Below are 144,179 nucleotides of genomic sequence, written 5' to 3' on the forward strand. Positions count from 1 at the left end.
GGGAAGGTGTTAGGCACCCACTTTGCCCAGATAAATCGATCTTTCTATTAGATACTTGTTTTCGAATATTCTCCCTTAATAATATATCTTATACTAACATGCAAGGCTAAGTTATGATGCACTAATCATGACAAAGAAAGAAAAATCATTTACTATGTACACTAAAGCGAGTTACTTTAATTGTCTACATTATGCCAAAAATAATAAGAAGGAAAGAGACAGATGCCTGTCAAGAAATACAAGAAATAAATGAAAATATACCAAATACGAAATATGTGATGTCCCACGGCTCAGGTGGAAACAGACGATCGGCTTGCCTCTCTCTTGTCGGACAGAGTAAGCACTATATGAGATGGGTTTCGTTACTCAGACTTCGAGCAAAGCAATGGCTGTATAAGGGATTCTCGTTATCTGTATACAGACAGAATACCGGCTATAAAAGGAGACTTTTGTTATCCGTATGTGAATGGAATAACATCTTGACTAGGAGGCGAGTATTCTTCACTCAAGCGGGTAATCGATGGATCTACCCACAACTCGGAATACTACTCAAAATTTACTCATAAAGGCTTGAAAGAGCACAAAAATTGGACTGGGAGGGTCTCCCTAGGCCTGGAATCCATGAAATGAGGGGACGGGGATCATCCTATTTATAGGGCTGGATAGGTCCTCCACGACGCTGTGGATGACGTCATCCTGCTGACGTCAAAAACCTCCATGGCGGCGTGGCTCTGTACACCATTGTCTTGGGGGACCTCCACGGTGCCGTGGGACACTGTCCACGGTGCCGTGGATAGTATAATCCCCCTCATTTCACCTTTTGGGCCCAAATGGGCCATTTTTAGGGTTCAGAGTGTATCTAGGCCCATGGGCTTGGTCTTTTTGGGTTTTTTTCTCCCTTTTGACTCTTCAGACCGTCGTGGTTGGGGAAGGTGAGCAATACCTCCTTCAGCATTTGGTAAAAAGGTCTTATAAGTCATTTTAGGGATGTTAGGGTGATTTGGCTTAGATATAGGGGCAAGAGTCTTTCTTGAGAGAGATATCGATGTCTGTCCATGTCCTATTGTCATCATCGCCGGGGGGTGACAAAATTCAATGTCTACAGGGGTGTTTCTCAATATGATTTCACACCCCGATAGGGTGAACATCCAAATATGTGAGTAAGTAAATAATGATCGATCAAAATCTGGGGCCTCGGCAATATTAGTTTAATATTACTATTTAAAAGATTTTTTGAATACATTTTGTTGATCATTGGTCCTAACTAGGGGTGCAAGTTTGGCCTTGTCGGTCCGAACCCGCCCTAAGCCCGAACAGGGTCTGGGCTGAGATACTTGGCCCTGAGTTAGGGTCAGGTCGAGCCACGGTTAAGGCCTTGGGCTAAGCCCAGTCCGGCCCAGCCTGACCTTGTTTTAAGTTATATTATAAATACATATTGATATACTATATATAGTATAAACTTTAAATGTCACACATATTTTATTATATATGAAGATAATAAGTGATAATATTTTATTATAGTGTTATTTTATGTAAAATTGATAATTTTCTCCCCGACCCAGCCCAACTCAGTCTAGTCCTTTCATCTCTCCCTTCCCCCACTTCATGATCAGGGTCAATCAGAGTCAGCTTGGCTTGACCCTAAGGGCGGGTTAGGGTCAGATCGGGTCAAGCATGGGCCCAACTAAGGGGACTCAACGTTGGGCTGGGGTTTTAAAAAGTCCAGCCCAAACCGACCTTGTTGTGGCCCTAGTCCTAACTGTTATAGCCGCAGCCAAAATACACCCTAATTTTTTGGGCTAAATTGAATTTTCATTGGTTGATGTTGCAATGCTACCAACTGTCAACACATGTGACTTTGGGCCGTAACAGTCAAAGGGAAAGCTCGAACACAAGGATGAGATTCACACCTTGATGGGCGATTGCACCACTCAAAGGTAAGCTTTTAACCCTAAAAGTTATGTATCCATACCCTCTTTGAAGACTTTAAAGTACGAGCCAAGGCCCAAAGACTTTACTGTTCTTGTTTAGCCTTTTCAGTAGGAACGGATTGTCGAATGGACCCACTGCTGATGAGTCTGTTCGAAAGTCCATTTGCGCTGTTGACCTCTTTTGTAAAAAAAACTCCTGTGGGACCCGCATACCCCGTGCCCCGAGCATTTTAGATGTGTCTCCGAACATGGTGGACCCCACCCTTAACCTTCCCTATCATTGTTGGACCTCATAGCTGGGCCCACAAGCCTTATGATGTGTTAAAAATGGATTTTTAGAACTAAGGACCTAAACCAAACAGACCTTAAGTGGTCACTTATTATAAATAGGACCTTAGGGCCATTTGTTAGCCATTCAATACCTCACAACCAAACCGTGGAAGCAAGGAGGAGAAGAAAAGAAAGGAAAGAGAAGAAGAGAAGGAGAGCAAGAAGGTTGGCTTTGTGGCTTGCTGATTTGGGGAATCACTATAAGACATTCCATCCATTCTAGGTAAGCCTATACCTTCTCTCTCTTTTCCCTAGCCTTGGTTCTTAAGAATCCTTTCTTGGATCGGTTCTAGCCTAGGGTTCTTCTTGAACCCAAGGTGCTACCTTAGGAGTATATGAGTTCAGTAATGGACTCTACCATCCCTTGCATGCACCTAATAACCTGCTTCGAATAGTCCACATTGCTGTATTTTTGGACTCTTGACCTAACCCCTGTTTGATGAACCATAGAAGGATCCCAATCCTTAAATCCCTAAGACCATGCTTAGGCTAGGTCATGACAACCCTAATGGACTGTGGAATGACTCTCTCTAAGCCCTAAGACCATCAAACACCAGGGGGTTAAGGTTGGAAATCAAAACAACTAAGAAATTCGCATACTGGTTTGAATGGATTTACGAACGGACCTAGGCATCGGGCCTCCGTTCAAAAATCCGTTCAGCCTTTAATGTTTAAAACTTGATCTTTGGCCTGAACGGATTCATCAACGGACCCACTGGGTGTGCCTCCATTTGAAAATCCATTTACCCCCTTTCCTCTCGGCTTTTCATTTACTGAGAATGGGTTCACGAATGGACTCATAGCATCTGCCTCCGTTTAAAAATCCGTTCGTTACAAACTGCTTAACTCCTGCTCACTATTTTAACCATAATTTGGTCTATACACATCGTATCGATGCATTTCAAGTTGCGTTGTAAACTATACTTCTAGGGCTACATTTCATATGAAGAAAATCCTGACCAAATTGGAGTGGAAGGTCATCCAAAGTGGGCCCAAACCTGGTTGATGTGTTTTGACAGCAAGGGTTAGAATTAAATCTATTTACCCCGATGACTTCAAACTGAGGGTTCCACTTGGAACCCAAGGTGTGGCTTAGGAGGATTATGAGTTTCACTAATGTACTCTAACCCCTCACTTTATAGACCTAAATACCTCCTTTGAGCAACCCTAGTTGCTGACCTAAGGCCCCATGATCTTAACCCTATACTATGGATTCAAGAGGGATCCAATCCTCGGACCCTAAGACCAATGCTTAGGTTAGGTCATTGTGACCTTTATGAACTCTATGACGACCTCCCCAAACCCTAAAATAATAATATACATAAGGATTGAGGTTGGAAAATGATGACTTGAAGAACCACTATTTTGCCCCGAACGAATTTACGAACGAACCCACAGGACTGGGTTACGTTCGAAAATCCTTTTGTACTCTTTTACTGTTTTATGAATTTAAAACCTTGGGGATCCTTCCTACACTTCCTAACACTATTGTTCACGCACTTTTAGGCTACCAATCTACTATGGGGAAAAATGTATCATGTCGATCGATAACGAATACTACGAGCGATACACGAACTATGTGAGTGGGTTTTGGGTGATTGTTTGGGTTTGCTTATTATTAAATATTCATTTACCATGCTACTTGTATGATTAATAAGCATATTGCATATTTGCATTATTTATCTTGATTGTGAACTGATTCGAATGTGGATATGTGAATTGCTTCATTATTATATCAGGTTACAGTGTCGGGTGTACCAGTACTGGAACCCCAACAATGTTTATGAACTCTTATTGTTTGTCATATTGGCCTATATGCATCGTGTCGTGCTGGTACCCGGGTGCTAGATGGAATGGGACGTTGATGCACCCGGAATACCTCTCGAGACGATAGGATCTGCACGTAGTATAACTATATTTAGGATCTTATTTCTCTATGCTACGACCCTTACCAACAGGGGTTTAGGTGTTGGGTGGTCAGGGCTCCTTGCCTGTGGAGGAGAGAGGCCAGCTCAAGGATGACTCCTGATCATCGGGGTCTGTCACTGGGTGAATTTGGTGACTTCGACCGATGTAGGCTCCCTGGTAACAATAGAGGTTTCATTATGGCGATAATATAAGTGACCCATGGTATCTCCTGAGTTGTTACAGTAGCATATACTTAGACTTAAATTATTTGCTAGGTGAAAAATCTACTAGCATTTACATGCATCATTGGCTATGTGTGAATTGTATGTTTGTGCATTCCCCATCCCCTCACTGGGCTCAGTGGAGCTTACCCCCATTGCGCAACCCTTTTTAGTTGTATGCAGGTGCTTCTTTCATTTGGTGTGAATCGATCAGAGCCGGTAACATAGGACTTTGATTGTTGGCGTACACTTGAGGATTGTGCACAACTTTATCCTTTCCATTTCGTTTATAATTTACATTGTGTAAGCTTGACAACACTACTACTGTTTGAGTTTCAATTAATATTTTGGGTTAAAAATGTAATATATTTAATTATCTATCACTTAGACTCAAACCTTTATGTTATTGTAAATGCTTCCGCACTTTTGTATCTACATTTGCTTTTATTGTAAATGTATTTCTTCCACACTCTAATATTACTATGATTTAATATTAGTTTATGACTGTGAGTTGGCCACTGCATCGAGATCCTGACGGTAATGTGGGATGACGCGTGTTATCCCAGTCATACCCTTTTATTGTACATTATCCATTATCGGGATGGGGGTGTGGTACTAACACTCACGATTAATTATGCAGTGCACTTGTAATTTTAGCAAATTGTTTGATTCCATACTTGTGAGGGGGCATTATGGATGTTGGTAGTATAGGGAGAAAGTGTAATGAAAATTTCTATTATAGGGGTTTTTTTAGGTTACACCTTTTGTCAAGATATTCTTTTATGCAATTAAGGATAACTTATGACATGATCTTGACCGTTGATTTGTAATATCCTAATTAAGGTTTTTCTATTTAAAGAGAAGTTTAGTTCAAACCCTAGTTGTTGTACTACAATTATTCTCAACACAATTTTCTTAGAGTTGAGAGAGATCAAACTTTGGAGATCATGTTCTTGTGTTATATTCCTTTAGAGGAACTTGTCATTAATGCATTCTAGGTAACATACTTTGGTTGACTACTCCCATCGACCAAAGTTGCTGTCATAGTAGATCTCTGTCTCGGGTGTGCCGGACCCGGTGTCTCTAGTCGAGGATCTCGCCTCCGCATCCCAATTACCTATTGGAAGTGTTTTCCCAACAATGTTGGTATATGGGACCCACGCATCAACCCGTGCACTCGAATTCAGATAAATAACCTATTTTGGGGCTATTGGGCCTTAGCCAAACATGCCTTTAGGCTCATCCCTATATAAACCCAACTTGAAACTAACAAACCAAATCACTATTACAATCGTTGGAAGAGAAAGAAAAGAAGAGAAGGAAAAGGAAGAAAGAAGGAGAAAGAGACGAAGAAGACGAAGAGGGAGGACTTGGAGCTACCAAATCAAGGTAAGAACCTCACCATCTCCTCCATTTTCTATAATGTTCCAAGGCTGATTTTGCTGAATCAAATCTCTTACCCAATGGCTTTGCCTAAGTGTATAGGATCAAGCTTGAAATCGGTCTTGTTCCTAAATTTTTAAATGAAATATATCTCTAGTCAATTCTCTCCAAGGCTTAGGATTTGACTATTTTCAAAGTCCTGAATTTATAAGAACTATTACCTAGTATATTCCTATAAGAATTCATTTAGAAATTCATGAAATTGGAGCTAAATCACCTTATGCACGTTCAATCCAAACCTTCTAACCTAAGCTTGGTTCTAAATTAGCTTGATCCTTAATCATTCCTCAACTTACATGTGAGAATTATGTAATTGAAAGCTAAATCCAGCCATGCATGGCTGGTTTGACTCAATTGAAACCCAAACCCCATACATGCACCCAGTCCCAACATCAATCCATCAAATTACCCATTTCTCTAACCAAATTTGAGTTATGGAAACTCAAATTTGTATGTAACCATCAACCTTGTAGCCAATTGAGCAATTCCATATAAAAAAACCCCTCTAAAACCCCTGTTTTCGACCATAATTTTGCGGCTACAAAATCTCTGGTTGATGCCTCTAGTCGACTACTCCCATCGACTAGAGAATGCGACCACAGTCAAAATTTTAGCCTAGCTACTGCCCAACTCTGGATGATCCCTCTGGTCGACTGAACCCATCGACCAGAGTTGTTGTCAAGCCTATTATAGCTCTTAAACCTACTCTAGCCTAACCCTATAGCTACCCTAGGATCCCATCTACCTTCATACAAGTGTTGACACATGTGTACGGCTTACCAATCATAGGATAGCACCATTTGGATGATGTGGCCTATCGGAAAACATTTTGAAGATCGATCCAACAACACAAACGTAAACACGACAAGGTGAGTGGGGATAGACAATTGTTTTCTTTTTTGGGAATGTTTATTTCATTTAGTTGTTTTGTTAGATATCATGCATATTTATGATATTCATTCTTATATATTGTTTGAGACTGTTCTATTGATTCATTATTATTTATGGCATATGGATTATGGAACTATGGATAGTTAATGATGTGATGGTGAGATGTGTTTGAAAGTGAATCTTTGCCATGCTAGTTTAGATGTTGTAGTTGGCTTGAAAACGAGTGGTATGGTGAGCTGTAGTATGGGATGCGGAAACACTGTACACCTCGTACTATATCATTTAATCTGCATAAGGCTAGGAATGTCATACCTTGGTGTTATGACCCTTACCAACAGGGGTACAAGTGTTGGATGATCATAGCTCCCTGATGTCTGAGGAGTGAGTTGTAAGTCGGGATAGAGTAGACTATGATTATCAGGGTCTACCCACGGGTGGTATGCGATGCCACTACCAATGTGGGTTCCCAGGGTAATGACTGGGGATTCGGTGCGTTAAGGTGCAGAAGGAGATGTGAATGTTTCCCCAATTATTACAGTAACTCAAGTTTAGAGACTTAGACATTGTTGTTTGGTGGAATTAAGATTTAAAATTGAAACCATGCATATAGAATCTTATGTTTATAAATGCTTGTGTGTTTTATCTTCACTCGCTAGGCTCAGTAGAGCTCACCCCCGTGGAATATCTGCTTTTAGATGATCTTGTAGGTGGATGTTATGGTAGCGGGGAGGATTACTTGAAGGCGGAGGGTGATGATAATTGTGAGCATGCTGGAGTGAACCCAGAGGGGTGTGACCCCTATCATGCGAGTAATTAGGATATCCCTGGAGAACAGGAATTAATGATGAGGACCTCTCTTTTTGTTTCTTTTTTATGTTCCCTTACATTCTTTTGATGGATGAAAATCCTTTGTAAATATTAGTTAGGTTACATGTTTCCTTTTGGAAATTGTTTATATGATTTAACTGAATGTGGAAAATGGGAAGAAGACAATGAAACTTGAACCTTTGTCTAAATACTAACTTTTAGCGTACTCTGACTTACGAAATCTTTCGTTATTTTAATATTTGGTAATGTTTGTGACGTGTATTTTCTGCATCTGAATCTTGAAGGTTTTCAGATGCTTTGGGTATTCGGGTCAACCATCGGATCCTCCCAGGGGTGGTTTCTGGGTGTGACAATTTAGGATCACACCACTTGGCGCGATCTAATCTTTTAGATTGTGATCTCATAACTTAGCCTTTTCTATTTAAGAGAAGCTTCATTAAAACCCTACGAGCATAATTGCACAACACAATTAAGAGAGAAAAGTTAAATAGAGAATAAAGATAGTCTTCTTCCTCCTCAAGCAAGGATTTTTGGCCATTGGAGATGGAGCAATCAACGGAGATCGTGAATTTATGGTGCATTCCTTTGGAGGAATACGTCACTTGTGCTTTTCAAGTAATCAACTGTGGCACCAACTTGTTAGTGATGTGGCAATATGGCTTCATCCCTATCTACAGTATAATGGAGATAAGAGAGGTACAAGCGATTCTATGTTTGTTGGAAGAGCATTATTCTCCAACGAGTCTTTTGTCTCCTAAACCAGCTATATGTAGAATGGGTTGGGAGATGAAAAATAACAAGTAAAATTGAGAGCATCCACAGAGGAACCCTAATCTCTAGCGAGTGATTTACAATCCTCACAGTCACTGAAACCTAATATTGATATTAGAGCACAAGTTTCTCTCTCGAATCAGTGTGTGACCATTGCTGCAACTGAATTTTGGTGTATCACCCTTGCTGCTATAACTTCGTTACTCATCCATTGCGGCTGCATCCACTTGTCGTCCCTGCTTGCTGGTCGCTACCCCCATTTAATCATTTTTTTGAAAAAGATAAACTTTTTGATCACTTACTTGTTACCTTCTCTCGCACTTGCCGACCAATCAGAATTTTATAGAACAGTGTTGCTTCCTTGCATATCGATCAACGCTGCATCGCCACCACTGCACCTGAAGGAGCTCCTCAATGCCCATCTACTCACACTCAGGCTCGAGATCGGTTCATAGAGTGGGCTCGAGTTGGGTGGCTTCTGTAATTTTTTTTTTCTGTTTATAAATTGCAATTGTGCGTAAGCACTGGCCTTACACTTTGCCATTGCCAACTGCTACAATTTTTTTTAAATCTGAGTACATCGCTGTTGTTCGCGACTAGCCTTCCACTTTGCCTTTGCACTATCGCTACCTTTAGACTCTACAAATACATCTTGAGCTTCGTCTCAAATCTTGTAGTGATAAACTCTTATGAGCTAAAGCTTTGAGGATTGCAAGAAGTTTTATTGCTAATCAGCTCCTTTACTCACTCCATCACCGTTTAACTTTAATCCATCTCCGTTTCTTCTTCCTATATCTACTACCTGAGCAGGTAGTTCTATAACATAGCTCTTCTTAAATAGATATAATATTTTATTTTATTGCATTGGTTGAAGATAAATTTGCTTTCTGTTAGGACACAAGTAGTGCTTCATAATAATGTTGACAAGACATATGTAGAAGATAAGACTCTGTTGACTGTTTTCATAGAGTTCATATTTTCTTTTTTCTTGTTTCTTAGTAGTCTTACTAGGTATTAGGGTCAACAGTAGGAAGACTTTGATTAGCTATTTCACATGCATTAAAGTTTGTTGATCGGATTTACTTTGTTTATTGTTATGGGATTGCAAGTTTTATTTTTTCCATATAAGCTTATAAAGAATAAAGTACTATTCCAGTGGCTCGTTTAAAGATACTATCTAATCGAAATCCGACGTGAAAAGTGGAATTGGGTTCGTCGTTGAACTAATGTATAGGAACATTTCTTGCATAGAAAACTAAATTATTTATTTTTATTTTTGGACAGAACTTCATCATCATGATCGAAAAATCCTTAACATTTGAAATAAAGAACCTTGATAAACTAAATGGGTCAAATTATGAGAAATGGAACATAAAAATCACGCACATATATATATATATATATATATATACTAGTAAATATGCACGTGTGACCATATGCGGTTGCACGCAAAAGATATTAGAGAGGGGAGGGTTGGTTGTGGAGAAAGAGAGTTAAGGAATTAATTTGTAAACATATAATAGATTTTCATGTTTGAAATAACAACTGAAACGTGGTCATTCAAAAATGGACAAGATCTCGTAATTCTTCAATAAACTTTCTATAACAAATCATATTTTCTTCTCCTACTTATGTGGTATAATTTCACCTTGATGATATGGGTTTAAATATCAGATATATTAATCAACCGTAGTATAATCTAGCTAATCTATCTGATCAACTCTACACCAATTAAAATTTCAACTAGCACAGTTAAGCTTTTAAACGAAAACGACAGATCAAAAGAGGGTAGGATAGATTCAAACAGTCAAAATAACTCTGACCAAGCATGCATGATTGAACAAATTTTATCATTGAGAAACAAACAATGCTGATTTACCAGACAACACCAAGCAAGCTTAAATTGGTTGTCTAAAAGTTGATGCCACAGATGCATCAAGCAAATATCAACAAAGTGCTTGTTTAGTTTATAATTTCTGGATCTCCCCATCCATACTTTGCGAACCCATGGTTCTAAAAATCTCTATAAGACATTGGTCAATGGCATAGATAAAAACACCAAGATTATTAAATGCTTGGATAGAAAATTGTGAAGGGAGAGCCAATTGGATTGGTATTATAATGTTCCAAGTAGGTTGTTGGAAGTGTTGAGCAGAAATCTTTGTTAGCCTAGGTTATAGCACTAAATATATGAGAAAATGCCAAACTAAAAGGACCCACAAAAAATGTGGTACACATTATAATCTATATAGGCTTACTATTGTTAATTTTCTCAATAACAAAAGTTGTAAGTACCGTACGTACTTTTACACCCGCTAGAAAAAAAATGAGGTAACAAAAGTTTGATCTCCTGTGAATTGAGATGGAGAAGCTAATCATGAATAAAATCATAAAACGTTGAAATTATATGTTGTAAAAGTTTACCTAACATTTATCTGGCTAGAACACAAGTATGAAACAACTAAAAAAATAAATATTTAAATAATCAAATAAACAATATAGACGATGAGTAGACAAAAAAACAAGAAAATAGAAACATCAAATATCGAGCTTAATCAAAATTATGGTTTTAAAGAAAAGTTCTTCGTCCTATAAGGTTCAAAGGTCATATTTGCAGCTTCCAACTAAACTACCATGCAATCTTATAGCTCAAGTAACTGATAAATAGTATAAAGTGGGTAAATAAATCCGGTTACAACTTATTGTTGTAATCGGGTTGGTTACAAATAGCTTTACCCTTAAAAAAATCCTCTAAGTAAAATTGGTTTCACAGATGTATGTGTTTGACAACGAAGAAATTCAAAATAGCGAAAAAAATTTCAGCATTGTTACTTGTAACTTCTAGAGTAAAGAAGAAGAAATAAAAACTTGATAAATTGTTCAAAAATAGTGTAAATACCATTTTGCTTGAAACAAGCAGCAGAATCCGTTCAACCCATACATCGAACACACATTGTTTTAATAATTTAATAATCATCTAAACTATATATCAAAGCTGTTCCTTCTCTATTTTATATTCTTGTTTTTGTTGTCTGCATATTCTTTCAAATCAATGATTTTGTTCTTTCCAGCATTTTCTTTTTTGATTTTTTCTACAACAATTCTTTTTGATGTTCTACTATCATTGTTTCTACTATCCATTTTGAAGTAGAAACAGTAAATCTTGGATATGCAAGAATGTAATTTATTTTTATACCGCAAAACAAAGAATAAACATTGAATTAAATATTAAGTGTTTTAATATACTTATGTATGTTAGTAATTATTTAAAAGTACTTATGAAAAAACTTGTTTTTACCTTTTCTGTTGATTCCGCATATTCACTTGCTGAGCATCCTATAACTGTTTCAATATCATCAAATATTGTAACAGTTATTGTATCTAATGCATCTGTAACCTTGAATCAGAAAATTACAGAAATTGTAAATTTCAATTTATTCAAAAAATAAATATATATATATATATATATATATATATATATATATATATATATATATATATCATACTATTATAAAAAAGTACGTTGTGGCAAATCTTTCAGTTACCTATTCTATCCTTCATTCTTATCTAAAATTTCGTTCTTCAATTCTTAATCTTTGTCCTTTTTTCTTATAATTTCATGATTTTAGGTACCTTTAGTAATAATTAATGTTTAATATTAATAATATTTATTATTATTTAAAACAAATCTCTCCACAAAATTAGATTTACAAAAAGTAAATCGGTTAACAATTGTAGAGAGAAAATCTCTCCAATTCTCTCTCATCAAATTAAGGCAATTAAAAAAAAAAAACCTTATATTCTATAAGAATCCTTTCAATCTTCTTTTTTTTTCGTGGCTATTTTTTCATTTGACTATTTTACCCTTTTATCTTATTTAAATACCATATCTTTCTTATTATCATGTTTTTTCTTTCTTTTTTATTTTTTGATAGTTAAGGTACCCTTTGTATTTTTTTAATACTAAATATTCTTTAAAAATTTTGTTCCCTCTTTCCTTTTTCGCTTTCACGTCTCTCTCTCTCCCTCTCATGCTTTCTTTTTTATTATGATACTCTTTCCTTTTTCTCTCTCTCGTGTTCCTCCTACCAATAGGAATCTGTAATAATTATCTCCCTCCTTTACCGATATACCATATCTCTCATATTTCTTCAATAGAAACCATCTTTTTAAATAGATTCCCAATCTTCAATGCATCTCCCCTTTCCAATTACTTCTCGAAAAGATTCTCTTGATTTTCACACTGCTCCAATTTTTAACCTCCCGTCTCCAGGTATATCACATAATTTGTAAATAATAGTTGCCCTTGATGTAACCTCCCTAAAATTGTTGGGGAATTTTTTCTGTTATATATTAGAGGAGTCAGTTTTTCCCCCTTTTCGAATGATTTTTATTTCTCCTTGTGAAATCTATGCTGCAGAGATTTGGAGTATCGAAGTTTGAATTTCATCGGTGTCTAAGTCATTCTTCTAATTTTTTGGTGGGATTCATGGTTGATGAATGGAAGACGTGGGTACGCAAGTCGCTTCCCCTATTTTCTTTCACCAGGCTCTTACAGGTCGATTCTGTGAAGCGCCTCCTCTAGCGAAGAAGCATGATCTGTCATGGTAAAGCACTACTTTTAACCACCAAGCGTAGTAGCGGTTCAACTCACCTTCCCGACAGGTGAAGGGTGATTGGAGCCCTAAGGTTTGGGACTGGGACAGTGCAAATTTCATTGCCAAGCCCTCGGAGGGCGATGCTCTTCGTTTGGGAAAATCTGTAGTTGAACTTGGAAAGAAGAAAATTGGGGATGAGTCGGTTTTGAAGAAGAGTACTAGTAATAAATATGGTGAGAACCTCACGTTGAAGCTTGGTGGTAGTTTATATTCAGTTGATGAGACTGCATCGAGACCCAATAAACGAGTCCAATCTGGTTCTCCTGGTGGCGAGAGCTACCCAATATGTCAAGTAGATGATTGGAGAGGAGATCTATCAAATGCAAAGGATTATCACCATCAACATAAGGTTTGTGAGCTTCACAGCAAGACCACCAAAGCACTTGTGGGGAAGCAGATGCAGAGGTTTTGCCAGCAGTGTAGCAGGTAAGTTCTTCCTTCAGTATCATTTGGAATTTTAGTTTTGTTCTTTTCATTTCTGCCAGCAGTAGACCTTTCGTCGAATACTTTTCTCCCATCTTTCTAACCTATATTGAATTGCTTGTTCCGGTGGTTTTGTTTGAACAAACTTGTAAAATTGAGTGGTTTGGGAAATTAGATACCATTTTGAAGTTGGTTTTGCCTTCCTTAGATTTCACCCCCTTTCTGAATTTGATGAGGGTAAGAGAAGTTGTTGGCGTCGGCTTGCTGGGCACAACCGGAGGAGGAGGAAAACAAAACCAGAGGATGTTTCCCCACGGTTGATGATACCTGGAAGCAGGGAGAACACTGGTAATGGGAACCTTGATGTTGTCAATTTGTTAACTATTTTAACTTGTTTGCAAGGTGAGGAAATCTTGTTTTTTCATCTTGAGAATTGCCTCCACAGTTTCAATCTTTTAGATTTTATAGACATATATGACTGCAAATGCAGGAAATAATAATGATAAAAGTGCAAATAGTCCTCCAATACCCGACAAGGATAGGCTCATCCAAATTATCACCAAGATTAATAATTCGCTACCTCTTGCTTCAAATTCTGCTTCTCAGTCACCATCAGGAAGTTTTGAGCTAAATGTTTCACAACAAGCTCCGTCAAACCACTCTAATAAAATTAATGGCAGCACATCTGCTCCATCAACCACGGATTTGCTTACTGTTCTTTCAGCTGCGTTAGCATCTTCTCTTGATAGTCTTGGGATCAGTTGGGGCCATTACATCTCCATTCCAATGGCTCAGTATTATTTTTTTCCCCTGGTTATCTTCTTAGAAAAGTAGCTACAGATCCCCCGATACCCATTTCGAGCTTATGCCATCTGTTTTGGGGAGCCGATCTATAGAAGCAATACTAGAACATGCTCACTCAGGTTCGAAATCTCTTTATCTCTGACTTCACGGTCTGTTGGAATTCAAGCCCAAAAAACCACGTTGTTGAACCAAGAGCATGGAGAGCCACATCTATCCAAGAAGCATCAGTGTCATGGAGCTGATTCATATTTTGTCATCGCCTATATTGGTTGAAGATTCTAACCCCAAGAAGACCCATTTACTTGTATGTATTCTACTCACCATTATTATTAAAATTTCCTTTCTTCCATAACCTCTGTGTTCTCCCCCCCTCTCCCGTTTCATTGTTTGTTTTGAATAAAGCTACGTTGTAGGTTACAAAAAGCCACGGTTCATCTCTCTCTCTCTCTCACTCTTATCTTCGTTGTTTGTTTGTTTTTTTTTGTGTTTTGTGCACGTCTCCCTAGCTGTTGTCAGTGGGGGCTATTACATCTCCAATACAATGGTTCGGTGTCATTTTCTTTCCCAAGTTGTCTTCTTAGAGAAGTAGCAACAGATCCCTTGAGAGCATTTTGAGCTTACATCATCTGTTCTAGCGAGCAGATTTGCAGAACCAATACTAAAACAGTCTCACTAAGGTTTGAAATCTTTATATCTGTAACTTCATAGTCCAGTCAACCTCACCAAAATCATGAGTGTGGAGAGCCTAAGTGCCACATTGTTTTCATTTTTGTTCAGAACTCTGTTATTATATTATAATTGTTAATACATGTCTCTGTTGGAGTTCTGAATTTATTATTACCATGGTTGGAAAATAACTATAACTATATGAAGCACCAATCTCTGTGCTTGCTGCTTAGCCTGCTCTATGTATGGTTTTGCATTCTTATTTCAGCTTTCGTTTTCACTTGCATGTTATGCATTCTTTCTTTTAACTACGGATTGATATGAACAAGATATTTGGCATGTTTTGAATGCTTATCATCTTATCTGTGGCATTTCGTGCTCTATTTGGTAAATTATTGTTGGATTTGGTATTTGGTGAATTTGATTTTGATTGTGTAATTTTTCTAATCAATGAAGTTATTTAGAAATTTGACATCATCCTCCCAGTTTGTTATTTTATTACTTGGGGCTTGAACGCATTATTTCCTGATTTGGTTATACTTTTTGATAGAGGATTGTTCTTTTTATTTTTTTTCAGTTTGATTGTGAATCCAAAAGATTGTACAAGCCAGTTACTTTGATATTCAATTTTTAATTGTTGCACACCTAATGGTATTCATTGGACATGAGCATTTGACTTCTTTCCTTACCTTTTACACACACAATTTCCTCTTTTTGCTAGCAGTTTTGTAGGGTTTTGGCATGCATAAATATTTTAACCTTTGGATCTACTAGCAACAGGAACAGAGAGATAACGGGTAAGGGATGTAAAGAAATAACAGTAATAGGGAATAGAAGTAGAGAGCCATTAGAGAGAAATAAAATATAAGACCTTGATAATGGTCATAGGTAGTCCAACATTAAATCAAAACTTACGATATAAAGTTATATGTACTGAGTTATTGATTTTATTTTGTTTTAGGTGTGTAATCATGAAACATGATATGTGTGGATTTGAATCAGCTTCCCCACTGCTCGGGGTTAATGAAGAGCTTAACAATTTTTTGTTAAAAGACCCGTCATTAAAACTACTTTCTAGAACAATTGACATGAGTTATGACCTTTCATATTAATATATCAATATTTCCTTTCCTCAGAGAATGTGATTTCATTTGGATTAGTTTTTGTAAAGGCTTATTTTATCCTATGTTTTAGCCTGGTGGCTTTCACAAAGAAGCAAAACAAAACGCTGATGCACGGAGAAGGTAGAACACACACGCTTTCATCTTTAAAGATTTGAATTCTAAAGACTGGTTCCAGTTATTAATTAAGGTAAGAAGCATTAAATAGTCTTGGGGTCTGGTTCATACTTTTCTGTGATTCTAGAAATTTATTTATTTTTTATTTCTAAACCCTAATGTTCTAGTTGATTAGAACCACATTATCGAATTAGGAGTTTGCTTTCCACGTGGAACTGATCATTTGATTCGTGAAGTGCTAAGTTGTTAGTTCAATAGGATGATCTCAATTTTGTTTATGATAATCTGGTTATACCATATAGTAGGTAACCTTATAAGAATTTTAACCGATATGTCCAACTTTCATGCTGCAAGTGTCTGTAGCAGTGTGCTGAAAAAGATCTCGTGACAATGGCGTTGAATGGTGACAATAATGCAAGTTGCACTTCAATGATTCATTGTTACATTATTGTCTGCACGTTTAAGTTTCACTTCTTTCCCTCATTTGCGAGTTCCCATTTATATTAGTTGTTTGGTTAAGCTTTGATTGTTTTATCATGTTTAAGGTTTACTTCTCTCTCTGCCTCTCCCTTTGTTTTATTTGTTTGGTTCTTCAGTTTCAATTCCCTGCATAGATGTGTCTGGGGCTTTCTCACATTCTTATATTTTCATAAACTTTTGTCTTGAATGTTTTTGATTTCTCCTATACATACTTGCACTTCCTACTAGCACGGTGTGAGCTGATCGTAATGGATATGAGTTGCCCACAAAAATATGTGTTTTTTAATTGCTTGTGTGACTATGATTGGTTCTTTATGCTGGCCATAAACCTGATTTTGCATGTAGCATATTTAGAGATTTCTTAGGCTTAATTGATTAACTTTATTGTTGCATATTTGATTGTACCCTGCAGCATGCATCACAACATAAAAAAAAGAGTAACTTGTAGCGGAAAGTTAATAGTTGTGGTACATCAGTGGACAACGTTGGTGAAGGATCAAAATAAATTTATTTTCTCATACTCAAAGAAAAATAAACTAAATTACAAAGGCTTATCCATGTCTCCAATCTTATAGGGAATTTTATTACTCTGTTTAGAAACTATGTTTAAAGCTGAAAATTAAAAAAATTCTGACATGTGGCTCTCCTTGTTTTTGGATTTTGTGGTGTTGTCATTTCATACTCTCTCCTTTTCCACAAACTACATTCATGTCCTTGAATACATTTTCTTCCATTTTTATCTTGCATCAACTATATGTGATCTCAATTTTTCATCTTGTAAGGAGTGTTGAAGAAATCCAAAAAGAAGATGTGAAAGAAAGAAACACATTGCTTGCTAAGTCGTCAAAAGCTGTCAAAAAAAAGGGTGATGATTCAGCAAGTTTGGTTGAGTCATCAATTTCGTAAATTGAAATTTGGCAATCCTTGCATTTTATTTGGGAATTATCACAACTTTTTCTTTCATGTGAACATCTACTTAACAAGCACGATTGATACTGTCACAATATGAAAATTTTATGGAATGAATAGCCTAATAGTAAAAAGTAATGGCATATGATGAAATAGTTTCATATGAAATTTAAAAGCTTGCTGATTCTCAATATTTAGTTGAATGGCTCCTGATTAGTGTTATTTAATTATTGTTAGATGGTATATGAATAAGAAGACTAAGAAACCACACACGCACTTATCTGGAAGTTAAGTTTACCAAGGAATTTATCTGGTCATCAACTTATTTATCCCAAGGGGGTAGCTTAGTTGGTAAAGACCAACACCTCATAATTAAGATTTCATGAGTTCAAACCTTCTTGGGGCCTACCTATAAAAAAAAAAAGGATTGGGAATTTGAACAGCAATAGCTACTGTTGTAGCCCATGATCTATATTCTCTATGCCCAACAACAATATGTTCTTCTCAACCGTAGGGAACAAGGAAAAAAACCAAATAATGAAGAAAACACCCCCCTCATACTACTCTAAATAAATTTCATTCTTTCATATCTGATTCATTTTTATTCTTCAGATCTAAAAAAATTTGTTTGTGTTCCAGTTTTAGCAAAAATATCTTGAGAGAATTATATAATGTGGAATCCATTGGTTTAAAAGTTATTTTTAATCTCAACAACCATTTCATAATTGAAGATTCAACTGAGCACTTAGGACTTACATTACATTCTCTCATAATTCCTGATAGTTACTCTTTATGCTGGACAAATGTGATTACCTCTAATTGGTTAGAAAACTAAAGAAATGGTTGGAAAGAAATCTGATACAACATAGGACCTCAGCAATAAAGCGACTCAACCGGACAAGGGTGCATGGGAAATGACCAAGGAGACTAACAAAAATATAAGAAGACGATGGCAACCAAGGGCTAAGAGACAAAGGAATTTATGAAAGAAAGAGCTGAGACTGTCAAGCAAGCCATGAATCCAAGAAATGATATGCTCTACATGTCTTCCAATCATGTTCAATCGATCTGCTCAACATGATAGGCTAATGTTATATTTTCTGTAGCTAATTTTTTCTTATTTTATTCCCTTTCATGAAGGGATATTATTTGTTAAAAATGGAACAAAAGGTACTATTTCTATTTATAATTATAAACAGTTCAAAAAGAAAATGGTGAAGGTTCTGATTTTACATGATTTCAGAACATTTATGAAAGTCTTAAAATATTAGTGTTTATCCTTCATTCAATTTCTCTTATGTTAAAATATCTCGACCACTTTTAAGTGAGCAGTCTTCTGTCAACTTAATTGCCACATCTGTCTCCCAAGTCTGAAAAATCAATTGCTACAAACTACAAAACTATCTATAATTGCTCCTTCGGTGTGTATTTATTAGTATTTGTTTCTATTATATTGTCCATCATTTTCTATACCATAATGTTTTATGATATGCATCAATATTTATTGAAAAAAGTTAAGTACTTGATACTATTTTCTACGTTTCATTATCTTATAAAAAAATAAAAATAATTTGCTCTCCAACACTTAAGAAATGCTTACACGTGCATGCTTACTATATATATATATATATATTCTAACAATTTTTTATATGGTTCAAGTTAAAAACAGAAATTGGAATCATGAAAATATAGAAGACCAAATCAATAGATACAAAAATGTAGGAAGCAGAGCATGTTAGAATGATAGATTTAATAGAAAAATTATTTTCTTCAAATCCGGTAATAAAATAATTTCCTACTCATTTATTAAAATATAGAATAAAATATTTTAATTTCAATATAATTCGTATGTGTTTAATAAAAATAAATTTACAAGACAAGTGGTTATACATTAAAGGAATAATAATAAAGAACGAGAATGAAGAACCATGGTACAACGAATGTGCTAATTGTAACAAGAAAGTACAATCAAGAGGAAATATCGCAACATACGATAATGTGAAAATGAAGATGCTCAATGTAGAGTAAAGTAAGAATTTCTTTCACAAATTCCAAAAGAAAGCAAAATTTTAAGTTGAAAATATTTTTATTGATAGGTACATGGTAAGATTCAAGGTTATAGATGCATCAGTTACAAGAACTGTTATAATATTTGATGATATTGAAACAATTATAGAATGCTCAGCAAATGAATATGCGGAATCAACCGAAAAAATAAAAATAAGTTTTTTCATAAGTACTTTCAAATAATTACTAACATACATAAGTATATTAATACATTTAATATTTAATTTAATGTTTATTCTTTATTTTGCAGCACAAAAATAAATTACATTCTTGCGTATCCAAGATCTACTGCTTCTACTTCAAAATGGATAACAGAAATAATGACAGTAGAACATCTAGAAGAATTATTGTAGAAAAAATAAAAAAGAAGATGCTGGAAAAAATAAAATCATTGATTGGGAAGAATATCCAAATAACAAAAACAAGAAGATTAAAATAGAGAAAGATTAGCTTTAATATATAGTTTAGATGATTATTAAACTATTAGAACAATATGTGTTCGACGTATGGGTTGAACGGGTTCTGCTGCTTGTTTCAAGCAAAATGGTATTTACACTGTTTTGTAATAATTTACCAAGTTTTTATTTCCTCTTCTTTATCTGGAAGTTATAAGTAACAATGCTGGAAATTTTTTACTTTCACTATTTTGAATTTCTTCGCTGTCAGACACATACATCTGTGAAACCAATTTTACTTGAAGAATTTTTTTAAAGGTAAAGTTGTTTGTAACCAACCTGGTTAGCTATAACCAGACTTATTTACCCACTTTATACTATTTATCCGTTACTTGAGCTGTAAGACTGCATTGTAGCTTAGTTGAAAGCTGTAAATTTGACCTTTGAACCTTATGGGACGAAGAACTCTTCTTTAACCATAATTTTGACTAAGCTCGGTATTTGATGTTCCCATTTTTTTATTTTATTTAATCAACGTCTACATTATTTACTTGATTATTTAAATATTTATTTCTTTAGTTGTTTCATACTTGTGCTCTAGCCAGATAAATGTTGGGCAAACTGTTACAACACATAATTTTAACATTTTATGATTTTATCCATGATTAGCTTCTCCATCTTAATTCACAGGAGATAAAACCTTTGTTATCTCTTTTTGTTTTTCTGGCGAGTAGTGGAGATGGGTGGGGTACTTACAACTTTTACTGTTGAGGAAATTAACAATAGTCAACCTATATAGATTATAATGTGTATCACATTTTTGTGGGTCCTTTTAATTTGACCTTTTCTCACATATTTAGTGCTATAACCTAGGCTAACAGAGATTTCTCCTCAACACTGCCAACAACCTGCTTTGAACATTATAATATCAATCCAATTGGCTCTCCTTTCATAATTTTCTATCCAAGCATTTTAATAATCTTAGTGTTTTTATCTTGATCAATGTCTTATAAAGATTTTTAAAACCATGGGTTCGCAAAGTATGACTGGGGAGATGCAGAAATTATAAATTAAACAAGCATTTTGTTGATATTTGCTTGGTGCATCTGTGGCATCAACTTTTAGACAACCAATTTAAGCTTGCCTGGTGTTGTCTGGTAAATCAGCATTGTTTATTTCTCAATGATAAAATTGGTTTAATCATGTATGCTTGGTCAGATTTATTTTTGGCTATTTGAATCTATCCTACCCTCTTTTGATCTATCGTTTTCGTTTAAAAATTTAACTGGGCTTGTTGAAATTTTAATTGGTGTGGAGTTGATCAAATAGCCTAGCTAGATTAAACTACGATTAATTAATATATCTGATAATTAAACCTATATCATTAGGGTAAAATTATACCACATAAGTAGGAGAAGAAAATATGATTTGTTATAGAAAGTCTATTGAAGAATTACGAGATCTTGTCCATTTTTGAATGACTATGTTTCAATTGCTATTTTATACGTGGAAATCTCTTACAATGTTTACAAATTAATTTCTTAACTCCCTTTCTCCACAACCAACCCTCCCCTCTCTAATTCTCTTATTTGCAATCACATATGGTCACATGTGCATCTGCACGTGTATATTTACTAGTAATTATATATATATATATATATATATATATATATATATATATATATATATATATATATATAAAGTAGGATCATGTTCTGGAATCAAAACCTTTGGTTCGAAAAAATGTCATCCTATCAGAAATTAAAGTTGTTGAAAAATAGTTTGAAGAAGACAAGAGAGCTCGAAGTATGATCCTCATGACAATTGAAGATCATTTGACAAAGGTAACAACCACAAGACGACCAAATTAGTCACAGATGCTATAAAGGCCAAGTATGATGTAAAGTCTGAAACCTACACACAACCCTTGACACATAGGTACAATAGTTGTAGGATGGCTGATGGTAAAGATATTGTGAGTCATGTCAACACGATGCTTGTTTTGGCTAGAGACTTAGCTGATGTTGGATCGCAAGTGATTGATAACTACCAAGTGTCCACCATTATTAATAATTTACCCCCTTCTTGGGCAATTATGCAGACTACATTAAAGTTTCTGGGGGATAACCTCACTCTTGATAAGCTTCCCCAGTAGCTACAGTATTATTAGGACTGCATGATAGAAAACCTTAAGAACGAACTACATGTGTCCCAGACTAACCTAGTTCCGCTAGCATATGAACAAGTTGAATCCCTAGCACATCAGTATCGGTTTTGTCCCAACATCAATCAGAAAAGGTTCAAGGGGAAGGGGAAAATGAAACCCAAGAACATGAAGAGGGTACCTACAAGGGTATGCTATGGGTGTGGAAAATTTGGTCATTTTAGGTTAATTTTCCCGACCCCTAGAAGAACACCAATGGAAACCCTGCACCACCTGCAAACCATCAACGTAGAGAATTTATTAGCACTGTCGAATTCAATCTCAATGATGGACAGATTGAGGATGGTGGATCGATTCTAGTGCAACACGTCATATTATAAGGACCATAGTGGGACAACAAAAGCTAAGTCTTTCCTACCTGGTGATTATAGAATTTACATGGGCAATTGTTCGTACCGTGAACTGTAGGGTATTGCAAATTATGTCCTAAACCTCGAGAGTGATAGTTTTCGTCTGAAGGATGTACTTTTTGTTATTGCGACATGTGTTAGAATCTGATATTTGTGTCAACCCTTGTAAATAAGGGTCTTGATGTGCACTTTTCTGGCACTAAGGCCACTATTGGACGACACAATTACATCTTTGCTTTTGGAAAGTCTGTCCCTGAATAAGATTTGTTTTTACTTTTCCTTATTTAAAATGTACACAATGTAATCACTAATGTTGAAGGAAATGCATTTGGCTCTTTGGTTTACATTGATTGTGCAAATATGGTTGATTCATACATTTAGCATATGAGACTAACACACCCTAGAATTTAAAAAATGAATCAAATAATTAAATTGAGGTTAGTTTTCAAGTTAATTAAAGTTGAATACGATACATGTAAACATTGTTTATCTGACAACATGATTATAAAACCTTTCCTAGTAGGAATGAAAACAAAGGAATTCATCAGAATAGTACACTTTGACATTTGTGGGCCGCTCAATGTGAGTACCTATAGTGGTAAGACATATTTCATAACGTTTACTGATGATTCCTTTAAATATAGGTATATTTATTTACTCAATAGACAATCAGAAACATTTGAGTATTTCTAACTCAAAGAACTGAAGTATAAAATCAGTTGAGAAGGAACATTAAAGTTTTAAGAACTGGTCATGGTGGAGAGTATAACTCCATTGAGTTTGAGAAAATCTGTGAAGAATACAAAATTATTAAATAGAAAACAATGTCTTTCACATTGCAACAAAACGGTGTAGTTAAAAGACAGAATAAAACGCTACTCCAAGTAATACGTTGTATGTTATCACATTCTTCTCTTTCTAAGAAGTTCTTGGGAGAGGCCATTCTCGCAGTAAATTATATTTTAAACAGAATTCTCACTAAATCTGTTAAGTCTATAGCCTATGAACTATGGACAGGTAGGAAACCTAACTTATAAAATCTAAGGAAGTGGGGATCAGTAGCCCACGTACTAAAACATGAGCCATATAGAACAAAGTTAGATTCTAAAACTATTAGAAGCACATTCATAGGATATCCAGAATGATCAAAAGGATATAAGTTTTATCACCCTAAAAGGGGTTATTGAGAGTCGTGACGTGAAATTTTTAGAAAAATTAGAAGATGAACCACCAAAGGAGGATCTAGAACCTTACATGTCATTGAAGATGACTATGATATTGACTCTTAAGATGAACCAGGAATTTTTTATCAAAGAACTCAAGGTCCTAGAGATCAAGTTGATCCTCAAGGACAAAATCCAAAACTTAGGGTAAGTAAAAGTAAGAGAACTAGAACACCTCAGGCTTATCTAGATGACTACTACCTTTATCTATGTGAGCCATTTTATCACACAATTGATACAAATATGGAAGAAGTAGTTGATCCCGTAACCTATAGTGAAACGATAAACTTACGAAAATCATGTGAATGGTTGAACATCATGCAAAAGAAAATTGATTCCATCATAAAGAATCAAGTATGAGAATTATGTGACCTACCAAAAGATAGAAATGCTATAAGTTATAGATGGGTACTCAAGAAAAAGTATAAAGTAGATGAGTCTATTGATAAATTCAAGACTCGATTGGTTGCAAAAGGATTTATCCAAAATGGAGGAATAGACTACCAAGAAACTTACTCATTGGTAGTAAAATTTGTTTCTATAAGGTTATATTGGCACTTATCACACATCTGGACTTAGAATTATTCTAGATAAATTTAAAAATTATTTTTTTAAATGGTGAGTTGGAAGAAACCATTTATATGCGACAACCTGAAGGTTTTCAAGTAATAGGACATGAAGATAAAATATGCAGACTTAAAAAGCCCTTATAAGATTAAAGCAGTCCTCACGTCAGTGGTATTTAGTATTTCATAAAACGATCCTTAAATTAAGTTTCGTGGCTAACGAGTTAGACAATTATGTATATATCTTGAAGAGTGAATAGTTTTACTATTTTGTCCTTGTATGTTGACAACATACTGTTAGATGGAAATGACTTAGATATGCTGAACAAAACTAAGTATGAACTTAGTAACAGATTTGAAATGAAGGATATGAGGTAAGCATCCTATATCTTTGGAATTCAGATCTCGAGGGTAGAATACAACGAAGGTTGTGTTTGGGTCAAGAAAAAAAAAATATTTGAATACTGTGTTGAAAAGATTTGGAATGCAAAATTTCAATTCCTCATCAACTCCAATTGTGTTGGAAATTTTTTTTCAAAAAGTCAATGTCCTCAAAAAGCATAGGAAAAGTTAAATGTGCATTATGCTCAGGCAGTAAGTAGTTTGATGTATACTATATTATGTATGCGATCAGATTTGGCCTATCCAGTTGGTTTGGTAAGTAGATATCAAAGTAATCCTGGCCCCGCCCATTGGGAAGCAGTGAAAAGGATTATAGAGTACATAAAAGGAGCTAAATCCTTAAAATTGTGTTTCCAAGCAGAAAAGCTTGAGATCATTGTATACTCCGATGCTGACGAAGTGATAGAGATGATTGTAAATCCACCTATGCTCATGTGTTTATATTTGAAAGTGCAACTGTTTCCTGGGGGAGCAAGAAACAAGGATGTGTTACGAGACACATGCAAGAAGCTGAGTATATTGCTTGTAATATGGCAGCTATTCATGCAGCTTGAATAAGAAGGTTCTTAATGAAATTTAGGCTGGATTTTGTAAATGATCTAGTGGAAAATTTTCGTGATAATCAGCCAGCATAAGCTTGATACACAATAGTGCAAACAGCTTAAGAGGAAAACATGTAGTAATATAGTATCACTATATACGAGATACAATAGAAAAAGGTGAAATTAAAGCAACTTATATACCTACGAGCAATATGGTAGCCAATCCCCTTACAAGGGAATGTGTATAAAAGCCTATATTAAACATGTGAATTTAATGAGACATAGTGAGTCTGGAATTAAAACTAAATGTTCAGAATATTTATGGGACTTAAAACAATCTGAGGAACTGAAATTTAACATTCCTCGTCATGACATTGAAAATCTTATTATAATTGTTCCTAAAAATGGGAACAAAAATGAAGATTTCATGACTAATGTTTTTGGAAATAAAAACATGAAATATGGATTCAGCCAACATGGCCAAGTGGGAGATGTTAGTGATGTGGCCATGTGGCCTCATCCCTATCTACAATATAATGGAGATAAGAGAGTTATGTGCGATTTTGTCTTTGCTGAAAAAGCATTTAATCTCCAACAACTCTTTTTTCTCCTAAACCAACAACTATGTGTATAATGGGTTGAGAGATGAAAAATAACAAGTGAAAATTGAGAGCGATCATAGAAGAGTCCTAATCTCTAGCCGGTGCTTTACAATCCTCATAATCATTGAAACACAATACAAATGATGTAACAAAGGCACCTATTAGAGAGAGATGTACTTATCTATTGGGAGAGTGAGAACTTAAAGTGTTGATGGATTCAGCAAGATGATAAAGTAGGCTGAGGTGTACTAATAGGCACTCTCCTTAAGACCTTAATCACCCTCTAAAGGTGCAACTGGGTGTATGTGAGTAAGCCTCCAAGATACAACAACCTTGTTGGCTTCCGATAGTAATAGTGCACTCTACTACTACAAACCCTTTCGAGAACTTCAGAGTTATACTCAGAACACACATGTATGCAATGCAATCGAAAAAACACTATAGCGTTTCTTCAATAAATGGTCAACATGAGAGAGAGAGAGAGAGAGAGAGAGAGAGAGATAGCATAGCATGAATTTGTGGATTCTTTTGAAGGTACTCACTTCCTCTATTTATAGAAGTGGATGCATCCCTTCAAAGCACCCCATGGAATGGGTGTGTCCATTGATTTGTATGGATTGGATTAAAAGATTCCAATCCAAGTGCTAAGGTGTAAGTGTCCCTTGAAGGTACCCCATATAGCAGGTGTGACTCTTGATTCCTACAGAATGGATTAAAAGATTCTAATCCGAGTGCTAAAAACGTATAGGTATGGGTCTTTGTACTCATTTCCTTATGGGCCCGAGTCCAAGACCATTGAAGTAAAAAATAATTAATATGTGACCAAGCCCATAACTGGTCTAACAGTGACCCCCCCCAAAAAAATAATAATAATAATAATAATAATAATATGGGTTAGGCTACCATACCACGCCACGATATGACCTAGCCCAACTCGGCACATGCAAATCTGTTTTGAAATAACACCCTCGACCCCCCAACATATGGGTGAAGAGAGAGGTTCTCCTCAAGGGGAGAGGCTTACACCCCTATAGAACCATATGTTATACATATGCCTCTATCCTTTCTTTTCCACTTCCAATGTGGGACTAAACAATCCACACAAAAAGTGCATTGCCCATAAACAAAACACATGAAGTCAAAAGAGCAAGTTCTTGTGTAAGGGAAAACCAAATTTTAAAAAAAAAGAAAAACTTTTGAAACTTTATTAAACAACATTTAGTACAACACCAACAAACCATGTTCATATTATTATTGCATGTGTTCATTGAGATCCTAGCTCCATGAAAAATTTTAATGGATATTGTATCGTTACGCTTTCACCGCCACCTTCCTTAGGAGGTTTAAAGTTCAAGACCACTTGTTCCTCATATATTCTAGGATCCCCCCAACCACAAAAAAAAAAAAAAAAAAAAAAAAAAAAGCAAACTTTTTTTTAATGAGAAACAAAGAACTTAATTGAACAAAACATTTTCAACATTGTCCCTCACTCCTGAAAATTGGTTAAGCCTAGTTTACCTAGCCCAATTATATGTTATTGCTACTACCTTCCTGCTTTTCTTCTTATGCATACAAATCCAAAAGTATTCATGATGTTGGGTAATTGTATTACAATTTCTTACAAATAATTGAAACAACACGAATTGCACTACAATAGATTAAGCAGTAGAAACTAGGTTTGACCTTTGGCTGAAATGAGAAGACCAAAGCTTGGATTTGATGTAGAACCACACCCGCAATAACTTGAACAAGCTTGAGGTTGAATCACACTTGTGGTGCTGCCTTTAAGGTAATTGATGCCTCCTACTGTCAAGGAGTGTTCTGCACCACTACCCCAAGATAAAACAACCTCCAACTAGAAGATGAAGCAGTCCTTCTAGTCCCTTGAAGGAGCCAAGAGCTTCAACACAGCAACCCTCTAACACACTTAGAAGAAAAGAGAGAGAGAGAGAATAATACTCTTAGTGATTGCTAAGTTTGGGATGAACATGTATCCAAAGATATCTCTTACAAAGCAATTGGTTGGGTTTATTTAGGCCCAAGACCAATCCTTGCACTTCCTTGGACATGAATTGGAGGTTAATTCCAAATTCATGGTCATTCCCCACTAAGGATCATGAATGACCTTAAAATTCATTCATTATCCACTAAGACCATAAAGGCCTTAAAACCCCATAAAGGGTCATTCTCCACTAAGGACCATAAATGCTTTAATATCCCATAAAGGGAGAGACATCACCTATGGCCATGAATTGAGAAATCAATCTCATTCAATATCCTTGACCCACCTTCCCATTCATAATAGTGATCATGAATAGAGTTTAGGGTACCCATAGAATGTTACAACCTTTAGAATTACTTCTTTGATCACATGGGTCCCACACCATAACAAAGCAATCAAAATATTTTAAAACTTAAAATAAAATAAAATATATATTAAATATATTTTAAATCTAACAATCCCCCACAAGTTTCAAAACGACACGAGACACACATGCTGTGACTGAATTAGACACTATAGGACACATCGTTGTAGGTGTCTTCCGGACTTGAACCTACACTAGGTCTAATGAACCGCGATACAGAGTAGAGGTGGAGTCAGACTCCTTGAACCTTTTCTCATTGGTATAGCTGACCGTCCCATTAATCATATCTCATAGGTCGACTCTTGCGCTACCCATCATAAAATCACTTTGGACTTTTGAACCGGCCATATCTCTTATCTTGAACTCATGAATGTTTTAGAGAACTCGCCTATAAGTTCTCATCGGCGGCGGCCACACCCCCTACATTCACTTAAGTTAGTCACTGGTGTGCACCACAACTGACACACCCCCACATTTCCTGGGATTAGACTAATTAAGAGCTTTACCATTCAACCTCTTTCTTTGTGGTAGTACTACTTTCACCATCTACAGTTTGGAATGAATATTTATACAAAAAGTAGTACAAAACCGATCAACCAATGATTTCGTTTGTACTCCTTGAACCTAATTCAGGCATTTAGCCTCTTCACATAGGTAGGGTGTCCATCACATGACCTATGAATTAGGCATTAACCCCATTCCTGTAGATGCACTACACAAGTTTTTGACAGACATAGGCTTTATGAACATGTCAGCTTGGTTACTTTCTGACTTCACATAATCGATAGCTATCATTCCTTCATCTATGTACTGTCTCACAAGATTGTGTCTGAGGCGTATGTGTCTCCTCTTACCATTGTATATCCAGTTCTTGGCTAGATGTATAGCCGCTTGGTTATCACAATGTAGTGATTACCGATGGTGTCGGTTTTTGCCATAATGGAATACCCGTCATTAAGTTTCTAAGCCATTCTGCTTCCGTTCCTGCCTTTTTCAAGGCTATGAACTTAGCTTCCATGGTAGAGCCTGTCCCATAAGATTGCTTTGTGGACTTCCATGAGATTGCACCGCCTGCTAGTGTAAACACATATCCACTAATAGCTAAGGACTCGTTTGTATCCGAAATCCAATTTGCATCACAATACCCTTCCAAAATTGCTGGTTTACCACTATAGTGTAAACTATAGTTTATAGTGCCTTTTAGGTACCTTAGTAACCTATCAACCGCACTCCAATGTTCCTTACTTAGATTATGAGTATGTTGACTCAACTTTCCTACCGCAAGGGCAATATCTAGATGCGTACAATTCATGAGATATGTGACCGAACCAATAATTTGAGTATATCTTTTTTTATTCACTGGTTCACCTAGGTTCCTTTTCAAGTGACACCCCATATCATAAGGTGTTTTAACCGTTGAAATTTCATAGTTCCCATACTTTTTAAGTATGTTTTCTGCATAACGGGCTTGGGATAATGTAATATGATTTTCTTGCTTGGTGATTTTGATCCCAAGGATCATATCAGCCTCCCCTAAGTCTTTTGTGTCGAAACTAGACATCAAAAGTTTCTTAGCTTGATTAACCATTTTCAAGTTTATTCCCATTATGAGCATATCATCTACATATAGTAGTATGAATACACCCCTACCACCATGAAACCTGCTATATAAGCATCTTGCAGCATCGTTTACAACGAACCCATTTGAAATTAGAACCTTGTCCAATTTTTCACGCCATTGCTTCGGTGCTTGCTTCAATTCATATAAGGATTTTCGAAGTTTGCAAACCTTTCGCTCTTGGCCAATTACAACACAACCTTCTGGTTGCTTTATGTAAATTTTCTCCTCTAAGTCCCCATTAAGAAATGTCATTTTCACATCCATTTGATGGATGACCAGGTTATACATTGACGCCATTGCCAACATAACCCTTATCGTGGCAATTCTAGACACCGGGGCAAATGTGTCAAAGTAATCAATATTAGGCTTTTGCCTAAAACCTTTGACAACAAGTCTGGCCTTGAAACTATCAAGTGAGCCATCACTTTTTAATTTCTTTCGAAATATCCACTTTGTTTCCAAAGTTTTGGACCCGAATGGTAAATCCACCAATTCCCAAGTGTTATTCGTCAAGATTGAATCTAGTTCACTCTTGATTGTCTCTTTCTAAAAGACAGCATCCAGTGATGTAATAGCCTCTTTGTATGTAAGAAGATCCTTGTCTACTAAATAGACAAGCCACTCATCATCTGTATATTTGGGTCTGTTGAGTCGCTTACTCATCCTAGGCTGACTTTCGTCATCATTATTCAATTCTTGATTAGTAACCCTTTTATTTGACTCAATTTCCCCATTAGTCAATGGACTATCCTTACTTATAGATAAGATGGACTTAAAGGAAAATAAATTTTCAAAAAACTCAACTTCTCTTGATTCTATGATGTTATTTGGTTCAATAACATCATCCATGGCTTTGATCACCATGAACCGATATACCGTACTATTTGTAGCATAACCCAAAAATACACAATCATATGTTTTTTGTCCCAATTTTCTTTTCTTGGAATCCGGTAACAACACCTTAGCCAAACAACCCCAAACCCGTAGATGTTTTAGACTTGGTTTCCTACCAAACCATTTCTCAAATGGAACCATACCAGTCTTGCTATGTGGGATTCTATTTGATAGATAACATGCCGATAGCATGGCTTTCCCCCACATATCAAGTGGTACACCTGAACTCAATAACATAGAGTTCATCATCTCTTTAAGAGACCTATTTTTCCTTTCGATAACCCCATTTGATTTCGGTTGATATGGAACAGTTGTTTCATGAATAATTCTATTTTTCTCACAAAACTTATCAAGGTTAAAGTACTCAGCTCCTTTATCGGTTCTAAGTCTTTTAACCTTTTTACCAAGTTGATTTTCAACTTCCATTTTGTAAGACATAAACGCCTTTTCGGCCTCATCCTTTGATTTGAGTAAATATACCATGGTATATCTAGAGTGGTCATCTATGAAAGTTATGACATAGTTGTTTCCTCCCCTAGACTCATATGACTTGTAGTCACATAAGTCACTATGGATTAATTCCAAGAGATCACTCTTCTTATCCATAGTCTTGTGAGATTTTTTGGTTAACTTTGCCTCTACACAAGTTATACACTTGTTCACGGGGGATTTCACCTTATTAGTGATCATGCCTAACTTGCATAGTTTGATGATATATTTCACATTACTATGACCCAACCTACCATGCCACAAATCAAAAAAGTTAGAAGAGACAATTATGTAAACAGAAGAAGTACTAGTTTTCTCAATTACAACATTTCCAACACTTAGTACAAACAACCTCTCACTAAGGTATCCCTTCCCCATAAAAATATTATTTTTAGTGATAACTGCCTTATTATTTTCAAAAGCCAATTTCATTCCTACCTTATTAAGCAAAGGAACTGAAATTAAATTACGCCTAATATTTGGCACATGAAGAACATTGGTGAAACCATAGTCTTCCCTGAAGTGAGTTTCAAAGTCACTTTTCCTTTTTTCATAACAGGAGCACTTTGAGAATTCCCCATAAATACCTTTTCATCCTTTGTATTCATGGAATAAGAGGAAAACATCTTCAGATCAACACAAATATGTCTTGTGGCACCGGTATCCAATACCCAATCTTTTGGTTTTTCAACCAAATTTGCTTCCGTGACCATAGCAATAAATACGTTATCTTCAACTAGGTTCATATTTTCAGAATTTTTCTTCTTGAACCGACAATCTTTCTTAAAGTGTCCTAGCTTACCACACACAAAATAAGTAAGTTTCTTCTTCTTGAAAGAAGGCTCATCATTGTCTTAACGATTCTTTCTTTTCTTGTTTTGTTTATTGGTCTCTACCAAGTTCGCTTTTAGGCGTATTTTCCCAAGGTCTTTTTCACCCTTGTCTTTGCCGGTTCTTCTCCTTAATTTTGATTCTTACAATCAATTGGTCTAGAGTCAACTCCGTCTTCTTGTGTTTCATAGACGCCTTAAAGGCATCCCAAGAAGATGGAAGCTTTTCAATCAAGGCATCGGTCACAAATTCTTCCGGTAGAACCATCTTTTCCTTTGCTAGTTTTTCAACCAAAATTTGAAATTGATCAATTTGGTTTAAGACGGTGTCACTATCTTTCATAGCAAAGTTTAGAAAGTTAGCCACCAAGTACTTCTTTGAACCAGCATCCTCAAGAGAGTACTTTTTTACCAACGCATTCCAAATCGAATATGCATACTCCAAAGAACTATACACATGGTATAGGTCATTTGATAATGCATTCCAAATCCAATTCTTGCACTGGTAATCCACTTGAATCCAAGCCACCCTTTTGCCCTCCTTTTCAGGATCATTATTTTTTTTCGGTATGGGTTCAGTTAAGGCAAATACCACCCCAATTTGGGCTAATACAAACAACATCATTTGCCTCCATCGTTTGACGTTTTGACCTCCAAACTGTTCGATCTTGTCAAATTCAGAGATAATCCTCATCTTACCCAAATCCGGGATAAGCTCCGTCACCGACGGGATAACATTGGTGGGAATTGAGTCAATGGTAGGAAAAAGAGGAATCTCCTTACCATTGCGGCTAACAGGAACTCCTCCTTCTTGGTTGTTGATTACTCCTTCAATACTTGTGTTTGAAGGATTTCCTTCATTGGCAGCTCCATCAATGGTGTTGTTGTTTGAAGCATCACCCTTGTTGCTTATAATTCCAAGATCAGCCATGAGATCTTATAATATCAATTACCTTAAACTTGTTGGGTAATTGTATTACAATTCCTTACAAATAATTGAAACAACACGAATTGCACTACAATAGATTAAGCAGTAGAAACTAGGCTTGACCTTTGGTTGAAATGAGAAGACCAAAGCTTGGATTTGATGTAGAACCACACCCGCAACAACTTGAACAAGCTTGAGGTTGAGTCACACTTGTGGTGCTGCCTTTAAGGTAATTGATGCTTCCTACTGCCAAGGAGTGTTCTGCACCACTACCCCAAGATAAAACAATCTCCAACTAGAAGATGAAGCAGTCCTTCTAGTCCCTTGAAGGAGCCAAGAGCTTCAACACAGCAACCCTCTAACACACTTAGAAGAAAAGAGAGAGAGAGAGAATAATACTCTTAGTGATTGCTAAGTATGGGATGAACATGTATCCAAAGATATCTCTTACAAAGCAATTGGTTGGGTTTATATAGGCCCAAGACCAATCCTTACACTTTCTTGGAATTCCCAAGAATAACCATCCACTTATGACCAAATTGAAGAATAAGATTTATGGACATAAATATAGACATGAATTGGAGGTTAATTTCAAATTCATGGTCATTCCCCACGAAGGGTCATGAATGACCTTAAAATTCATTCATTCTCCACTAAGACCATAAAGGCCTTAAAACCCCATAAATGGTCATTCTCCACTAAGGACCATAAATGCCTTAATATCCCATAAAGGGAGAGACATCACCTATGGCCATGAATTGAGAAATCAATCTCATTCAATATCCTTGACCCACCTTCCCACTCATGATAGTGACCATGAATAGACTTTAGGGCACCCATAGAATGTTACAACCTTTGGAATTACTTCTTTGATCACATGGGTCCCACACCATAACAAAACAATCAAAATATTTTGAAACTTAAAATAAAATAAAATATATATTAAATATATTTTAAATCTAACACATGAGTTCAAAATTATCATAAATACAGTTATAGTTCTCTCAAGGCCATCCTTTAGTAGTTATTTGCATCAACAGATCCACCACCTCTTGTGAATCCATCCATACCTCTATATGTTCGCATCCTTGCCTTTGTGCTCTCCGCAATGGTTGCCGCAACACCTGCAATTCCGAATGTTGAGAGTTTCCCACAAAATTATTGTTAACATATGCCACTAGAAACTATGCAATAGATATCAAAATAGAGGCCCATTCAACAAAACCAGCATTTGGATCAAAGCTACATTTACAAATGGATAAACAAGAAACCCCTGTAATAACCTTTGGTACTCGAGCAAAAAAATTTTCATTTTCATAGCAAACAGAAGTAATTGAGTCATGACACATTAGAGGAAGACTAAGGACATTAATCCATCTCTCAATATTCTTAAAGAAAAAATGCAGACTTATAATTTGATACACCAATGCAGCACCTTGAAGTCATGAATTTGTGAACAACTTGCTTGCTTAGTTGGTCAGTGGCTTGCCAGTAGAGTGCATACCCATGTGAGATCACGGGATTGACTCTCTGTTTCACATTTATGCCATAAGGTACCCCTCCCCCTCCCTTTGTTGTTGTGGTTAAAATATATCTTGTAGCTGTTAAAGTCTAGATAGGATAGATAAAAAAACCAAAAAGAAATTCATGAACTTCCCTCATTATACACGTGGATCGACTATATGAACACGTCATCTTGGGTTAGATCAAGGCATTCCCGTAATTAATCGAACTCGGAGACCCTCTTTCGTATTTTATAGTTCTGTGATTCTTGCCGGGTCGTCTACTCTTACCATTTCGTACTGTTCTCTCTGCTGCCTCTCTTTAAACCATACCTGCCTCGTCTTTCTCTTCTATTGTTCTGTCATACACTCATCGAAGCTAGTGCTGAAACCAGAAAGAAAAAAACAAAAAATTCAGACACGAAGTGAGAGAACAGAAGAAAAATCTAGAGAGTTACAGAGGCTAATCTCCTGTTTCTCAGGGACAGTTCTGATCTTGCTCCTGTTCCGGTTGGCAGATCTTCTCGATCTCCTATCATTTCTGAATTCTCTCGTGTGCTTAGGAATTCTTCATTCGAAAATGGTTGCTGCTTCGATTCTGCCGAACCAGAGATTCTGGAAATGCTAAATGTTCCTCATCCGGTCTTAGAATCGGTCAGATGAACTCGGTTCGTTCTCGACCTCAATCATTGGTTCTATGTGTTTGATTTCACGTTTAAGTAGTTTGAACCTCTGCTTTTCTTTCATCAGTTAGTGTAATTATCTGTGTTTTGTTTTCTTGGGAGGGAAATTGAGGCTGTATGTTTGTTGAGTTTACTTGTTGCGATTTCTGGTGACTTGCAGGGTCTGTTGAGGTTATGATGTAGTTTTTTTGAACTAAAGGGAGTGAAAGACGGGATTTTTCTGGTGGATTTTGTTATGTTTTGAGAGAGAGGGTTTTTAGATGTTGATTGAGTCGGTTTTGAGTTTGTTAGTGACTGTCTGTGTTTCTGAATGAAGAGGATTTGAAATTGAGTGGAATGTATGAGGATATTTTTGGAATGGAATTCAGAGTTGTTGGTATGGTTTTTGTTAATTTGGTTTTGTAGTCTTAAGGAATAAGACTGGAAAGAGGAGTTTCTTGTCATTCTTTTTGAATGGGGAATAAGTTGGGTAGGAGGCGGCAGGTGGTTGACGAGAAGTACACAAGGCCACAGGGGCTGTATCAGCACAGAGATGTTGATCATAAGAAGCTGAGGAAGCTCATTCTTGACTCCAAGCTGGCTCCATGTTACCCTGGAGACGAAGAGTGCACCTTCGATCTTGAAGAATGCCCAATCTGCTTTTTGGTTAGTATATATTCAATTGTTGTCTGTTTCCATTCATACTGCTATTTTAGTTTTTCAGGATGTTACAAAAGAAATTTCGCAGGCCTTATTGGATGGTGTTTTGCAATTGAGAATTCTTGTGGTTTTTGACTGTAGTGAAACTACTCTAATGAAACCATTTTGAATGTATTTGTCTTCTTTTAGTATTACCCGAGTCTCAATCGCTCGAGATGCTGCATGAAAGGCATTTGTACAGGTATCCTCATCATATCCTATTTCTAGCTTTCCAAATGACTTAATTATTCGTTCATATGTGAATTAGTCTTGATTGCGTGTCCTTTGCCAGAATGTTTTCTGCAGATGAAGCCTCCTCATTCAACTCGTCCAACACAGTATCCTTCCCCTTGTTGAATTTAGATCATTTATCGAGTTTTAACTAATGATATTTTATGCTGTGGATGTCCCAGCATCTTCTATGTCTAATTACCTATGAATTTTTTTTTTTAATCTTAATACTTAACCTTAAAAAGATGCCCCTTTTGCAAGACTTCTAATTATGCTGTGGAGTATCGTGGCATGAGGTCAAAAGAAGAAAAGGGCATGGAGCAAGTTGTAAGGAATTTGCAATGGATTCTTGTATTCTTGTGGAGGTTTTTAAGTTCTCTATTACTAGCCTGGATTTTAGATCTTTATACTGCTTTTATCATAGGAAGAGCAGCGGGTTATTGAAGCAAAAATAAGGAAGCAGCAGCAGGAGCTTCAGGAGGAAGAAGAGAGAATGCAGAGAAGGCAAGAGATGGGTTCTTCCAGCAGGGTTATGACACCAGCAGACGTTGAATTTCAGGGTGTATTGGGTAAGCTCACTAGCAGGTTTTCCCTGCATTCCTTTGGTTTTATCTTTTTGAAGCTCGAGTTCTGGTGGTATAACTTGATTTCTGGTCCCACAGTGCAACCATTTATTTTCCCTGTGGAAGGTGATGAGATCATGTCTTCTCAGGATTCATGCACTGTGCCTACAATCATGCAATCTTCACGTTCCGGACACAGGTATATGACACTACCATCTGTCGATGATTGTTTTCTGTCAATTTGTCATTGTGTAACTTTTTTGATTGGATTTCTTATGCTTAGAAATAATCAAGACCCTAATTAGTTCACTAGAAGCTTCAGAACTGCTTTAGGGTACATAAAATCTCTGACATGCTAGCATAAACAAATCAAAATAAAAAAAGAAAGCAAGTTAGCAGCAGCAAGAATAACTAATTACTATATTTAATCATGAAGGCATGGTTGCAGCTGACAGCATGTTTGTATAAAAAAACATAATGTAGTCCTAGGTTTGAAAAGTCAAACTAGGAGCCAATCAACCAGGATCTGTTATGAACCGGTGAATCAGCTAGGTAAAATATTGGGTTTTTGGTGAAATTAGGGTTAGTGTTTGATGTATGGGTTATGTCAAGTTGAGGTAGGGGAGTCTATCACTGAAGGTCCTGAGATGTTTTGATGGATGGAATCATGGAAGTGTGTAAACTTGAATTAACAACAATATAAGGTTAGGGTTTTGGGTTTTTGAAAAAGGAATATTAGTGGATTTTAGGGTTTAGGATGGGCATTTAGGGTTGGGACTTGGATCGAGTTCTTCTATGGGGCAGGGAGTACTCAATGGGAATATGGGCAGATTGTGATGGTGTGTTTTGGTCTGTGCAGGTTTTAGGTTATAGGAAAATTAAAAACAAAAGGGGGAAAGCTAGGGTTGGGGCTATAGAGGATTAGGAGATGAGTGGAGGGGATGGGGATCACTTCTAACTTACTGTTGTTGCAGAAACTCTCTGGCAGCAGCTTGCTCGAAGTTGAAACTTGAATAAAAATCAGATCTTGGACAGAAAACTTGAATAGAGCTTCAATAGAACCACCCGGGCTTCACACCGCAAGGTGTCAATTGGATCAAACACCAATCCCACCAACTTTGATCAGACACAAAGCAATTCTTCAAAGAAGAAACAAAGTTGCAAAGCAGCAATAGCAGTTTTCAAAATTCAGAAGTGACAATACCCCCCCCCCCATCGAATCCTTTATTTATAGGAGCCATTGGCCTCTCCTATTCAGTCTAGGAGTATGAATACTCTTAGCCGGCTAGCTCTAAGTCCATCTCCCTTTTTAAATTCGTGGGAGTGCGGACCCAAAGAAGAAAAGAAAAATTACATTAAAATAAAAGTGGTGACTCAAGTCACTTAAATTGAACCACTGGTTCAACCAGGTTGGACCGGTTCAATTTAAAAACACAAAACACTTAAAAATAAAACTTAGTATGGAACTACTACTACTTGGACAGCAGCTTCGCCTTATCCCAACTAAATAGGGTCTCGGCACAGCATGTTTTTATAAACCACTCAATAATGCAACTCAACCCAATACCGTAATTAAATATATCTGGTGGAGGGCTGGTAGGAGAAGAGGGGAACTGTGGAGATTCAGAGTTGCAGGGGGGAAGAAAGAAGAGGGAACACACACACACAATCACTTCTTGCATAAACTAGCAAGTTCAACTTCAATATTCAATTCTCAAATCTTCAATTCTAAACTCTTCTACCGTATTACACCAATTTGAAGGAAATAACCTTGCATAAGAATAGAAACTACGTAAATGGAAACAACCCAAATAGGAAGCTAAACAAAGTAGGAAACTACCAAAATAAGCCAAATCTAAGAAAATGAAACTACTAAGAAGCTCCTACTTAATCTACCCATTTCAAATAAATAAACTAAAATAAATATTGCATCCTAAGTAAACTACCAGCCCTTGCCTGACCAGAAAACCGGTTTAGGACCAGTCGTTGGTTTGGGCCTCCAAAATGCGTCATGTCGGTCCAGCCAGGCTAAGGCAACTGCATCAGCTCTCCTCCTCTGAAAAGAACTTGACTCCAACGAGTTTGGTTAGGGTTAAGAATGCTGTCCGAGTCAACTAGCCATAGGAGAAATGTACTAGCTGTCTTCTTGAGTTTGATAGATGGAAGATCCTTCGCTGGGAGGAATTTCATCTCATGTCCACCATGCTAAAAGGAATGTGTATTCTCATAGTGCTTGGCTTTCTTGTCATACAACCATGGGCGTCCCAAAAGAATGTGACAGACTTTCAAAGGGAGGACATGACACTGCACTTAATCAATCAGTCCACTGATGGAATACGTGAGCAAACACCTTTCATTAACCTTGAGGTTTGTGTTGTTCACCCACGCGACCTTGTAGGAATTCGGATGAGGTTTTGTCTTCAAACCTAACTTGCGAACAACATCTTCAACAACAACATTGGTGCTACTTCCTGGGTCAATCACCATATCACACAAATTGTCATTGCATTGCACCCTAGTCTGAAAAATACTGTTACAACGCCAATCTTTATCTTCCTCATTGGGAACTTTCTGCATAGCCAAGAGTGGGCGAATAACATAGCAATACTGTCGCTCACCATTACTATCATCATCATCAACCTCACTAGGTGCACACTCACGTTCAGCCTCCAGATTGACCATCCTTGTTGTCCATTGCTCCATCGGTTCAAATCGTATGAAGTTGTCCTTGTCAATGTAAGCTAACAAACGGTTAGGGCACTGAGTAGTCATATGTTCGTACCCCTTGCATGTGAAGCACTGAATAGCTGCTTTTGGCATCACCGAATTTCTGTCATACCCATGTGGTGGAGAATAAGGTCTATCTGAACCTCGCCGAGATGGGGAGTAAGGATGAACCGGTCGTGTAGGTGCCATAGAAGAACCATTAGCCTGTGGTTTGCTAACTGAAACTGACTTCTCCTGAAAAAGAAGACTGTTGTGGGCGAAAGCTATTACCTCTATAATATGTGTCAGTAAAATTTCTTCGATTGTAAGGCTTCCTCAAATTTTCCTCAACCTGATATGCCATCTGAACTGCTTCCTCCATGGTAGTTAGTCCACTGGCTGGAAGTGCGGCACTGATCTGTGGATGCCAATTTGGTGGAGGGCTTGTTAGGAGAAGAGGGGAACTTAGGAGATTCAGAGTTACAAACACACAATCACTTCTTGCACAAACTAGCAAGTTCAATTTCAATATTCAATTCTCAAATCTTCAATTCTGAACTCTTCTACCATATTACACCAATTTAAAGGAAATAACCTTGCATAAGAATAGAAACTACTAAATGGAAACAACCCTAATAGGAAACTAACCAAAGTAGGAAACTACCAAAATAAGCCATATCTAAGAAAAAGGAAACTACCTAAGAAGCTCCTACGTAATGTACCCATTTCAAATAAATAAACTAAAATAAATTTTGGATCCTAAGTAAACTACCAGCCCTTGCCAGACCAGAGAACTAGTTTAGGACCTGTCTTTGGTTTGGGCCTCCAAATTGGGTCATGTCGGTCCAGCCAGGCTAAGGGAACTGCATCAATATCCTAACTTGGAAGGACTATCCACCGCATTATGGAGAACCATGAAGATTTCTTGACGCAACATTATATTGATGGGTCCAACGACAGTGACACTAGTCCAGACACTGATTGATTTGATTTGGTTTGGTTTGTTTGTAAAAGTAACTATGGTTTGTAAAAATAACCATGTTATGGTTTGATTAACAATGGTTAGTTGGGTGTGGTAGTTGTAATAGTAACTAAGTTGGTGGTTGTTGTTGTAATAGTTACCATTGGTGGTTATAATAGTATCTATAGGGTAGTTATAAATAGCAACCCTCCTCTTCATTATAAGTTAAAAAGGTTAAGAGCAAATTTTTTTTTTTTTTTTTGTTTTGTTTTGTTTTTCTTAAGATAGGTACCTATTCTGTGGGGTAGGGAGGGAAGATGAGAACCGTGTGGCTTGAACCCAAGACCTCCTGATTGGGTGGGGCTTTTATGCTGCACACTGCTACCAACTGCGCTAGGCAGTTGTTCTCAGTACTCTGTAAGTTCAACCTAACCCCTGCCTCAAAAGAAAGAAAGAAAAAATCGTGGTATGAATTTATGGCTCAAAATCCAATTACAGATAAGAATATATATATATTTTTAATTCAACGGATATGGTTATTAAGAAACCTAGATTTACTAAAATACAAAAAGCATACTTGCTATAAGTAGTAAGTTGTTTTGTTCTTGGTAAAATTCTAGGAGCTGTAACTTGAGGCACAATATCAATGGTGAAACTGGGGTTTACTATAAACAGCAACCCAATTACTATTCAATATTTCAATTCAACCTACTATGAGCAGTAACTCATGTTTTATTTTTTGTATATTTAATTCATAAAAATAAAATTCATAACCACTAAAAATCATAAACTATATTCCAAACAAAAATGAGCAAATCAACAAATTCCTTACAGTGGTAGCTATAAATAGAGGTTAGATGTTTGTGAGTCCTCTTGTGATCTGTGTTGTGAACTGGGTTTATGCTTGCTATCAAATGTTGGGATTCTTATTTGACAAATTTGGAACTGAAGATGATGCAGAATTCAGAGGTAAGAGAGATTGATCATAGAGATGTTAACTCTCTAAAGGTCGTTGAAAAGCTTTCATCCTATCAGTCTGTCTGGTTAATGACTTCAGACTTAAATTTCCAACCTCTCTACTCCTGGTTGGTTGAGGATTCGACTACTCATGCAATCTCGGGTTTTGTAAGCCTGCTTTTGGATTGCTATGGGCCTACCTTCGAATGGTAGAAACTCAAATTATATGGGTTATGGCAGTTTCGTAATTTTCTGGCAAGCTCAAGATCCGTTTGGGTAAAGCACATAAGCAAGGACTGAACTGTAATTAAAATTGAAGGAGGAGTGCTATTCAGGAAGAAGAAGCCCTTGAGCATAAATAACAAAATTAGGTTGTCTTCAACCTTCTGATCAAACACAACCAGCGGTAACCTACTCTACTGATGGAGTTGTAACTGCAAAAGGAAAAGTTGGATGGTGATGAAACTTTATGGGTGGAATCCCAGCCCTGGTAACTAATCTAAAGTGAGAAAGTATTATAATAATAGGATTTAAGATGCTGGAACAAATACAGTGAAGCCATAAAACAGGGCAGGGAACCTAGGTCTTAAAATATTAATGAAGCAACTAACAAATATCAACTGATTTCTGAAGAAAATGTCGATAGAAAGCTACATGTATTGTTGTAAAACTTGAAATCAAACCAGCAATTGGTGGGTGAGCTACGGAAGAAATAAGATGGCAGAAACAGGGATTCTGGCCAGTCTGAACAGGAAGGAAAGAATAAGATGAGACAACAATAAACAAGAAAGAAGAATCATAAACTGAAACAGAAAAAAAAGGTGCACAGTTATTTGATTGCTAATTGAAAAAATAATAACATGAAGGTAAGGAGAAGAAAGGAGGATATGACCTTGGAATCACCACCAATCAACCTACTGAAACGCCACAGCAGGGTTGACTCTGAATCACCACAAGCAGGGTTATGTCTGAATCACCAACGCATAAAACCAGACATGGCCTGGTTTAGGTAAAAATTTGTTCAATGATGAACCATACCCTTTCCTCTTCTTCTTTCTGTCTACACTCTGGCACTCTGCATTAATCACCTCTTCAGTCTTCAATATCCTGGTTGCTCAAGAAGTTTTGTGATGCTGAATTGGCTTGAAAGAGACTACTTTCTCTAGATGTAGTTGTATGATGATTAGAATGTCTTTGTTGATTTATGTACAAAATTTTTTTGAACCTGAGAAAGTCTTAATCTTTGGTTGAGTTTGAGGTTTGTATGACAATGAATACATCTCTGTGAAGTGGCTGTGGAACCATGTGGATGATTATAAAGTAAGAAAGCTGTATCAATAAAATTTGTAGTAGGATTTTCATGTGGGAACAATAATCAGTGTAGGTAATGTAGTACTGGTTTGAGTGTTCAAATCAATATCCAAAAACAAGATCGTTTATTCAAAGGAAGGTTCAGATTAGAGGTTATTTTAAATCAAGGTACTAAAACTCGGGTCTCGGTTCCAACTCGGCTCTTGGAAAAACCGAGTTGAGTCGAGATCTCGCCGAGATCTCGCTGAGTTTTGTCGAGTAAGGTAAGGTATTTAAGTGGTAGGTGGGTTAAAAAAATGGGTCGAAACCGAGATCCAAACCGAGATCCGAGATATTGCCGAGATCTCACTGAGATCTCGCCGAGATATTGCACTTTTGAGACTCGCAGGCAGTCTTGTCTCGGCTTTTCCAAAAACCGAGAAACTCGTCGATCTCGCGAGATCTTGAACTATGTTTAAAATAGTATAAAATCTAATCATGGGATGGGGTGTGAAAGTAGGATCGAGTGTAGATAAGATGGAGGGGAAGGTCTGCTGAAAGTTTCAGCTCAATTGCATGGTTGGATTGGGAGTTAAGTTTGACTCTAGTGGCAATAGGATTAAAGGCAAAATGGTAATTTAGTTACTGTAATTAGGGTTCAGAGGTTGAAGATGAAGTGCAGGTTTCAGATGTGGAAGCAACGTATAACGGTAGCTAAAATCAGAATCTAGTTCAGGTTGAAACAAGGTTGACTAGGGTAGGGGTAAAACAAGAATTTCCCTCCAGCAGCCAATCGGCTGACCAGATGGAGATGAAATTTGAATCAAGTTCTCTGTTTAGGGTTCTTAAACCTTCAATCAAAATTTCAGCCTAATCCAACGGCTGGTTTGCTTAATCTCAAAAAACCCTTGTATATAATAGTCTAGAGTCGAGGGTTCTAGTTGCAGAAAATTTAAGAATAAACTTACTTGTTAATGGCTGCAATCTGAGGTTAGATGATAATAACCAATAGAACCAGGAGTAGCAAGAGAGCAATAGCAATAGAAGATCGACCCAGTCTTCACATTGCAAGGCGTCGATTGGATCAGACACCATTCTCCTTCATCAAACACGAGAGATTCTTCAATGGAGAAGAAGAACATCAACAACAGCTTTTTTATTGACTAAATTCGTGTACAATGCTGACCTTCCTTACAAACTTATATAAAAGACTCAAACATAGACTCCTATGCTAAAAAGGAAAGGCCTAACCCAATCCTTAACTAATAAGGTAACCTAAATTAACTAGGAAAGTGAAATAATAAACGAAACAGACTCAAAACAGGACTAGACTTATAGAATCCTAATCCAGCCCAACTAAAACACTTAATAACAACTACTTGCTACTTTAATTGAACCACATAGAACCTATCAACTGAATTAAGTATAAGAAATTAATTCCTATTAAAGGAAATCCCCCATGCAATCCTACTACCCATGTTTTTGGCCCATAGAAGTGGCCTATTACCATAGTTCAAAATCTCGTGAAATCTCGATTGAGATTTCAGAAATTTCGGATATTTCGACCTCCTCGAAATGAAATGCCACCTCGAATAAAAAAAATACAAAAATTCGATCGAAATTCTCGAAATTTCGAGATATCTCAAGATTTTTTCAAAATTTTGCGAGATTTTGAGTTTCTCAAGAAATTGCTTTATATAAATGAACATGTTTCGTCAGTCTCGGTCGATCGAGACTGAGAAACAGCTCTGGTTTTGCACTTTTGCTTGGTTTTTGAAGGTGATTGACATATTGTGATTTGGAATGTTTGATATCATCTTCTTAAATCTTAACTCTTAAGTTGTTATTTGTTAACTTGTTATTGACTTGATGTCTTATGTACTTAATATTATGATTTATGACTTAACTTATGAGTCATTATGTTTCCAACTTAGTTCCAAGTCAATTTACTTGTTTAATGTACAATGTGTATGTGTAAATGTGTAATTAACTAAGTTATACATTAGGGTTCGACCATACGTTGCCAATCAATGGTGCACATCCAAAACACCATTTTGGGTGACTATTTTTGCAATTTGAACATTTAAATGTGTTTATATAGCCTAAAATAGGGTTTCCATGAAGTTTCAGGCCTTAACTTGGCCTAAAACCCACTGAAATGACCTATCGAAACATACCAGAAAAATACAATATTTCCACCGCAATATCCGAAATTTCGAATATTTCGGATATTTCGGTCAGCCTGAAATACCGAAACGAAACGAGTTCTTGAACTATGCCTATTACATTAAAAACTCAATGTACTAAAGGCCCAACATGTATAGAACCCAACTCTAGACTTATTCCTAATAAAACAAGCTCATTTCGATGATGCTGCATCAGTAGGTGTTTGGAGGAGTTCTCTAAAGCCCAGTAGCATTTTTTGAAGACATTCAATTTTTGGTAAGGTTGGTGTTTTTGTTTTGTGGGATGAATTTGTGATGATATTCATCCTATAGCATATTCTTTGACAAAAGGGTCTTAGAGGAGATTGTGATGATAGAAAAGGGGTAGTGTTGTTTTCATTAGCATAGTTGGGGATCCAAGGGATCGCTCTGCAGCTTATTTTCTTGGAGAGGAGTTTCCATAGTGAGGTTCAAGTTGTTGCTGTACAAGAAAAATTATTTTTATAAGTCCATTGGAAGTCCTAGGTTCTCTAAGGTGCTTCTTCCAATGGAATGCATCCTTGGACAAGCTTTAAACAGTTGATCATCTTGTTGAAAGGAAAGGAAAATTAAAAACATTTTATGCTTGCAAAAAGGGTGATGTCACTTTTTTCTTGATTTCAAATTGACATAGGATTAGTTGGTGTTAATTTCTGTTCCCAATTGGTGTTTATCGAATGGAGGTGTTGGAGGAGAGTTGCCTGCAATGTAAAAGAGAGTATTTTAGGATTCTTCCATTTTGGTATCACTGTCAAGCTTGGAGGGAAGTAAAATGGAAGGTTTTCGAGGATTTGGCGCATTAGACGGGGTAGAAAGTGAAGCTTCTGTGGTTCATTGTAATTTGTAGACTGTACTGCATCCGATATTCTAGAATTTTGGTGACCTCATAGACTGTAGCAGTAGAACTACCATATACTTTTTACTTGAGCTTGATAACATCAGCTTGGCGGGCAGCACCACATTTTCATTTAATATTTTATTTTCTTAAATTTTAGATTTTATATTTCTTGTTTCCTTTATGGAATGTTAAGCTAAAGAGCTTATTTTCCCATTGCAGTTGCTTAAGGCACATCATCTGCAATTGTTTTCTTGTTAAAGTTCTAGTCATTAAAGTGGCCATTCAATTAATTGTTAATTTGTTATTACTGTATCTCATGATGTGAGGATATTGGCTTGATTCTTGGAAGTTTTTCAGAGAAAAGAGAATCTCCAGAATCATGTTATGACAAACTTGAACTGGACTTGTTAGAAAGTAGTGATGAGTGTTCTATGACATGGATTTTGATACTATTGTTGTATACTTTATTGACTTGTAGATCAGTTTTATATCTTGACACCATTTAGTCTTCATCTTATTCATTAGATCTGTTTTTAGATTTTTTTTGCGTCTTATTGAGCTTTATGTTGCATTTGGCACAAAATGCAGGGATGATGAATTTGACCTTGAACTGGAGAATATAATGGTCATGGAAGCAATTTGGCTTTCCATTCAGGTAATGTTTAGAATAGCTAATCTGTGCTCATAGATGTCAAATTTGAAATTTAACATATCTCATCTTCAGAAACACATGCACTGTCGTTTTTCTGAGACTATGAGGAACCTCAATTTTTTTTTGTAAAAACGTAAAGTAATTTTCAGTGTTAAAGTTTTCCATCTTAGGATTAATTGCAAGGTCTTCCTGAGTGGGACTAAAAGTTGAGCTGCAGGTTGTAAATCATTCAGAACTGTTATACAAGTTGAATAATGCAATATCCGTACAATATGGTGCTTCATCATTGTTCTTGGATCTATGTTGCCAATTGCTGCATGTTCTTTGGCTACAGTTCATCTAAATATATAAGTAGAGGAAGAACAGAGATTATGAATGAAGTGAACCTGACAATCCTATAGATGAGCTTATCTTTACAAGCTGATGTTTCTATTTTTGTTGAAACCCCTCCCCCACCTACACAGTACACACCCACAACCACACCCACAGCCACACCAAAAAAAAAAAAAGAATGAAGATTGAATATGCCATCCAAATAAAATGAGTTTGTTTCTGTTAGCTGATGTTCCTTTTTCTGTTGAACCTTCAATTACACTGGTTACATAATGACCATAGTGGTTTTTCGTTCAATGGGAAGTGATCTATCAGCGATATGTGTATATTTCATATCTTAAACTACTGCGTAAATAAGTACTGTGCGTTGGTGGTTATAAGATGGAGACTATTAGAATAAGATACATGAGTAAATCCAATGATTTTAGTTTTTTAAGCTTACAAACTGTTGGATGACATAAATTGTAATTGTTGGACTTTTGTCTATTAGCTCTGGGGTTTTGCATATCATGAAAAAACAAATTTCCAGTGTTAAATAGAGAAAGGAGATCCAAGTATTATATAGACTTGCTTAATTGCTTTGTTTTCCGGCAGCTGAGCTTCTTACCCTTCTTGCAAGACTTGTTGCCACTGATCTACCGTTTCCTTGAAGGTGAGGAGCTTGCATACATGACAATGATTCTGACACAATAGTGTCAATAGCTGTTGTGATGCAGTACAAGGCCAGCGTGGAAGGAGAAAGAACCAGCCCAACCGGGCCCACTGCTTGGCATATTCTGCTCGATATTCTGGTTTCTATAAAGCCCATGTTCTGATCATATTTTTTGCTAATAATAGGGCCTGCGACCAGCATGTTTTAGAAGATATTTTTGAGATAAATGTATTACCACATCTAGAGGATTTAGTAGATTTTTTTGCCCCATTGGGATCTTTGCATGGATCTGGAGCTTGGTTGCTCCCTTGTATGGAGAAGAGCTTCTAGAAGGAGTTGTTGGATTGTGCCTAAGAAAATATTCTATATAGTTTCTATTTTGTGTTATTAGCATTACTTTTTTTTTTTTGTGGATAATGTGTTATTAGCATTACCTAGTTTCTTAACTGTGGAGTGTTGGGCAGTTAAGAACGTATGGATAAATCAAGTGTAGTGGAGATGATGATGTTGAGATGGATGTGTGGTAAAACTAGGAGGGTTAAAGTAAGGAATGATCATATTAGAGCTGATTTGGCAGTCATTTTGATACATGATAAGCTATGAGAAAGTCGTTTGAGGTGGCATGACCATAGTTCGAGAACTCGTGAGATCTCGACCGAGATCTTGGTTTTCTGGGAGGTTGAGACGAGATGGCATACGAGTTGAAAAAGTGCAACAACTCGAGCGAGATTTCAACCCAAACTCCTTTATATGAGTGCTAGATCTCGAGATCTCGGTGGGAAATCTGTTAGAGTTTATGTACTAGAGGTACTGTAGTACATGTCTATGTCACAAGTCACTAGAGTTGTATTTTGAACTTTTATTTCTGTTTCTCTTTTACCTCCCCAGGGACGTCCTTGTAATTTCCTAAGAATGGTTTAATGAAGTAAATGGATGTTAGGAGCAGCCACTTCTAATATCCTACGATTTTCTCCAACTCTCTTCTTCTTCTCCTTCCTGCTGTAAACCCTTCCTTTATTACTAGGATCGATCATCTGTAAATCTTAACTTGGTACCAAAGCTTCAGGATCCTCTGGTTTGAGAGTCGGCTAGGGTCAGCCTTGTTTTTTTTTTTACCTCTCTTTGGAACCCTCCTTCCCTTAGGGTTCCATTAGGGGCTGTACAATGTGAAGCAATACATCCCTTGGAGTTCCATTCTTTGATTCAATATAGAATGGAGGGACTGCAGATATTGATGAAGAAGAGTTGAAGCTCTAGCAGCTGCACCATTGTTACCGCCAGCCTCTGTATCTTTTTTTTCGTTTCTCCCTCATCTCTCAACCTTTTGGAATGAGGTTTGGTGCATTTGGATCGTCTAGGGGTGTCCTTTCAACCCCTCCAGCATTCGGTTGAAGAGAGAAGCAGTTTGAGGAGTGCTGCTCCAAAGGTTGCTGCCCAGATTTCCGCCAGCTTTTTCTCTTCTCTGTTCGATTCTGCCTGTTGGCAGCTTGGTTTGCTTTGGGGCTGGGCCTTTTTGAGTCGCCTGGAGGTCCCCTTTAAGGCCCCTAAGGTCTCGATTGGTACATGAAGCAGGTTTGAGAGCCTTACTCTCATCCACGATGCTGCACTGTTACTGCTAGCAGGGTATTTTCTCTTCCATTTTTTCTGTTGAAGATCTTTGTTGAGGCTGTGCTATCTTGTGTGGTTCTTAGCTACTGTGAGTGGCAGATTTGATTAGTTTTATGGCCTCGGATGATATGTGCTGCTGTTGTTTGGTTTGTAGAAGCATTTAGTTTTGTGTTTTTTCATCAAGTGTATGCTCTCGGTTTGCCTGTTGCCTGCTGTTCTCGTTATTGTGGTTCGGCTGTTGGGCTGAGGTGTCTCCCCATTTATACAAGGCTTTATTTTGCATTCCCTTGAGTTGTTTGGTAGTATGTCTACTGGGGCTGATTATGAAGTTAGTAGACCAATTCCGGCCAGTGGTGTCCCAATTATGGCTTCCTTTGACAATCTCCAAATATCTGTTGTGAAATTGGACAATACGAACTACTTGGATTGGTCCTGTTCTGTGAAGTTGTCCCTATGCAGTAGGAGAAAGTTGGGATATATTACTGGGTCTATTAAGGCTCCTGCTACAACTGATCCAGGCTATCTCAAGTGGGAGACTGAGAACTCCACTGTTATGACTTGGCTGATATTCTCCATGAAACTTGAGATAGGTAGGAGGTTTATAAGTAAGGAAACTGCGAAAGATATTTGGGACAGTGCCTCCAAGTTTTTTGATAGAGTTGGTGATGCAACAAAAGTGTATCAAATCTTCCAAAAAATCATCCATATGAAACAGGATGATAGGAGTATATCTGACTACTACAACACTGTTATTAGCTTGTGGGAGGAATATGATCACTATAACAACCTCCATCTGTCCAATTCTGATGATGAGGCAAAGGTCTATAGGAGCCAAGAAAAGAAAAGGATCCTTATTTTGCTTGGTGGTCTTAACCCAGAATTTGAGCCTCTTCGCTTGCAAATCTTAGGGCGATCTCCCTTTCCATCTCTGGATGAAGTGTGCAGCTACTTGCAAAGTGAGGAAACCAGGAGAACAACTATGGATATTGCACCATCAACAGAGAGATCTGCTTTTGTTTCTAGTTCCCACAAAAACTAGAAAAGTGGGGGGAAAGGCCAAGGGCCAACTCATGGAGATCACCTTGAGAGATTTAAATGTGATCACTGTGGAAAGCTTGGACACACGAAGGACAAGTATTGGGATCTTCATGGGCAGCCCCCTGGTATGCGTGGTGGTTCATCTAGAGCTCGTGGAGGCAAGCGAGGGGGAGCTAGGGCTCACTTTGTGACATCTGAGTCTGAGACATCTGGACCCTAGCCTGCTCCTGATTCCCTTTCACAGGATGACATTGCAGCCCTCCGCAGACTGATGTCTCACCTTGGAGGGTTAGCTACTTCTGCCTCAGCTCTGCAGGTCTCGTCTGCTCCTTCTACTGCACCCACCTGGATTATTGATTATGGAGCCTCTGATTACATGACTAGTATGCCATAGTATTATGATTCCTACTCCATTTGCTCTGGCCGGGACAAGGTAAGGGTTGCTGATGGTTCCCTTTCTTTTGTCTTTGGTAAGGGTAATGTGAGAGTTACTCCTTCTATTACCCCTGAGTCTGTCCTTCATGTTCCTGATTTTGCTACTAACCTATTATCATTAAGTCACCTAACCAATTCCTTAAATTGTTGTGTCACTTTCTTTCATTCCTATTGTCTTTTCCAGGATTTGGAGAGAAAGAGGGTTATTGGCAGTGGGACTAAAAAAGGAGGACTCTACTTTCTTGAACTACGGTTACCTGCTCAACCTACTGCTGCAACATATGTTTGTGGTTGGAGTGACCGTAGGACTTTGGCGTTTGTAATGCTTTGGCATCAACGTTTGGGTCATCCCTCTTTTGTTGTTATGAGACAATTACCCCACTTGTTTACTTCTTTTCTTTCTTCTTATGTTTTTCAGTGTGAATCTTGTATTTTTGCTAAACATTGTAGCACATCCTATCCTTATCGGGGTAATAGATCTACTGCACCTTTTTCTCTTGTTCATACTGATGTTTGAGGGCCTTCTCCTACTACTTCTTTGTCTGGATTTCGTTACTTTGTTTCATTTGTGGATGACTATTCTAGGTCTACTTGGACTGTTTTGTTGAAACAAAAGAGTGATGTTTGTGATGCTTTTAAGGATTTTTATCAACTTATCAGTACTCGGGTCAAAATTGTTAGGTCTGCTAAGGGGGGTGAGTACATGTATGGGGGGCTCCAACAGTTCTTTACTGATAATAGCATCATCCATCAACTGGCATGTATTTACACCCCTCAACAAAATGGGGTGGCTGAGAGAAAGAACCGCCACTTGTTGGAAATCACCAAGAGTCTTCTCTTTGGTATGCCTGGGCCTAAGACTTTTTAGTCTGATGCCCTTCTTACCGTTGCCTTTCTTCTTAACCGGATGCCAACTCCACTCCTTGGCTCCAAAGCTCCCCTGACTCTTCTTTCTCCTCAATCCTTAGTCTTCTCCTTGCCTCCAAAAGTCTTTGGTTGTGATTGTTATGTTCACGTCAACAAATCAGCCTGCACCAAGCTTGATCCCAAAGCTCTCAAGTGCATTTTCTTAGGCTACTCTGATGCTACCAAAGGGTATAAGTGCTACCATCCTCCTTCCCGAAGGCGGCTTCTCTCCAAAGATGTCACCTTCTTTGAGTCTATTCCTTACTTTTCTTCTCCTCAGCATCCTCTTCAGGGGGAGAGTACTAGTAGTGAACAAGATGCTGATGTCATTCATTTTCTATCTCCCTTGCCTACCTCCACTTCACCATTCCTATTTGATATTGGAAAATACAAAGGAGTGGATGTTGTTGATACTGATGGTGTTATTGATATTAATGCTAGTAGTGGTGGTGATGCTAGCAGAAAAAAAGAATCAAGGGAATAAGATTCAAAGATGTTGTATTCACGAAAGGCGAATGCTTGTTAAAGGGAAAAGGAAAGCAACCCTGCCAAAACCCCTCTTTGGATACACATCCTCAGTCTCATCCTCCTCACTCAGGTAATACTTCTCCTTTTGAATTATATCTTCCCATTGCTATGAGAAAGGGAAAGAGAGCCTGTACTAACCCCATAGCCCAGTTTGTTACCTATGACTCTATTTCTCCTGCAGGTATTGCCTTTTCCACTGCCCTTGAGTCTTCTTCCATTCCCAAATATGTCACAGAGGTCTTATCCGATCCAAAATGGATGCAAGCATAGTTGTCACGGCGGCATGGCGGTCCAAGGCGATTGAGGCTTGTCTAAGCGCTTAGGCGGTAAAGCGGCCGCCTAAGCGGTAAAGGCGGTCTAGTCACTCTAGTGTTAGTTTTCCCCCTCCCCCCTCCCCTCCAAACACTCAATATATATCATATCTAATATCATTAAAAATTAAATTTAAGCCACTACAAACTACAGAGTACAGAGAAGAAGAAGAAGGTAATAACTAAGAATTAAGAAGCAGAATTGATTAATTGAAGCATCGAAGAGAGAGAAGCAGAGGCATAGCGAGACTAGCGAGCGTTAAAATAAAATAAAAAATACAGAGAAGCGGTCATGTAACAATGGAGTTAACATTAAAAAAAAAAAAAAAGAGAGAGAGAGAAACGGTCAGAGAGACTAGAGCATCAAAATAAAATAAAAAAATAGAGAAGCAGGGCTGTAACATGTGTTAACATAAAAAGTAAAAAAAGAGAGAGAAGCGGGCGTTTAAAAAAAAAAGAGCAAGAGCAAAACACTCAAACAGAGAAGAAGAGTAGGGAACTAGGGCTTACCTTGCGGAAGAGTCACGTTTCAATTGGCGGAAGTGGAACCGGAAGAGTAGAGATCTTTGTGTTGGGGAAGCGAGAGCAGCCAGCGGTCATTAAAATAAAAAATAAAAAAAAAAAAAAGGGAAAAAGAGTTACAGAGATTAGAGAAGTAGTAGAAGAAGAAGAAGATTAGGGGAGTAGAGACTAGAGACTTACCGGAACTAGAAGAGAAGATGAGTCGAGTCTTTGTTGCCGTTTGCCGGACCTGGAGGAGATGAAGACTCGAGTTGATGTTGCCGCTTGCCGGAACTGGAGGAGATGAAGACTCGAAGAGTTGCAGGAGACGAAGAGTTGAAGGAGACGAAGGAGACGAAGGCTTTAGAGTAAATTTAGGTTTTCACTTTTTCGTTTATACCTTTAGATAGATTTTTAACTTTGAAGTATTTAACATTTTAAAACTAAATAATCCCATGTAGCAGCGTACATTAGACTCTTTATACACAAACCAATAAAAAGTAAGCAAAAAGAAAAAAAAAACAGAACATGAAAAAATAAAAATAAAATAACCAGAGTCATGGATGGTGGTCGCTCAACCCATATGGCGCACCAAGGCGTCGCTTTGACCGCTTTGGCGATGCCTATATGGTCAGAGCGACCGCCATCCATGACTCACGGAAAGCATAGTACTGCCTAGCCTATAAAATACCGCCAGGACGCCTAAGCGCCGCCTAGGCGACGCCTTGACAACTATGGATGCAAGCAATGTCTGAGGAAATGGTGGCTCTGGAAAAGAACAATACTTGGACTCTAGTTGATCTTCCCAGGGGGAGAACTCCAGTTGGATGCAGATGGGTTTATACCATCAAGTATAGATGCGATGGTACAGTGGAAAGATACAAAGCTAGGCTGGTTGCAAAAGGGTATAGTCAAGTGTATGGCATTGACTACCAGAAGACTTTTGCCCTTGTAGCCAAGCATAACTCAATCAGGGTTCTCCTTTCAGTGGCAGCCAATAAAGATTGGCCAATATACCAATTAGATGTGAAGAATGCATTTCTTCATAGAGATTTAGCAGAAGAAGTGTACATGCAGCCTCCACCTGGTTTTACGTGTCCCTCAGCTGAAGGGAAAGTATGTCTCTTGAAGAAAGCTCTCTATGGCCTCAAACAGTCTCCTAAGGCCCGGTTTGAGAGATTTAGATGAGCCACCCTGAAGAATGGGTATTATCAGAGTCAACCTGACCACACCTTGTTTATCAAGAGAGGTAATGGTACAGTTACAGCTCTCATTGTCTATGTTGATGACATTGTGGTAACTGGGAATGATGTTGCTGAGATAAACAGATTGAAGTCTTATCTGGCTAAACAATGTGAGATCAAAGACCTTGGACTCTAGAAATACTTCTTGGGTATTGAAGTATCTAGATCAAGGAAAGGAATCAACATCTGCCAAAGGAAATTTGTGTTGGATCTTCTGAAAGAGACAGGCATGATGGGGTGCAAACCAACAACTTCCCCCATTGATCCGAATGATAAACTTGGTGATGAATGTGATTCTTCTCTTATAGATGCAAGCAAGTACCAAAGATTAGTTGGGAAACTAATCTATCTCTCCTTGACTCAACCAGATATCTTTTATGCAGTTGGAGTGGTGAGTCAGTTCATACATGCTCCTAGGAGTGGACATTTGGATTCAGGGTATCGCATCATTAGATACTTGAAATCTTGTCTAGGAAAAGGTCTTCTATTTGCCAGGCATGACCATTAGCAGATTGAAGGTTACACAGATGCTGATTGGGCTGGTTTAGTATCTGACAGGAGATCTACTTCTAGGTATTGTACCTTTGTTGGTGGTAATCTAGTTACCTGAAGGAGCAAGAAACAACTAGTTGTAGCTAGATCCAGTGCAGAGGCTGAGTTTAGGGACATGGCTCATGGAGTGTGTGAGCTTATATGGCTAAAAAGACTACTTCAAGACTTGAGTTTTGACACTGAAGGGCCAATGAGACTTTATTGTGACAACAAAACTGCTATAAGCATTGCCCATAATCCGGTTTAACATGATCAAACCAAGCATATTGAGGTTGATCGACACTTCATCAAAGAGAAGTTGGATTCTGGGTGCATTTGTACTCCCTTTGTGAAGACAGGTGATCAAGTAGTAGATATCTTCACTAAGGGTCTCATTCCTGGTCTATTTAGTACCTTATTGTCCAAGCTGGGAATGTATGACATTTATTCTTCAGCTTGAGGGGGGGTGTTAGAGTTTATGTATTAGGGGTACTTTAGTACATGTCTATGTCATAAGTCACTAGAGTTGTATTTTTAACTTTTATTTCTGTTTCTCTTTTACCTCCCTAGGGAGGTCCTTGGAATTTCCTAACAATGGTTTAGTGAAGTATATGGATGTTAGGAGCAGCCACTTCTAACATCCTACGATTCTCTCCAACTATCTTCTTCTTCCTCTCTTCTCCTCTCTTCTCCTCTCTTCTTCTTCTCCTTCATGTTGTAAACTCTTCCTCCATTACTAGGATCGATCATCTGTAAATCTTAACTAAATCTTGGTATACAGACACCTATATATGCAAACCTTGGTATACAGACACTTATTTATGCCAGAAACCAGGACAAACCTTTATTTGTGCCTAATATCATATAAGTAAATGTTTTTGTATTTGTATTTCATTTACTTAAGATATTATTCATAAATAAAAAAATACCCCCTGTTTGAATCCAATAAAAATAGTTAAATCAAATTCCAGAAGGAAAAAAAGTCAACCCTCCCGTTCAACTTTCTAATGCTGGGGTTTTTCTCAAATCTAAAAATTTCATAAATCTTAATAGGGGAAAGTTTTCATACACGGCTGTGTAAGCCGTGTATGTGAGAGGGTGGGAGTTTCAAGGCATTATTTAATGGGTGGGGGTTTATGACTTTTCCAATTCTTTGTGAGAGGGGACACGACCGTGCATGCATACATGGCCGTGTATGAAAACTTTCCCCATCTTAATATGATAAAACATTGCTAAAAACCAAAAGTGCGGTAAAATATTCATTTGTTTTGATGTTCAAAAATGAAGTTTGACCGGTACACAACTCCTTCAATATAAATCAGATTTAAGCAATCTTGGGTTTGTCCTAAGAGGCTAACAAGCAATAGCAAAATCAATCCACTAGGGGAATGAATCTTTTTAATGGTCATCTGTAGCAGATCAAGCAGATGAAGAAAGCCTTTCTTCTAGGCTAGGGACCCACAGAATCAGATGGAGAATCCGGCTAACTAGGTCCCTGATCAAGATTAGATTCAATCGGTGGGGACAGCATAAGTGAGCGAATGTGTGTAAGCCCAGTCAAAGATGCCTTAAAAGACTTGGAAATGGTCATACAAACGTTCTATCTACCTAGGTTAAAAGAAAAAATGGGTTAGGGGAAGTGAAGCTACCAGGAGGATAAGGCTCACTAGCAATGGAGGGAGGAAAAGGACGGTTGTGAACAAGATAGGGTTGTTTCTGAAACTACTCCTATTTTTACATAAAAAAAAGGAAAAAAAGAAAGACCACTTCTGCTTAGGAAATAGGCCAAACAAAGATAAAAGAAATAAAACCTTAGACCAGACCTAGCTACCCTAGACTTGGGTTAGTGCTGTAACCGAGCCATCCCTATTTATTTCGAAGGGTTTGGTTACAGCCAGCCTGCTTTTCGAAGCTGGTTCCCTAATGTTGATAGGGAGAGAGTGCTTTACGATCAGCTCGACCACTGAAAGAGGAACTCACCGACCGAAACAACAAAGATAAACAAAGGAAGGAGTATCTTCCACTTCCCTACCAAATCTCTCTGTATTCTGGCACATAAATGAAGGGATCGAAGAGATTATGGCAGATCATGTTCACCAAGAAATGACCCGAAATTGGATCTTGGTCTATTTGAGATTGTTCCTTTTAATCATAATCAAAGATGTTTTCTTGTCTCTCGTTACTGAGTTCTCTTGGGAGACATGGTTTAAGCCCCCCAAAAGTCCCTTTCGCTTTAAGGATGACGGCCTGTAGGAGCACAGACGAATCTTTCTCTTCATGGATGCTCCACGTGTGGTCCTTGATGCAAAAAGCTTCCCAGGCTTTCTTTGCACTCCTCTGTTCCTTCTTTTCAGACTCCCGGACGTTCGGGAAGGTACTACGGTTCCCATGGCTAAGCTTCGTAGAGCGTGGGTGGGTATGCCCTTCGCTGTGCTCTTTCTTCAGGCCAGGTTTGTCTGGCTCGAAGGAGACTCTATGACAGTAATTTCATGGATACTTCAAGGAGAAACTGAAGGTTTGGTGTGCCAGAACCTCTTGCTTAATATTGAGCAATGGCGCCAACAGTTGGAGGGCTTTATGGCTTCTCATACTTATCGGGAAGGGAACCAGCCTGCCGATTGGGTTACTGATGCATCTTTGGAGACTGGATCCTTCCAAGCTACTGAATCAAGTATGCCAGATCAGCTCCGTAGTTTAGTTAAGGCAGTCAGATAAGGTTGCTTTTATAGTAGAGCGCACTATATAGTTGGAGATGCATGTTGTTATCGTTTTTCCAAAACTTTGCTGTTTATTGGGAAGTGCCTTAGTGAAGTTGCTTGTGAGACAAAACCGTCAGGCGCCTTTAAAGGTCGTTGCCGCTTCGTTGATATTGGTGAAGTGTTGGATAGGGCCCTCTTCCCTGGGCAGGTGATTCACTGCATGATTCACCACTTCTCCTACTTTTAGCGGTTCAATGGGCAGCTGCTTGATTTGGTTAAGGAAAAACTGAATCCATTGATCCGAGCCCCGCTTGCTGATTGCTGGCTTTTCCATCATCCAAGGGAGTTTGATTCCTAACAAGGGCTAACACCTCAAGCAATTTGTCTTTCTCTGTGTTGAAGAAGCACGGGAAGCAGAGGCTCCAATGGTAGCATCAGTGCCATCATAAACAGTAGCAGTGGGTAGCAATAATTCCTAATGAGGGATTTGAGGCGTAGCTTTATCTTTCACTTGAGAATAGAGCCCAAAATGAACTCAATGAAGGCCATGATCGATAGTAGGGACTTTATCTCTCTGACTCAATTAACAATCCTAGGGATCACACACGAGATCGAACCTTGTGGTTTCACTATAATAACTATAGGAAGATATTCTTTCTTACCTACTAGATCCGGTTGTGGGCGAGGAGGGATTTGAACCCCCGACACCGTGGTTCGTAGCCACGTGCTCTAATCCTTTGAGCTACAGGCCCCACCCCGTCTCCACTGGATCTATTCTTGGGAGTACCCTCAATGGTGGGAGTGAAAGCAAACCATGCTTGGGGTTGCCTTCGTGCCTTGAAATCACTTTAAACGAACCGTAGGACTAGTAATGTCCCATCATGGTTCAAAATCTCGCGATATATCGCTGATATTTCGGTATATTTCAGATATCTCGACACTGTCGAGACGAGATGACCATACGAAATGAAAAAAGTCCAAATTTCAATATATTTCGTGAAATTTCGGTGTATTTCGTGAAATTTCGGTATATTTCATGATATTTCGTCAAAATTTTGTGAAATTTCAGTATATTTCGTAAATAAAGTGTATTTAACAATTTATACATTAGGGTCCGACCGTATACTGTCAATCAAGGGTGCAAACCCAAAACACCACTTTGAGTTATTTTTTTTTGCAATATGAAGGTTTAAATGTGTTTATTTAACTTAAATAAGGGTGTACATGAAGTATCAGGCCTTAATATGGCAAAAAACCCACCGAGATGAAGTGCCGAAATATGGTAGAAAAAATACCATATTTCGGCGAAATTTCGGTATATTTCGGATATCTCGACCAACCCGAGATACCGAGATATCGCGAGATTTCAAACTATGGGTCCCATTAGGCAAAAGGGGTTAATCGACTTTGGGGTGGAGATAGCTCAAGGCAGTTATAGAAAGAGTAAGCATTGGACTATTGGGATAGCCAATTCAAAGGTAGGAGGGCTTCTTCCCTCGAGAAGGGGTTGGCATGGTCTCGAGTTCCAAGATTGCTTAAATCTGATTTATATTGAAGGAGTTATGTACTGGTCAAACTTCATTTGGTGTGCGCGAATTCTGTCAAAATCGCACTGAATGAAAATATTTTTTTGGACATCAAAACAAATGAATATTTTACCCTTTTTTTGGTTTTTAGCAAAGTTTTACCATATTAAGATTTATGGAATTTTTAGATTTGAGAAAAACCACAACATTAGTTGAAAATTGTACCTACCGCCGAAAATCCAGTTTTTGTTCTTGAACTGGGGGGGTTGACTTTTTTTTCTTTCGTAATTTGATTTTTTAACTATTTTTATTGGATTCAAATATGGGGTATTTGCTTATTTCTGAATAATATCTTAAGTAAATAACATTTACTTAAATGATAGTAGGCATAAATAAGTGTTTGTCCCGTGTCTGTCCTGATTTTTGGCATAAGTAAGTCTCTGTCTTGGTCTCCCACTAAGTGAAACTCCTATTTGGACTTTGTTTTTGCAAAATTTGATAGTGCCACTATGTTTAAATGGCCTAAAATAGGCTGAGTGCCAAGTTTCATAACCAAACTAGGTTTAAAACTCACTGAAACTATGTTTTGAGTTGGAAAAAAAAAAATGCATCAACTCGGCCGAGATCTCGGTTTTTCCCAGGGTCGAGTTGGGGTCAAGTTCCGAGTTTTAGTGCCTTGGGCATGGCTACGTCCTACGGAGGACTTGGGATGCTGTAGTACTGAGGAGTTATTTGATTCGGGTTTAAGGAACTAAAAGAGCCAGGGGCAGGCCTAAAATTATCATAGGAGAGGTGGTGAGGAAAGATATGCATAGCTTAGGACTTGTATCTTGTATGACTTTGACTAGAGCCGAGTGGAGAGCGAAGATCCATGTAGTGGATCCCATTTAGTTGGGATAAGGCTATGATGTTGTTGTCGTTGATGATTACTAGTTCCTATTTTTATAACTATGCTTAGTGTCTATTTTTATAACTATGTTTAGTTAATCTAGATCTCGCCGAGATTTAGAACTATGGTCTTACGCAACATCCAGACTTTGCTCGGACTCATTTGTATGACAAACTCATAGCAGTGATGCCCAGCGTCTCTTTTCTGTTCCCTCGTCCCCTCTTTCCTGGGATGGTGACATGGGGTAAAATCAGGTTGTGTTTGATCCATCTTGTATACTTGGAATCTTATCTTTCTGGATATTCCTCAATGTCCCGGCTATTCACGGAACGTGAGAAGCCTGCAGAGTGGAACCATGCAGTACCCGACACGAGATGGATCTTCCAAAGAACAAGGCTTTTTTCAAATAAGCCAATTCATTTGGGACCCTGTAGATCCATTCTTTTTTCTATTCAAATACAGCCCTTTGGCGAATCAAGATCGAGGAAAGGAAGTCTTTGCTCTTGCTTGTTTTTTGTCCAAAGAAGAAATTCTTAATGTAATGTACTCTACGGATAGAGGAATACATAGAGTTGAACATAGTAAAATAAGAAATTTGAAAGATTTCGTTGAAATTAGAAAATAAAAAATACGCATGTCCGATGAAATGGATTGATGGGGGAGAGACATATTTAGTACAATTGTTGGTAGCGGACTGGAGCAGGCTACCATGAAACAAAAGATCTTTCTTAATTTATTCAACAGGTGATTCCAAGGTACTAAAACTCGGGTCTCGGTACCAACTCGACTCTTGGAAAAACCGAGACGAGTTGAGATCTCGCCGAGTTGGTGCATTTTTTTTTTTTCAACTCGAAGCCTCAACTTTGGGTCAACCCGAGATCTGGACCCGAGAATCTCGCCGAGATATGTCGAGTTTTGCCCAATTAGGTAAGGTATTTAAGTGGTAGGTGAGTTAAAATAATGGGTCGAAACCGAGATCCAACCGAGATCCGAGATCTCGCCGAGATATTGCACTTTTGAGACTCGTAGGCAGTCTCGTCTCGGCTTTTCCAAAACCAGTTCTCGAACTATGGGTGATTCTACTGACAACTTACAACTAAAAATAAGACCAGGGATACTTAAGGTCTTCCCTTCCTGAAATTGATTGAATCCAAGTTCCAACCCAGGCATAGATAATGAATAGTGCAAGGTTAGCTTTGGTGCAGCATAGCCATAAATACTATATCCAGATTCACTCTAATGTGGCATTCCAACCCCCCTCATGAAAAGAGGTGAGCATTTGAAAGGAGGAAGATAGTTCACTAAATTTGGATGTGGTTTCAGTGATTATTGTTCATGACACAGGTAACTGTGGGGCTATGATTGTGCTCTACGGGCCACAATTTCGCCTTTCAAGAATGGAGTATAATATGCACTCTTTCGATACAGCTAGAGACTACAACTTACTAATTACACAATGTGGCCCATGAATCAACTAATAAATATAAACCAAAAAATAAAATAAATAAATGGTAACAGAACTACAGAAGTGAGGCTCGTCTGCTGAGTTTCTGCACTGTATTATCATGGTTAAAACCAGTCCTAAACCAAGAACAACATGAGCATTTGGGAGCTTCAAATGTAAGGGTGCTGGGCTCTAAGAATCACTTCTTAGCCTTGCAGCATGAAATGTAACACGGAACACAGAACACAGGAACATGCAATGAATTGACGGCATGATTTTCTTTTAACTTTCAAATATATATTAAGGGTATATCTTGATTTTCTTCACTATTTGTTGCTTCCTATAAATAGACTTGTGGGTACATTTCTCCTAGTTAAAACTCTCTTTGCTGTTTCTGGTGAAATAAGTAATTCTTGGCTTCTTGTCAGTTTATTAGTTTGGTGATCGAGTTGCTTCTCTTTTCTGAGTTGTTGTCTTTCCCAGTGCTGGTTAGGCTTCAGTTCTCCATGTTTGGTAATTGGAATTGGAAGTCTGGTTGTCAACCTGCCATACATGACTATGACTGTATTTGATTAGCATGCTGCAACGACATTTATGATGAAACAAGCTGTGCAAATCTATTGCTTTGGTAATCTAGTGGCTTCCCTTTCTGAGTTTGGTGCTCTGTCCCAGTTCTGGTTAGGCTTCAGTTCTCCATGCTGTAGTTGGAATTAGAACTCAGGTTACTAACCTGCTAGATTTGACTGTGTTTGTTTAGCATGGTACGATGTTACCACTTGTACACATGCATGGACAAGGTTGACATGCTATGACAATATTGATACATATGGGAACCACTGTGTAAATTATTTTCCAACTCAAAAGTTATGTCAAATGAAGCAAATTAATTTAGTTCACATCAAAGTTCACACAGATGAAGCTTTATTATTTCATTGTGATTGTAATACGAAGGATTTAGCTCAGCCTTGAAAATGGTTCTTATCACTATGTAAACTAAATTAATTAACCCAGTTGAACTGGTAGTACTTCAACTCATCATGCTCCCACTCTGTTTTAGTAAGCTAAATCTCTGTCCTAGTTAATTTACGGTTCAGGATGATGAAACAAGGATAGGTGGATGGGCTGTATCCAAGAATGCCCATAACCCACCAGGTATGGAAGGGTTCTATTCTTCCAGGGATGGACTAATTTGAACCCCCAAGCGGGTTTCTGGATGATCATAAACAATGGCCTACTCCACAAGCGGGAGGTCCCATTGTCTCCCATAGACTCAGACACATTTAATATCTCCAATGGATTTCAAGATTGATACACTTTCTGACTTCAATCTCTGGGGTTAGAATACATGTTAAGGACCCTCCTAAGAACCAAAGGGAGTGGATCCTTTGGGGAAGACTGGATGAGGAAGAAAATCTATTTGAAGAGTACCTATAAAAAAAAAAAAAGGGGAGAAATCTATTTGAAAAGTGCATGTATTCCCACTAATAGTCTTTCTTGCTCTTCAGAGTGACAATTAATTAACTTCCTCCTCTTTGGCTATGTCTACTACAACAATCCAACCTCTATTGGTTTCCTCTTCAATCTGCCACATAGTTGTCAAGGTGCCACCTAGGCTTCCATGGTCACATAGTCACCTTGACAACTATGATCTACCAAGAATTCTTCTTCCTCCGTCTAGTTGCAAGGGAAGTGAAATCAAATCACAACCAAAATGGGAACTTTTGTAACCATACTAACATGATTGTGTAACTAAATTCAGAACATTCTTAGTCTGGTTACTACATCTTGTTGAGCACATATATGTTGTCATTGTTGTGAACACGGTTAACACTGGCTGTTGGGTCAACACTCACTTGAGAAGGAATGTTGTGTTGATGTGGAACTGTGGAAGAGTAAGAATGGCCAGTTGTAAGAAGGGCCAACGTTTCAGCAAAATGGAGGAGTGAGGTAACTGCCCAGATTCAACACCGAATGAGCCTTGTTCGACGCTGAATGAAGGGTACTCGATGCAAAATGCATGTCGTTCGATGCATTCTAGATGTCTACTGGGATATATTTTGTGTCGACATGCATAACTGACAAACTTGACACTCAATAGTTTCTGTTTGACACTTAAAGAGAGCTGTCGACGGTGAGGCTTTATTGATTGACGTATGTTCAACGTCTAGCAAAGTTACATTGTCGAATGCGGCTAGATGTGACTAAAAGTGTGTGAGTCATCCTTGGCTATTTAAGTGGGGTACTAGGCCATACGAGAAAAATAAAGAACACCCCACTTGAGAGAGGAAGAGACGAGAGACTCCAAGAGAAGAAACCATAGAAGAGTTCCTTGAACCATTCATTGTTCATGTACTATTCAAGAGTGATTCTTCTAGCTTTAAAGGAATCAATCAGGGGTCTATGAAAGAGAGAAGAATAGCCACACCACAAACCTAGGTGTTGAGATCCGTGTGGATAAGTCATCAACACCTTATTTTTAAGGTTTTAGTTATTTTCCCTTTTTCCCTTTTTACCCTTTTAGGGTTGTAATCTCATTATAAATAAAGGACTTTTGTCATTAATGACAAGTCAAGTCATTCCCTAAACCTTTGATTCTCAACTTGGTATCAGAGCACAAAACCTTAGACAATTTTCTTTTCCTCTTTTCTCGCGTTGTTCTCTTCCACCATCACCGCCGCCCATGGGGGCCCTTGCCTCCTTGTCTAGCATGGTAGACTAACCATGACCCATGCCGCACTCACCCACTAACCAATAGCGCCTCCTCACTACGCCTTCCGTCGCCTTCCCTCTTCTGGTGATCATCGTTCACCACTGTCACCACACAGCTGCCCCCGGGTTTGTTGCGCTTCTCCGTGACCACTCTCTTGCTGTGATCGCCTCTAGCCATCACACCTTACCACCGCGACCTTTATCACCCCGTTGTTGAGTGCTGCTGCTCTCTCCGCCATGTGCCCTTTAGTTACCACGCGGCCCACGCCTCATCGCAGGCCTCCACCTCTCGCTTGTGTTGCCACCACTCTACCCTCTTGGTTGCCACGCCTTACTGCTGCCGGCGCTGCCACCGCCTCTCTACTGCGCCTCACTGCTACCAGCGCTGCCACCTTCTCTCGCAGCGACCCACCAGGTTGCCATGCCTCACTGTCGGCCTCTTTGCCGTGGGCGTTGCCGTCGCTGGTTTTCACAGTGACCCTTCTTGGTCGCCTGTTGGGTTCTTGGGATTGTATGTTCCCTATTCCTCGCCTTTGTGCGATAACTCTTTGCTATTGGTATTATCTTATTGTTTGAGCACCATGGGTGATGAGAATATTAGTGCCACCTCTATTGGAGCTATTGATGTTCGTCCTCCCAATCGTTCTGTTGTTCATGGCTACCATCGTATCCTTCAATCTAACCCTATCAAGTTGAATGGCCAGAACTACCTCACTTGTCACACATTTGTCTTCTCACAATCAGTGGGAACAACTTCTCTGGTCTTATCACATGAGATACTCCCAAGCCTACAGATCTTGCTACTGCCAACACCTGGTTAGCCAATGATGCGTTGGTCATGTCTTTTTTACTCAATTCTATGGAGCCTTCTATCAGTCCCAGCTTTGTCCTCCTCAACTCTGGTAAGGAGCTATGGGATGCAGTTAGACATACTTACTCACAGGCATGAAATTATGCCCAGATTTATGAGATACGTTTTCTAGTTCGTGGCACAACCTAAAAAGAGATGTCCCTCATAGTTTATTATTCTGCTTTGACCACGGACTTCTATCACCCAGTTCCCATGGTGCACCCTGACGATGTTGGTACATTTCAGGAGGAGAGAGAGATCAAGCATGTTTATGACTTTCTGACTGGATTAAACCTCGAGTATGATCAAGTTCGAGTTCAGATATTAGGGTTTGATACATTCCCTACTCTCTGTTAGGCATACAATATGATTCAGTCAGAGGAACCCCGTCGGACTATTATGATGCCATTATCTGTTCTCGTGAGATCTGCCCTACTCACTACACCTACACCACCAGTTGTGGATTCTTCTATGTTTCTCTCTTCTACACGAGAATCTGTTAAATGCGATTACTGTGGTCGCCCTCGGCACACATGAGAGACTTGTTGGAAACTCCATGGGCATCCCAAAGGAGTCTGTCCTAGCAAACAGGGAAACGCTCATTCGCAGGCTCATTTCTCTGAGGTTTTTGATAATACCACTACTCCTACTACATCACCTTTCTCTCGGGATCAATTAGCTGCTATCCAATAGTTGGTGACACAACTACACAAAGGTTCTTTTTCTTCCCCTATCTCTAATCTTACTTAGTCAGGTAATTTCCATGTGTCCTCTACTACATGTCCCTTATGGTTACTTGACTCGGGTGCTACGGACCATATGACTAGTAACTTAGAGGTTTTCCGTACTTATTCTCCTTGCTCTTTCTGGGATAAGGTACGTGCTGCCTATGGGTCTATGTTCTCTATCTCCGGTAAAGGTTCAGTTTCTTGTTCCCCCACAATCTCTCTTCCGTCTATTTTACATGTCCCTAAATTATGTGCCAATTTATTGTTCATTTATCGTTTGACAATTGAATTTGAACTGTCCAGTTCACTTTTTCTCTACTCATTATCTGTTTCAGGATCTGGTGATGGGCCCAACGATTGGGTATTGGTCAGGTCCGTGATGGTCTCTATTACTTGGAATCTACAACAATAGTGCCCTTCCCTATTTCAGCTCACACCCTTTGTTCTAATAGCGCTCTTACAAAACTCCATCACTGGCACCGTCGTCTGGGACATCCATCTTTTCATATTTTACGTTCTATGTTTCTTGATTTAGTTAAAATTTGAGGTTTGGAACAGCTTCATTGATGTGTGTGAATTTGCTAAAAACACTAGAAATTCTTATCCCATGAGTGATGTTAAAAAAAAGTGATTTACTTATTTCAATTATTTACTCTGATATATGGGGTCCTTCTAGGACTGTTGATAGCAATGGTTTTCGTTGGTTCATTACATTTATTGATATTTGCACACGTTTCACATGAGTTTATCTTCTCCACAATAAACCTGATGTCTTCTATAATGACCCAACCCCCCTATTGGCATGATATTGTCCTCTTTGGCCTAATGAGCCTCAAGGCTTTAAAATGTGTTATACCAAGTAGAGGAGGCTACTCTTTATCAATAGCTCAGGATCTCCCTCCATAGCTGATGTGGGACTAAGTTTGCACCACCTCACCGATCTCCCAAAACCTCTAGTATTCAGCCGTGTCTTGGTGGGGGCACCTCAACGATCTCCCAGGCGGGCCGGTACTAGGCCATATTCTTGGGGCATTACATTCTCCCCCCTTTACGGGCACGTCCCCACTGTGGCCCTACCACCGGTGTTGAGAGTTTGTTTTAATACCATTGTAACGATCCAACCCCTCTATTGGCATGATTGTCCTCTTTGGCCCAATGGGCCTCAAGGCTTTAAAACGCGTCATACCAAGTAGAGGAGGCTACTCTTTATCAATAGCTCATGATCTCCCTCCCTAGCCGATGTGAGACTAAGTTTGCACCCCCTCACCGATCTCCCAAAACTCCTGGTACTCAGTCGTGTCTTGGTGGGGACACCTCAATGATCTCCCAGGCGGGCCGATACTAGGCCATATTCTTGGGGCGTTATATCTTCTCTTGTTTTCAGTCCCTCCATGCCATGCTTCGAACACAGTTTAATGCTACTATTCGGGTCCTTCGTAGTGATAATGGTGCGAAATACATTAATGGTAAGTTTCAACAGTACCTTGATTCCCATGATATACTCCCCCAAACATCTTGTGTTAAGACACCAGAACAAAATGGCATCCCCGAACGGAAAAATAGTCATCTCCTTAACGTGACCCATGCTTTGATGTTCACTATTGGTGTCCCTAAAACCTAATGGGGAGATGCTGTTCTTACTGCTGCATACCTTATTAATAGGGTGTCCTCTAGTGCATAGTTATCAAGGCGGGAAGGCGACCATGGCATTTTAGAGAATAAAAAATCAAGGCGACACCGCCATGGCACCTAAGGCGTCTCAAGGCGACCAAGGAGCCTGGACGCTATGGCATTGCCATGGTGATGCCTTGATAACTATGCTCTAGTGTCCTGAATTTTAAGACTCCTCTTTCTTTTCGCCGGACCCTACCATTGCTTCTTCCCTTCCTCCTAAAATATTTGGGTGCGAAACGTCTGCTTTGCCCATAGCTCCTCTCCTTCCCGGTCTAAACTGGATCCCCATTCTATTCGATGCATTTTCCTTGGTTAATCAGCCTCTCAAAAGGGTTACAAGTGCTATCACCCTCCGCCTTGTTGACTCTATGTAACTATGGATGTCACCTTCCACAAGTATAAACCATATTTCACGTCACCTCTTCAGGGGGAGAGTCTTGAGGAAGAGCCACCGTTAGTTCCTTTGGTTATTTATACTCTCCCAACTCAGGGGGAGACATTTATTCAGCCTGTTCAAGATTTATAACCTACACTCGGAATAGATTAAAAAAAAAGGACACCAAGGATGACCAACCATATCTCACTGTGACGTCTCCACCAGATTCGCCCTCTCTATCAGGTTACATCTCTCCTACATTTGTTAGTGTGCCTGATGTTGCTAACCCTATGCATGATGACTGTCCCATTGCTATTAGAAAAGGAGTCCGCTCCTGTACACAACATCCCATTTCCCATTTTGTCTCTTATGAATCTTTATCACCCTCCTATCGGGCCTTTGTTTCCTTGTTGTCCTCTATGTCTATTCCACAGGATTGGAAAGAAGCCATCAAAGATCCAAAGTGAAAGGTTACCATGGTAGAAGAAATGTAGGCCTTAGACAAAAATGGTACCTGGGAACTTGTCCCTCGTCTTGAAAGGAAGAAGTTGGATGCAAATGGGTGTTTACAGTCAAGCAAAAGGCAGATGACACTATTGAGAGATATAAGGCACGTTTGGTTGCCAAGGGCTTCACCCAAACCTATGGTATCAATTATCAAGAGACCTTTGCAGCTGTAGCAAAAGATGAACTCTGTTAGGGCATTACTGTCATGTGCTGCCAATCTTAGGTGGAACTTTCAACAATTAGATATCAAGAACACATTTTTAAATGGAGATCTTGAAGAAGAAGTCTACATGGACATACCTCCAGGTTTTGCATCCCTATCTACTACTGGCCGTGTTTGCAAGCTACAAAAGTCTTTGTACGGTCTCAAACAATCTCCTAAGGCATGGTTTGGTCGCTTCCTGAAAGCTATGCAGAAGTTTGGGTATTGACAAAGTCAAGCTGATCACACCTTAGTTCATGAAAAGGAATGGTAATCAAATTACAGCCCTCATTGTGTATGTAGATAGTGATTACTGAGAACAATGATGATGAGATCTCCCATTTGAAATCAGTATTAGCAAAGGAGTAAACAAAAGATCTGACCTCTTTGGTACTTTTTTCGGATTGAAGTTGCAAAGTCAAACAAGGGTATTTTTATTTCCCAACAAAATTATGTCTTGGATCTTCTCAGTGATACAAGCATGCTTGGATGTAAGCCTATATATTCTCTCATTGAAGTTAATCACCAGTTGTGCAGTGCCATGGGTGATCCTGTCGACAGAGAACAATACATCAATACCAAAGACTTGTTGGTCGGTTGATCTATTTGCCCATACTAGATCTGATATTGCCTACGCTGGTGGGCATTGTTAGTCGGTTCCTCCATGATCCCAGGACATCTCATCTTGAAGTCGTGCACCGGATATTGAGATATTTAAAGTCTGCCCCTGGGAAAGGGATTTTCTTCTATAACAATGAGATTTAAGACTGGAAGCATTTACTGATGCCGATAGGGCTGGGTCTGATGATCGGAGATCTACTTCTAGATATTGTTCCTTCCTTGGGAGTAACCTTGTCACATGGCGAAGCAAGAAACAATCGGTTGTATCATGTTCCAGTGCTGAAGCCAAATATCGTGCCATGGCACAAGGGATTTCTGAATTCATATGGTTGAGACTATTGAGTGATCCAAGAGTTGTTTCTGAAGACCCTATGCGCCTCTATTGTGATAACAAGGTTGCCATTAGTATTGCTCACAATCCAGTCCAGCATGACAGAATGAAGCATATTGAGATTGATAAACACTCCATCAAAGAGAAACTTGAAAAAGGGATCATTTGTATTCCTTTTGTTAGTTCTGAAATAAGCTAGCTGATGTGTTTACGAAAGGTTTTAATTGTAAGGTGTTTCATCCTCTGGTTTCCAAGTTGGACATGCATGATATATTTGCACCAATTTGAGGGGGAGTGTTGAGATCCATGTGGATAAGTTATCAACATCTTATTTTTAAGGTTTGTTATTTTTTCCTTTTCACCTTTTTACTCTTTTAGGGTTGTAATCTCATTATAAATAAAGAGGACCTCTATCATTAATGACAAGTCAAGTCATTCCCTAAACCTCTGGTTCTCAACTCAAGGGTTTGTGAAGAATACACAAGGAGAGTTCGAATAGTTCAAGAATGGCGTTTGAACCTCCAAGGGTGTTGAGGTGAAGCTTGGGAGTAGGCGAAGACAAGGAGTCACATCCTCGTAGTAGGTAATCCCTACATTCACATATATGTATGTCTTAGACTGTAGGCAAGATGTTCGATGAAATGCACAGTTGTTGTTTTGAGCATTTGCATATGCCATTGTAAACCTAACATTGTAGTTATCAAGTGGGTGCTTGATAGAAGGTTGTAGCTCTTTTGTGGTGGGGTTCCACAAAGTTGGGGGTAGCTGCTCCTTGATAGTTGTTGCTACATAAATTACGGGTTTTTTTTTTGGACAAATAATAAATTACTGGTTGTAGCTTCTTTATTGTGGGTGCTGCTAAACGTTGCATTCTGCATTATACTGCTATTGGATTTGGGTTGTAGCCTGAATGGTTATTTGCACCGTGGACGTAGCCACTGGCGAACCACGCATACTTTGTCTTGTGGATGTTTGTCTGTGGTTTCTGCTTTGAATGTGAACGTGTGGATGTGGTGATTATGTTCCGGCACGACGTGTGAGAATCCCCCTAATCGGAAAGAAAAGTTTTGTGAGACCTTTGTCACGGATTCACCCCCACTCTGAGTGACAACTAGAGTTCAACACTTTTTGCAACCAAATTCCTTGGTTATATGAACGATAGTAAAAATTCATACGAAAAGTATAATTAACCATATTTAGCAAGAGTTTAAGATAGTTAGACAATCACGATTACTAAAAATTTCTTTTTCTTTTTTATACTGATTTCACTTCCCTTCCCTTCACTTCCAACCAGACAGAGCCTCTTTGAATACATCTCCCAGTGCTCTGCTGGCCTAAACTGGAGCAGGACTTTGATGAACTTTGAAAGTTCTTCCTGCTGTGGTTCCTAATAGCTAGGTATAGTGTAGCCAAGAACATTTCCCAAGCAGCACCTGGGGAATGTAGGAATCGAGGGGATGGACTGATTGACTGATGCAGGGGCTAACATTTGGGTGAAATTGTATCTTTTTTAAAATTGTTATATTAGGGATTTAGCTGCCAAAAGTATGGTTGTTATTTTTTATTTTTTTAATCTGTATTACGCTTTTTTTTTTATTTTTTTTTTTGGGGGGGGGGGGGGGAGAGAGATATTTAATGTCTTATATTTCATTTGCATATTTCAGGTCTTTATTGTTGTTAGTACATTTATTCTATCCTTTGATTTATTGAAACGTCATATCCTTTAACTGTCAAATAGGCTTCACCTTGGGAGGGCAAAAAACCTACTTATTGATATTGCCAGTTTGGCAACCTTGGCAGATTGTTAATTTCCAGAGTCTCTTCTATATGAAAGTTTGGCGTCAATGACTGTAGACCATAGTTCTTCTAGTGCCCATTCTGGCGCCGTAAAGGAGAGGACAAGCTCTCTCTCTCTCTCTCTCACTCACACACACATACACACATATGGTACAAATTCAAGTAAATAGATGGCTACCACATGTGTTGCATATGAAGGGTTCCAAATTAGTGGATTGTATGGTTATCCTGGAGTTTCTGTGAAGAAGCTTAATTGCAATTATTTCAACTTGATATTGAAATCAAAGCGGACTATGGATGATACAGTATTTCAACAGAAGGGATTGGTCTGGGGCTGGAGCAGTACATAGGTTCAACCCACTATAGCTTATTAAGGTCCTGATTTACAGATGAGGTCCATCCATCCAACTCGGATAATTCTTTAAGGGCTTGGAGATCTGGCCCACCTCACAAGATGAAGATATCTCCATTCTCCAGTGATCTCCATCTCTCAACTTCATCATCTCCTTTAAGAAGATGAAACCATGTTTGACTTGGTAATTGCTATCAATGATCTTTTACTTTCTGTTTTTGGATGTGTTGCAACATGATTCAGGATACAGAAAGGACTTTAATGGACTAGGTTTTAAAAACCCTAATTGTAAAACTACTATTACTGTTAGTTGGCTACTAGCACTCAATACTATTTGTGGTGCCTAGGTGTCTATCACTAGCAAAGTTAAACCACTTTATAGATTTATGGTGTTTCCTGTCAAGATTACTAGTGAATTTCAATATTATTGCCCTTCTCTCTCTCCTTGTCTGACAAATGAAAATGTACAGGATCATGATGCTCGCAGATATCCAACTCACGTTGCTGCTGCAACCACTGAGCAGTTTGTCAATGAAGATCGGTATGTTTCTCCAGCCATGGTCCCATTGGCTGAAGCATCTTCCCCATCTGGTGGTGGTCTATCTGGTGGTCTTGCTCGTGCAGTTGCTGCTGTTGCTGAGATTCAGCATAGGGATGGGGATCCCTCCACTAATGATGTTGGAAATTCTAGAGCTTTCAGCTTGCTCACAGCTTCTGGAAGGTCATCCAGTGGGGAGGAGAGAGTAGCAGATACTTGCCCTTCAGGTAGCTGGATCGATATCTCACCAGACAGTGGAAGGGCAATGTCAAGGGGAGAGGCAGAGTGGGGAATAGATCATGGGTCAGAGATAGCCGAGGCAGGGACTAGTTATGCGAGCTCTGATGCAACAGTAGATGCAGGGGGAGGTGGATCTTCTCTCCACGATGGTATGGATGACCGGTTTCAGCCTAACATGACAGAGACTACCATGCCTGAGAGTTTTGAGGAGCAGATGATGCTGGCAATGGCTGTTTCGATAGCAGAAGCTCACTCTAGAACAAGTGCACAAGGAGTTGCATGGTATTAGCTGGTGAAGTTACTTATTGGTTCTCTCTTCCCCCTTCCACTACCCCTACCCTGTCTATTTCTTCCCCTTTTAGCAGAGGCTTGAGCAAGATCAAGTGCTGAAAGGAGTTATATTGCATTCATTTGCTTCATCTCTCCTCCCTCCTTCCCCCACCCCTCCCCTTCTCCCTCTCTCATTGAGATCTTTTTTCTTTTATTTGTCGTTACGACATCAATAGATGTAAAAAGGAAAGGCGTTTTTTAGTTGATGCAAGTTTCTTAGGTTCATGAATTGCTATGATCTTTCAGTCCTAAACCATATTCAATTCCATTTCTACTCCCACTCGCCCACTCAACCCCTCTCCCCCCCCCCCCCTCCCCGCCAAAAAAAAAAAAAAAAGAGGTAAAATTGAAATAAGAAATAAAACCTTGGCAGTTTATCCGTCAAAAAAAAAAAAATTTAAAGTATCTCATAGATCTTGCTATGATGAGGATATATTAATGAACGCCCCTAGTATACGTGCAACCAGCTTTATTTGTGTGGATCATGTAACAACTGTAGGAGATAATACTAAAAAATCTCAAGATATAAGAACTTATCTCTTCCTTTTGGACTGTGTCATTACCTTGCTGCCCAACTTACTCAAGCTTTCAACGTTGAGTTTCCTGCTTCCTTTGAGTGACCATTCAATAGAAACTATCTGGTTTCTATGGGGTTCACTCAGGTGTAGAGGTGGATGGAATTTCTTGTCCTACTCCATAGTTGGAAAACCAGGTTATTTGCCTTGACTCGCTCTTCTCAAAACCCGGTGACTTGGAAGGGTCAAACCTAGTCAGGCCAAGTCATGTTTTTTCATTTCTATACTATTGATCTGTAACATCCATGAATCATGACCATTAGAAACAATATTGGGCCAAGTCATGTTTTTTCATTTCTATACTATTGATCTGTAACATCCATGAATCATGACCATTAGAAACAATATTGGAAGATATGATCTGAAAAAAAAAACCCAGAATATAAGGTAGGTTCTCGAGTAAGAAAATATTAAACGATGGAAACTCTTGCCTATTGTCACATGCCAAGAAAAATGTCTCAAGCTGCAAATTTGGTATATGCCATACTATAACATTGTGTGAAGGCTCAATATTTATGCATATTGTTTAGTGTTCAAAATGAAAATTCTAACCCATGAGTCAGAACGTGTCCAACATGTAGTTCACTCCCTTTACTTTGTTCAATGTGCTATCAATGGTTGAAAACGTTTTGGTAAGGTTTATTGGGTCCATGTCAATTTGGTTGGTCTTTCAATAATATTTTGAGCCTTCAATCATTCATATTTTCATGCGAAATATGCTGACCAAAGTGGTTTGAACCCACCAAAAGCTGCCTAGTGCATAGGGTTGTAAACGGATTGGATTCGGTTCGGATAGTGCTATATCCGCATCCGCATCCGATTAGTTATCGGACGGATTCGAATAGTGCTAAACGGATACGGACACGGTATGGATAGGATATTTTGTCCTTTTACATGTAAATATAGCTCTTCGGATAGCTGTAGTCTATCTGTATCCGCATCCGTTTAGCTTTCGGACGGATTCTAATAGTGCTAAACGGATACGGACACGGATACGGAAACGAATTTTGGCTATTCATTTACAACCCTACTAGTGCAGTTGGTGAGCTGTTGTGCACTTCATGCCCATTCTCACCGGTAGGTCTCGAGTTCGAGTCTCTTGGTTGCTATCTTTCCCCCTTCTTATTCTCTCCTTAAAAATAAAAAAAAAGGTTTGGACCCTATTCGGGTTGTATACGATCGAATCAGTCGTGATAGAGTATGATAGTGATGTGTAGACATGCGCTATCAATCCATCAACCATCACCAATGCCCTCAACATAGACTGGCCATCGATCATGGGCTGATTGACTTCGGAGGAGTTCTTCTCCAGGTAGGACTCTTGTGGTGGCATTGTTTGGTCCCATACGAGTTCTAGTTGCATCTTTCCGACTTGGGGAAGTGTTCTAAACGTCCTAGGGGTCCTTCACTAGTTGATTTATTTTTAATAAGAAAATGAAAATATATTAATTAATGAGGGTATCAGATATTTTAGATCCAAAATTGACAAAATTACGCTTTTCCGAAGGAGTTTGAAAAACGCAATCTTCCTGGTCAGTTGTAGATATTTAACATCCTTGTTTGGGAGCAAAACATGGCTCTTAAGATTCATGGTTGCCCAGATAATTGTGGAAGCAAAGGAAGGGTATTCCAAGGCCAAGAGGTTCCAGGATGGGATGGTAGAAGGGAACAGACATCCTTACTGCTGCACCAGATCTTTTGGATGTGTAGCTTCATCCTTCCTGCATGTTGAAGTCCCTGCAAGATACCAAAAAGCGTCCAAAATGTCTTTTGAAGTTAGGAATTCTGCTGCAGTTGCCATCTAACAAAATACATATAGCCCAGCCTGATGAGTTTAGACTTGGTTTACATGCTCTTGCGCAGATTAAAACAAGGAAGCTATGCGAAGAGTTAGAATCACACATATTATCAAGGGAAGGATGAGTTGGAGAAATCAAAGGAGATCAGTTCTAGTGGGGGTGGGGAGGATGAATGTTAAGATCAAATAACCATCTTAGTACAGACCAAATAACAAAACTGGGATTAGACTTGGTTAATCCCTTAATAATTTTGTTCCTTGTGTGCCAGACAAAATAAAAATAAAAACTGAAAAGAATCAAGTGTAAAATTGTTTATCAAGAACATTTGATGATAAGAAGGAAGCACAAAAATCAGCCAGAGATGAACTGGGGAGAAGTTCTGTTCTCAATCCCAGAGGCCTGAAGTCCTAATACGTTAGTCTAATCACATGATAGAAATAGATGTCAGATGAATTCATCATAAGAACCACAAAAGATACAAGTAGGCTCGATCAAGAAAATTTTTGAGAGTGACGCTTTAATTGAAGTTCTACATGTAAAACACGCCAAAAAATAGTTTAAATTTGGGATATAAGTTAAGCTTCCAAAGAAATCGCCACCATTTACAGAAAATGGAACTCAAAGGAGAATGAGTTGGTGGACCATTATGCCCCTTGATAGGGTAGAATGACCCATTTGACCTAAAAATATTGATCATACAAAAAACCAAATTTTTTTTAATTTTATAAGAATAAGGAATCGGAGAGGGAATATTCCCTCTCCTTCTTCCCCTAATCGCAAAATAGAGACTGTTAGGGTTTCTTTAAAAGCCACTGCCGTCCATTGCGGTGGCCGAATCAGGAGGCGGCGGCCTCAGAAGGACACGGCGAACGACGGACGTCCACCGGCGGCCACGATGCCGGCCTCAGATGCCTGTAAAACAACCGGTAACCAAGAGGGTTTGGGTTCGGGTGTTACAGCAGAGTTCGAAGAAGAAAGTAAGTCATGGGGACTCACATTGGAAGAAGAGGAAGAGGAGGAATTCAATTCTACCCCTCTTGATTTTCTCATGGAAAACTCAGGAATTCTTCCGAGGCATCAGCTTGGAAAATTGAATTTCTTCTTGATCAAAAGGAGAGAAAGGGAAAAGAGAGGGAGGTCTTGGAGCCTGGTTCAATTGCAGAATTTTTCAACTCGGTCAAGATTAAACAACAACAATTAGTAACCCCCAACTCTATTGAATCCAGGCCAAGGACACTTCAGCAAATAAGTATTAATTTAACAATAGATTTCTGAAATTGATTCAGGCGGACAAAGGAGTTGCAGATCTGGTTCGCAAGTTGGTTCTCAATAATGACGAAAGCTCTGGATCTTGGACTTGGAGATTAAATTCTCAACTCAGGTTCCTACTAGATGCAAGCATTTAATCATACCAGAAAATAAGATGTACAAATATGAAAAATTCTGCAACTGAACCAGGCGATGAACTTTGAAAAATTCTGATTCAAGAAATCATCTTCCCCAATCCCTAAACGATTTGGGGAAGATGGGTTGCAGGTTGTTTTTTTTTTGTTTTCCAGGTAAGGTCATTTTGGTCATTTTACTCTATCTAGGGGCAGTATCGTCCATCGAAGTTTAAAAACTGGGATCCATTATGTTATAACGTCTCTGTCTAACGGCAGGGACTATAATGGTACTTAGTTTAGAAAGCAAGGGTGCATGTGGAATTAGTGAAAGTTCAAGGGGTAACTATAAGTTTGACCATTTTCAAGAGGAAATTTGGAAATAATCCTAAAATATTTTTGATTTTATTTTTTTGATGAAAAGAAAAATATATTAAACTAAGGAATAAACAAAGGATTTATAGCATCCAGTTCATAAAAAAGTGTCAATGGTAGATCATAGGGCTATAAACGGATCGGATTCGGCTCGGATAGTACTATATCTGCATCCGATTAGCTATCGAACGGATTCGGATAATACTAAATAAATACGGACACGGATACGGATCGAATATTTTATCCGTTTATATGTAAATATAGCTTTTTGGATAACTATAGCCTATCCGTATCCGCATCCGTTTAGCTTTCAGACGGATTCGGATAGTGCTAAACGAATACGGATACGAAAACGAATTTCGACTATTCATTTACACCCCTTGTAGATCACAACTTTCCTAGCAAAGTTGTTCATCCAAACTAACATAGTACTATCGAGATTTTTGTTTTACTTAGGTAGGTATAACCATGTAGTTTTGGGTATATCACTATTGTTTCGATAGAAATGGTTGTGGTATGCTTCTTACCTTGTTGGGTTATTCATGGCCATGCTGAGGATTTTTTTTCCCTTCTTGCTTAACATGTCTTTTGTTATGTGTTTTCTATTTCAAATAAGTCCGCGTAGCCTCTTTGACTTGGTGCAGTGGTTTAGTTTTGTAAGAGTCTAGGTGTCATGGTATGGGGAGTTTATTGTGGGGTTTTTCTATTCTTAAGTAGATGGGTAAATTGGGTAACTACTCTCCTATAGTTTAATAATGGAGAGATAGGATAGCATGTTGCATTAGTAGTTGAGTCTCCTATAATTTTATAATCACGTTGGGCTGTAATTGAACGTTAACTTCTCTTTTATTTAAGAAGTGGAATGTGAATAAGAAAGGATCTTACCAAGTAAAATCAAATTGGACTCACATCTACATGGAGGCCATCTTTCTCTCCCTTCTCTTCTCTCGTTTACCATCTTCCTTTTATTTTTCTTTATCAACATAGGGAAATCAAAGAAGGGTAACTGGGCTTGGAGGATTCAATCCCAGGAATTCTTAGGCGACCATCATAGCTTCAATTTGTTGTTTTGCATTCTATTCACAATAATGATTATATGTTATATGTTAATTAATTACATAAGAGTTGGCTTTAAGTTAGCCGGATTTGGGTGTCTCAAACCTTTTTCGAATTGTACCCTGACATGTACCCCTATCAATGGTTTGACTAATCTCTATTAGAGTTATCTGTGGAGTTGTTTATGGGTCCTAGGCCTTAACCTAGGTGATGACTCCTTTATCCCCTTTCTCTCTCCGGAGGAGGTAAGGCTGATCTTGAGATCAGAAGTGTTTCTCACAAAATTTTCTCTCTCTTACATAAGAAAAAAGGGGCTCTTTTATTGGGACTCAAAGTGGCAGTTGGGTGGGATGCCAAATAGGGGGGAGTTTGGACAGATTCTCAAGTGCTGGAGGAGTTGGTAACTAATCCAAAGAATGGAGTCTGACTAAGGGAATTTCTTCCTATTCGATTGGATATTTCAATTTATTTTTAAGCAATGAAAATTGGATATTTGTTGGGTCTAAGGATGTTATTGTAAAAATGATTAAGTGGATGGTTGGTAGAGCCATGATGGAGAAATCAAGTAGGGCAGCTTCTATGGTTGTCATAAACATTTTCTTTTCCGTTTTTAATTAATTATATTTTGTTTTTCATAAAAAAAAAAAGGTTTTACGTCAAACCAATGGTGATTGGTGATGTGACATCGTGATTGGATTTTAGGGGATAGAGATACTTTCCCAATTTGGAGATCGCTGAATGCAGCATCCAACGGTTGGGCTGGCTGGCACACATCTCTATACACACCCAATCAGCCCAGTAGTTGGATGCTCATTGGGCGATCTCTTCATTGGAGAGGATCTAGATCTGATTTTGGGTTCATCATTAACTGTCACTTTCTATTATTCATGGTCCAAAATACCCTTCTTCACTTCAATTAGAGATCAAATGGGATGTACAAAAAGATTCTCTCTCCTCCATAAATGGAGAGAAATTGGTCCTATTTTAGTGTTCTTTTTATTTGAATTTTATTTTATTTTCTTAATAATAGGAAGATAGATTTATGGACAAGAGATTTCTACTTGGTCGCATGGTCTCTACACAAGCGTCTGGACCAATGGGAAAGCATGCTTGAATATCTACTCAAGACATAGAAACATCATTTCATGGTGCCCTGCGAGAGGACTTAGAAAACACCACCAAGTAGAGATCTTTTACCTAGATTTATTTAACAGATAAGAAGGGAATACAAGCATCACACCTACATATCTACATACCCAACCATAACATCAACTGAAAGAGCATATCATACCCTACCAGCTGCTTACCACTTGTGTGTATCTACTTACCTATCAATAATACATTTAGTTTGAAGTCCAGCCATGGTGTCTGCTTATTTAACTACTTGTATTCCTTGCACTCAAGCTTATTAATGTCAACAAAACATATAAGTTCACAGTTTAGATATCTAGCGATATTCTAAATGTAACCGACTAGGTTACAATTGATATTGTAACCAACCTAATTTACAATTCCTCATTGGCCCTATATTTTTCATAGGATTATACATCACAATAGGGGTAAATTTGTTACTTAAGCTCTAACTTTTAAATTGCTATCGTAAGCAACATTTGATTGCTGTCAGGATAATTGTGTAAATCTACCTACACGAGGTGATTCTTTCCCGAGTTTTTTTCTCATTTCTTTCTCTTTGTGATTTGTTTTGAGAGTTGCAGATGGAAGAGACATCTCAGATTCCAAGAAGCCAACACGAGTGCTAGTTCCACCATGCCCACTACTCGCTGCTGCAACAGCTCACCCATGCTCACTACTTCTTTGAACACTTATTGTTGGTAAAAAGAGGAGGTAGAGATAAAATGGAGAGAGAGAGAGAGAGAGAGAGACCTAATTAGTCACTCCAACAAAAAAAGTTGTTGAATTAATGTTGGCTAGAACCCACCAAGGCAAAAGAGAAGGTGGAAAGGAAGACACAATGTTCGTCTAACCGAATTTTTTTTGAAGATTTTGATACACCGGTTTTACAACCCAAATGAATCTAATACATTAACAAATGGGCGCATGTTCTCTGTCTGGGAGTGCATCTAGGCGCTGGTTGCGCCAAGACACAAGGAACGGGACAGGAGCGAGATTTTGGGCATTCAAGGGGCAGGCTAATCATTTTGCCCTCCCCATGTGTTTGGGCGCGCCCTGCGCCCCTGCAGAGAACTTTATCCCTTGACACATTCCCCAAAACAAAGGTGTGACGAAATAGGGCGCACCCCTGCAGAGAACTTTATCCCTTGACAAATTCCCCAAAACAAAGGTGTGACGAAATACCTTCACCCATAAAGGTAATAATTTCTTTGATTTTTGTTCTTCGCACTCTAGTACTGAGTCTCACAAAGACCATGCAAAGATTCTAACAAAACCACTTTGTGTTTATAAAAAAATATCATTTCCTGTTTTTTCTGTTTTACTTACTTTGCGCGTTTTTGTTTTTTTTTTTTTTTGGTGAAATAGAAAATATATTAAGGAGAAAAAACTAGTTACAAGAGTCCAGACAGCACGACAAGTGGGGAGCCGTAACAAAAAAACATGTAAACCAGTCACCAAATTTCAGGGTTAATCCTATAAGAAATATTAACAGACCTATCAGCTATCTTTAGATAGTAATCCAACACCTCAAGCGGCCATGGGGAAAGAGATGGAGTTGGAAGAAGTCCTGGCAACATTGTGTGTGAACACCAAACTTCTTTCAGCTTCACACCTCTAATGGCGGTAGACTCAAGAGCGTTGAGGATACTGGTGAGCTTAGGCTCCAAAAAATGATTGTTTTTACATCGACCAGCAGTGAGAAAAAGAAGTTTTCCATCAATCAAAAAACCAAATACCCAGCCTGCCTTACCTACATCTTTGGAAGCGAATCCTGCGCATAACAAAAAAGGAAAATCTAAAGTAGGTAAATCAAAAGGAGACAAAGAAACAGGGTTAGTAATAGCCACAGAATCCATAGTAGTGAAAGGGAACGCATTACAAAAAAGGGGGGGGGGTGGGGAGATATTCAAATCCACCAACCAGTGGTTGATTTGTGTTTGTGGTGTAAATTTTGAGAATTGGGCAAATGAGGCAATTATGATGGATTTCCACCCAACCCTTTTGGGATGAGGGCAATGATTGCCTTATGAAAAGAGTTTTAAGTTGTTTCCACTATTTTCGGCATTGATGGTGTGAGTTAAAGATGTGTAGGCGTGCAATAAAATGATATGAATCTAACTTCTAATCAGGAAAGAATGGGTTATTTTCAGTGGCTCGGTCGCTCCAAGGATTTTTATATGTAAAGATTGCAATGTCAAGAAGAGGAAGAAAAAAAAAATCAAATTGCTTATTTGCAGAAACACATCTATTGGAGTCTTTACAATTCACCAAATCCGAATTGATGAGGCTTACAACTTGGTATTTACACTATAACTACTCTACGACCAAATTGCTTACTTCCCAAAATAAATTTGTTGAAGTATTCACTACTCTGTTAGCCACGAACTTAGTTCAAAATCTCGGCGAGATCTTGAAAAACTCGAGTTGGTTGAGACAAAATACCATACGAATTAAAAAAATGCACAGTTTCCAAAATCTCGATCAAGATTTTGATCGATTTTGGTACTTACAAATATCTTTCCAAAATATCGGCAAATTGCTACTAAGCATTTTATAAAAGTGCACTAACTCGATTCATATTTCGAGATTTCGAACTCTTTCTCCAGAGATGGTGTTGTTTTTGGTCTGGAGAAGGGGAAAACTTTCTTCTCTTTTTGGCCACATCATCACTCCTTGCTATTGGGATACACTACGAAGAGATTGATTGCTGTCTATTCCTCCAGATTTGGCTTCATTCAACCATTTCAAGTAAAGTTACTATTTTCAAAATCTATTTTTTGGAAAAAAAGATGACAAATACTTGTTGTATGTGTTTAGATATTATATATATGTTACACATCGGAGGACGATCTACAACCTCACAATATCCAATTTTTTTTTTAATTTTTCTGGTAAAAAATTGATTTTCCTACAACAAAAATCAGAAAAAATAGGGTTAATATAAATTGATGGGGCCTCAAGTATATATATGTTATATATCAGAGGTCGATCTACGACTTTACAATGTCGATTTTTTTTTCAGCAAGTAAATTTTTATTTAAAAAATTTAAAATATTCAAAAAATAGGGAAAATAAGAAAAAAATATTTTCTTTTGCTTAGAAAAATAAGGGAAATTTATGGTACATCAATTGAAGCACATATGAGGCTTCAAATGTTGTACCATACTTGTTTTTTGAGTATTAAGTCAATATTTTATTTAAAAAAATTCTAAAAAAAGGATCTTTAATTATAAAATAAATATTAGGATAGGAAAAATAATAAATGCAAACATAGTTGATTTAGTGGTCTCAATTTGATGTCTTTCATGTTAAGAATGACTTCTTTTTTCTTCATATAACAATAAGGAGGTGAGATAATGCCTGACAATGAAGGTGATAGGGGAAGAGGCCGGGGAGGTAATAGGACATATATAGCATGGCAACATGGTGTTCCCATTGATGGTGACAAACGAAAAATACAATGTAATTATTGGCACAAAACGATGAATTCAGGTGGGACCATAGGATTAAAACAACATTTAGTTGGGAATGCCATAGATGTGATGGCATGCACCATGGTACCTGTGGAGGTTTCTAGGGTCATAGCTGAAAGCATGTGGGGAGGGAAGATGAGGAAGACAGAAAGGGAGAAGGCAAAGGTAGCATTTGAGGAGGCAGTTTGTGCGACCCACCCAGACATAGTATAGGGGATTATGATAGTGATGATCACAGTGATGTCCCTATGTATGTGCTTGATGATGTGGAGATAAAGGCAAAGACTAGAGATTTTAGGCGGGCATAGAAGAGGAGCATGTCCACCTTACGTGATGAGCAGGGTAGACACAGAGGAGGAGCTGGTTCATCTATGACGTGGCTCATTCACCTTGGCTTGGTGCCTTGAAGTTTCGTCGTGGTGTTAACTCGGATTGGATGCCTTAGGGATTTGGCTGTGGTGTCACCTTGGCTTGGTGCCTTGAGGTTACGCATAGTGTTACCTCGGCTTGGATGCCTTGGAGATTTGGCTGTGGTGCCACCACGGCTCATTCACCTCGATTTGGTGCTTTGAGGTTTTGCCATGGTGTTACCTCGACTTGGATGCCTTGGGGATTTGGTAGTGGTGTCACCTCGGCTTGGTGCCTTGAGGTTTCGCCGTGGTGTTACCTAGGTTTGGGTGCCTTGGGGATTTGATCATGGTGTCACCTTGGTTCATTCACCTCGGCTTGGTGCCTTGAGGCTTCATTGTGGTGTTACCTTGGCTCATTCACCTCGGCTTGGTGCCATAGGAGTTTGGCCGCGATAACACTTTAGCTCATTTATCTTGGCCAATATAGTGAGTAGCGTTCGAACATCAACTTGTCAAACTAAACCAAGTTCATTGAATTTGAAAGTACAAATTGAGCATCTATGACTGAACTGAATTGAGCTAAAGGACTATTGGTAATACTTAAGAAAATCAAGCACCTATAACTGAACTAAACTAAACAACTACTAGTAATACTTAAGTTCTCTAAGTTTTTTTTGTCGGAGTACCTCCTTATTCCTCCAGAGTTTTCAGAGGGTAAGTATCTTGGCGAACCATTCTGGTAACTCTGTAAAGTCCTTTCCAATTGGGCTTGCTTTGGATCCTCTGGTCTGAGACTTCCAACCGCCTAGGTGCGTCGTCACAGAGGTATTCAATTTCTATGGGCAATGCTTCACCTGACTTGTCTTTTCCCTAGAGAGAGACCGCATAACATCTCTGGGAAGCCAATTGATCTCCTCTACATTCACCAACTCCTTTGTCTGTCGGGAACTTTATCTTCAGGTTGTGTGTTGAGATGATGGCTTTTAGGGCATTGAGCCCCACACGATCGATTGGCTGAGTATGGCCTTGCAGGCCGAGGGGATATGCACAACCCAAAAATTGATCATCACATGGTCTGATGTTGTTTGGTTCTCATCGTGAGAGGTAGCTCTATAGATCCTTCTGCCTTAACGGTAACGCTAAAGAAACCTTGCAGCGAGCAATCCACTTTCATCAACCTATCTCTGCTCAGCTTCATTCGATCATATGCTTCCATGAAGATGACATCTGCCGAGCTTCCACTGTCAACAAGGATCCTCTTCAACTCATAGTTTGCTATCCTCATTGTCACGATTAGGGTATCATTGTGTGGGATTTGAACACCCTCCAAGTCTTTGTTAGAGAATAAAATCATCTGCCCTAATTTTATTTTTTAACGTGGGATCTCGGTTGTGTTAACACTCTGGGTATAGGCCTTCGCCTTGCGGGCTGAAGATGAGCATTTTTCAGTTGTGGGTCTGTCGTAGATTGTTGCTATTACCCCCGTTGGTGCGTCTTGTTTGGCCTGATTGTTTGGTTGTTCTTTATTGGGAGATCTGGTATGCCTCTGACCATCTTGGTCTTTTCTCCCATCAGACTCTCTCTCTTCTCGATGGCCACGTCGATCTTGGGGGCCCCTATTGTCTTGGTTAGCTCTGTCTCACCAATTATCAATATAACAGCCAATATAGCCTCTTTGGATGAGGCTCTCAATTTCTCCCTTGAGATGTTCGCACTCATTTGTGTTGTGGCCATTTCTATTGTGAAACCTGTAGAACTTATCCAAGTTTTGCCTTTCGGGATGCTAACCCATCTTCGGCATCCACTTGACAAACTTCCTATTCTCAATCTACATTAGGATTTCAGACCTTCGATGGGTAAGCGATGTATATCGCTCAAACTGTTTCGGAGGGCTCTTAGATCATCGTCTATCGGATCGTCGCCTCTTCCATCCTTCATTGTGATATTCCTTCTGTTATACTCGTGCCCCAATCTATACTTATGGTAGTTGTGTGCGTGTTGTAGTGTAGCTTGGGCAGCCCTTCGGAGTCCCGGAGGAAGACTTTGACTAGGTAAGCTTTAGACTTAGACTCTGTAACTAAATCTTGCATGAATGGTTCTTGAACATTGTCTTAGCTTCTATGTACATTAATTATACTCTTGCATGCCCTCCTTTCATCTACAAACACCCTAGAGGAAAACCGCATGCCATTCGGAGTCAATTCGATTCTGGTATGTTGTCAATGCACTATAGTTAGCTTCAAATCCAATTTCAAGGGCCTTCCCTTCTGATTTGGTCAAAGGTTTCTTCATGAAAAATGTATCCCTTTAAGTTTAGTTTACAACGCATTTTGAATCTTGTCATTTCGTTTTGTATTAATCGAGTTATGGCGAAACAATGGGTTGAGGTCAGATTTTATTAATCCTTGCAGATGATACACCATGGAACCTGGTGGATGATGCATCTTCTGCCAGGTGCATCATTCGTTCAGTGTAAAACCTGCCCTGTGAATGATATTTTGGTTTGGTTCCATTTTGTCTCAGCCTAGGGCTTAGCCCTTAGTTATTTTAGACCATTTGTGACCCATGTGACATGACTAAAGATCATAAACCTAAGAACTATTTTGGCCAATAACATGTCTTAAACTCATTTTGGACCTTAAAACCAACCCCAACTAAACAAGCCCTTAGATCCTTAGTTAAACAATATCAAAATCCTATCCCTCTTCTCAATTCTCTCATTCTAACACCTAAGAGAGGAGAGAAAACGTGGGAGACTGAAATAGAAAGGAGAAGAAGGAAGGAGGAGGAAGGAGAGGAGGAAGAAGGAAGAAGGCTTACCTTGTTGTCCCATTCCCATTTCTACACCTATTTTGAGTTACTCTACCATTTTTGCACATTGGGAGCTCAATCCACTCAAGGATTTCTTGAGGAAGAAGGAGGTTGGGCTATTTCCATGCTCAAAGTCATCTCTCTTGCTGTGCTAGGCCACATCCCATTGTAAGCTATCCTTCCCATCAAATTTTATTGAAATCATTAGGTTTTGAATAAGTAGAATCCTAATTAGTAGTTCAGACCTTGAGGCTTCTTGCCTTACTATATTTAAACCTTCTATTAGGTGTGAATGACACCCATGTTAGCCCCAATTGTTTGATTCCCAACCCCATGGCCAAACCACCATGAAACCCCATTGTAAGTAAGCTCAACCATGAGATTTCTAAGGTACTTTTACTTGAATCTTATTAGAATCCCTCCAATCCTTAGCCAAAACTATGCGGCTTCTTACCCTATAGTATTTAGACCTCTAATTGGATGCTAGATGTATCAACCATTGGTTTAGACCATCCATTTCTAGCCTCCATAGCTTGATAACCATGAAACCCCATTGTAGACCTCCATTTTTGGGAATTTCGGTGTTGGAAACCAAATCCATATCTTGTGGATCCTATTTGGATCAAACCCTCATGTTTGGTAGCTTCCTTGGAGGCTAATGACACTTCCTCATAGAGCCCTATAGACCCCTACTGGCCCCATGGCTACTGGCTAAAGCTGGGCTCGAGCTGAAGCCAATTTGCAGCAGTTTTAGCCTAGGCGGATGATACAGCAGGCAAACGATGCATCATCCACCCAGGGTATAGAGCAACATCCACCCAGGCTATTTTGGTACTATTTTGGAGTTTTAAATCTGGACCTTCAACCCAGTTACTCTCACCTGTTGCACACTTGTATGATGACATGTTAGGGTAACGTACACTTATGATGGAGGGCGTACACTACATGAAACCCGTGATTACTTACGCTTCAACGATTGTGAGTGGATTAGATACTTTGATTTAATTTATGGAATGTTTTTTTGTGATTTGTGTAGGATGTCATTCATTCATATGCATGTTAACTAATATATGATTATAAATATGTGGGGACAAGTGTTGTTTATTCCTAAATGTTATGGGGATGAAGTAGCATTGTGATTGTGAGATACATGTATCATGTTCAATGTTAGAGAATTAGGACTTGTTATTGATTATAAAAAATATTGTGAATCATGTGATATGTTATGGTGATATTGGTTACATGTGAATTGGTGAATGAGATGAATATGTGAATGCGTAGTGAATGTTATTGAAGGGATCCAAGTGCCGTGAGTGATGCCAGACTTGTGATTGCCATGAGATAGAAATGTGAATGGTATGCGAGAATGGTGAACTGTGATGTGTGTTGATAATGTGGATTTGGATTGGGATGTGACCGGCCAGCCGTGTTTTCAGTATCACACCCAATCTACTTGTATATGTACGTGTAAGCTAAAAGGGGCGAGAAGTTAGTTGGGCCGACCGGTATTTCGGCACTATGGACTTGACCTCTGGCCTGTATGTATGTATGCACCTTTATTCATTTAGATGCATATGGTTAGGATTATATTTCCTTGTGCTACACCCTTTACCAACAGGGGGAAAGGTGTTGTGTAACCGATGGTGACTTTCGACGAATTGAGGTGCCATTCTCAATAGACCACCGGTATTTGGGTGAGAACTAGGATTATCTCGGGGGCTTACGGACAACCCGGTGAAGGGGTCCGGTCTCGTAGGTTTTCAACTGCAACTAGGGTACCATCACCGGATAGTTATCTGTGTGGACTCTGGAGGTCGGGGATGCCACCTAAGGGATGTTGCAGTAGCACTTTACCCCAAAGACTTAGGCATTCTATTTGTTAGTTGGATAATAATAAAATGAACTCATTATTCATTCTTTGGATCCTGGTGGATTGTGTATTCATGATTATCTGCGTATGCCTGTGTGATCTAATTGCTCATTATGCTTAGTTGGAATTTCATCCCTCGAGGGACCTCTTTTTTTAGATATGGATGCAGGATTGGTGGAACCGGCCAAAGGTGATCCGGCGTATCAGTTCTCTAATGGTTAAGGTATTTGGTGGAGATGGGTATGGACTGAGGAGTACTTATGAGGCTTGTACTCATGGTGTGGCCTGATGTGGGCTTGAGACCCATATGAGTTTTGGAATGTTTATTGAAGGTTGATGTAATTAGATACAATTTAACTTTTGGAATCTAATTACTTGTAATTATACATATTGATAGTTAATGTTTACAAACCTTGAAATGTTAGAATAAGATGCCACTTACTATATGATATCACCTGTGTAGCTTACGCACTCTAATAATTTGTATATGTTATATAGCTTCACATACACTCTGATTTGATTTGTTATGTAGAGTCGGTGACCCTAGTACTGCAAAGTGTAGATCCTTGGGGTTAATGTGGAATACAAGGGGTATTCCAGTCACATTACCATTGGTTTGGGTTAGGGGTGTGGCACCTTCTCTTCTCACTCGTGTCTTTTCTTCTCAGATCGTCGTTATTGGTTCTCTATTTTGGCATCCAAGGTTTCCACCATATTCATGTATTCTTCGCATCAAGCCTGGAGTTCTATCAGATTTTCGGGCTGCTTTTTGTAAAGTTCCCAATTGAGGTCTTTATCATCAATCCCGGACAGAAGGGTGTTGAACTCGACTGCCAGGTCTAAGTCTTCAACCTCTAGTTTCACCTGGTTGAATTTGGTGAGGTAGGACCCGAGGGACTTGCCAGTCCTCTGCTTCATCGTGGTTGGACTCATCAGTGTCTTCTTGTAGCTTTGACTGCTGCGAATGCCATGCTGAGTCTCAAAAAATCTTTATTGACGGGGGTTGCCTGCCAGAACACCTGGGCAATCTCTCAAAGTTCTTGTTGGAGCTCCAAGAATTGCCCTTGAGTGACGGGAGCCTGAAGGTCAAGCTAGTTCTGCTGCTACCTGGCCTGACCTTGCCGTCCACCCAGCCGCGCAGAGGCACGACTTCGTAATCCCTTGGCTGGATTGGAGCTGCACGACGTTGGCGAGTGAATGCGTTGAGGGACACTTGGTTCCGAACTCGGACTATGTTGGCTCTGCTCAGCGGAGTCCTTGTTGCGGTTGGATTTTCCTTTGTTTCTCATGTTCACAAGTGCGATTAGGTTGTCTTACTCACTCTCAGGGCCCCATGATGGGCACTAATCTGTTGCCGTCGAAAAGCTTCTTGATGACATGTGTGACTTGCAAAGGGGAGCCAGGACAAGGAAGAGACCCGGAGTGGATTCTGAGGGAGGATTCTCCGATGCCAAAGTTAGTCCGGCACACAGATAAGTTGATCTGAGGGGTACGAAGAGAGCAGTAAGTAGAAAAAATGTCAGGATCCTCTTACCTAGGTCCCTGTCTATGCTTTTATACCTGGAGCGGTTATCGAGGCGATTGAGAATCTCCTTGCTCCCCGTCTTCTGACACGTAGCAGTAATGGGGTAGTTACTCGCCCCATTGAGGGGTATCGTCTTCTAGTGGAGAGAAGAATCTTCTGTTGTAGATGCTGATTCTAACTGCTTTCTGAATCGTGCGTACTGTCAGTTATTTGCCCCCCAAGGCAAGTCTTATCGCCACATGTTGTCCTGTTGTTCTAGGGCCTTCTTGGCCATACCATATGTCTGTAGTTTATTGAATGACTATTTTTGGGCGTATCAATACCCTTCCATCAATGATAAGTGAAGGATTTTCAAAAATTTCTTATTTTTTTAATGCAAATAAGTGAAAATACATATTTGTGTTATCAGAGAGGTTATAGGAGGGCATGGCAAAAAAGGCAAAAAGTCATTTGTAACCTACATCAAGTACAAGTTTTTTTTCGGTGTTGGGTTATATTAATAAAGAGGAAGGGATTGAGAGTATTTTTTTTTTCTTAGGCAAGGAGGGTTGGAGTAGTTGAGTAACATAAACGAGGGAGAAGGGAAGCATGGGAGCCCATCCCAACCATTAATCCTCACATGCGGTACCCTCCCATACGTTACAATTCCTTTGGTTTTCACATGGATTGTCTTCCTTGCTCCTCTTAATTCACCCAAAAGTTGAACATGTTTGCCCCATAACCATGGTTTGAGATATCGGTATCGAACATACTGATTTGTCAAATGATTAATCTCGATATCGTGTTGATATTGTATCAGTGACACAGTACAAACAAAGGGTAAAATGATCAAAAACCCATTTTCAAGAGAAAATTAAGGGTAAAATTGTCTGATATGACCAATCTGTATCAATACCAATCCTATACCGTATTGATTTTCGAGTTCACCAATACTCGTTCTAATACTATGCACTAAACCATGCTCATAATCTTAATAAATAGGCAAAATCTTTGGTCTGGGTAACGGTAACCAAACTAATGAATTCCACAGTTTTGCCAAAAAAGAACATAAAAAAGCCATTCCATAAGTCTAGTCTAATCTAGGGTTAGTGAATCCTCGTTAGGGTCAGTAGTGTCCCCAAATAAATCATGAGCCTCTCCTGTCCCTATTTGAATCTGAAGCTTTTGCATGGTCACTGTGCTCTCACAATGATTGTGGTCCTAATGTTGTATCATCTATTCAAATCTAAACAGTGAATTACTTTTAGAGAAGTCATGTAGTATGCTAATCATTGTGCTTCCAACACTATTGCATCATGTGGTTGGGTTCGTGAATTAGGAATTTTGGTTTCATATTCGCCATATTTGGTAGTCATTGTTATTGTTATTGCACCGATACATATTTGTTGATATGATACAATTAAAACATTATTCTACCAAAAAAAAAATATTATTTTTTATAAAAGAAAAGTGATTTGTTTTTTTCTATTGGAATCGATTCGATGGCCAATCTATATCAATATAGAGATGCCAATGAAGTGAACTACTAACCTAGTTTGGTACACGCGAGGCTTTTGGGAGAGAGAGATTTTTACACTCACTCCTTTGAGCCTTTCGAGCTCACAAAAAAGGAAAGGGAAAAGAACTTTGTCTGGGAATGTGGCCTACATCAGCACTTCCATAAGTCTATGGGTGATACATGTTTAGAACCTATTGCAGTCTCACTATATGACACAAAGTCTTTCTTAAATCTCATTTCTTTTTGGGAAGTAGTTTTCTATCCAACGGAAAATTATCCTCTCCAATTCCCTAAAGCTCAGCAGTGCGGCAGTGCTAAGTGGAGATGCCGACATGTGGCAGCTCGAATCTCCAACGGTCTGAGCTTATTGACTATGTTGAGCTCGGACCGTTGGATGTTTGAGCTACCACGTGTCAGCATCTCCACCTAGCACTGTCGAGCTTTAGGAATTGGAGAGGATAATAATCCCTGTCCAGCTGTGGCGGGAGCTGGAGTGTCCAACCCCGCTAAACGACAACAAAAATAGGGGTGCGGTGGTCAGTGGTCATTTCACAGGTGGGTCCCACTTGGGTCCCACATGTGAAATGACCACCCCCCAGTTTTTGGGGCGGTTTCCTAGCACTAGGCCGTTCAGCTCCCGCCACGGCTAGACAGGAGCCAGGTCCAAAATCTTACAATCTGACCTGATAGGACCGATTTGTATCAATATCGATATTGGCTTTGATCGATATGGACACCGATACCCTAAACTTAATCCCTACTCCCTCTAAGCATAATCCTAATCTCAAAGCAAGGACCAAGTTTTCCTTTAGCCACGCCCATTCACCGAGGTAGGGTCAAATGCACATGGAGGTATCAGGAGGGCATTTTGGGGAAGATACTAAAACCTAATAGGGGTTTGTGAACCCTACGATTGTGGTTGAATGTTTACTGAGCGGTGGAGAAAAATTTTTGTCCTCAAAGCAATATAATTAAGGGGAAAAGAACGCCACTCGGTCGCGCATTGTGGCATGCCTTTGCAACCAATCACCAAGGCTGTGCCCGTCATTTCATGACCCCCAATGTCTAGGTGCAGGGGCATACCACAAGGCGTGACCGGGTGGTGTTCTTTGTCCCTATAATATGCAATAATGCAAGCAATATAGTTCTCAATCATGGTTTGAAGTATTGGTATTGGATCGCCTGATATTGCATGGTTTTGAAGGTGACCAATACTGATACCTGGCCGATACCATATTGGTCAAACATAACAGACAACTAGTAAAATAGTAAAAAAAAAAACAGGGATAAACTTGTCTGATTCAGCCGATCCATGCCAATACCCTATCAATATTGTATCAGTTTTGAAGGTGACTAATATCCGATCCGATACCGTGCTGGAAAACCATTCTCAATGAATACAAGACCGTAAATTAATCTCAACCGTCCGTTCAAAACACATGGCTGATTCTGATCTGATGGTTAGAGACGTTATGATTAAGAAAAAGAAACAGTGCCACCATTTGGTAGAGTAACTAGAGAAGACGAAAAAGAGACGACAGGAGTCTCAGCCTCGCTGGACATAGGAAGTAGAACAGACATACACAGTGTTTACAGGTTGGATTTTCGAGAAAAAGCATTTTAATAAATTTCTCTCTTGTCCTTTTTATGTATTCTGCTTGATTCTGTTCTTCGATTTCAAAATTTTATCATTTTTTTAGTTGATTAATTTATTAAGTTTGATTAAACACTCATCGATCACTGTGTGACAAATGTGACCGTATAAGCTTCGGTTTCAAATTGGTATAATTTTTTTTTTACCGCCTTTGGTTTAAAAAACACCCTTTTCTATAAATTGAAATCCACTGTCAATAATTCTGACAGTTTCTTCGTTTAAATTTTGATTTAAGCTAAGCTTCACTTCTCTCTTCGATTCAACGGTTTCTGAAGATTGTGGATTCTGGAGTTTGTCGCTGATACATGTAGAGTTGTTTCTTCAAGTAGATTCCACATCTAGGTACTAATTTCTTCTTTTCTTTCCCCTCCTTTTTTTTGATTCTGTTTGAATCTGGAGATCTCTAGTTGTGGATTCGTTTTTTTAATTTTTCAGTGTTTTAACTTTTGTTAAAGCTTATTTGGTTTTGCCGAAGAAGGTTTTGCCGAAGAAGCTAACGAGCTTACACTCCTGCATCCAAACACACATTTACATGAATAGAGTGGCAATGTTAACTGTTTCAGATCTGATTTTTTGTTCATACTTGAATATCTGAAAGACTATCTATCCATCACTTTTCAGCAATTTTGTTTTTTTTTTCGATTTAAGAATCTGGTTGATGTTTATTCTTGTAATCGTTTATTTTTCTTCTGATTTGCTTCGAATCTCTCTCAGATTTTTTTTTCTGCTGTAGCAAAATTTCAATAAATTCTTTGTTATTTCTTGTTTTAATGGCTCTAATGATATACATAGAGAAACAGTATGAGATTTTTCCTCTTCTCAAGAATGTTTATAACCTCTTGGTTTCGTCCGATATGCCGACATATGGACGATTCACCGAGCTGTAAAAAAACTTAAATTAGCAGAACAGAACATTTCGCTTGCAGTAATCTGCTCAATATTTCTAACAAAAAATTAAGCTCATAGTGACAATAGGAAAATCTATTGCAGATTCAAAATAGCTCATAAACAACAGATGAGGTTAAATTCATTCTCTCTAAGTCTGTCCCAACCCCTAGTGGATCCACCCTAGTGCGCTTTTTTGAGATAGGCAGGAAAGCTTCTTTGCCAGTTCCCATAAAAATAGACTTTGGTTAGGAGTGAGTGAGGACCAAAAAGCAATTGTTTTGATTTCCTTTCTTTTGCAGAGCAATAGATGATAGCATGTTCAAAAGTAAGCCTTTCTCTTCAGTTTTTTTTTTTTTGGTGTTTATTTACTGTTCCGCAATATTGTAATATATTTCAAATATTTCAAACTCATCTGGAGTGTAGTGCTTTTTGCAGACTACGAAGTCTTTTGTCATTTCTGCCTCCATTCCACAATTTCTCTGCAGCTGCTGCGCTTAGAGGGAGTTTAATAAGAAGATCAGATGCCACGATCGAGGTCGGTAAACTTGTCTGAAATCACCATTCTTTCGTACTTCGTTCTCTCTGATCCTTCCATTTAAAATATAGGAAGAAGAGCTCTTGTTAATGGTTTCATTTACTTTTCATGCATTTTGCTTTGGAGAATAAAAAATTGCTTTTCTGTTTCTGCACAACACACCCACGATCTCTTTTCAGAAGATGAAGACACTTCCTTCAATAAAGCTCCCTTCTACTGTTTTTTTATTTGACATTGATGATGTGGGTAGATGGGTTCTGTGTAGTTTTAATCAAAGTGGAAATGGATGGATCAAACTCAGAATCTGGTTCCTGTGGAAAGTCCATTAGATTGGAATTGTTTCAATTCTTTTTTCTCTTTTTTAATCTTCTTATTTTGGGAATTGTTGGTTATTTATTGTGCTTCTCTTCGTCCACAGGGGATCGGAGTTGCCTCAGAGGCAATCTCCCAGGGGTCCACTTTCGGTGAGAGCTTCAAGCTCTGACTCTGAATCCCTGCATCATCATCATCATCGACCTGTTGTTGATCGGAGCCCCAAGGTGGGAGTTTCAGAACGCAAATCTCCGAGAAGCTCTCAGCCTGATTCGTTGCAGCAGAAGAAGCTGGGAACCCGCATTGCTGGTTTGGAATCTCAACTGGGTCAAGCTCAGGAAGAGCTCAAGAAGCTTAAAGACCAGTTAGCTTCTGCTGAAACTGCCAAAAAAGAAGCTCAAGCAGAGCTTGAAAAGAAAGCCCAGAAACCAATCGTGGAGGAGATCCCTAGGGAAGAAGAGCAACCACCTTCTTCATCTTCAGAGGAAGTCCATGAATCATCATCATTAAATGAAAAAAATCTGTGTGACCCAGATGATCAGTCCACCGATGTCTTCGAAGTCCCAGTTGAAACTAAACCTCAATCTGACCCCAAAATTGAATTCACAGAAACGGTCACTCAAAAAGAAGAAGAAGAATCTAAAACAACACAAGTTGAGAAATGTGTAGAACCACCACCTCCATCATCACCAGACAACGCAGCCCGCTTGAAGGAAGAAATCAATTCTCTGAACGAGAAGTTGACGGAGAAAGAAAAGGAATTGGAATTGTCACGAGAAGAGAACGAGAGGCTAAAGAAGCAGGCAAAGGACGCAGGAGCTAAAGCTGCCTCAGCTTTAGCTAAAGAAGAAGAATCCGCCTTGAAGCTCAGCAAAGTTGGGGAAGAGCTTGAAGACAGTAAGGTTAATTTTTGCAGGTTGAACGAGAGACTCGAAGAAGTGGAAGCAGCGAAGGTGGTGTTGGAGACAGAGATGAAAAAGATGAGAGTGCAAACGGAGCAATGGAAGAAAGCTGCAGATGCGGCAGCGGCAATACTCTCTGCTGGTTGTGATGGTGGTGGTGTGGAGATGAACGAAAGGAGGATTGCAGAGCGGTGTGGGTCCATGGATAAATACATCGGGAGCGGGTTTGGAGCGGCTGATGGGTTCGGTGGAATCGTGGGATCACCTCTCATGGCTGACGATTTGGATGATGGATTCGGAAATGGCAAGAAGAAGGGTGCCGGGATAAGGATGTTTAGTGATTTGTGGAAGAAGAAGGGCCAGAAATAAACAGGTTCAAGTCTGGTGATCCGATTTGGGCTGGCCCGGCCCCACTCCCATTAGGGTTTTTTTTTTGAGTTGCGAAATAATAGCTCACTGTTTCGCACAATGCTTGTCACATGGTAGGTGCTCTCTAGAAAGTTGTCAACCTGTCAATGATCCTTAGAATGTGTTGGTTGGCGTGATATTTGGCATGGATGGTCTCTCATCAAAACCTGTTTCTCATCCAATTCTTCTTTTACTGTTTAAGGATTTCAATGGACATGGATGTGTGGTATATTCAGGTTATGGCTTATGAGTAGTTGTTCTTGTTAATCTACTTTTGGAATTATTTTGGAGCTTCTTTTCTCAGGGTAATCAAAGACCACCTAGCCAGGTGAAGCATCTCTGATTCTGATAGCCACTTTCTTGCTCTTTGAAGAGGAACTCAAGTTCATCAATTTTATTTTTTCTTTTTGAAGTACTTGGAACTTGAGACATCACCTATCAAATAGACCCCTTTGAAACAGATTTTGATATTCATTTGAGAGCAGCTTCATGGTTGTTAGTCTTATGGGGATATTGATTTCATATGCCTCTTTCTACCACACCAATCACAAATAATGGAAGTTGAAGATGCTGAGAATCATCATTCAATTTTAAAACACTTAATCATTAGAGTTTTTCAAGTAATGTTTGTAATTCAACAACTTTTTGGATCAAGGCTTCGTTGATCAATTTGAGAGAATCATTCTTAGAGCTCAAAGTTAGAGATCTCTTCTTAAGACCCTCATATTGAAAACAAAGCTTTTGAAACTCCAAGCTTAATTCATCATAGGTATTTGATAATTCCTCCTCAAGCTCTTCATCACTAGAATCCTCTAGGCTTAGGTCAATTTTGGTATGATTGCTATTTCAGTTTTGGATTGATTTCATGAAATAGTAAACAAATGGATATTTGGTGAAGAAATTGAAGTTGTTTTGATTGTATCAATATGAAGTATTTCAAGAATAAGAAATCCATTTGGTAGTTCAATTTATGAGAATAGATCCTTTATATTTTTTTGAGAAAGGGCGACGGTGGTGGCGGGGGCAAGGGCAGGGAGGGTGGTGGCATGATGATGGTGAGACCATCAGGAAAGAAGGGTGACGTTTTATTTTTGACATGAAAATTATTGCTATGCCGGTATGTCCATCAAATAAACTATGCGCTCATTAAAAGAACAAGACTGAAATCAATTTCAATTAAAAGAACAACACTGAAATCAATTTCAATTTCAATTTCAAAATTGAAATAACTCCTCAACTATTTCAGAATTTCTATTCCATTTGATTTATTTTTCATTGAAATAAAGTGCAAAAATAAACCAACAATTTCCAAAACAGAAATCACCTTATGAAATTGAAATAAAAATCATACCAAATCAGGCCTTTGGAAGCAGAGTCCGCTCAGCTCCTCATATGAGTAGTAAGATGTTTCCTAGTTCAAATTTCTCAGTTCTTTTCTTTCCCTCTTCCTTTTCCTCTTGCAGTCACTCTCAACCTATTTGGTACGAACTACTTACTCTCGATCGCCAAGGCTCAGCATTTCTACTTGGTCTTTCCATCATCGGTGACTAAAAGTTGAACTTGTTGTCTCTCTTTGGGCTTGCTTGTATGTGAACTTGTTTTTCTCTTTGAGATTGTTTGTATATGAAGTTTTAGAGGAAGATGAATGGTCGTTTCCGGTTATGTCTATTGAGTCGAAGATGGATTCCAACAAAGTTTGTTGACTTTCCTTTCTTTCGCATAAGTCAGTGATAGCTAAAATCCATACTTCAGAAAGAGTAATTTTCCCCTAAAAATTTTTAAATCGACTTACGATGTGAAACTTGGTTTCATAACGGGGTTCAGGATCATTTGGTGACCCAGAGGATTGTTGGATTTAAAAAATGTTTCTCACAAACATGAGATTTGGTGGATTAAAAAAAAATTTGACCAAAAAATAAATTTTTTTACCATTCTACAAAGTTGGGAAGTTATAGCCAATAAAGAATTTGTTATTTCCAGGTTGTCACTGAGGGGGGGGGGGGTTGAATCAGTGATTTAAATTCTTTCAAAAATCTTCCTCATAGATACTGGTAGCTATTGGCAGAACCTGAATAGTAGTCACACAGTCGTGTACATACCTCAACCAGACTCCAAGGCTCTACCAGGTGTGTACACTCATCCTGCAGTCCACACGCTTCAAATACCAATATAAATAATTTTAAAAGTCCAAACACACAACACAAGATATACGTGGTTCGGCAGATTACCTACATCCACAGAGCAATGCCACTATGGGGTTCGTATTTGCTCAATACTCAATTTTACTGCACCTACAGTTGGGAGCATCCACACCCAATTTTTCCCAACATAGATCTGAGAGGGCAAATAGTGCCAGTACAAGATAGCACCCACTACCTGGGAGCATCCACTCCCAGTGTTTAGCACTCACTAAATACAGAGTACAACAGTCAAAAAGTTTTTGGGCTTATAACGATGCCTTACAATTAAGCTCAGACTAGCTTAGGTTACCAACATGCATCACCTAATACTAGTAATAATATAGAACATAGGCAATCACAAAAGGTAAATAGGAGATAAGAAACCTTACAATCATTTATTTGTATCGATCTTAGATGTGATGGAGCTCACTGGAACTACCAACTCTTTTCTTGTAAGGAGAAACTTGGGTTTTCAAGTAGGCACTGCCATGAGGGGACCACAATATCTTCCTTCTTCCTTGTCTTCTTCCCCTTTTTGTATTTCCTCAAAAATACAATCAAAACCTCACTTTCTTCATGAACAGAGCTTCAACAACATCTCTCAATCTTTAAAGAGAACATTTGGAATAAGCTTTTATACACCTAAAACAGCCTTTGGATTTTTCAAAAGAAAGCATGAGAGAGTGGAGTTCGTCCCACTAGGTCTTAACGCTATATCGTTTTCTCAAAATAGAGAAAATCCCCAATTCCATTATTCTTTTAGACTCAATGGCAAAAATTGTATGTTTGCTACCCTTATTCTTGAGATAAGAGAGAGAAATTCAATCGGCATAGTAAACCAACCTTTAGAATGAATGAGAGAGCTCAGATTGGAATAAACTTGAGAGTATAGGAGCATATGCCACACACATCAGTAAAAAGGGATCACTTAAAGTAATTTAAATGCACATGAGAATTGAGCCAATAGAAATTATATGGTGAAAATCTACCCATTCTTTTTGATGTACGTAGCCTATTAAAAAATTGCATGAGAGAATCTTCACAAAAACCTTGAGAACCCATTCTGAAATTCAAATTTCAAGCACAAATTTTACCTTTGGGAGGCACACTTCTCTTGGTCAACATACCTTAAGCAATGAATATGCTCATTTATGAGCCACTTCAATGGGAAATTGAACCAAGCTCTTTTGGTGCATTGAATGCTTTGGCAATTATGAACGCCCTTGTTGGCTGGGCACCCATGCACTCGGGGACCTCTACTAGCAAGTTGCCTAGTGTGCATGGCCCTACTCATGCTACTTGCAACAGTGTTGCTCTACTGGCGCTCATTGCTGCTTACCCCTGCCTTGCAGCTGCCCACTTGGCAGTGTCGAAGCCTAGCCACAAAACCATTGCCACCTCAACCAATGCAGCTACTTGAACCAATAATTAAGACAAATTACCAGATTGCCCTTGAGGCAAGAAGATGGACCAAAATGCCCCTGAACACTCTGAACTGCTGCATCACCTCAAGCCTGGTCACCTCATCATTGATCAACACTTGGTTGCCAACAATGACAACCTATATGCAACAATCTCCCCCTTTGGAGTTGTTGGCAATCTTCTCATCAACTGTGTGCCTGCATTTACAATCTCTGTTAAAAAAAATGCGTTTAAAACTATGTTTTAAACACGTACCCGTCTTTTACCGTTTTAAACACGTTTTGCCGTATGCTTCCCAAACATACAAATAAAAAAGGGGCATACAGCAAGCATTCCTGTTTTAAACGCATTTAAAATACGTTTCCGTTTTTTTGGCATTTTTTAAGAACTCGGACTTAAGTGACCATATCTCTCTCTCGCAAACTTTGATCGGCTTGATTCTTCCACCAACGTAAAGATGACTCAAAAGGCTATATTTTTCATTATATCACCTTCAACTCAAGGTAACTGCACGGATACCGAAATTAGAAGCATGTATTTCAAATAAAAATTCCTCAATTTATGTGAGAATAGTGCCATTTTTTTGAAATATAAATGTTTAAAACCCGTACTGTCCATTTTCCATTTTTTACTGTTCCCTATTTTTTTAATTGTTTTATTTGACCGTCTGTTTGCAAGTTTTTATCGTTTAAAACCCGTACCGTAATACTCCATTTTTTTGTCGTTCCCCTTTTTGCTAACTATGTCTACAATCATACGCAACATATACAAACTCCCCCTGCTTGCAAAGCCTACATATTCTCCCCCCTACTAGGAACATGAATTCTCCCCATATAGTGATGAGGACTCTCTCTCCCCCTTTGACAACAAATACAAAGGGAGGTACAAGGACTTCTCCTAAGTCCACAATAAGAGCAAATCATCTACAATAAGCATGATCCCCCTACCCCTTTGCACCTCAGTGCCTGGGAATAAGAACCACTCCCAACTTCTGTCGGAGGAACTCAAACTGCTCATTGGGTAATGGTTTTGTAAAGATATCTGCGGACTGTTCCATTGTGGGGATAAACTCCAATCTCACTACTTCTTCTGTGACCTTCTCTCTCAAAAAGTGATATCTGATTGCAATGTGCTTTGTCCTGGAGTGCATGACTGGATTCTTTGAGATGTTGATAGCCTTATGTCACAATAACTCACCACAGGCCTATCAACCTCAACACTTAAATCCTTCATCATTTGTTTCATTCATACTCAAATCCTTCATCATCTGTTTCATCCATAACACCCGAGTACAATAGGATGTGGCTGCTATATACTCAGCCTCTGCAGTAGAAAGGGAGACTGAATCTTACTTTTTACTATGCCAAGCCACTAAACTGCCATCCAAATAAAATGCACCTCCATTGGTGCTTTTCCTATCATCCACATCACCTGCCCAATCTGCATCTGAATAAACTGATAGTGGTCTTTGGTTTTGGGATACCACATGCCATAGTTACTAGTATCTTTCAAGTACCTAAAGATTCTCTTCACAGCTGCTACATGAGTTTCTTTGGGCCCAGCTTGAAATCTTGCAACCATACACACAGCCTGCAAGATATCAGGTCTACTAGCTGTCAAGTACAAGAAACTTCTAATCGTTGACCTATAAGTAGTGTGATTAACTGATGAGGATACATCATCTTTAGTTAACTTGCATTCAGTCATCATGGGTGTACTGACAGGTTTGCAGTCTTTCATGGTGAATGGTTTCAACATTCTCTCACATACTTGGATTGATAGATAAAAATTCCTTCTTTTAGTTGACTGATCTGCAACCCCAAAAAGAATGAGAGTTCAATCGACATAGACATTTCAAATTCTGCCTGCATCTTCTCTGCAAAGTCTCTATACATCTCATCCTTGTGGCCACTAAAAATGATATCATCTACATACACAACTACCACAATTTCACTGTCTATAGTTGATTTCATATACAAATTACTGTCCACCATGCCCTTTTTAAAACCCAAATGACATAAATAGGTGTTCAATCTAGCATACCAAGCTTTGGGAGCTTGTTTAAGCCCATATAAAGCCTTTCTCAACTTGCAGACAAGTGTAGAATCTTCACTAAGTTGGAATGCATCCGATTGCTCTATGTAAACTTCCTCATCCAGTGTGCTATTCAAGAAAGCAGACTTAACATCCATCTGATAAACCTTGAAGCCTTTGTGAACTTCTAGTGTTAGGAAAAATATGATTGCCTCAAGTCTTTCCACTGGAACAAAAGTCTCCTCAAAATCAATACCTTCTACTTGAGCATATCCCTTGCATACAAGTCTAGCCTTATTTCTTTCAACTTGACCATCTTCATTGAGTTTGTTTTTGAAAACCCATTTTGTACCAATTACATTTTTGTCAACTGGCCTAGGAACTAAGTCCCATGTATGATTTCTTTCATTCTGGTCAAGCTCTTCATTCATGGCTTTCATCCAACTCTCATCTCTACTTGCCTCCTCAACAGTTTTTGGCTCAACTTGTGAGAGAAGAGAGTAGATGCTGGAGTACACTCTTCTAGTTTGCTTACCTGCACCCCTGGTTCTCATCCCTACATTATCACCTATAATTTGATTTTGTGGATTATTCTTAATAGTCCTGCTTTGCCTTTCCTGCTCATCTGCTCAATACAGTTTTGTCATGTTCATGTTCATCTCTTCCTTCTTGCCTATCCTCACCTGCATCACTCATCTCAGTGAGGTCTTCAACTTCAATAGGATCAACTCCTGAGTTAGTAGAGGAATCTTGTTTTTCATCAACCTTGACATCTGCACTTTCCACAATTTTGCCAAGTCTTTTGTTGTAACATCTGTAGGCTTTGCTTGTGGTGGAGTAACCTAGAAAGATGCCCTCATCAACTCTATCATCAAACTTCCCCAAATCTTGATTGCTATTTTTGATGTAGCACTTGCTACCAAAGACTTTGAAATGTCTTACTATAGCTTTCTTGCCAAACCAAATCTCATAGGGAGTTTTGTTCTCATGAGCTCTCAACATACACCTGTTGTGAATATATATTGCAGTGTGTACCGTTTCTCTCCAAAATTTGTTACCCATACCATTTTCAATCAACATGGTCCTGACCATCTCTTGAATAGTCCTGTTCTTCCTTTCTGCAACACCATTTTTTTTAGGCGTTCTTGCAGTTGAGGTCTGTCTTCTGATGCCATTTTCATAACAATTTTCTTTGAAGTTTGTCCAGGTGTACTCACCTCCTCTATCAGATCTTAGACATTTAATCATTTTCTCTATCTGTTTCTCAACTTACTTTCTGAAGACTTTGAATGTTTCTAGTGCTTCAAGAAAAATGCCCAAGTCATTATAGAGTGGTCATCAATAAATAAGATAAAATATTTCTCTCTTGTGATGCTCCGTGTCCTCATAGGACCATATATATCAGTGTGTATCAACTCCAATGGTTGACTGGTGTGATACTCTTTTAACTTGAAAGATACTCTAGTTTGTTTCCCTTTTTGACAAGAACCACAGACATGGTTTGGTGGCTTTTTAAAAATAGGTAAATCTCTAACAGCATTCTTTGAAGAGATTTTTGCAAGACTGTTAAACCCTATGTGTCCAAGCCTCCTGTGCCATAACCATGTCTCTTCCTCCATGCTTACCATACAAGTATCTTCAACTGTCTCAGTCATAGTGTAGAGATTCCCTGAAGTTCTCTTTCTTGTGGCTATCAACTTCCCGGTGCTTGTTATTATAATTTCACAATCTTGGCTATTAAACACCACTTCATGTCCCCTATCACAGATTTGAATGATACTAAGTAAGTTGTGTTTAATGTTCTCTTATCATGATCTTGAGTATCATATCCATCATGGATATTTACAATCCCTGCCTTAGCAGATTTTGTCCACCTTTTCAAAACATATTGGGTGGAAGTGTACGAATCTTCCTCTCATCAAGTACTTTTATCACTTGTCTACATTGAATGCCCATGAAGTCAAATTTTTTACAACTACATATAATTGTGGTATTGGAGGAGTCTGGAGACCAATTGACTACATATAACTGTCTCATTAAAGTCTGGAGACCAATTGACCAATTGACCAATTGACTGATGTGTTTACCAAAGGTCTTAGTAGTTCGATTTTTCATCCTATTATATGCAAGTTGGGCGTGTATGACATCCATACACTAACTTGAGGGGGAGTGTTGCAATATGGGTATAAGGGTAGAATTATCCTTAGGTTTTCTTTAGTGTTTACCATAGTTGTGAAGGCGTCGCCTAGGTGTCCAGGCACCTTGGTCGACTTGGGCGCCTTGGACGTCTTGTTGTTGTCGCCTTGATTTTGGTCCCTCTCTAGCACCTTAGGTCGGCCAGACGCCATGACAACTATGGTGTTTACCCTAAGAGCACTATTGTACTTATACCTCTATTATAAATGAAGTCTGGCTGGGGTCTCATTGACACGAGTCATATTTTCCCAAACAACAGAACCTTTTATCAATCATTTCACAGAAGGAATCTATGAAGGGAGAACTATTCAGGCCTATACCATTCCACCATACCCTAACTTAATGAGACACCATCTCACCCCACTCCACACTTCAAATATCATCTTGCATTGCCTCTTTACAAGTTACCAACCATTTTCTGATTCTTCGGGTAGAAGTTTCTCATCACAAACTAAGGAAAAAGGATGGGGCTAAACATTGATAAGAAATGGAATTTTGATTTCCTCATTCATGGTATGTAGTTTCACAGGATCTGCAGAGAAGGTTGAGGCGTAGCCATCAGAAAGGAACTTGATGGATCAAGCCAAATGGGCAAGGTCAAGATAGAGATATCGGCAAGTGGTTCTAGAATATCTTTCAGATCAGGATCGATTCCATTGGTCTTAGGATTTTTTTTGAGATTTTATCTAATATTGTATGTTTTATGAAACAATTTTTCAGTATGTTTTGTAAAACATTGCCGGGACGATGTCACCTTAGCTCATTTACTGGCCAATAGAGCCAGGCGTTTGAGGGAGACAAACTCTCACCCAGGACGATAAAACATATTTGAACTAATATCTAGTTTTTATTCTAAAAAGTAAATAAATAAAAATAAAGAGGAATCAAGTATTTATCATGATTTCCTGTAAAGATTGATGATCCTTTGCTATTGAAGATGAAGCATTCAATTCAAAACAACTCTTTTGGGGTATTTCCCCACATAAAAGTCTCTAACATCCTGTCAAACTGTGGAAGAAAATAATGAAAGAATCATTTTCGGAGTTCATATTTCGGTTCTTCACATATACACCCACCCCTAAATAGTCACTTCTTGGCATGAAAAATCTAGAGCTATATAATAACTGTAAAAAGAAAAATTGGGGAACAGTATGAAGACAGATGCAGCTTCAAAATTGCCAATACCATATCACCATTCTACCAAGAGAGAATTGTAAGACTTTTGTGAGATGATTCAACAATTTTGGAGTCTTCCTCAAACACATCACTGATCACACCCTCTGGTACCATGCTAAATTTCTTATGACTGTCATCACTGTAGAATTTGGCTACCATAGTCAGCATTAAACTTCTCATAGCGCTGCGCATGGAGATGAGCTGATGGTCTAGTGTTCTTCAAAGCAATTTCAATATCTTCATGCCTAATTGGACCAACCTTTGGTAATTCTGCATGGCATGCACAAAAAACTCATATTTCTTAAGCTGACTTCAGGGAAACGTATATTGCCTAGAAAAAAGTATAACAGCCCTGCCTACTTTCATACAGTCCCACATTCCTGGAGCAGCAGAAAATGACTCCAGGTAATAGTTTCCTTATGTAGTGTGCATCATGGTGAACTTAGTCTGTATAGTAAGCTTAGAACAAATGAAGACATCCAAAATTCACAGAATGTTACTACAAAAAGCTAAAAAAAAAAAAAAGAAAAACTGACAGCTTTTTGATGCACTTTTGGATATTAAAAGTTATGAAAAAGTTTGAAAAAAATGAGTATTTTCGAGGACTAAAAAGCACGAGAGAGAGAGAGAGAGAGAGAGAGAGAGAGAGAGAGAATTTTAATATAAACTAAATATGTAGTTTTAAATAAAAACTTGAAATATCTAGGTTCAATCAATGTCTAGGGACATTGACAGTGCTCAACAGTATCTGATGCAGGAACATAGTCCTATTCATTTGTCAAGAGATGATTAAAAAGAAAATCATTAGCAGAACACACATAAATAGTGTATAAGTACTAGTCCAAAATGGAATACACCTGAATTGAATTTTCCAGTGCAAGTCCAAGAATGTGTCTATTATGAAAAAACAACCCAGCAGCCATACATAAGTACATAGGAAAATACGGTATCCTTGTCATATGGCTATTAAAGTAACACATTGAAAATAGTCACAAGTATTGCAGATATAACAGTGATAGTAGTTAAGGTCAACAGCACTAATCCATTATTTTTCACCCGAAAAAGATGAAAACATAATTTTTTGGGGGTGCGGGTGGGGGAGGGGAGGGTTACGTTCTAGATAAAATACTTAACAGAAGAAATCTGGACAAATTGATAAAGTAGCAGTAAATGCGGCAAGCTCAATGGTAATAGCATTAGTATATACCAGTTCAGGAGTGCCTGATATATACCAATCTACTTAACTTCTTGAAAACACATTGACTTTTCTCATTCTTATATAAAGGAATCACAGCAGAGTTGTCATCTAGTAAAAAATAAATCAAGTAAATTACATACCCTCCTCAGGCACCACTTCTTGCTTTTCTTCCAGAAGCACCATTAGCCGTCTCAGGGGCTGCATGGCAGCCTCCTTGCAGAGTAACCGGATATCTGACCCTGAAAAACCTTCTGTGCTCTCTACCAGGAGATCATATGGTAGCTCCTCTTCACCAGGTACTGATGGCAAGAGTTCCTCTAACATTGCTCTTCTTGCTTCTGGCTCCGGGAGAGGAACGAGGATCTAAGTTACAAGGAAACCAGATTTATTAGAAGCTACACAAGCACAAACCAGATTTATTAGAAGCTACACAAGCACACACAAATAGAGAGAGAGAGAGAGAGAGAGAGATCGATGCATCTGCGCATCAATATTGCAAATAACATCTCACTGGGAAATGATCATTGCTCTTGAAGGTTTTCAAATAGCTTCAAATCATCAGTAAGTCACTCCTCATATCCCCACTGAAAGTTGACTCCCAACCACCGACTTATGGCGCATTTTATCTATCTTTTTATATGGACTCTGGAGTTCACTTCTAGCTCTTGATTAAGTTCAAAGTCTTCTATATTTTGCCAACTCATGCAAGGTGGACCTGTCCTCCTAGCCCAACTTGGGCTCATCCACTGTGTCCTGGTGAAGTAACATCTATAATATGGGTTGCCAATGATGGCCCTATATCTGCCACATGGAATCTATATGTGCACTCAAATTGACCACACGGTAGCTTAGTTCATCCAAAAGGGGTAAAAAGGGTCCTACATTTCAAAGTTAAACCAAAGAATGCACGAAACAAGAATGTATACATAGACCCCATTTATTTTACTTCCATATATTTTTTCTAAATCTTTGATAGTTGAAACCAAGTTACTCCCATACCATAAACTTGACTAAGTCAATTAACTAACTGATGTTCCCCCCCCCCCCCTTCTCTCAAGGTAAGTAGATTAATATTGAAAAGGAAAAAAAATACATCAACTATTTATTTGTGTGACCTCTGATAACCACACAAATTTATTTTTCTTTCTATATATGAAGAGTTTCTCCCAAGTACAAAGTTTAATTTGTATTGCTTCAGAAATTGAGAACATTAAACTTAAAAAAATATTGCAGAACTTGAAAATGCATGCTTTTGCTCTCTTATGGTACTATGAGTTTCTAATCAAAAGGATACCCGCTTCTCAAGGCGCCGAAGCATAGCTGCATCCAGTTCCCAAGGAAGGTTTGTCGCAGCCAAAACAAAAACAAGTTCATCTGTCCTCGTCAAACCATCCATCTGCAATCTAATATGAATGATCAATTTTGGGGAGAGTAACATAGAGCCCACTTTGAGTTCTATGAATATAAAATATCAACATAATAATTCACCGACATAAGAATCAAAGAGATTCAATAAGTAATGGATTTTCAAAAGAGTAGTATGTGATTCTTCATGGGAAGGGGAACAAAAGACAATTGCTTTTATTTTGTGTTCATCAAAATAAAAATTCCTGCCACTATTTAATCTACTGGCAAGAGGCATTGTAGCAATTCTGTGCTTGGAAGAGAGCATAAAAGTTGAGAATAATACTACGGAGTTGCTTTATGTGTTTTCTTATGAACAAATGAAATCCAAGAAGCTACAAGGCACTACTCTGACAATTCATGTTCTTTCTAGGGACTTTACAGACTCAGAAAAGCTCTGCTGAGTGACTTCAAGTTTTTCTTCAGATTTTCCAACAGGGTCCAAAAGTATTAGGAGTCTAAGAGGCATCAATAAAATTTTTTTCTAAAGGGACTGATTCTCTGGTTCAACAAGATAAAATTTTCTTACTTCAGCTTCTGGTGATGATAATTCTCATCACATGATTGGACTGAGAGCAGTCATTTATTGGGTAATTGGCGAATTACATTTCTAACAATGGATCCATGTTAGGACTAGGAAATTGGTGTGTCATGGATAATTTATTTAGACTTGAAGTTTTGCCTGCAGTTTTCTATGTCTAGTACCCCATCCATCATTGACAATATGCTTGATAAGGTCACTATGGATTTTATCCATGCAAACCTATTTCTACTCGAGTAACTGAGCAATGGTAAGACAGATTTTAGTCTTTTCAATTAAAACTGGAGTGTCAATTGTTACAGTATTTTGCTCGCATTAATTTTCTACAGCTACGAGGATAATAGATTTTACTCAGAAAAGCTTGAAAAAGGCTAAAACCTCCACTGCTTAATGTTTAATACATTTTCAAATTGTAATGTATACAGCCAACTCCAAGGCATGAAAACACCAACTGGAAAAATGAAAGTGTTAAGAATGGTCACGGTAACACTTCTATGGACTGTCTACGTTACAAACATGGAATTACATAACCAATTTCCTGGGCCTGAATTACATATAGAATGTGATCATTTAAGACACTAACTATTTCAACAAATGAGAAACAAACCAGAACAGACTGAAAAATAATCAAGTGCATGACAGATTTTCTGTGCAACTAACTAAAATGTGAGATTGTTTAATCAATTGATAACAGAGAAGTAGGCCTCAACCTATAAGCCCAAGGTGTTAAGGATTGGAACTTGTGATTCATATCTTTTGAAGTGGCTGTACACCACTTTGTGTAATGAAACTCATAGTTTGAACCCACCACCAAAAAATCTCATAGTTTCTGTTTCCTTGTATTTTTGGATTTACAAGTCCTGAATCAATAACGATGTTGATGATGAATTTCCACAAAGGACTTGATTGCAGGATCCAATAGCTAGTGAGAGATTCCAATATGCTACTTCAGATAACAATTAGCTTTGTAACTTGCATGACCAAAAACTGACAACATTATTATAGGTCAAAGAATCTACCAATATTTAAAACTCTTAGTAAGTAAGCAAGGTGCCTTCTCATACAATTTCAACAAAGAATTCAAAACTTTTTCCTCCAGTTAAAGTATGCATCAGCGTATAATGTTTTACACCTACACACTTGAAAAAGAAAATGAAAATCACCTGTATTAGGAGCTCAGTTTTCAAACGCCGACTTGCTTCATGTTCACTGTTACCTTCACCACGTTGACTAATGATAGCATCAATCTCATCAAGAAATATGGTTGATGGTGCATGGTGCCTAGCAAGTTCAAATAACACTTTCACTAACTTCTCTGAATCACCTGTAATGATATAAAAGCTTTAAGACACATCATATTTGTACCATTAAAATCAAAATTTTGTCACAACTAGAATCATTATTTCTTTGATGATGACAAAAGTTTCATAAGATCTTTAGCTCACAAGATTTTAAAATATCGCCAGCAAAGAATGGGCAACAACTAAACTCTAGACTATCCCACTTCAAAATCTCAATCAGTCTGATATACTACTGCAACTATATAAAGAGTTGGTAGGAATCAAATAACATATTGACACTAATTAAAATGAAGAGAGAACTAAAAAGAATTAAATTACCGTTTTTTGGAATAGGGTTAATTACATGGTTTATAGGAAAATACAAGGAATGTTAAACAAATCTAATTAACAGAAAAAAACAAGAAGAAGAAAACAATGGTAATTTAACAGAAACTTTGCATACCCCGCCATTTGCTAACAACCGATGATGCTGAAATGTTGAAAAAGGTGGTCCTACATTCAGTTGCGACAGCCTTGGCAAGCATAGTCTGCAATTTTGGAAGTTATGAGTCAGTTAATATTGGAAAAACTAATCACAACAACAGATTAATAAGGTCTATCCTTCATGTAAATGAAATTTCAAGACATCAACCAATGTCAATAAAGAATGCCAGCAGACCTTCCCTGTTCCTGGAGGACCGAAAAGTAGAATACCTTTCCAAGGTGATAGAAGACCAGTAAAGTACCTATACAACATGCAAGAGAGTCTCAGCTAACCGAATTAATCATTTATATCAAAGTTCGAATTAAACTTAAAAAGGATAGATAAATTGAAGTCAACCTATTAAATCCACAATCATATTGGATATTCAAGTCAGGAGAGTTGAATGATCTTGGAAATACAGATAACTAAGAAAAAAAACCAAAACCTCTGCTTCATTAATCCATGAAACAGAAAAACGTATAGTCTTAAATATCTATCCCCAAAACATTCAGTTCTCCGGTAGCAATATCAAAAAAGTGCCACATCAGCAATCTTATCGGGAGCAGAGAGAGAGAGAGTGTCCAATCCATGGGTTATTCTCCCTCATCCCCCCCCCCCCCTAAAAAGAAAAGAAAATTACTTGTTAATAGTATGTCCAGCAAAATGTATAGCATTCAGAGTTCAATGGTTTAAATGTACAATGGACACTGAAACCTGTTTAAATTCTATTCTATTTTTCTAATCTTCTAAATTCTAGATATGAAAAGAAAAAAATGGGCAGATGTTTTTTGTCCAGGCCAAAGGAGGAAGACACATCCTTTTCTGTGGTGGTTCTGTTTCCTGCATGGTAGGTGAGGTGTCCAAAAGGGGTACATGTGTTTCACCACCTTATCTTCTCCACATTTAGCAAGTTTCAGCTCAATAACCTTTCTCACAGGATATATTGATTTTTTCACATGGTAGTGAGGCATGTTTATAATCTTAAACTGACAAGACATTGTCCTGTTCTCCCACGAGAGGATTATTAAGATCAAACATGGCACCTGTGGATATGAGAGATAGACCATTCCCCCCCCCCCCTTGAGATAGGTAAGAAAGGAGGATCCTTTTGAACACTCCAGATCAGTTGCAACAGAAAAAAAAGTGTCGAATCTGCTAATTTGCAGCATTTTCCCTGCAGATCGAATCTGTTAATTTGCAGCATTTTCCCAGCAGAAAACTTTTACAATACAAAAAATATAAACAGGTTTCAAATTATGAAGAAATGTTTAGTGAAAGTTCAGTCAGGATTTATTTATTCGGTATTTCTTTTTTGGGGGGGGGGGGTTGTTAATGCTTCATTATTTCAATCAAGCACAATAAAGGTAATATCAGGACTACCAATTTCAGCTACAAATATTACTTGATGGCATATTTCTGCAACTAGTGTGGCTATAATTGTAAAGAACCTGAAAAAGAATAAGCTGAATAATGTACGAATTCAAAAGGTAGGCAGCTTCAACCAGGCAAGGGATAAAGTAAAGAGTACACACAAGGACAAGTACCCAGAAATGGAAATTGGAATATTTTATTTTCAGCAAGCATGCCCAAATAGTCCTTATTGGAAGTTTAAAACGGGGGGGGGTGTTAAAATGGCTTGATCCATCTAGTGCTTCATGAAAAACATACTTGGGATACTTTATTGGCATGACAACTGCTTCTTTAAGAAGTCTTTTGGCATTCTCCAATCCCTTAATGCTTTCCCACTTCACATTTGGACTGCCACGAATTATATCCCTGTCAAGAAAGCAAAATAATAGAAACAATATCAATATAATATATATTTGTAGTTATTGAAGTGAGGAAATAATAATTTTGACCAATGGACGGTAATGGACAAAGTGAACCTTAAATTAAGTATTGCTGAGACATAAAGTTGTTGACATTTTCAATTACCTACATAAACTCTCTGCTAATGCACGCATTTCTGCAGACTCAAAAGGTGGAAATAATGGTTTCTGCCTGCAAAAGTAGTATATAAGAAGTTAGCTGGTCTTTTACATCCATTCTACCCCTGCCCAGGAAGAAGCAAAGGGAGAGAAAAAAAAAAGAACCAAAACAGGTACGAAAAAACTCCCAAACATAAATTTCATTCACAAGAACCAAAAAAGAAGCTGAATAGTCATAGAGTGAAATTTTCATTCACAACTATTCATAGTATAGCTATTCAATAATGACACAAACATAAATTATCTTGATTATGGTGCTCAATACTCAATGGATCACCCTCCAAACTTATCAAATATCTTTGTGCCATAATCATCAGGAAACCTGAACTCTAATGATCAAATATTTTATGATAAATTGTTGGGACACAGAATGTTGACATCAATTTAAAAAAGGATAAGTGCAAAAAGGTGCTAAGTTGGATGTCTGTGCTATCTACATTCCAGCAAAAGTCCATCCTCCAGTCACTTCACATGGTTTCATGCCATAGAACAGATAATGAAAACAACACTTGATCATAATTAAGAGAAGTTCCTATGGTATGTTTCGCATTAGGGTTTAATCAAAGAGTTCCTTTGAGTTCTGACAACATTCCAATAACGATAACCAATGAATCACTTAGGAGTAAGAATCAAAAAAATAAAAAGGATCACATTAGGATGGAAAAGTGGGCAAAATTTGCAGACATATAAACTATACAAAATTATAATGAGTATATAATGAGCTTGGTACAAAAGACCATTGATCCACATAGTACATAAAAACAACAGCCATCTAAGTTGATCTGCTTTATCATACGGTTTTTCATTAACTGTGTCATAAGAAACTCCATTGACCTGCGGTGTGCTCTTCTCCTGAAACAGAATAATAAAAACAGAAGAAAATGAGTAGGGGATTAAGTACTCAAACATATAATTGACAATGGAAAATGGAAAATGGTTTTTCTCCATTAACGTGTCATATGCAACAAACCTGATTCCGATATTGCTCGTATATGGCCATGTCAGATGTGTTTCTTGCGCTTCCATTCCCATTAATTGATCCCAAAGAACTTCCACTGTATTCTATAGTCTGATCACGCGAGGCAGCATCTTTCTGCTCAGCTGGCACCCTTTTCCTCCCAAATTTCACATCATAAAACGTCTTGAAATCCTTACGGTACAACAAGAAAACAGATTTTTCAATCAATAATATTAATTTTCGGACTCTTACCTTGCAGAGTCAATGCTTGCAGCCAAATATACATAAATTCACAACCCCCCCCCCCCCCCAACTAAATAAACAAAAAAACATAGAGAAATGAAAGAAAGGAAAAGCAACTGGAGAACAAGAACTGTTCAACGATTATGCGAAAAGAATCTCTATAAAAAAAATTGAAGAAACGAATACAGATCAAAATAAAGAGAAAAATGATATATAGAAACAGGGAGAATTAAATCATTGAGACTAAGGTGACAACAGAAAACGAGTTGACAAAGAGACTCAAGTACCTTGAATGACCAGCGAGTAAGAGAAGGCTCATCCGCCATTGCAGTTATCTCTGCAAGAGAAAGAGACGAAAAGAGAGAAATCTATTAGCTCTTTCTCGCTCTCTCCCTTTCTCCCTCTCTCCCTCTATATCGGAGAAAGCGAGAGGTTATCGGAGATTCGGTGACAGTCTCGCTGTCTCTCCACAGACAACAGCTTTAGTGCGTTTTTTTGTTGGTAGAACGGTAAGAACCAAATTAAGAATCTCGAAGGAATGAAAGAATCTTTATCATGGACCCAAAAAAAAATTCCTCTCGTTTGTCCTTCCTTTATTTATAGTATTCTTGCGACCCCATATTTTTTGTCCTAAGATGACATGTCACTTGGTTTTTTTTTTTTAATACACATGTCACTTCTTTAAAAGCGTTAAATATATAAATGTGCAATAATTTAATCCTTTCACCAAAATCAACCGAATTCACCGGTTTCAAGGGAACCAATTAAGCCACCGGTGCAACCTGTGAGGTGGTAGCAATGAAATCTCCTCCGCTCTCATCCCCTTTGTGCTACCCTTCTCTCTTAACATGGGCGGGTCTCTATAATAGCTAAGGTTCTGAGCCAAACTCGGGGAATCAGCTGAAGTTGAAAGTCTAGCCTATAGTTAGCAAAAATGAGAATGGCAAAAGAACATAAATGAACGGTAAGAGAGAGCTAGTGATTGGAGTGAAATCGTAATAAGGTAGTCATACTGGAAGGTGTGGCTGGATCACCTCATTTTCAAGGAGAGCTAATGCTTGTTGGGTATTTTGGTTTGACATTGCTTCACATTAAAAAAATAAATTTTAAACGGTAAAAAATTGCAAGCCGATAGTTTAAAAAAAAAAAGAAAACAAATGTTACAGATTTTAAATTTAGGACTTTTTACTTGAATACTTTTTTTTTTTTTTTGTGATAAGCAAAGAACTATATATTATTATTGCGTGATAAAAAAACATGGTCTCTGAGTTACGAAGGTCAAATAACCAAGAGGTGGAAATGGGCCATGATGTCCGACACGACACACATGGGACAACACCCTCCTTGCTAAAGAGTCAGCTATGATGTTAATCTCTCTAGGGATAAAATGAAAAGAGCAGGATAAGAAATAAGTTGAAAGGTGATGAATATCCTGAACTATAGAGTAGACTTCCAATGGGATAGAAGCACCATTCGATCGGTTCAGCATCATTGCCAAAGAATGGTTATCAGTCTCCACTTATCAGGTTATCAACACAATCAACAATAATTTGAAGCATTCTTGCCCTTACCGCCAAGGCTTCCCCCTGGATATATAATTGATGTGAATGTCGTTGGTTCAGATATAGCATGGATGAGAACTCCTTGATGATTTCTTGTAATGTATCCTAGTCCTCCTTTCTCTTTGAGCAGAGAAGCATTCGAGTTAAGCTTAAAAGAGCCTTGAGGAGGAGGGGACCATTGAGTTACCTTTGGGACATGTTTAGGCAAAGGGAACTGTTGTGGGGAAGGTGACTTTGCTTGGTGAAATTCCTCAAATTCTCTAACTGCTTGCTGCAACACTTCAAGAGGAGTCCACTTCCTACCATTAAAAGCCATAGCATTTCGGGCTTTCCACAAATTCCAACAGTTAAGGGCCGAGAGCCTCACCACTTCCTCAATCAATTGAGCACTTGATGAAGGAAGCTTTGTCCAGCTGTGAATAACTTCTGGTAATTTAGGATTGGCAGGAGGGATGTAAGATAGATTGGAGGCAAACCACACAGCTCTGGCGAATGGGCAATCAAGCGTGATGTGGTTAATCGATGGCGAGCAAGAGCATTTCCAGTAGCCAAGCCGTTTGCACATGCCCTCCATAGGAAGTTTCTGACCTTAGGAACTGAATAACTCCTCTGAATCTGTTTCCAAACAACATCAGAATGTTGTGGTGGTCACCTTGTCTGGGATTGGATGTAGCTCTGCTTGCGTTGAGGTCAACTTGGTTGCAAAGGAAGTGGTAAGTTGATTTAGCCGTATAAAGACCATTCTTTGCCCCTCCCCATAAACAGTCCCAGCTGGATTTTCAATATTGCTTCTTTTGTTGATTGGGTGAACCAGCTCATTTATAAGATCCATTTCCAAGTCCTATTATGCTGGTCTATGAGCTCTCCGACAAAAGTGAATCTTTGGCTCCTGTAGTGAGTGTTAGCGGTCCTATTGGAAGAGGACCGTTCCGTTACAGCAAATATGGCCTTCCATTTTTGTAAATATATCAATCCCATCTTCTCCTTGATTCATGTAACCACATCCCATGATTCTATCTTTCCATTCTCTGTGTAATTGAATCCCATAATCAAGGGATCCTCTTGTATATATTTTCTATTGATAATGATAATAGACACACAAGTAATTAACCAGAATTTTCCATTCTTACATGGTATCATCCTAATACGAATTAGGGTAGTAAATTTCCTTCATATGAACTGCCCAATTAAAATCCAGTGATTGGCACAACCTCCAAGTCAACTTTCCAAGAAAAGCCCTGTTTTGAATTGATGGGTCTTGAAAGCCTAGGCCTTCCTTCTCTTTAGACCGGCATACCCTGCTCCAAGAAATCCAACAAATATGATTTTTCTCTTCATTCCCTCCCCAAAAGAAATGAGTTGCAGCTTGTCTTATTGACTTATGGTGGGATTCTGGGAGTTTGAAATGAGACGCCGCATAGGTATTCATAGAAAGGTCTAATGATTTGATCATCACCTCCTTTCCGGCATGGGATAATAGTTTACTTTTCTAACCTTGCATTCTTCTTGAAGTTTTCTCCTTGATGTCCTTGAAAAGGTCCACTTTAGTTGCTCCAAATTCAGTCGGCAGTCCGAGGTACTTTTTAGCGCCAACACCGAGGGAAATTTTGAGAAGCTTAGAAAACCATCTTCTAAATCTTGATGTTGTGTTGGGGCTGAAGGTGAGCATTGATTTCTTAAGATTTATGTGTTGTCCACTCGCCTAACAGTAGATATCCAAACATCTTTTAAGATTTAGGATATTTTGGACATTGGCCTCTGAGAATGTTAAGGCCATGGATACAACCTGAGTCTTGAGCCTGAGACAAAATGGAACTTAAAGCTTGAGAACAAATCACAAACAGAGCAGGAGAGAGAGGATCACCTTGTCGAATGTCCCTAGATGGGGTGACAGATCCTCAGACTGCTCCATTTATGAGAAGATTGTATGAGACAGAGGTTATATAAGTCATAATAAGAGAAACCAATTTCGAACTAAAGCCCATACGCACAAGGACCCTTTTCGATGAAAACCCACTTAAGGCAATCATAAGCCTTCTTCATATCAAGCTTGAGGGGTATGAACATTTTTTTTCCTTTTTTCTTGTGCTTAATATAGTGAAAGGCGTCATGGCTAGCAACGTTGCAAAGGCTAATAGGCCTAAAATGGTCAGCCAATTCAAGATTCTCAGATTTGGGAATAAAGCAAAGGAGAGTGGAGTTAATTACCGAGGGAAGAGAACCATTCACAAAAAAGGGTCGAACAAAGCTGCATATATCCTGGCCCACGATCTCCCAGTAACGTTGGTAGAAGGCTGGTTGAAGGCCATCAGGCCCTGGAGATTTTAAAGGAGCCATTTCAAAAAGAGCTGCTCTGATTTCCTCTTACTCAGGGGTTCTGCAGAGATCTTCATTCATTTGGAGGTCAACAGAGAGATGAATTGATTGCAAAGTCAGATCTAGAGCTTCATCATCCAGGCCTTATGAAAAAAAATGTTGCTGTATGAGTGAGGAATTCTTTAAAAATCTGCCTTTCTGATTGTGAACATTGACCCGAGCCCAATTTTAATTTGAGGATCTTGTTTCTGTGAAGGGTCGAAGCGTGGAAGTATTTGGTATTTTGGTCTCCACATGATAACCAAAGATTCTGCAACTTCTAATGCCACAACATTTCCTCTCGATTCAACTCCACCTTAAGCAATTCCTGAAGTTCAATTTCCCGAGCCTAAGTTTTAGTGGTAGGAGGGCAGTCTTGGAGAAGCTCCAGTTCCTTCAGATATTTCTCAATCTTCCTCTGAACATGCCTAAAAGATTCCTTATTCCATAAGGAGAAAACCTTCTTGTAGTTTGAAGATTTCACATGGATCCTATGACCAGTTTGATAGGGGGTAGAGATCGTCCAAGTTTTCGAGGCTATAGCTTTACAGTCCGGGTGGGAGAACCACATGGACTCGAACCTGAATGGTCGGGTTCCATTGGATTTTCCTCCCTCCATATCAATAAAGATAGGGAAGTGGTCTGAACCTGTAGCTGATCAGACTGTGACTGTAGCATCATCCAATGTCCTCCTCCAAGCCTCATTACAAAGGGCTCTATCGAGTTCTATTTTGATATTGGCCTCCTCTTGCCGTCTATTTGTCCAGGTGAAAGATGGGCCATGAGAAGCAATGTGCATCAAGGCACAAGCTTCGAGCAGTTCACGAATTTGCTGAACATCTCTAGAGATTCTGGATTTTCCTCCCTTCTTTTCATGCTACTTCAGATAGGAATTAAAGTCTTCGATGCATGCCCAATTTTCATTACGATCACTTCCAATGGAGGATAATCTATCCCAAACCTGCTGACAGAGAGAACAGATAGATCTCCATAGACAAAAGAAAGATAAAAGGGGGAATCAGACTTAGGGTATACCTTGGTGTCAATGATACTAGAATCTACAAAAAGAATGTCGATCTTGGTTTAGTGATCCCAGAGAATGGTAAGACCTCCAGTTGAGCCTACTGGATTGACAAAGAAGGAAGAATCTAGATGAAGACGCCTCATGATCTTCTTAATTTTATTTATTGAGGATTTTGTTTCCATGAGCAAGATGATGTTGGGGTGGATGGACTGGGAGAGATGAGATAATGAGTGAATAGTCAGGGGTCTCCCAACGCCCTGACAATTCCAACTCATGATTTTCATGATGGACTTTGGGGTTGATGTTCCCCAACCGCCAAGGGGTTTTGCAATAAAAAATGCACCTGATTAGAAGTATTTGCAATGCTCTGTTCCAGAGAATTCTCATCATGCTGCTGCTTGTGTTTAGCTCTCTTTGCTCGGGTTTTGAGAGAAACTGAAGGCACTGGTCTCAGCCTATGAACTGGTTTCAAATTGCCATCTTGACCTTGGCCTCCATTGTCTTTGATGCTCCTGATATGGTGGCCTTGTGTAGACTGCACAGAGGGTGTGGGAATTGAGTTTGCAATAAGAGGCAGGGGTGGTGGTTCAACTAAGTTTGTGTTGTGGGTATATGGGTAAGAAATCCTGGTGTTCCTTGGATCAAGAGATTCCAGATGGGCATGGGAATATTGAACCTGTGTAGGGGTTAGTGGAGGACTGTCCAGAGCAAGAAGATGTAAGGTTTGGTTCGGGTTTGAGAGATTGGGGTTGGATAGGGAAAAACCTGACAAGAGGGGGATAAGGGACAAAATCGGGTTAATTTGGTCAAGATGGTGGAGAAGGTGATTTTGGAGAGATGACAGAAGATTAACGGTGGCCTCGTCAGGGTTGGGGAATATGTGATGGTAAATGGGGGGTGATTGCGGGGACTTATCCACTGCTGTAATTGGAGCGTTATTGTGTATATCGTGCGATGCAGCAGTGACCATGTGTGCATAATGAATTCCACTGTGCACACATGGTCACTGCTGCACGATATGCACAGCAGCGTTCCAACTAAAAATTCTTGATTGCGGATGGGACGAAATCAGAAGGTGGTTGTCAGAGGTATAATGGAAACCACCAGAAAACGTACTGGGCCAGGCTAGTAGGTACGGGTATTTTGGGAATGGACATGGGGTTGGGCCTGTGGAGGCATGCCACATATAGAACTGGTTCTTGTGGAAGGCACGTGCGTAGCTTCGGGATCTGGGTTGGGTGATTTTCTCCAGAAGGGAGATAGTGAGCGTGTCGCCGGTGGGACTTTCGGCTGATTTCCTCCATAGATGGGTGCTATCAGTGAGGACATCGACGCTGCATCTCAGCATCATAGTAGATTCTAGGAGGCGGGGTTCTGGAAATGAGAACCGAATGGCAGCTGGGGGAAAGACGGGCATACAGATGCTAGACAGCAGAGGTGCTCATGTTGGTGAGTTTGATGAGCAATAAAGAGAAGTTCACAACACTGGTCTTCATCGCCCAGATGGTCGCAAAGAGAGAAGAAAAGGGGAAGTCTCTCATATTGAACTGAGATATGAAATTGTGTGCCCCGTCTACGTTTCACTAGAATTTCCGCCTTTAAAGATTTCCTGATGTCGATGGTAATACGACATCGAAAAAATGGACGTCTATTGCCGTTCATTGAGTCGCGAACAAGCATTGTACATTTAGGGGAGCCAAGCTTCATAGCAAGTTGCTTACCCATTTCCGAATAAAGAAGTTCATGGGGAATGCCACAAAAATGAACCCAAAAATCAACAGAAGTGAGACCAGCTACCTTCACTGTTCCAACGATCCAGAATCAATAAGTTCCCGGAGATCAACCAAGGCCCTCCCTCTAGCCCATTCGTAACATCCATTGGATAATTGAAGTGGAAAATGAAGCGGTTATGAGCTATGAGGGTAATCTGGACTCCTTGGACAAGGTGCCAGGCTGCAACGAGCGCTTTTGTGACAGCTTGACGCCTAAAGAGTTTCCCATCCAGTACTCTTCCGACCCAGATGAGTTCTGCCTGAGCATCGAGTAATTCCTCTGTTTCTTCATCTAAATAGAGCGATTCCTCATCCAAATCTGGGGGTGGGTCAGGGTTTGGTGGAAGAAAGCGAGTAGGTCTCGGTGAAAGCGCATAGGACGATTCGCCTGACATACTAGAAGTAAAAGGAGAAAGGAGAGCAGTAGCGAACCACGATTAACTCACCGGAAGTAGAACACGGTCAAGAGCGGAGAAAAAGTGGATGCTTGACTAACAACTTTTAATGTTCAAACCAACTGTAAAATCCAAAATTAATCTATATATATATATATATATATATATATATATTCCACAATCATTGTAAGTTTCAAGACATGTCATCTAATATCATCCAAAATATATCATTGAATATCAATTTTCAATTCATACAACATAATGCCTAAAGTCTTGTTGAGAAACTGGCTTGGCTATGGTGTTGTTCATTGTTGTCAACACAATCGACACACTCATGGAGTGATGCATGTTCAATTGAAGTTGGGAGTCATCGCTTTAGAAACCCTTTTCAGTAGATGCATTAGTTTGTAGCTCAATTTCAGGATTTGTGCATTGACTTTGAGTTGAAGGTGTTATCATGAGAAATGTAACCCTTCAAGTCATTTCTAAGTTAGAGAAAGAATCAAATTGATCGAAGCTTGCGTGTGTGTGTGTGTGTGTGTGAGAGAGAGAGAGAGAGAGAGAGAGAGAGATGATCAATTAAGTGAGTCAGCATGGACGGCAAACAATTTTGTATTAAAAAGGTTAAAAAAAAAAAAAAAATAGAAATATGTTTAAAACAAAAACTGATTGCCATTTTTTACCGTATGTTTGGGAAACAAACAAAAATACGCATTTTAAAGCGTTTTTGCTAACTAGGGTCTTGTCCACGTAGCAATAATACCTGTCAAGAAGAGCCACTAAGGACCCTAGTCTTGAAGCTCTCAGTATCAGGGTGTGACCCACCCAATATGGGCAAAACAAAGATGAGTGAAAGCAATATGTTGGAAAATGTATTTAAATGTGAGTTTCAAAATCCCTCATTCCCATTTGAAAGAAAAAGATTTAGTTTTTGTGGTTTTGTTCTCTTGGTAGTTCTTTTTTTTTGGGGGTAAATTACACAGACCTCCAAAATTTTGCCTTAATTACATGACCTTCCCCTGTGTTTTCAAAATATATAGTCAACCCCATTTGGTTAACACTGTTAACGGAAAAAAGAAAATTACTAATTTAAACTCTTTCTTCTTCTTCTTCCTGCAACACCATCTGACCTCAACCCTTGCTAGAACACAACCCACCCCACTTCCTCTGCATATGTAGAAGGCTGTCCATTTCTGTCCTTCAACCTCATTGGAGGCATTGGTTGTCTTCTCTTTCCCCAAGGCTTCCAAGCTCAACTAAATCATCCAGATATGGAATCGCAATCTCCATGGCTCAGTCTGAGGACAAACGACCATGGCAAGGGGAATCACCATGTGTCCTCCACTTCATCCCTCTTTGGAAGAAAGAGAGAGGTGAGATTGTATTGTAGGAGTCGCCACCTAAAGAAGGGTCTAGGATCCAAAATGTAAATGACTCTTATGCGATGCCCTTTTGGGGTTGATTGGTTCGTTGGTCTGGGTACGGGTAAAGTTACGGTCCGGAGAAAGTATTAGGTACCCCAGTCTGTCTGGACTAGTTGGTCTCTCTAATGCTTGGCAAGGCTTGGATGTAACATGCTTTTGGGTATGACAGTAATGTGTAGAAATAATGAAAAGTAAAGCATAGTAAGAGTAGAATCTAATGTACAGGGAGGGAAAGAAAATGTACCTGGGAGTTTGGCTGCATGGTAAGGGTTAGCATACATAAAAGTAATTACATGCAAGTCAAGGTAAAGTGGACTGAATGCAAATTACACATGGGATGTTACACATAGTAAAAGGACGTAACATGAAATATTTGACCTATGTAATATGGACATGATGGGCAAGAAATAGAGTGCTAAAGGTCAAATCATAAGCTTGAGTATAATGTACACAGAGAGACATAGATAGGGATCATACATGATGCATGTATATGCAAAACTGATTTGACATGGAGAGAACAAAAGTATTATAACATCGAATGTACAATGAAATCATGCTGAGATGCATGCAAATACTATAATATGGAAAAGAAAGACTTAGACTATTGAGGATGGAGATCATGAATTAAAATAGATAGAAGGGAAAAGAAAAGACATAAAAGACACAACAATAAGGGTGTGTGTGTGTGATCCCCATCTAAAAAGATGAGATCATACGCACCTCTACCAAGATGCAAAACAAAAGTGACAAAACCAACGGAAAATAAGTAAAAGAAGAGGCTCTTACCTAGTTGAAAGGAGTTCAGGCTAGAAGGAGTGGAGGCTTCCCTTTGTGACGCAAGAAAGACATGCTTGAAAGTAGTATAAACACTATTTCAAGCTGCTCTTATTCTCTTTTGGATAGCACTTCATTGTAGTACCCAAAAATCATCAAGTATTGGTGTTCTTAAGATTTGAACTAAGAACTAAAATCTAAGAATGACATAGTTGTAGACGTTGAATTTTGTCACTCCCCCAGTGATGATGAAAATCAAACACTAGTAATGTCCCTGAAACCAAACACTATCAGAAAAATATCTCCACTCGTCCCGTAAGGTGTGCATCGTGTGCACGACCCCACCAGACAACCCTATGAGGCAGCATCACGGTCGCAGCCCCGCAAGGTGGTGCCCTGCACTACACGGCCCTGCCATGTGGCACCGTGGCCTGCACAGCCCTGTCGTATGGTGCCACGTGCGTGCTGCGGCCCTGTCGTGCGGTGCCGCGACTGCGTGGCCCTCCTGTGCGGTGTTGTGCGGTGCCGTGGCCTGCTCGGCCCTGCACGTACTACCCTACCGTGCAGTCTCGCTACGATTACGATAAAGATCGAGCCGATTTGTCAGCTTTGCCCCGTTGATATGCTAAAGCATAGCAGCTCGAGACTCACGAACTGAAGAGCTCACGTCACGAACTAAAGATGCTACGTGACGCTTCATATGCGGATAAAAGGGCCCAACCCATTATGACTACGGAAGGCTCCTTTTTTGTTTGCTTTATAAGTCAGGTTTTGGGCGCCCAAAATCCAATTTTTTCCCATTTTTGCTCTGCAACAGCTCTGCCATGTGGCCCCGCATATTTTCCGGTGCGCCATCAACAACAAAATTTGCCTATAAAAAGGGGGTCAGCCCCCTCATTTGTATAATCGAAGTTTGTGGGAAAGGGGCACCCCTAAAGCTCCAATTTTCCAATTTTTCTTTGCTTTCCTTGTTTCGGGGCTCTTCCCCAATCCGATTTCGAGCCTTCGAGCCTCCTCCCTCTGTCTGAAGTCCGGGTTATCTGAGTCTGGCTTCCTCGACCTTTCTTGCCCAAATTTGGGAAACTTCCCGTGGCATAGCCACTTTGTCCGGCCTTTGAGCCCCTAGTTACCAAAGCCTTTGAACACTGTTATTCTGTCCGAGATCGTAAGATCTGACACTTGCAAGCCGTTACTTTATCTAACGAAGGGACAAAGTCAGTCTTTTGCCTCCACCTGAGCTGGGAGACGCCGTCCGTTTTGCATAATTGCATTTATTTAAAGTGTATCATTAACTTTTAATTTCAGTACAATGTAGTCCTTTCAAATATTCTCATGTAGTGTACAATAGTTAGTGTAACATAGTTTAATTTAAATAAATAGTTTGTGCATCATTATTTAGCCATACATGTGGGAATAGGATATTCATAAAAGGGAGAATATTAAAAAATAAGCATCTAGTAGAAAGATCGATTTATCCAGGCGAGGTGGGTGCCTAACACCTTCCCACTCTCGTAACCTGACCACTTACCCCAAATCTCTGACCAGACCAACCAAAGTCTCGTAGCCCTTCTAGGGCTACACCAATGGGTCTTAGGCCCTAATCTTAGGTGGTGACTCCATTTCATTTTATTGTATGACCCCCATCCCCTAATAAATTGACACCATACCCCCGAGAAGATGCTTTCCTTCTTTCTCTCCAAACGAGGAGGAGCACCACATAAAACCCCCTATGCGCCATCCAAGTTCCGAAAAAGCAGGAACGTATCCTCACAATGGCGAATCCGATGGGGACTGATGGTCAAGCTTTCAATACTAGATGTTACCGTTGAATGCAAGGATTTTCTCTCTTCTGCATTGATTGATTAAAACATTTTTGGCTTGCCCCTTTTGTTGTACTAATTGCATCATGCATGGTGTTCGAAGTGAAATCAAATGACAAGGGTACTCCCTGTTGTGCCTCTACCCCCGGGGAGGTAGGGCACATCATACGAAGTACTCTGAGATCGGATGATACCCGCTTCCCGCACCACTATCTTGCGCACACAACACTTCATGGGAACACACAGTCCTATGGTTATTCGTTGATCCCCATATGTGGTCATGGGTAATTCACAGTCAAAGCCTCATCCCTTGATATTTACTGTACACCGACGAGGGTATTCGCTAGTGTGCCATGGGGTACTCTGCTACTCAAAAAGGGCACTAGTTTGATTACTTTGAGCCGCATGATCTATTCCCCAGGTATATCAAAAGAACCACGTACCCATAATTCGCTATCACGAGCGATAGGTATACTGGTCCTGTCAAGGGTGATCTTGTTCTGTCCTATCAACCTACCTATTGCCTGCATCATGTAAGAAAGTAGACCATATACGACTAGGATACACCACAAACTAACCTCGTAGCTTTTTGAGGTTGAAAGTGGAAATATCAGCGGCGTACTTTCTCTTAATGCAGAACACCAATCAGGGGAAAAATTCTATTTGTCCCTCAAATGTCCCTCGGTACATGTCGCATGTCCATTTAGGTCAGTGTATCGAAAAAATGTAGCCTCGATTGTCCCTCGAAAAAAGATACATTGTCAAAATAATGCAACAATGATAGAATTATGATGAGAGGTGCTCTGTATTAGGAAAAGGTAGATCGTTGAGAAGTCCTCGATTAGACCTCCTTGTGATATTCAAATTTGATCTCCAAGAACTATTAAGCGATGAAGGATCTATGGTAAACTTGCATCATATCACAATATCGCAAGGGTTATTCCCGAGCAGTCTTGAACATAGATGCAAACCTTACCATTGACTACCCGAGTAAAATAGAATCAAGAAAGTAAAAGAGAATTATCACTTTATTAGTGTGTGTGTGTATATATATATATATATATATATATATATATATATATATATATGCTTGTAAACAAAAAAATATAGAATATTAAACCAAGATAAAAAAAATGAATCACTTGAGTCCTAAGTTTGTCCCCTTTTAACTTTGAAAGGCACAATTCCGCGACAAAGGAAGTCCTCATTACCCATGTGGAACTGTCATGGTGGTCGATTGAACCGGGTCATTCTCCACTAGTTCCCACCTTCTAAGCTTGTTGAAAATTCTGGTTCACCTCCCTTGACTTATAGTCCCCCGACACAAAGTCCAACAAGGTCACCCTTGTTACGAGCACCATGGATCCGCCAGAGGCCAATTCTTCAGAGGAAGCACTGAGTCAGGAAATGGTTAGGATGCAGAGGGAAATGACAGAGATGAAACAGCTAGTTACGCAGTTGGTCCAGTCAATGCAAGGTCAATCTCGAACAGATAATGCACCAACCCCTGGAGAGCCAAGGGTAACCCCAACAATGTCTAGGACACACCCCAGGATTATAATAGAAGAAGAGGATATATATAGCTATTAATGGTCACAAAACCCACCAAAAACAGAAAGGAAGAAGCAGATGAGGAAGAAAGTTGAGAAACTCAAAGTAGCAATGAAAGGAAAGGTTGCTGAGAAATCGGAAGAAGACATGGTCTGCTTTGTTAGAGAAAGAATACCTGAAGATTTCAAATGGAAGCTCGACAAGTTCGATGAGATAGGAAACCCCCTAGCTCACTTGAAGATCTTTATTATAGTAGCCAAGTCATGGAATCTCATAGAATATCAAATGGGACAAGCATTCCTTTACTCGTTAGCAAGATCGGCTCTGAGGTGGCTAACCCCAATTGGACCAAACTCGAACTCAAACTTGGTTGGCAATTGTGAATGCATTCACCAAACAGTACTCTTACAGCATTGAAGTGGACATCACCCGGCGTGAGTTGGAAACCCAAAGGCAAGGATCCGACGAGGGATTTTCTAATTTCATCATAAGGTTGTGTTAAAAGGCATCCAAGATGTGGAACCGTCCGAATGAGTCCGAACAGGTTGAAATCATATTAAAAAACCTACATGGTGAATACCATGATTGCCTTTACTATTAGCACATCAAGACCTTCGAAGCACTCATAGCCATTGGAAAGCACATTGAGGACAAATTCTTCAAAGGGAAACAAGCCCAGACGTCAACCAAAGAGGCTTTCAGATCTTATTTTGGCAAGAACAACGGAAGAGGAAGAGGGAAAGGCCTTGAAGTGAATGCAGTTACTAATGTTCAGTACACCGAGAAGCAAATTTCACCAATAGTTGTTCCTCCTTTGGTGATCCAAACTGAGCAATCAACCCCATCCAAAGAATTCACCTTTGGCTGCATGACACCTACTCGCCTTTTCTTCAAACTCAAAAGGGAAGGGATGTTGGATGTTGTACCACCACAGCCCGCGAATACGGCCAATCCACCTCCAGGATATAAGCCAGAGTGGCGTTATTATTACCATAATCAGAAGGCTCATTAGACAGACAAAAGCATACACCTCAAGCATGCAATCCAAGAATTGATAGATGCGGGGAAAATTGAATTGAAGGCAGGTCAACAGCCCAATGTGACTACCAAACCTCTGCCAGATCATGGAGTGAACATGTTACAAGAGGATGTGCCCTTTAAGGACCCGACGATCCTAATTCAACCTGTGAAGTGAGAGCGAAAGTTGATGGATGCTCGAACCTATAGGGCTATCCTAGCAGCCTAAATTGATGAGAGTAAGAAAAAAAGAAAAGAATTGGAGGCGATAAGGCAAGAGCCGAATGAAGGATTCTTTGACTTAGTGAGGAGGTTCTGTAAAGAAGCAAAAAGGATGCAATCCCTTCTAACGGAGGAAGAGCAAGTGGAGATAATCCTAGAGTATCTACATGGAGTGTATCATGAGTATCTATACCCTCAGCGACGTGAGATATCGGAAACATTTGCCACCCTGAATGGTTTGCTAAATGAAGATGAACTTGACTCCCCAAGATCGTCCATGGGATCTATGAATGCTTTGGAAGAAGGGACAACGGGTTTGGACCCAACCACTCTAATCCAGCCTGTGAAAACACCTTTAAGGGCATTGAGAACAGTATGGAGGGACATAGTCCGCCTCATGTGGTAGATGAATCTCCCGACAGAAGCAAGAACCAACATTAGCAACTTCTTGAAGGAAATGTATAAAGAAGAGATGATCAAAAGCCAGCCAACGCCATTTCGTGGTCGGAGCATGGGCACTCAAAAAAGTAGAGCGAAGAGAATGATGGTATATGTTTACTATGCAAGGACAAACTGCAACGGAAAGTTTAGAGGAGGTGGACAGTGCTGTGACTGAGGAAAAGGCCTAGCCTCGGACCATCGGATGATAAAGCTTGAGTTTCTAGAGAACGAACTTGATAGCCTCAGACCCAATGCGCAACTAAGAACATTCGGGTTCACCGACTATGAGATCAGTCACATGGCATACATGTAGAATTCGGAAGATGAAGAGGATTTCATTGTTCACATCCAACCCATTGAGGAGGGGTCGTCTGAAGACAGCATGAGAACAATTGAAGAGGTCACACCAAGTCTAATCCAAGCTGTATTTGTACTAGCCATTGGTGAAACTCTATCTAGAGATACTTTCCTTATCCAGATGAGAGGAGCGACTAACGATATTGAATAAGAAGACTTGGAGTCACCATCTGAAGCTGAGTTCTCCATTAAAACCCTACAGTGTATAAACAACATTGGGGTTGATGATGATGAAGCAGACCCAACAGACTTCATTCAACCTATCCCTCAAGAAGACGAAGGAAGGTGCTAGGCATTCTGACCACAAAAATCTGAGTCGGGTCTGCTTTGTTCATTGTGGAATGTTAAGTGACATCCAAGCATCATTCAACATGCTGTTGGGATGGCCTTGGCTACATTCTGTAGGAGTAATATCCTCAAGCCTGCATCAGAAAATGAAATTCATCTACGAAGGAAAAATGATCACTATCTTCGGCGATCCAAAGATTGTCCACACCTTGGCAAGCATCGAAGTAGGCACGGGAGCCCCAACAGATACCCAGTTGGGAAGATTTGAGATTGGGGCAATCAGTGTAATGGCCTCAGAAATGTAGGAGATAATTCCATCCAGTTACCCATCCACATGGAGCGGAATAATTCTGAAGATGATGAACAACATGGGGTATTTTCCAGGAATTGGATTAGGAAGGAACCAATAAGGGATTCCACAATTCCCTGACTTTCCCACCTATGGCAACCATCGAGGGCTAGGATACAAGGTACCAGAGAAAGGGAGTTATCCTAAGCACATGAACCGAGAACACCAAAAGGCCAAGAAACCATCTCCATACTTTAAGACTTTAAATGGATATTAAATATATTATGTCAAAGAACGTGACAGCTTCCCTTACTACGAAAATATTGAGCTTTCGTTCGATCACGCTAGTGAAAGTCTCCAGCCAGGGTTTAAATCTTCTTTCAGGAGGACATCGATTGGATTGACCTCGAAGTAGAACAGATGAAGTTGAAAGCTACTGAAGAAGAATTGAACATCGGAGGGCTGTTTGAAATAGCTATGATCTCTACAGGGGACGAAGAAGGGCCAAAACCTTATTTGTTAATTCACCCTGTCCAAGAGCCAATTGCGAACTAGAATAGTGTCTCTGAAAGGTTTAGTAAGATAGAGTCTCTGGGAGTGGTCAGCTCCGAGTTAGTCATGTTTGTCGATGAGTCTGTTGTAATCAAGGAGGGTAGTGCCTTCCAGTCTGTCAAGTCTGCTTGTATTCCTGCTCTTATCATTAATGAAATCAACCATTACAAGTATGTCTCCTCTCCATCTGATTCCTCTTTGGGTTCTTCTTTCGATGACGAGGATATCCTCGAACATCATCATCTAATAAAGTAATTAAAACAAAGAAAATCCCAACATGTCCAACAGGACGTATGCCACATAAATTTGGGAACTGAACAATGCCCATGAATGGTTTAAATTGGTACCTCGTTCAGCAAAGAGGAAGTTGGTCAAATGACAACCTTGTTGAAGGAATTTCAAGAAGTGTTTGCTTGGTCATACGAAGGTATACCCGACATCGATCCAGAAATAGTGCAACACCAGCTGCCTACTTATCCAGATGCATGGCCGGTCAAGCAAAGCCTAGAAGTATGAGACCTGAATGGAGTGAGAAGATCAAGGAAGAAGTTATAAAGCAGTGGAATGCAGGATTTTTACAACTGACAGAGTACCCTAAGTGGTTGTCCAATATTGTCCCCGTACCCAAGAAAGACAGGAAGGTGAGAATGTGCGTGGATTTTTGAGACCTCAACAAAGTCGGTCCTAAAGATGATTTTCCCTTGCTGCATATTGACATACTGGTCAACAACACGGCAAAACACACCTTGTTATCATTCATGGACGGATTCTCCGAATACAATCAAATAAGGATGTGTCCAAAGGACAGAGAAAAGACAATGTTTACCACACCATGGGGAACTAATTGTTACAAGGTTATGCCCTTTGGTTTGAAGAATGCTAGGACAACATATCAAAGGGTGGCAATGACCATTCTCCATGATATGATACACAAAGAAGTGGAGGTGTACATGGATGACATGATTATCAAGTCAGTCACTCGACAGGGGCATTTTATGGCATTGAGGAAGTTCTTCGAACGAATTAAAGAGTTTAAGCTAAGGTTGAACCCTCAGAATTACGTGTTCGGAGCAACAGCAGAAAACTCCTAGGATTTCTCGTCAGCGGGAGAGGGATAGAAGTAGATCCCGACAAGATAAAGATCATAATAGAAATGCCAACACCAAAAATAGAAAAAGAAATCTAGGGTTTCTTAGGACGAATTCAGTACATAAGTCAGTTTATAGCCCGATTGGCCATCGTATGTGAACCCATCTTCAAGCTCCTAAAGAAAGAATAACCGAAGCAATGGAATGATAAGTGCTAAGAGGCATTCGTAAGGATAAAAGAATACCTGATGAATCCACCCGTTCTTGTTCCGCCAGTATTGGGTAAACCACTGCTATTATACTTATCTATCGACGAAACATCAATGGGATCCATGATGGCACAACAAGATCAAAAGAGTGGGGAAGAACACATAGTTTACTACTTTTGCAAGAAATTGTTGGAGTACGAAACTTGTTATACCCCATTAGAAATGATATGCACTGCTTTGGTTTGGGCGCCCAAGAGGCTGAGGCGTTGCATGATTACACATTAAATCCAGCTCATCTCAAGGATGGATCCAATTAAATATCTCTTCAAGAAGCCATCATTGACAGGAAGGATGGCCTGATGGTTGTTGCTGTTGGCAGAATTTGACATAGCATATGTCAACCAGAAATCCATAAAAGGATGAGCAATCTTAGACTATCTAACTGCATACCCAACCAGGGTGGATCCACGGCTGTTAGAAGACTCATTCCTAGATAAGGATTTGGCATATGTAGAGGAAGAAGACTATGAAGACTAGTGGCAATTGTACTTTGATGGTGCAGCCAATCAGAGAGGATATGGGGCAGGAATATTGTTGATTACCCTAGATGATCTCTATCTGCCATCTGCATTCCGGCTAGAGTTCCCTTGCTCCAACAACATTGTAGAATCTGAACCATGTGCAATCAGTCTCGAAGCTACCATGACATTAGAGATCAAGAAGCTGAGAGTCTATGGAGATTTGATGAGCACATTTATGTGTGAAATCTTAGGGTATAAAGCATACATTTTACCACATTGGACAGAGTTACTCGGTGCTTTCTTGTGCTTTTCAGGATTTAGGTGAATTATTGTGAAAATGGAGGAGATGATGCTAAGGAGATGTAATTAAGCTTTTTAGATGTGTTAATAGTATGGATGCTTAGTCCATCGAGTCAGCTTCGCAACGGTTGAAACGGCACTTGATTCCGAGTTGAAACGAAGAAGTTATGGCCATTTTCGTAACGACGCGCGAAAGTGGTTTATAGGGGTTTATTTATAATTATTAACAGTCGGATGGGGATAAAGTGAAGTGGAAGTTCAGATTTCAGGGGCCTTAATGCAATTATCAGAAGTTACTTTACTGTACCCGAAAGATTCCATTTGGAAGGCTCTGGACAGTCCAACTTCAACTTGAGATATCTTGGGCTCCCCAACTCTGAATTGGACGAAATTTGGGTCTATTTTGGGTGATTTTTCGCAAGGAACACAATGGTGGGCCTATATAAGCACCCCATGCTCCACGTTTTTTGAAAGACAGAATGGGTATTTTATTTATTCTTAAAGGAAGCCTAGTCATCACCCTTACTCTCTCTCTCTCTTCCAACTTCTCAAGGGCACTTCTGAAATTCTACTTGGGATAGATTTATATTTTCTCATCTATGGAAGGTTGAAAAATCAAAGATGCTTTGATTTTATTGCTTGGAGAAGATATCTACAAAGAAAAGGAAGCACTTGTTAGAATTGAAAGTTTATTTTTCTAGAAATAGAAGGTTTATGTAAACAATCTTCTCTTCTTCTTCTTTCTTTTTTTCTCTTTTTTCTTAGGATTCAAGGCATTGTAAAAGAAGAAAGAGAAGAGAATATTCTCTTTTCTTAGGGAATATTTCTCTTACACTTCCATCTTCTCTCTTCTCCTCTCTTCCACCTATAAATACCCCCTACCTCTCTTGTAAAAAGGGCTCATTCACTTAGTGAAATTTCTTCTCTTCTTCTCCTTCTAATTTGTGATTTTTGGCTTTTCTAAGTTCTAATTTACTATTATGATTTTTAGTTAATGGTTATAATAGGTTTAGTTTATGCTTTAATTTCAATTTAAGTCTTCAATTGGGTTGTAATTTCTTAATTCTAGTTTAGGTTTTAAGCCTTCTAGTCTAAGTTCTTAAGTTGATGATAAGACTTGAAGATTTAGAAGAGGAGGCTATGTTAAGTTTATGCAAGTATTCAGGCTTTTCAATTACATTCATGCAAGCACATCCAGGTTTTACTATCTAAACTCTCAATCTCATTCTCCATCTCCTCTATCTCTCTCTATCTTCTTCTTCTTCCCCCTCTATTTCTTTTATTTTAATTTTATATGGTTGTGGTTTATGGATGCATTTTTATTCCCTTATTTCTTTTTATATGGTTAGTATGTGTGGTTGTATTTTTATTCCTTTCAATTCGCTTTAGTTTGATAGGTTATATGCTCATGTGTTAGGACGCCGATTTAATCCCTTAATTTTGTTAGATGCTTATGAGTTAGGATGCATTGATTTTCGTTAGTTTAATTAGTTTAATTTAACACTTTAATTTGGTTCACTTTGCATTACTTTTATGTTAGTTAAATAGAGTGGCGTATATCTCCTCGTGTTCGACCCGTAGCTACGATTGACCCGTACGCTTGCGGTTTTATTTTAACTCAAACAAGTTTTTGGTGCCGTTGCCGGGGAGATTATTGTCCATTTTATTTATCTGATTTTTAAATAGTTTGAAGTGTTTTAGTTTATTATTTTCTCTTCTTTTTTTTTGAAAAAAAAAAAAAATCAGTTTTTCAAAACCTCTTCTTGTTTCTCTTCTGTTTCAAATAGTGTGCGCCCAATCTAAAGTCCTTCATATGCTTCAACCCTCCATCTTTTGATGTCCCTCATAGGATTAAGTTACCTATGATGCTACATCTTGACTTGGTTGGGTGGATTGAAATGTGACTTATCTTTGGAGGTGACCACTCTTGATAACAGGAAAGCGACATAGTGAGAGTGTTGGAAACATAAACGTATAGTAGACCTCCATTCTACATCAGAATCCATATTGGAGTCGCACGTAGGTGGCTATAGAAGACTATACGGGTTCCCTTGCTGTCAACCTATATGGCATCCTTACAGCTTTTGAACCATTGTTTCGCTTTTTGAGGGATAGAGATGCACTATCTACCTTGGGCTCCCTCTTGTTTCTAGTTTTTTTTTTTTTTTTAAGTGTTTTATTTTTCTTTAATTTTTCTAAAGGAGACCTCATATCTGTTTAGGTGGCTAAGGTGTGGACTCGTGATTCAAGTAACCGTCTTATTAGAAGACCACCTTCTCTACCACCTTTGACCATGGGTGACCAACAACCCAAGACTCTTAAGGATAGGTTTTACCCCACCAGGGCCACACAACCCTCATGCATTAGTCTGCCTGTTGTTACAGGGAATAACTATGAACTCAAGACCAACTTCATCAGCATGCTACCCCATTTCCATGGGATGGCTAATGAGGATGCGTATCTCTTCCTTAGGGAATTTGAGGAGGTCTGTGTTCTAATTAAGGTCCAGAATTTGACTGATGATGCAGTTAGGCTTAGGTTTATACCCTTTGCCCTGAAAGACCAGGCCAAGAAGTGGCTCTATGGACTGCCAACAAACTCCATTAATACATGGGATGAGTTCACCATTGTCTTTTTGAGAAAATTCTTCCCTCTTCACAAGACCAATAAGCTTAAAAGTGACATCCTCCAGTTCAGCCAAAAACCACATGAATCCTTTTCTAAATTCATGGAAAGATTCAAGGACCTCTTCTTAGAATGCCCTCACCATGGTTTTGACTTGTGGCAGCTATGCCAAATTATTTATGAGGGTATTGATTATCAGACCAAGCAACCTGTAGAGTCTATGTGTCCAGTAGGCTTTACTTCTTTTTCTGAGGAGAATGATGCATGGACATTCTTAACCAACTTGACTGATAAGACTAGGGAATGAGAATCTTTCCAAGAGGCTGAAAGGACCACTAAGAGGTATCTCATTGAGGGTATGCCAGCCAAGGAGGCCAAACTTGACAGCCTCATAAAGCGGTTGGAGTCCATAGTTCTTAAAGAGTCTATACCAGTTAATCCGGTCAACCAGGTCAACCATGTGTCGGTATGCAGTTGGTGCCAAACCCCTGGACACCTTTCTGAGGAATGCCCCAACACCTTAGTGGGTAATTTCAGCACTGAGAATATAAGTGCTCTCTACCAAAATAATCCATATAGCAATACTTACAATCTAGGATGGAGAAATCACCCCAATTTCTCATGAAATCAAGGGAACCAAGCAGGCCCATCCAACTTTAACCATCAAGGCCAGGTTGGTGCCCAAAGGCCCAACTATGCACCACAAAGCCAAGGAATGTCTCCTTACCCCTTTCCCCCTCATCCTCATCCAGGACCTTCTATTAATTCTGCTAGGCCTCCTCTCCTTGCACCTTATCAACAACCCTCAGGGTTTACCAATATAGGAGAGGCAACAAGACTGAATGAGATGGACAACAAGATAGCTCTTCTCATGACAAGCCACAATAACATGGAAAAACAACTCACTCAGCTTGTCACAATCCTGCATGAGAGGTAAACAGGGAAGTTACCTAGCCAGCCTGAGCCAAATCCTAGGCATCAGGTTCGTATTCAGCAAGGTACCCAAGCTCCTCCAACCAATGTTGCACAAAGCCAACAGCACCAAGGGCCCTCCAGACAGGTAAATGTTGTTTATGCTTTAAGGAGTGGCCGTGAGTATCAACAGGCTAGTGCACCTTAGTCTTTATCATCTCATACTCTTGTTGACTCTCCCCCTTCTGAAGAGGCCATTGAAGTGCCTACTATTTCAGGTTCGTCTGATGAACCTAAAGATATACCAGATGATTTGGTTGAGGCAACCAAAGAGGATTCTGTTGAGGAAGTTAAAAAGACCAACCCTGAAAGAATTTATACCCCACCTGCCCCTTTCCCAAATAGGTTGGTTAGTAAGAAGTCTCCTTCTGTGGAGAAGATATTGGATGTGTTCAAACAGGTTCAGGTGAATATCCCCTTGTTGGATGCTATTGCCCAGATCCCCGCTTATGCTAAAGTCCTCAAAGACTTATGCATCCAAAAGTGGACCACCAATGTGGCCAAAAAGGCATTCTTGGCTACTAACATTAGTTCTCTAATCTCACAGCCAGTAGCAGCCAAGCATAAGGATCCTGGAAGCCCCACCATCTCTTGCACTATAGGCCATACTACTATTGATTATGCCTTATTGGACCTTGGTGCAAGTGTGAACCTCTTACCCTTTCATGTCTACCAATAACTGGGATTGGGAGAACTGAAACCGACCAAAATTACTCTTCAACTTGCAGATCAGTCGGTTAAAGTTCCTAAGGGAATGATTGAGGATGTCCTGTTGAAGGTTAGAGAATTTATTTTTCCTATGAATTTTATTGTTTTAGATACCCAACCCACTGCCAACTTCAATGACCAAATCCCAATCATATTGGGTAGACCATTCCTAGCTACCAGTAATGCTTTAATCAATTGCAGGAATGGTCTCATGAAATTATCTTTTGGCAATACTTCTATTGACTTCAATGTGTTTAGGTTGGGCAAGCAGCCTGACATGGATGAAGAGGTGCATATGCTTTAAGGGTTTCCCGATGATATTGATATGTTCTTTGAGATTGATTTTGATTCAGGATTTCAAGAATGTATGCAGGAATTGGAGGGTGTTGATGATACTCCCTTATCTGAGGTCTGGAGCATCCAACCACCTTTGGAGCCCCTTGGACCCCTATCCACTTCCATTCTCAAATCCTCTATTATTGAGCCCCCCACATTAGAGTTGAAGGCATTGCCCTCCAACCTCAAGTATGCCTTCTTAGGACATGATCATACTCTTCCTATTATTATTGCTTCTGATTTGACTTCTATTCAGGAAGAAGAGTTGATTAAGCTTCTAAAGGACCATAAAGAAGCCATAGGTTGGACCATGTCTGACATCAAAGGTATTAGCCCCTCCATTGTTCAACATCATATACATTTGATGGAGAGTTCCAAACCTTCTAGGGAACTCCAAAGGAGGGCTAATCATGTGATGAAAGAGGCAATCAATAAAGAGATCCTAAAATACTTGGATTATGGCATCATTTATCCTATTTCTGATAGTCAATGGGTGAGTCCTGTGCATGTTGTCGCTAAGAAAGGAGGAGTCACTGTAGTTGAGAATGCCAATAATGAGTTGATTCCAACCTGTATCCAAACGGGATGGAGAGTGTGCATTGACTATAGGAAATTGAATGCGGCAACTTGGAAGGACCACTTCCCCTTGCCTTTTATTGATCAGATGTTAGAGAGACTAGCTGGCCATGAATATTATTATTTTCTTGATGGTTATGTAGGCTATAACCAAATTCCTATTGCCCTAGAGGACCAACACAAGACTACTTTCACATGCCCTTATGGAACCTTTGCTTACCGGCGTATACCTTTTGGGCTTTGCAATGCCCCTGCTATATTCCAAAGGTGCATGATGAGTATCTTTTCTGATATGGTAGAGCACTTTCTAGAGATGTTTATGGATGATTTTTCTATTCACGGCTCTACTTTTTCTAATTGCTTGCATCATCTCTCTTTGGTTCTTAAAAGATGCATAGAAAAGAACTTGGTCCTGAATTGGGAGAAGTGCCACTTCATGGTGAAGGCATAGTTCTTGGTCATATTGTGTCCAAAGAAGGGATCAAGGTTGATAGATCTAAGGTGGACCTTATAGCCAATTTACCACCACCCAAGAGTGTGAAGGACATTCGATCTTTTCTTGATCATGCAGGTTTTTATAGAAAATTCATCAAGGATTTTAGCCAGATAGCTAGACCTCTCACCTCTCTTTTGGCAAAGGACTACCTATTTGATTTCTCTTCTGAGTGTCATGATAGTTTTGAGCAATTGCAAAGAGCTTTGACCTCAGCCCCCATTATTCAAGCTCCAACTTGGACAGTTTCATTTGAGCTTATGTATGATGCCTCTGATTTTGCTATAGGGGCTGTTCTTGGGCAAAGAATCAACAAATTGCCCCATATGATTTATTATGCAAGTAGAACTCTTAATGATGCATAGCTTAATTATACCACCACTGAGAAAGAATTTTTAGCTGTTGTGTTTGCTTTAGAGAAGTTTAAGCCCTACTTGGTTGGATCACATGTGATTATTTATACTGACCATGCAGCTATCAAATATCTTATGCAGAAGAAAGATGCCAAGGCTCACCTCATTAGGTGGGTTCTTTTGTTACAAGAATTTGATCTTGAAATTAGGGATAAGAAAGGGTGTGAAAATTTGGTTGCAGACCATCTATCCCGGCTACCTAATTCCTTGACTGTTGATTCTCCAGTCAACGAGAATTTTCCTGATGAGTATCTGATGGCAGTGTCTAGTGAACCTTGGTTTGCTGACATTGTTAATTATCTAGTTACGGGTGTGACACCTGCACATTGGTCCACCCAAGATAAGAATCGTTTCTTTTCACAAGGTAAGTATTTCTTTTGGGATGATCCTTATCTTTTTAAGACCTGTCCGGATCAAGTAATCCGGAGATATGTCCCTGATCATGAGCAACAATCTATCTTATCTTTTTGCCATGATCAGGCTTGTGGAGGCCATTTTGGGCCTAATAAGACTGCAGCCAAAGTTTTACAGTGTGGATTTTATTGGCCTAGTCTGTTTAAAGACGTTTTTACTTATTGCAAGGTATGTTCTTCATGCCAATCCTTAGGGCGTCTTACTAAGAGAAATATGATGCCCCTCAACCCAATTCTGGTGGTTGAGGTGTTTGATGTATGGGGTATTGATTTCATGGGGCCTTTCCCTAACTCTTTTGGTAACCTATACATATTACTTGCTGTGGACTATGTGTCCAAATGGATTGAGGCAGTTGCTTGTAAGACCAATGAGCATAAGGTGATTGTGAAATTTTTGAAGGAGAACATCTTCTCCCGTTTTGGTACTCCCCGGGCTATCATTAGTGATCGGGGCAAGCATTTTTGTAATCGACCTTTTGAGGCCCTCATGAGAAAGTATGGTGTCGTCCATAAGTTGGCCATGCCCTATCATCCCCAAACCAGTGGCCAGGTTGAGGTTTCAAATAGGCAGATCAAGTAAATTCTTGAGAAAACCATCAACCCGAACCGCAAGGATTGGTCTAACCGATTGGTAGATGCGTTGTGGGCCCATAGGACAGCCTTCAAGATCAATCTTGGTCAATCTCCGTACCGTCTGGTGTATGGAAAGACATGTCAATTACCTGTAGAGATTGAGCACAAGGCCTTTTGGGCTATCAAGAAACTTGACTTTGACCTACCCACTGCAGGTGCCCATAGGAAACTCCAACTATCTGAGTTGGAAGAGCTTAGGAATGAGGCATATGAGAATGCCCGGATTTACAAAGAAAAAACCAAAGCTTTCCATGATAGGCACATTTTGAGAAAATCTTTTGAGGTAGGCCAGAAAGTTTTGTTGTACAATTCTCATTTGTATATCTTTCCAGGTAAGCTGCGTTCTAGATGGGATGGTCCCTATATTATTCAAAAAGTTTATCCTCATGGGGCTGTTGAAGTCCTCAATCCAAGTACAGGAGCTACGTTCAAGGTCAATGGCCAAAGATTGAAGCCGTACATAGAGATGCCTACTCTAGTTGAAGAAGAGGTCGTGGATCTCCATGAGCCTCTTTACCTTGACCCCTGATATCCTGGTATGTATCCCCTCCCTTGTCCTTATTTTTTTCTGCATGCATTGAAGACACTGCATGAATTAAGTGTGGGGGGGGGTGTGTTGGACTTTAATTGTGAATTTTGATTATGGCGATAGTTTTTGGTTATGTGCATAAGTCTCTTCGATTTACAAAGCGAGAGTGAGAGAGAATTAGGTGCCCTAGCATGCGAAATAATAAAAAAATCCCTTTTCAAGGATGGTAGTTGGTTTGTATCCACTGATGGGGATTGAGTTTGAAAATATGAGTGCTACTTCATGTGATGGTTAGATTCCTCTATGTGTTTATGGACCCCTTTGATCTTTTGGCTAGTAGTTGAGACCAATTTGTTTGTGGCAAGGCATGAAAGTGAAAGTGAATGAAAAAAGAAAAAAAGAAGAGAGACAGAAACAGAAAGAAAAGTGGAATTCATTGGGACTAGACAGGGCACTGTGCCTCATGAAGCAGGGTGACTTGATCGAAATTCCTTGGAAGGAAAAAAAAAAAAAAAACTCTTGCATCAATATCTCAATGTCTTTATGGATATATGCAAAAAGCGAAGCTACCATGTATTTGGGTGTCTGGTGTATGCTCCACCATGTCATTCAGAGAACAGTAGTAGAGTAGAAATAGAGTTTGTGGAAAAAGAAAGAAAAAAAAAAAAAAAAAAAAGACAAGCTTTTGCCTTAATGCCTGAAAAGAAAGTATGGTCAACAATACTCAATGCCTAAGTCTTTGGTTCCATCAGTGCTATGAGTGGTTTACTTGAAGGTGAGTAGTGTTCAGAAAATATGAGGAGATCCCTTGACCTTGATGCATGCTTGTTATTTGAATTGATGTGGGGTAATAAAATTCAAGTGTGGGGGAACCTTTGGCTCCTTAATCTTTAGTTGAGTATTTCTTTGAGATTGTGTGCCCTATCTTACTTATGCCATGAGAAAAATTTACGTCATTCTTTTTTTATTTATTGAATTTTGGGTGTATATTCACTGCAAATACCCACGAGGCACAACTCGTCCACTAGGGGTAACCTAGGGGTTGAAAGGCTTGTTGCACATGCTAAGTGCAACCGTGATTCCTACGAAAGTGAGTTAGGATTTTTTTTTGCATTCTAGGTTAGTTTATCTTTTGCTTTACTTGAGGACAAGTAACGTTCAAGTGTGGGGGAATCTGATGAGCACATTTATGTATGAAATCTTAGGTCATAAAGCATACATTTTACCACATTGGACAGAGTTACTCGGTGCTTTCTTGTGCTTTTCAGGATTTAGGTGAATTATTGTGAAAATGGAGGAGATGATGCTAAGGAGATGTTTTTAATCTTTTTAGAGGTGTTAATAGTATGGATGCTTAGTCCATCGAGTCAGCTTCGCAATGGTTCAAACGGCACTTGATTCCGAGTTGAAACGAAGAAGTTATGGCCATTTTCGTAACGACGCGCGAAAGTGGTTTATAGGGGTTTATTTATAATTATTAACAGTCGGATGGGGATAAAGTGAAGTGGAAGTTCGGATTTCAGGGGCCTTAATGCAATTATCAGAAGTTACTTTACTGTACCCGAAAGATTCTATTTGGAAGGCTCTGGACAGTCCAACTTCAACTTGAGATATCTTGGGCTCCCCAACTCTGAATTGGACGAAATTTGGGTCTATTTTGGGTGATTTTTCGTAAGGAACACAATGGTGAGGCCTATATAAGCACCCCATGCTCCACGTTTTCTGAAAGACAGAATGGGTATTTTATTTATTCTTAAAGGAATCCTAGTCATCACCCTTACTCTCTCTCTCTCCTCCAACTTCTCAAGGGCACTTCTGAAATTCTACTTGGGATAGATTTATATTTTCTCATCTATGGAAGGTTGAAAAATCAAAGATGCTTTGATTTTATTGCTTGGAGAAGATATCTACAAAGAAAAGGAAGCACTAGTTAGAATTGAAAGTTTATTTTTCTAGAAATAGAAGGTTTATGTAAACAATCTTCTCTTCTTCTTCTTTCTTTTTTTCTCTTTTTTCTTAGGATTCAAGGCATTGTAAAAGAGGAAAGAGAAGAGAATATTCTCTTTTCTTAGGGAATATTTCTCCTACACGTCCATCTTCTCTCTTCTCCTCTCTTCCACTTATAAATACCCCCTACCTCTCTTGTAAAAAGGGCTCATTCACTTAGTGAAATTTCTTCTCTTCTTCTCCTTCTAATTTGTGATTTTTGGCTTTTCTAAGTTCTAGTTTGCTTTTATGATTTTTAGTTAATGGTTATAATAGATTTAGTTTATGCTTTAATTTCAATTTAAGTCTTCAATTGGGTTGTAATTTCTTAATTCTAGTTTAGGTTTTAAGCCTTCTAGTCTAAGTTCTTAAGTTGATGACAAGACTTGAAGATTTAGAAGAGGAGGCCATGTTAAGTTTATGCAAGTATTCAAGCTTTTCAATTACATTCATGCAAGCACATCCAGGTTTTACTATCTAAACTCTCAATCTCATTCTCCATCTCCTCTATCTCTCTCTATCTTCTTCTTCTTCCCCCTCTATTTCTTTTATTTTAATTTTATATGGTTGTGGTTTATGGATGCATTTTTATTCCCTTATTTCTTTTTATATGGTAAGTATGTGTGGCTGTATTTTTATTCCTTTCAATTCGCTTTAGTTTGATAGGTTAGATGCTCATGTGTTAGGACGCCGATTTAATCCCTTAATTTTGTTAGATGCTTATGAGTTAGGATGCATTGATTTTCGTTAGTTTAATTAGTTTAATTTAACACTTTAATTTGGTTCACTTTGCATTACTTTTAAGTTAGTTAAATAGAGTGGCGTATATCTCCTCGTGTTCGACCCGTAGCTACGATTGACCCGTACGCTTGCGGTTTTATTTTAACTCAAACAAGATTCATCGATCGTGATTTGTCAAACCCAAGGGAAGTAGAAGACAAAAGATGAAAAGCTGAAGCCTTATCAAGAAATTTTGGAGAACTTGATCAAGGGCTTTGATGAAATTACCTTCGAACATTTGCCAAGGGACAATAACAGATTCACCGACGCCCTAGCTACTTTGGCTTCAATGGTTGAATGCACTCCAGATACTCAAGTTTGCCCATTTTTTTGTAGATAGAAGGCATGGACTAGCATATGAAGATTCAGTAAATGCTCTGACAATTGATGGGAGATCATGGTCTGCACCCATCATTGACTTCATCATAAAAAGAAAATATCCTTTGAATTCTACGGCCAGTGAACAGAAGAGGTTGCGGAAGCACGCCACGTAGTTTGTACTTCAAGGTGACCTACTATACAAGAGGTCCTACGATGGTATACAACTATTGTGCGTAGATGAGGAACAGGCCCAAGTCATCTGAAAGAAATCCATTAGGGAATCTATGGGCCGCACATGAATGCTAGGATGCTCGCCAAGAAAATCCTTAGAATGGGATATTATTGGACAACCATGGAAGTTGATTGCGCGACATTCGTGCTATTTGCCAATATAATTCACATTCCTCCAACAAAGCTCCATTAGTTAAATGCTCCCTGGCCATTCTCAACATGGGGTATTAATATATTTGGGAAAGTCATGCCAAAGGCATCCAATGGACATGAACTCATCCTTGTAGCCATAGATTACTTACCAAATGAGTGGAGGCACAGTCTTATGCTATCTTAACGGCTGCAAAGGTAGCAAAGTTCATCAAAGAGAACATTATATGCAGATATGGAGTACCACATGCCCTCATATCCAATCAAGGGGCACATTTCTGGGGAAAGGCGGACAAGTTCTGCACCAAGTTTGGTATTCAAAGTCATCGGTCTATGACTTATAACCACAGATTAATGGGGCAGTAGAAGTTTCCAACAAGAATGTCAAAGTTATACTGCAGAAAATGGCTGATACCCATAAGGATTGTGCAAAAAAGCTTTCGTGCGCGTTATGGGCCTATCGAACCTCTACTAGGGCAACCCCTTTTTCCTTGGTTTATGGGATAGAGGCAGTATTATCCATCAAAATCCAGGTGTCATCTCTCAGAGTATTGATGGAAAGTAAATTGCCTGAAGGAGAATGGATGCAAGCAAGACATGATCAGCTTAACCTCCTTAATGAAAAGAGGATGAAAGCGATGGATCACCTTAAGAAATACCAACTCAGGATGGTAAGGGCTATTCAATAAAGGAGTCCACCCACACAACATCGAAGAAGGAGATTTGGTACTTTGAGAACAAAGAGCACCAGTTCATGACCCAAGGGATAAGTTTAGGCCTAATTGGAGTAGACCTTATTATGTGAAGGAAATCTTGGCTGGGCAAGCAGTTCGTCTCACTGACTTGGATGGAGAGGACCTAAAGGGCCTTGTCAATATGGACCAACTTAAAAATATTTTGTGTAGTTATTTGGTCTACATGAACTATGTTTTACCTTATTCTTTTTCAAAGGATACATAGGCAACTTGGCTTGCTCAAGTGCGGCCTCAACTGCCAGTCCCTGCCAGGGACATTCCTTTAATTCTGCCACCCGACATCTCTGTCATTCAAGAACCCTTTCCACTAGTTCTACCACTCGACACTTCTGTTTGTTATTATAAAAAAAAATCCGCCATTTGGCATCCTTCCATGTGTTTCTAATAGGAGCTGACTAACCCTTGAGTCTAAAAAAAAGAAAAAAAGAGAAATGTTACAATTTCTTAAGGAAGTTCTTTGATTGAGTGCAGGTAACATGCGTCATCCACAATAGGCAACCTCCCTCGACGAGATCCTACGAAAATGGACCCTTAGCATGAATTCTGACAATCCAACTCTTTTGGAAGACGTCCGATTGCCGGTCCTAGGAAGGATGCATGGAAATTCATCACGACATGCTCCAACAAGTGCACCAATGTTGGGATCCAAAACTACATGTTTTCAGATTCTGAGAAGTAATGACAATGCCCACCATTGAAGTGTTCCGAGCTTACATGCTTTCACCAACACCAGGAAGACTCGTTCACCCCCCTTTGCGCAGCAACTACGAATGAATTTTACAAGATTTCTTTGGAAGGACCAAGAGGAAAGTCAAAGAAATCACAAATTACGGAATGGTGGATATTCTAAACGTAGCAGGGATTTTCTCCAGACAAAAAGGAGTCAAGGGGACCCAACAAGGGAGCAGAAGGAGATTATATCTCTTTTGCATGATCGTAACATACTTGCTACGAACTTCAAAAAGGGGTGTTCCCCTTGTGATTGCGGACCTCGTTTGGCAGCTCCTAGATGGGTGCAACATCGTTCCAACCATACTGGCAGAGACTTTCAAGGGTCTGGATGAAATGAGTGCTTCCCGAAGATTTGGAATAGATTATTACACGAGATCACCCATGATCTTCCAGATATGATTGATGAAAAGGTTACAGTTAGTCAAACCTATAGCCGATGCCAGATTCCAGCCAAAGTATTTCCAAATTCGAAGAGAGACGGAGGAATTTCGTGCAATCAAGAATTGGAAGAAGTATTTAGAAGAAAGAAAAGACGAGCAGGTTCAATGGAACTGTCATTAGTGGGACATAAAAACCCCAATTCTCGAGACTCCAGGCTACAAAGTTATGAGGTTAATGGGCTTGACTCATACTACTTTCTATTTGTCTCATCTAGTGCCAACACAATACTAGTCACCGCTCAAGAAGATGGAAGTGAAGATTTAGCCACCAGAGGATTGACGTCGAAGATTGTGAATCTACTGGATACATTGTGGTGGAAATATGTAATTGCAGGGTGACATTGTGATCTATGTGACAATTTCCCACCTTTTTTAGTCGTCCTTACCCCTCTATCATTTCCATGCATATAATGATCAAGGATTAAATGAAAATATCTGGAATCGTGCATTGCAAAGGAAAAAGTAAGTGTCTTAAATAGATTAAAATATTGTTCTTGTTCCATAAACATAATAAAATAAAAAAAAAAATATTGTCCAATCATTCCACCAACATTCCCACATTTAAAACATAAATTCTAAAGAAAATGTATGTAATAAGAAAGAAAGGAGACGAGACTAGTTCTTATCACTAGAAGATAAAGTCACAGCATCTGGCACCACCTCATCATCATCACCATCAACATAACCCTTATCATTACCGCTCTCATCATCGTGCAGCACGAACGGGTCAGGGGTGATTCCCAAAAATGCCAACTGTCTCCGGAGATGTTTGTTCTCCTCAGCTTGATTGCGGCTGCAGTTCTCATGGTAATCTCGAGAATCCCTCAGATCACCAAGCTAGCCACTCTAGATTGGTTTCATTTTCAGAAGGTAAGGTCTCAAGAAGAAAAGAGAGAAAGCACTCACCAGTTGTTGGACATAATATGCCAGCTCGAAAAGCACTGCATCCATGCTAACCTGCATCCGACGCATATCGGCATACCTCTTGGCGTTAATTTGTTATGACAAAAAAATAGAGTCAGCATCAAGGGTGAAGAATTCAGTGAAAAAGGATAAAATAGTGACATACTCCATCAAAGGGAAAAGGAAGTCCCAGGTCATGATCAGAAACTTTGCAAGCAAGAAGAACAGTTTGAAGACTAGTATCGAAGAGAGAGAAGGTGGTCCATCCTCGGTACCCTGGGATAAGGTCACTCATCCCAGCGATGCGAAGACCGATGCTAGAGCCCTGAATAGGGTGGAAATCTGTGCTGCAACTATATGAGGGAAGCATCCCATATGCACCTAGAATCAAGGGATGACCTGGATA

The 144,179-nt window shown here is 39.0% G+C and overlaps 5 protein-coding genes, 1 long non-coding RNA gene and 1 other non-coding gene across 10 annotated transcripts; 3 read left to right on the forward strand and 4 right to left on the reverse strand.

The window, feature by feature from the left end:
* The first annotated feature begins 11,601 nt into the window (after positions 1-11,601).
* LOC122638885 (squamosa promoter-binding-like protein 15) lies at positions 11,602-14,238 on the forward strand. Its single transcript, XM_043831737.1, has 4 exons — positions 11,602-11,745; positions 12,965-13,407; positions 13,613-13,806; positions 13,895-14,238. Exons 1-4 carry the CDS (start codon positions 11,602-11,604, stop codon positions 14,236-14,238), a joined length of 1,125 nt encoding a protein of 374 aa, XP_043687672.1.
* Positions 14,239-35,633: 21,395 nt separating this feature from the next.
* Positions 35,634-72,414, forward strand: LOC122640706 (E3 ubiquitin-protein ligase DA2L-like). 4 transcript variants are annotated; one of them, XM_043833943.1, is made up of 9 exons: positions 35,634-35,830; positions 36,014-36,065; positions 36,156-36,201; positions 36,340-36,421; positions 36,519-36,663; positions 36,757-36,845; positions 39,847-39,858; positions 46,200-46,268; positions 71,528-72,414. In XM_043833943.1, exons 1-9 carry the CDS (start codon positions 35,639-35,641, stop codon positions 72,122-72,124), a joined length of 1,284 nt encoding a protein of 427 aa, XP_043689878.1. In that variant the 5' UTR covers positions 35,634-35,638; the 3' UTR covers positions 72,125-72,414. The 4 variants fall into 4 exon arrangements, with proteins under 4 accessions (XP_043689878.1, XP_043689880.1, XP_043689879.1 ...); XM_043833945.1 differs by having other exon boundaries at positions 36,784-36,845; XM_043833944.1 differs by lacking the exon at positions 39,847-39,858 and having other exon boundaries at positions 36,757-36,856; positions 46,202-46,268.
* On the reverse strand, positions 46,234-59,756 carry LOC122640707. The gene is made up of 3 exons (XR_006329729.1): positions 59,746-59,756; positions 58,207-58,208; positions 46,234-46,365 (listed from the first exon to the last, which is right to left on the reverse strand). It is a non-coding gene; the product is annotated as an uncharacterized LOC122640707 (long non-coding RNA).
* A 20,573-nt stretch (positions 72,415-92,987) lies between the features above and the next one.
* On the forward strand, positions 92,988-94,843 carry LOC122639337 (interactor of constitutive active ROPs 4-like). Its single transcript, XM_043832165.1, has 2 exons — positions 92,988-93,090; positions 93,509-94,843. Exons 1-2 carry the CDS (start codon positions 93,077-93,079, stop codon positions 94,671-94,673), a joined length of 1,179 nt encoding a protein of 392 aa, XP_043688100.1. The 5' UTR covers positions 92,988-93,076; the 3' UTR covers positions 94,674-94,843.
* A 4,842-nt stretch (positions 94,844-99,685) lies between these two features.
* LOC122638886 (secreted RxLR effector protein 161-like) lies at positions 99,686-100,054 on the reverse strand. Its single transcript, XM_043831738.1, has one exon. It carries the CDS (start codon positions 100,052-100,054, stop codon positions 99,686-99,688), a length of 369 nt encoding a protein of 122 aa, XP_043687673.1.
* A 3,745-nt stretch (positions 100,055-103,799) lies between these two features.
* Positions 103,800-112,183, reverse strand: LOC122638550 (katanin p60 ATPase-containing subunit A-like 2). Its single transcript, XM_043831394.1, has 11 exons — positions 112,104-112,183; positions 111,586-111,765; positions 111,412-111,467; positions 110,563-110,628; positions 110,296-110,403; positions 108,823-108,889; positions 108,607-108,691; positions 108,027-108,187; positions 106,213-106,314; positions 105,059-105,281; positions 103,800-103,990 (listed from the first exon to the last, which is right to left on the reverse strand). The coding sequence occupies exons 1-11, from the start codon at positions 112,140-112,142 to the stop codon at positions 103,857-103,859; spliced, it is 1,221 nt and encodes a 406-aa protein (XP_043687329.1). The 5' UTR covers positions 112,143-112,183; the 3' UTR covers positions 103,800-103,856.
* A 20,262-nt stretch (positions 112,184-132,445) lies between these two features.
* On the reverse strand, positions 132,446-132,552 carry LOC122641223. The gene has a single exon (XR_006329870.1). It is a non-coding gene; the product is annotated as a small nucleolar RNA R71 (small nucleolar RNA).
* Between the last annotated feature and the right edge of the window lie 11,627 nt (positions 132,553-144,179).

Source organism: Telopea speciosissima, chromosome 9, assembly GCF_018873765.1.
Source record: "Telopea speciosissima isolate NSW1024214 ecotype Mountain lineage chromosome 9, Tspe_v1, whole genome shotgun sequence".
In the NCBI taxonomy this organism is placed as follows: domain Eukaryota; kingdom Viridiplantae; phylum Streptophyta; class Magnoliopsida; order Proteales; family Proteaceae; genus Telopea; species Telopea speciosissima.

Coding starts and splice junctions, on each gene's coding strand:
- LOC122638550 (XM_043831394.1), bottom strand. CDS start 112,142: ATGGCGGATGAGCCTTCTCTTACTCGCTGGTCATTCAAG. Junction 108,692..108,822: donor GTCCTCCAGGAACAGGGAAG/GTCTGCTGGCAT, acceptor CCAAAATTGCAG/ACTATGCTTGCCAAGGCTGT. Junction 103,991..105,058: donor AGAAGTGGTGCCTGAGGAGG/GTATGTAATTTA, acceptor CATGCCATGCAG/AATTACCAAAGGTTGGTCCA.
- LOC122638886 (XM_043831738.1), bottom strand. CDS start 100,054: ATGAAAGACTGCAAACCTGTCAGTACACCCATGATGACTGAATGCAAG.
- LOC122638885 (XM_043831737.1), top strand. CDS start 11,602: ATGAAAAAACTTGTTTTTACCTTTTCTGTTGATTCCGCATATTCACTT. Junction 13,408..13,612: donor TTTTGCCAGCAGTGTAGCAG/GTAAGTTCTTCC, acceptor TGCCTTCCTTAG/ATTTCACCCCCTTTCTGAAT. Junction 13,807..13,894: donor TATTTTAACTTGTTTGCAAG/GTGAGGAAATCT, acceptor CTGCAAATGCAG/GAAATAATAATGATAAAAGT.
- LOC122640706 (XM_043833943.1), top strand. CDS start 35,639: ATGGGGAATAAGTTGGGTAGGAGGCGGCAGGTGGTTGACGAGAAGTAC. Junction 36,664..36,756: donor TGAATTTCAGGGTGTATTGG/GTAAGCTCACTA, acceptor CTGGTCCCACAG/TGCAACCATTTATTTTCCCT. Junction 46,269..71,527: donor CAATTTGGCTTTCCATTCAG/GTAATGTTTAGA, acceptor GAAAATGTACAG/GATCATGATGCTCGCAGATA.